This window comes from Nelumbo lutea, chromosome 8 (assembly GCF_056320005.1).
Source record: "Nelumbo lutea isolate HS-2025 chromosome 8, American lotus-T2T, whole genome shotgun sequence".
NCBI classification, from domain to species: Eukaryota; Viridiplantae; Streptophyta; class Magnoliopsida; order Proteales; family Nelumbonaceae; genus Nelumbo; species Nelumbo lutea.
The window spans coordinates 20203032-20315973 of record NC_142691.1 but is presented as its reverse complement, the minus strand read 5'-3'; the positions used below and the strand labels follow the sequence as shown (position 1 = coordinate 20315973).

At 37.2% G+C, this 112942-nt stretch overlaps 5 protein-coding genes, 6 non-coding genes and 2 pseudogenes across 15 annotated transcripts in view; 4 read left to right on the top strand and 9 right to left on the bottom strand.

The window, feature by feature from the left end:
• Window positions 1–7314: 7314 nt before the first annotated feature.
• On the bottom strand, window positions 7315–8317 carry LOC148843220 (ethylene-responsive transcription factor ERF003-like). The gene is made up of 2 exons (XM_088958848.1): window positions 8114–8317; window positions 7315–8002 (listed from the first exon to the last, which is right to left on the bottom strand). The coding sequence occupies exons 1-2, from the start codon at window positions 8194–8196 to the stop codon at window positions 7522–7524; spliced, it is 564 nt and encodes a 187-aa protein (XP_088814974.1). The 5' UTR covers window positions 8197–8317; the 3' UTR covers window positions 7315–7521.
• A 16226-nt stretch (window positions 8318–24543) lies between these two features.
• Window positions 24544–30547, top strand: LOC148843219 (disease resistance protein Roq1-like). The gene is made up of 5 exons (XM_088956647.1): window positions 24544–25504; window positions 26509–27589; window positions 27674–27952; window positions 28051–28890; window positions 29761–30547. Exons 1-5 carry the CDS (start codon window positions 25041–25043, stop codon window positions 29983–29985), a joined length of 2889 nt encoding a protein of 962 aa, XP_088812773.1. The 5' UTR covers window positions 24544–25040; the 3' UTR covers window positions 29986–30547.
• Window positions 30548–32566: 2019 nt separating this feature from the next.
• Window positions 32567–50641, top strand: LOC148843218 (disease resistance protein Roq1-like; annotated as a pseudogene). The gene is made up of 5 exons (XR_016103140.1): window positions 32567–33307; window positions 34380–35461; window positions 35536–35814; window positions 35914–36750; window positions 49745–50641. The product of XR_016103140.1 is annotated as a disease resistance protein Roq1-like (transcript).
• Window positions 50642–52112: 1471 nt separating this feature from the next.
• Window positions 52113–52767, top strand: LOC148843217 (Ribosomal protein L39 family protein). Its single transcript, XM_088957155.1, has 3 exons — window positions 52113–52179; window positions 52272–52375; window positions 52514–52767. Exons 1-3 carry the CDS (start codon window positions 52177–52179, stop codon window positions 52560–52562), a joined length of 156 nt encoding a protein of 51 aa, XP_088813281.1. The 5' UTR covers window positions 52113–52176; the 3' UTR covers window positions 52563–52767.
• A 7096-nt stretch (window positions 52768–59863) lies between these two features.
• LOC148843216 (U2 spliceosomal RNA) lies at window positions 59864–60059 on the bottom strand. The gene has a single exon (XR_016103884.1). It is a non-coding gene; the product is annotated as a U2 spliceosomal RNA (small nuclear RNA).
• Window positions 60060–61915: 1856 nt separating this feature from the next.
• LOC148843215 (U5 spliceosomal RNA) lies at window positions 61916–62037 on the bottom strand. Its single transcript, XR_016104013.1, has one exon. It is a non-coding gene; the product is annotated as a U5 spliceosomal RNA (small nuclear RNA).
• Window positions 62038–63692: 1655 nt separating this feature from the next.
• LOC148843214 (U2 spliceosomal RNA) lies at window positions 63693–63888 on the bottom strand. The gene has a single exon (XR_016103885.1). It is a non-coding gene; the product is annotated as a U2 spliceosomal RNA (small nuclear RNA).
• A 3833-nt stretch (window positions 63889–67721) lies between these two features.
• Window positions 67722–67881, bottom strand: LOC148843213 (U1 spliceosomal RNA). Its single transcript, XR_016103892.1, has one exon. It is a non-coding gene; the product is annotated as a U1 spliceosomal RNA (small nuclear RNA).
• A 5253-nt stretch (window positions 67882–73134) lies between these two features.
• LOC148843212 (U1 spliceosomal RNA) lies at window positions 73135–73295 on the bottom strand. The gene has a single exon (XR_016103894.1). It is a non-coding gene; the product is annotated as a U1 spliceosomal RNA (small nuclear RNA).
• A 1925-nt stretch (window positions 73296–75220) lies between these two features.
• LOC148843211 (U2 spliceosomal RNA) lies at window positions 75221–75416 on the bottom strand. Its single transcript, XR_016103888.1, has one exon. It is a non-coding gene; the product is annotated as a U2 spliceosomal RNA (small nuclear RNA).
• A 5431-nt stretch (window positions 75417–80847) lies between these two features.
• On the bottom strand, window positions 80848–81033 carry LOC148843210 (U2 spliceosomal RNA; annotated as a pseudogene).
• Window positions 81034–89357: 8324 nt separating this feature from the next.
• LOC148843209 (uncharacterized) lies at window positions 89358–102794 on the top strand. 4 transcript variants are annotated; one of them, XR_016102806.1, is made up of 6 exons: window positions 89368–89603; window positions 89712–90714; window positions 94099–94508; window positions 96379–96477; window positions 97270–97674; window positions 102416–102794. XR_016102806.1 is itself a non-coding variant. In XM_088956525.1 (5 exons), the coding sequence occupies exons 1-5, from the start codon at window positions 89473–89475 to the stop codon at window positions 102627–102629; spliced, it is 1857 nt and encodes a 618-aa protein (XP_088812651.1). In that variant the 5' UTR covers window positions 89358–89472; the 3' UTR covers window positions 102630–102794. The 4 variants fall into 4 exon arrangements, 2 of the variants coding, with proteins under 2 accessions (XP_088812651.1, XP_088812652.1); XR_016102807.1 differs by having other exon boundaries at window positions 97254–97674; XM_088956525.1 differs by lacking the exon at window positions 97270–97674 and having other exon boundaries at window positions 89358–89603.
• Window positions 102795–112803: 10009 nt separating this feature from the next.
• The window catches only part of LOC148843208 (FAD-dependent oxidoreductase family protein), a 13089-nt gene continuing 12950 nt past the window's right edge, over window positions 112804–112942 (bottom strand). Inside the window, exon 10 of the mRNA XM_088960071.1 lies at window positions 112804–112942. This exon is cut by the window's right edge and continues 412 nt beyond it. The gene's annotated coding sequence lies outside the window, so the exon portion shown is untranslated.

Genomic DNA, 112942 nt, shown 5'->3' with positions numbered 1-112942 from the left:
TTACACCTCTAATTGAATGGTTGTGGTGATTACTCTTACCTCCCCCCACCCGAAAAGAAAAAATAAATAAATAAATAAATAAAGGAATGGTTGTTGGCCTTATGTATTTTATGGAAAAGATATGGTATCCAAAAAAACATATGACCAATAAATTAGAATCATAAAGACATAATGAATCATGTGTTATTTATTAAAATTCATGAGTGGGTTTTGATGGGTCAAAACTCTTCAAATTCATGAATGGTTTTTGATGGGTCAAAACTATTTCCATACCGTATCTTTCCCGCATCATAAATTTCCCCCATCATTTGTTCTACAGCCTACTACACAGCCATTGCATGGTACATCAGTCATACATTAGGAATATCTCTCTATGAATTTAACATTTTCAAGAGATTTTCGAGAGATATTCATAGGGAGTTATTCTTGATGTACGGTTGGATGCCGCATGTGCACAGGAGATCCACGTTCATTTACAACACCTGAAATTCTTTATTAACCTTTTGTATTTTTAAGCTTGCAACAAAAACTAATATTTAGGATATGGATCTTAAAGGAGAAATGAAATCTCATCAAATGATCCCTTCATCAAATTATCCCAGTCTCTACCAAAATCTTCATTTTTCAATGACATATCCTTAGAACCTATAAACCAGCACAACCACATTCAACCCTAAACATCAGACTCATCAACTTGGTCCTTTACCAAAAGGAGTCTTTTCAATTGCATCCTTTATGTGGTTTTGACAGATTCGGAGGAAATGAATCTGAGTTGTGGAAGTGAATGTATTTTTATTTTGTTTAATAAATAGGAAAAAAAACTTCGTTTTGTTTAAATGCCGACCAAGGTCCATTATGCCCATAAAATTAAAGATAGAAAAACTTGATAAAGTTGGTTTATTTTATTTTAATTTTTGAAATCAAAACAATCTTAACAAAATGTGGTGGCAGATAGCCAGATACCCAAACCATCATACCACAGGTTAGGAAATCCGGACTTTGAAGCAAGGATACTTTTGAATCACATACATTGTTCTATTTTTGAAATCATCAAAGTAATGGTTTTCAAAACAAAAACAAATTTTGTAGTGTAGAAATCATCTGATTTATGAAGCATGATATTAATGTTGCATCCGGTTGCGATGCAAATTGAAATATGTAATTTGCATAAATACTCTCTTTTCGGTTCAAGAATGTAAAATCTCTTTCTACTTGTTTGAAATCGGTGTAATACAAGGGCCCATCATTAAATGTCTTAAATTTTTGGTCAAACACTCCAATTATAGTAGTATGTTCTTCTCATGATACAAACATGTCAAAAAAAAAAACATTTTTGATATCTTAATAATTACTTTTTTGTATGGAAATCAAACTCTTGCAAATACGAATTAAGATAAATAAATACCCCTAAGAATTCAAGAACATATTTTTTGTTTCAATTTCGAAAACAAAAAACATACACAACCATGGTTTTACTTTGTTTTCGGAACTGGGAACAGAAAAAGAAAACAAATGACATTGTAGAACTCCCCAAAAATTCAACATTATGTTTGTGAAAAAGACAAATCCATACTTGGTTAGCCATAGAATATTTTGAAATAGTGATTTTTTTTTTCTTTTTTTGATTCTCCATAAAACACCAGTCAGAGTAAAGTGTTATCCAAGTTTAAAGTGAAAGCAGAAAATGATACGCATCCTTTAGAAGTGGTAGAATCCAAATTTAGAGTGTGGATTTTAGTAGATACACATGAAAAGGGTTTGCTTCTATAGCTCTGTTTGTTTGTCATGCAAATCTGAACTGTATACAAACTTTGCATCTTTTAGTTTTGCATACATTTATTTGTAATTACATGGCTTAGTTTGAGAAGAATGTAAATACAATTATATATACAGTGTAAAATATTATACAATATATATTTTCTAAATCTTGTACTTGTCCTGTACATATTTCGGGAAGAGTACAAATTAGAGGGTTTAGAAATGCTCTGTATAAATGTATTTGCACTCCTTTCAAATTGGGACTATGATACTCTTTCCAATTTGAGCCTATGATTTGCAATCCTACCTGTCACAAAATTTGTACCTTCAAAAAATTGATACAAATTTTGAAGAACATTCCTCATAATTTAATAATAGATGATGATGATGATGATGATGATGATAATGATGTCAGCAAAGGTGTATGCATGTATCCATGTGTACATGTGTATGTACCAACAATTTTAAGTTTAAAGGCTAAGATATGTTTTTTAAGTGTAATATAAGTAATATGCTCTTTAACCCAAAAAAAATTAATATGTTTATATTAAAATAAATCATAAAAAACAAATAGTTTTGTCATTATATATGTATTATGGATGCCAAAAAAAAAATATGTTTCCCTGCTTTTCCCTTCTTTTCATTACCTTTTCTTTCAAATCAAACACAGCCTAACTGGACGCTAAAACATGTTAACATTTTTTTTATGATGAATAAATGAATAAATTGGACCAACCCACAAAACAAATAGTTTTGTCATTATATATTTATTTATTTTTTGAATGAATGAATGAAGAGTACTACGTAGAACGGAGTACAATGTCCCCAGATGTCCATAAATCTAATGTAGTTGAAATGGTAAAATAAAACTCGGCTTTAGTGAGTGCAAGGTCTGTTGGAACAGCTTTTATGGCCTTGTATTGGAAATATCTCTCCATGAAATAAAATACATAGCCATATAGGTATGGAGATGTCCCCAGTGCAAAACTGTAAAGGCTGTTCTTTTCGAACGAGACTTGCACTGACTGAAGCTGATATTGGTGAAATAAGTAAAAGTTTATTTATTTATTTTTCTGAAATGGCAGTTGTTTCTGTTTTGGAAAACAAAACCATCATCTTCAATATCAGAAATTCAATTTGAACTTTTGACACAGCCAATCTTATCATTCTAAAACTAATAATTAAAAATTACTAAAAATTTATTATTTTCTCTTTTTTTCTTTTCTGCTAATCATAGAGGAAGTTCAATGATAAAAACATAGAAGCTTGCTAAGTTCTTTTGATATCTCTCTCTCTAATCATCTCCCCCCATGTCTTATGCTTTAGAGTGTTGAGAACATCATTATGTATATGTGGGCCCCTATGTATAAGCAGCTTAAATGCCTTTTTGCAGTATTGCAATGAAAACCCTCACATTGGACGAGTCAAAGGTGCTCTTTCAGGTCCATGTGTTCCATGCAGAAGAAACAGGAGACCCACTTTGAATTTTTCCTGTCCGAGAGAGCGAGCGAGAGAGAGAGAGAGAGAGAGAGAGAGAGAGAGGATGCATGCTTTCAATCTGATTTGCAAATGAACTACATTCAGAATGTAAAGATGGTCAATTAAGAAATCTCTCAAGAGGGGCTCATTCAATGTGGGTTTAGCCCTCTAGAACTAGATGAGAGTTCTCATGCCTATAATGATGAAGCTGTGGCTAGCTGCAATATTACTTCCAGGTCTTTTAGTGTGTTTTACTTCACCATTTAATTGTAGTGTCTAATACCTACCCCAATGTTATAGATTCCAGACCGGCTCAGACCAGCCAACTTAATTAACCGTATGGTTTGATGACCACCCAACTTTTCTTCCATCTGCTTTTATCAGTTGCATCAAATTAATCAATTGGACAGATTAGTCCACTGGACCACACTCTTCCAATTAAACAGTCCCCATAGGCCATAACTTCTTGCCCTACTGGACTGACCCAATACATATTCATGATCCAATTGCATTCAACCAGCAACCCTCATGGATGGGTCAATTTCTAAACCACACGTTGAAGGACCCCACGCCCATATCTTTTCTTTGCTTCCACCAAAATTGGATTGACTTATCCTCAGTCCCCAACTTCCAACTGAACTAGTAATCAGTTTGGATGGCTTTGGTATTTGTCCACTCCATAAATCAGTTAGGTTTTTCCTAGCTCAGCTCTGAGTGGGCATAGAACTCTGGCTAGGTAAAAGGGTAGCTCAAATGTGCCCCTTTCATGAAGGAAAGGGCACAGAGCTTTGACCCGTACACACATTGTCATCTCATTATCTATTCTTCTACCAAACTCAGAAGAAAGAAGAAAGAAGAATCTAATCAGTATTAATGGATAATAGAAGGAAAGAAACTATGAATCTGATACTCATGGAGTCTTGGGGAGCTAATCCCCCCAATTCTCTAGCTTGCCCACCTCTTTGGTAGAATGCGTGGATGATCTATCATCTCCGTACCACTAGATTTATCAAATGATGGGTCTCATGTGATGGTATGATGAAGCTGATCGTCCTAGTGAATACTTAATCAAGTATCCAAGGTCACTCGATGTGAAAGAATTCGGCAAAAGCTTTGCACCAGCCGCCAGCTTAACGTAACCTTCTTTGTTGTTTCATTGTTTGGGATAAGGATTTGAGGATTTGAAAGGCAACACAGTCAAGAGGGCGGGACCTCCCATTTGATAAAATACCCCCAAAGACAAAGAGATAACCTTGAGCAGAAAAGGGCTTGATAACATAATCATAACCAGTCTTTTGTCTCTCAAGAAACATGATGGAATCCCACTAGATCATGTGACTGGTTTCATCCAACTAAGTTGATTTTGATCTTTGGATATCTGCAGGATGAGTGGTGGGCCCTGATTAGATTAACATCTATTACACTATTCTTTTATTATATTATTTTTTTATAAAATCATTAAAATATATATATATATATATATACATTGATGACTTATATTTAAAATTATTGATATATTTTTATGATTTATTAAAAAACTTATACTATTTTTCTGTATCTTAATTTTTTTCCCATACACATGAGTATCTAAAATGTATTTCAATACGTTTTAGATAAATAAGAGAGAGAGATGGGTCTTAATTAATCTAGCTAAGTAAGAGATGAGGGTGGTTAGAACCATGTGCATTCTAACAAGCACATGGGCTGAGCAATTTGCTAAGGAGTGTGGCCATGTGAAGGATGGGAGGAAGAAAGATAAGAAGGTTGACACATAACATGCATAGCCTTTATTAGATAATTTGGTTTTCGTCTTGTCTATAGACTTCATAGACATAAAATCACCCTAACATGAGAAAAGAAAGAGGAGTGTGTCTGTGACAAAAGATTATTATAGGGAGAAAGTGTTTTGGCTTTTTGTGAGTAGGCCACCAACCGTTGCAAACAAAGCTTTGGATCTAGCATGACTCACTCATTTAATTCCTTATATTTAAACCTAATGATGTAGAAAACCAGTGAGAGAGAGATTTGGAATATAATTTGGGGGGGTTATGGGTCTGCGTAGGGCCGTATGATTGTCTCTCTACATGAGATTCTATAGATCATGATTGGATTTGACTGCTTTTTTAAGGAAGATCTGATCACCTTATACTTTCTGAATTCCTTTTTGATCTATTGGTATTGATTCAAGGGAATAACTTTGCAGGATGAGCTTGGGATCAGTGTAGAATGTCCAGTTTACTGCTCCTCCACTTCTTCAATGGGCCAGAGTCCATTATTTTCTCTGAAGGTGTAGTGCCTTGTTTAACTGCTTGCTCCTGATCCCATCTTATCAATGGAGCCCCACTTGGATGGTCATGCCCATCTGATGAGACTGCTGGTGCTCAGTCACTGCATGCTCTACAATTTAGACAGATTGGCATATTGGGTTACTGTATCTTTATGATCTCAGGCTGTGTGAATTAAGTTAAATGGGTTTTCTGATATCTCAGCCATTTCAAGTGCAGAGGTGAGAGGTTGAATCATGCATTAAACTCCTTCATCCAAGAGATTCTTTGTCTTGAAGAGAACATTTGTTGAATTTTGTTTTAGTTTATTATTCTTTTGAGCCCAGACAAAAAAGTCACAGAATTCAAACAACCTCATCATATATAAACTCACTGACATGTGATCCCTTTAACCACCTCTGCTGAATTAAAAGTAGAAAAAAATAATGAGAGTAATAACTTTAATTGTTGGATGTTTGTGGGGGACAAAATCAATTTCCAAATAGCTCAACAATCATTAAGGTGGATTGAGAGAGAGATGGGCCCCCAACATGAAAGGATCATAGGAGATTAGGAGATACCCATAAAATTAACAAAAGGAAAACAAACAATTGGGCTTCTAAATCCAAGATTTGGGCTAAATGAATAAAATTAACCACTCAAATTTGTATATAATAATAAAGGTTTGGAAAGAATTCAGAGCCCCATTAACTCAAGCTAAGGTGTTTATGATGGTATTGTAGCTCTTGGTAATCTAAGGGGCCATTTATTAACATCTGAATTTGCTGAACTGAAAGATTTATTACTCTGCCATCTAGTCATTAAAATAATTAAATAATAGAATTTTCAACCTCAACTTCAGCCAGTAAGGAGCCCACAACCTCCTTAAAAACTTATTTGCTAAAAGACAAAGTGATTTTCAGTTGTTATCAAACGGCCCCTAAATCAAGCTAAGGTGAGCCTAACCATCAGAATTTTGAACCCCATGAATTTGTAGACTGGTTTCTCTTCTCTGCATTGAGCATCCATGGAACAGTGTTCTGATCGGACGGTTAAAATTGACGCCACATCTTTTACCTCAATCACATTCAAGGAGGTGGGCCACCAAAATAGGCATGTTCAATAATCAATGGGATAGGTTGTTTTCAAGGTTTTATGATAGATCCCCGGTATCTTAACTGGTTAAGCAGATTCCGGAAGAGGGGATCCCCGCAATTGCAGGTGATCAAAAAAAAAAAAACGTTTTGACGTAAGCAATCAAGATATAAATCTCTAACATCATAACGCTTGAAAAATGGTGTGCCGTGGTATCCACAAGTGGGATATCACTTAAATTTGGTGCCTCGCGATTTATGAAATCGGACTAACCAGAGAGCCTAATAGCCAAGAAATGGGTCAAAAGTAGCACTTCAGACTTTCAAGAGTCAAAGGACCTAAACCTGCTAGAACCTCAGCTCAGAGCTGTTTCAGACTTTCAGAGTTTCAGTTAAAGAGGCAATAGCAAAGAGAGGTCATCATCGTCTCCAAATCTGCCCACACAGTTCACATTGCACCACATGTGAACTCATTCACAATCACGCCACAGAGAGAGAGAGAGAGCCCACCACTATGAATCGTCAAGGCCTGAATGGAAAATCATTAAAGGGAGAGCTCCACTCAATCAGCCTAAATAACTTTTTGAGTTTGAAACCCAAGAAGAGGCCGAGAAGAAAAGAGAGGCAATTTGAAAGCTAAGAAAGAAATTGAACCTTCTAAATTCCCTCACCTTTGCAACTTTAATTTGGGTTCCTTTACTGCTCGTGAACAGAGGAGCTTGGAATATGTAATATCTCATATATATTCTATTGAAATTCTCTAACTGTACATATGATAATAATATCATCCCATCGAATGAGTCGCTTGGAACAAAAACCTAAAGCTCAGATACGATCTAATAACACAGATGGGGGATTCGAAAAGGTTTAAATAGAAAATGAGTCGCATTAGCCGCGAGCGAGATGAGAAGACGCTTGTGACGAAGCTAGAGAGAGTCTAATGTCGAAGAACAGAGCTCAACTGTCCCATAATCAAGTAGCTCCTGTATCATCTGCTCTATATGATCATCTTCGAGAGGTTTGAACTGTGGGGTGCTCTCCATTTGGACTTTCTTCACGACCCAATTGGTCTCAGGCTGTTGCACGGCCGGTCTCTTCGATGACGACCACACACCCATTTCTTCCGACTGTCCGGCAATGCCGTTATCGGACAGGACAACCGGTGACGGAGCTTTCTGAGGCTCTTTCATAACAGAATTGGCCACCTGGAGAGAAGCCATATGGCAACGATGTAATTTTGCTGTCAAGGTTGCAGAGAGAAGCTTGGACGCAGAGGTCTGCGGCGCATTGGGGTTGTAAGGGAAGTTGGTTCTTGCTCTTGGCCCGCACATGAGTCTGGCTGCTTCGTCATAGGCCCGGGCTGCGTCCTCGGCAGTCTCGAATGTTCCTAGCCATATTCTTGTCTTCCTGTATGTCCAAAATTGGGAACAGAGCCAAACCAAACGCTTCCTTAGTTAATCCCAGGAACACATCGAAACGTTTAAGAAACATCAGGATTTGGATCATTTACAAACTTACAGTAAAGGGTGTCGAATCTCAGAGACCCAGGAGCCCCAATGCCTCTGACGGACGCCTCGATATCGCTGTTGTGGTCTGGCCATTGTTAGTGTTTGAGAAACTAGAGTCTAGAGGGAGAAAGTGAGAGACAAGGAGAAAGAGAGAGAGAGAGAGAATGAGCAGAGGGGGTTGAAGTAAGGGGGGTGAGGGGGTTTATGTAGTTGTGAACTGGGCTTGATTGATCCACTGGAGGCTTCTTTTTGGCAAATGCTGGAACCCAATTGTAGGGCAGAGTGGGCCCACTATTAATTTGGTCTTCCTTCTTTTCTTTATCGTTTAGTCTCCAGTTGTCTCTTAACGAGAGATTTGAATTTTAATGGATGGAAAGTAAGTCTATGACCAAATTAATTCCCTTAATCTTGCCTATCCATTTCCTTTCCAATATCTTGATTTCAGATCATGTTCTCTGTAAGTCTCTATGTGCCCATTACCAAATTAATTCCCTTAATCTTGCCTATCCATTTCCTTTCCAATATCTTGATTTCAGATCATGTTCTCTGTAAGTCTCTATGTGCCCATTTCTTTTGGTATCATTAAAGAAGAAAATCTGTGGTCGTCTGGATTTCATCAACAGTCTCTGACTTACGTGAAGGGGATCGGGAATCATCATCAAATGGGTCCCACCTATGAGATCTCATACGTCAACAATCAACCTGATCAACTGATGGTTAATGACTTCTGCATGGAAATCGGTTCGGGTTTGAAGCAGGAGCAAACTTGGCCCAATTGGACATCGCATTTTAACTTTAAAAGGCGTAATAGTCGGGTCGGTTCAGGTTCAGCGCTAGAGCTGTCAATGGGTCAGGACCGTCAGGTCTATAAAATAGAACCGAATCGATTAAACGGATTATGTTGGGTCTGATTATGTGATATGTGGCTGGATTAATAATTGGGTTAGAATCAGCTGTTCCGAATTAATTATATAGTTAATAATATATAAAGGCCTCCCGGTTATTTTTATAATTTTTGTTATATTTTGTTTAAAAGGATAGATTTTATATATAATATGAAAAAATTTATAATGCTGGAAAGATGAAAATCCATCTGATTGATTATCACCTTTATGATGCCAGTTGATTGGTGGTTATAAGTTTCTTTTGCTATCATATCTTTTTCACCTTTACTACATCATAATCAAATCCTTGCAACGTATAAGATAATTTTGATTAAAAACATTTGTTTTATTAGCATATACGAATTTACTATTTATTAAATATTATCATTTTTATTAAAATTATGTTATAAAAAATATAAAGTTCCAAGTTATTATCAAGGGTCATTATAAATGTCAAGTAAAATCAGGTCTAATTGAATTAGACTTGATTATTCCGATTAATAATCGTTTCAATTTTGAGACCCGTTTAATAATTCGTTCAGAAGAAGTGATTACCCTATTTCCAACCAGCCCCAATTCCGTTGACAGCTCTATTCAGTGCCACCAAGAACAAGAAGCCATCCAATCCAAACAGTTGTAAAATTAATACGAGAAGGTGTGTTTTGTGAGGGTCGGGTCCAGTTAATCGGGTCAAAAGTGGGCAGCCAAAATCAGGGTACATTGTATGTGACCCCCAATAGACAGATGATAGCTTATGATTAAAATAAGGTGGGAATCTGATTAAGGATGACGCCCAGGTGCAATGGATATTTTTGAAAATAAGGTGGGCATCCTCTCCTTCTACATTCTTCACAAGCAGTGTTTCTCTTGCCTTCATTGCAGTATTGATTGGATGTGTATAAGACTGTGATGTTGAGTCTTGTGGAACCTAGTGGAGTTTGTATTTATTCTTGTCTTGGTGGTGACTGCATCCATGGCTCACATCACAGTTTCCATACACGGAAACCTACGCATATGCCTTCTTGTAGGCACAAGACACAAATAATGTTTGATGTCTTGGGCAGCCCATGCTCCAACTGTTCATCCACGTGAGTGGAGCTCTCCCCATGCTTCTCCATGTCCCTAGTCCCCATTCAGTGGGCACCCATGGGCCCACATGGACACCTGTCCTCTGTACACAGTCCCGATGAGTGGGTCCCACCTGGGAGGGTTACTTTGGGAGGTCGGCAATAAACCATGATCAGAACAGATATTTCTACCCATTTGTTGATGATCCAGATGGTTAGTCTGAATTCCTTCAGCTTCAAGATAGAAAGCTTGGGATCAAACCCCTTAGAAAGTGAAATACAGGCTCTCTTTGATATGTCCATTAATGATAGGGGTAGTGAGTTGAGTTCCAGCTTTACAATACTTGACTCCAACAGTTCGTGAGCCTAATTGAACTTATAATAAAATATTAATTTTTAATTTAAAATATAAGTAGACACTAATTTATTTATAATGGATTCAAGTCAAGTTTGAAAATGGAGACTTGAAACTCAATCAAGCTTGAATCGAGTTTCTGATTCAAATTAAGCTCGAGTACCCCAATACCTAATTTGAGTTGGGTCAATTGGAACCATAGCCAATGAACCTGTGTGTGTGTGATCAGTTCAGCTGCCCACAAAGTGCACCCCACAACCCATCCCTTTCATGCATGGGAACATCTCCCCTGCTTGTCATGAGGAGATATTTCCAATGCACGGATGGGATGGGCTGTGGGGTACGCTCCATGGGACTCGCAGCTGATCCCCGTCACCTTAACTGCACCCTGCTCAGTCCCGACCTTTATCCCCTATTATATGAACCATGAAAAACCAAAAGAAATATTTCTAGCCATTTGTGCAGTTTCAATTGGAGGGTTCCTACGTAGCATGGTTCAAGTGTTGATATGTATTGGTTTTTACGGTCACCAAAACACTTATAATAAGATTTAGGAGGTTTTATATGTTTAAACATTGGGACCCCTCTTAACATATTTATTACAATTGAAATAATGAATTTAAAACAATATAAATAGTCCATAACTCAAACACTCTACGTGCTCAAACGTTAGCCAAAATTAAAGAATAAAATAAGGCCCTTGGCTAATGTTCTCAGCAGCTATTTCTGACCCTCCTCATCCAATCCTTCTCTAAGGCAATAAATATATATATCTTTGCTCCATGCGCCCTCTATGTGGTTAGGTCATTCCCACATGCAGTTGTTGATATATCAACTACCACCTTAACTTAATCTGTGTAGTATGGTCCATGCGTTGGTGACTTGCTGAGGAGATAGATTTCATCGTGTGGTGCAGTAACTCTGGTGGGTCACTAGTGTGGGACCAGTTACCTACATGTGGTCCATCATCTATTGCATGTGTACCTTTTTTTGATAATGATATGTTTATAAATTTTAATTATGTTTCAATCAACTTCTAATCAGATCTTACCTGATACTCATTTAGCTGATGGGTCAACCAGTTTGGGGCCCAGTGATCAAGCAAAAGTTGATGCTTCTTGGTGGTTTTTGAGAGTGTAACAGTATGGTAGTATGGTAGCACGGGAAGTATATCGGCTCTTGCATCATACGATCCCTAATGTGCCCAAGATTCTTTAGCTCTTCCGGAGGGAAATGGTAATAATAAAACGGACAAAAAATAAGGTTTAACAAATGAAGAAATGGGGTCAACAAAGATGGGCTTTTTTTTCTTACTTTCTTTCTATCTTCTAACATTAGCTAGAATTAAGAAAGAGAGCCTTTTGTACCGTTATGTTCCTTTCTTTATTTTCACTCAATAACGACTAGTTCTCACGGGCTTATTACCTAGCTAGGTTCCCATTAGCCATTTCCCCAAGTAAGTCCTGCCCTACCTTTCATGTAGGGGGTGTAACGGCTGTTCATAAAAAAAACCTAAAGTCGAAAATCGAACTGAAACCGATAATCTGAATAAAAAACTCTAGTTAACCAAAATCGGTCAGTTTGGTTTTAATTAACTTGTTAAAAAAATAAAGATTAATTTTTATTATATATAATATATATTTATAATATTTAAATTATATGTATTTATAATATATATTATAAATACAAATTAAAAAAAAAAACAAAAAATCGAAGTAGTCAATTAATTAATCGATTGATTCAGTTTGGTTTTGATTTGGTATTTTCTAAAAATTGAATAACTGGTTCAGTTTCAAACATATGCCTACAATTTGATTAATCGAACCATGAGAAGCCCTAATTTTATGAGCTTGGCTTTGGCTTTGTCAAAAACATGATTCACAAATTCAATGGGTTAGGCTAACCCGCTCTAATTATAATCAGTAACAAGCACTATATATCTAATCAATTAAGAATGATGGACAAAATTATTAGTTTTTATTCTTAGTGTTAGCATGCTAAAGACCTGATTTGAGGCCATGTTTAGGAGTGCTTATTCAATATAAGTGCTCATTTGAGCTATTAGGTATTAATTGGCATTTAGGAAATCAGTCCCAAATAAATGCTTATTTGAAAAATAAGGGCTTATGTTTTAAGTCCAAGTTTCTAGCTTTTTTTGCATAAGCACTTATTCAATTTTTTTTTCTTCCAAAATTATCCCTAGTTGAATTTTAAAATATCATTTATAAAATTATCCTTAGTTGAATTTTATAAAAATACTTTTATAAAGTGCTTTTATAAAAGTATTTTTGTAAAAATGTTTTCATAAAAATACTTTCATAAAAGTGTTTTTATAAAAGTAATTTAATAAAAGTACTTTCATAAGGGTATATTTTGAAATTTTGAAAGAAAATGAATGACAAAATAGTCATAAATGCTTACTTAAATGCTTATCCGAGAAAAAGACTATCATACGCCCAATATGAAATAAGTGTTTATTTTTTAAAATAAGCACTTGAAAAAGTTGGATGATAAATACAAATAAGTGGTTATTCAAATAAGTACTTGTTTTGAAGTACTTATTTTTAACTTAAACACTCCCAAATGTGGCCTAAATCAACCTAGGTTTGTTTAGGGTACACATATCCCTATACATTCACTAAGGGTTTGTTCATTTGCTATGAAATCTGACATCTGAAAGTGTAATAATTACATTAAGAAGTATATTGGTAATGCTGAAGTTTTCTTTCCTTGAACTCTGAATGCAAAGATTTTGAATTCTAAATTCTAAAAATTATCAAATATTAATTTTGACCTTATATATGAGAGTTTTTGTTTGTTTTTTTTTTTTTTTTGGAGTATCATTGAAAAATAAAAAGTTGTATGATTGCACTTTAAGAGATAAGAGGAAATGAACAACAATTTTTCTCTTAAAGTTAAAAGATTCATTTTAAGAGATAAGAGTTAAGAGGAAACAAATAGGCCATAATTATTCAGTTGTAATTAGTAAATGGGATTGGGATCCTAGAAGGAGGCCAATCCACCAATAGTACTATTCTATGGTAAGTTCTTCCAAGCAAACCCCAATGACACCTGTTGCGTTTGGTAAATGTGCAAAAGCCGAACCCAACCAAATTTGATAAAAATTATCAAATATTCATTTTGACCTTATATATGAGAGTTTTTGTTTGTTTTTTTTTTCTGGAGTATCATTGAAAAATAAAAAGTTGTATGATTGCACTTTAAGAGATAAGAGGAAATGAACAACAATTTTTCTCTTAAAGTTAAAAGATTCATTTTAAGAGATAAGAGTTAAGAGGAAACAAATAGGCCATAATTATTCAGTTGTAATTAGTAAATGGGATTGGGATCCTAGGAGGAGGCCAATCCGCCAATAGTACTATTCTATGGTAAGTTCTTCCAAGCAAACCCCAATGACACCTGTTGCGTTTGGTAAATGTGCAAAAGCCGAACCCAAGCAAATTTGGTAAGGAATGCATTTTTGTACTAAAAAAAATGAAAATGAATATTTTTCTTACATTTTTTTTTTTTTTGCATTGAAAATGAAATCAAGGCTGTGTTTGGTTGCAACACAAATAAATTTGCACTGATGCAAAATCATGGCAGTGCAAATGATTTGAGTGTAAATTTTGACCTATTTTTATTTCAAATTTTAGTTTATTTTGTTTGATTGCAGTACAAATGAAATAAATTAAGACATGAAACAGAATAAAGTAAAATCCAAAACAAAATTAAATCAGAATTTGAATTTTTTACATTTGCATTCCCATGCATTTGTACTAATACAAATAAAATTGCACTGCAACCAAACACAGCCCAAAATTCGATTCCAAAAAGTGAAAACACATTTTTATACTCAAATTTCATCAATATAAAAAAGGTAGAATCCAATTTCTAAATTTGTGCTTGTAATCGTACTCATTACAATCAAATATGTTTAAAAGGAAAATAGAATTTATCAATACAAAATCAAAACAAAATTGCATTTTCATGAATCATAAATAACTTCAATTGCACCAAACATATTTGCAGTTACACTTTAACCAAACACAGATACAAAAGTGGATGGTTCGTCTGATTCGACCCATACTGACCTTGATTTGATAGTGGTTCAATGATTGAACCAGATGGTGATAGGTTGGCCACTTGGTCTGGGTGTTATTAGTCAAACAGATCATTTCTTTTATAGACGTTAGGGTTAGGCATGTGAAGAGAAGTGGCAGCTCAAAATTAAACAAAACAAACAGAGAGAGATTTCATGGCATCGACTTTTGTGGGTTAGCGTGTTGAGAGCTATAATTGGAGCAACCAATGAATGGTTTTAAAATGATTTTAACCACCTCGAAAGCCTTGTTTGGTTTGGTTTACAGCTAACCATGGAAAAGGAAGGAGAGTTGCAGCGAGTGAAAAACTTTGTCAAACAGGGGTGATGTAAGGGGTGGGACCCTTGATCAAGATAACGCGTGCCCGAGGGCCCAACATCTAACATGGGTGATCATCGCTGTCTCCTTAGTCCTGTCACCTCTCGCCTGGTCTCATGTTGACCCGGTCCGAGTCACGGCGCTGTTCCCGCTCTTTCACAGGAACCCCTCCCACAAGTCGCACAGCAAGCCAAAGCATGCTGCTGGTTTGTGGGCATGTAAGATGTGACATCCACATTGATCTCATCAATTCATTTCATACCTATGTCATCACCCCATCTCTCTGTCTTCCTCTTAGGTCTTGTTCGTTTTCCCTTCTCTGGGTAAATGGGTAAACATTCAGACAAAAATTGTTTAAGTTTGATTTAAATTGGGGTGTTATATATATATATATATACGGTCTATGACATAGTAAACGACATGGGCATGTATGAATTGTACCGGATGAGTGAATTCTGATGAATTGCTTTCTGGTTTCGGGTTGAATTTATGATTCAGTTCGACCTCAGAACAATGGTCAAGAGTTCAGAGCAGTAATGACATGATACGGGTTGGATTTCACATCAGAGATTCGTTTAAAGGCATGAAGCATGGAGAGAGTGGCTGAAGGGATATGGATGTGTTCGCACGGGATTTGCCATTCAAATCCTGGGACCAAAGCATGTGCCCGGCTCTGCACACATGAAGGTATGGGCACAGCTCAGTGCCCACAGGCAGGTTAGAAGAATTGTCTGGAGAAGAAAAAATTCCAGTTGCCCTTCCAACTTGGGTAAACCAAATCCTTGTTCCATGCTTGTTTAGAACTCTCCCACGATTTCCCAACTTTAATAATTGTCCAAGGAGCCAAATGTTGTGCACCCTTTTAAGGGTCAAAGACTTATCAATAAGGATTAAAATATTACTATGTCCAATATTTTTTATTTTTATTATCCTTTTTTAATTTTATTGGTATTAAAGGGTTTTATCCAATATTTTAAAGTTTTTAAATATTTAAAAAAAAAAACCTTCCTTTTATATCCATATATGTTCATGCATATCTGAATGCGCTGATATGGATATGATACCCGATTTTAATCTTTGTTTTTTTCTGGGTAAAATTTAATCTTTGCTTATAAGCTGTAAAATTTATATTCTTTGTTTAGTTGTTATAAATGATTCACTTTTCAGGTTCAACCATCATCCAACATCTGAAAAGCAAGTTTTTAGATATCAGACCCCTTTCAAACTTACCAAACACCACCTAAGGAGAAAATCATCTACACTTGGTTGATGCTAGTAATATTGAGCCAAACATGATACAACCAAGGTCATCTGATTAAGGTGAGGCTGACGTGGCATGCCCTGATTGGCCCCATTGTATGAATAGAGTTGATGTCTCAGATGGTACCGCCATTGAAGAGGACAGCACCAGTGGAGAGAGGGAGAGAGGGAAGCGGGAAATGAGGAGAGCAGAGACGATCTTAAAACTCGGGAAATTGCAGTAGCAGCCAGCAACTAGCCATGTGTATGGACAAAGCTTACCCGAGTTTTAAGACAAGGGTCCCCTTTGCAAGATATGACAGTGACAGACAGATTAACAGACCTCAGACTTCAGAGCAGGTAGTCAGTACTCTGGTCAATGACTCAATGGCTCCGACTTGAGAGGAAGTGAAATTGGAAAAGGATCCAAGGCCAGCTGTTCTAGGAATATTCCCAAATTTTTACGAAACTCTGTCTAGTTTTTGGTGAACACGTTTTCAAGCTGAATCATTTACGCGATTTCTACTATTTCCATCCCTCCAACTCCAACATTTGCACATGAGCTGAGCAGCGGCTTCATTGCTTCTGGTTTTTTTCTTTTTCTTTTTTATTGAAAGTCTTGTTCATGCGCTGAGATTTGCGGGTGCAATGGTCGTAAACTAAACCAGTTCAAAGAAAAGACGTGTTAAGGAGGGATACGAAATTACGAACACGGTTTCGTTCACGACCAAGAAAGATCTCAATTCTCAGTCTCCCCAGATTTGATTAGGATGGGTTAGTCACGGACCCGCACTCCATGGGATTTGGCCAGCTCACCGCTGCTGCTCGCCTGCTGATCCATTTGAATTGAAAGGAGAGGACTTCACGCTTGCTAATTAGTAGTAACATATTAACATGGCATGATGGTTGATAGCGATGTTATTCCTAAGCATTGCAGATCGCCATGAGAAACATTAAAAATTTTGTTCTTCTTAGTTCTTAATATCAGTATGACAAATACACGAACATGTAACCTGCACAAATAAGAAAAGAAAAACAATGGAGCTAATACTTAATTCAAAGAATAGCTGCATTAGGATTGGAAAGGCCCATTAATAAGGGTCCGTTTAAGATGCCTGGAATTAGGATTGGAAAGGCCCATTAGGATTCTAGTCGTTTGTTTGGTGGAAATGGGATTCTGATTCTCGTATAGGGGAATGACTATTCCAACCCCCCAATGAGATTCCCATTTTAGAGTTTGCCCGAAAGTAAACAACTGCTAACCAAAAACCCCCCAGACCCTAATACACCCTTCCCTAATATTAATAAGATATTGATAAAAATGTAATAAAATAATAATATTATAAATGATTATAAAATAATGATAAATTAATCATAAAATATTAAATTATTAATTATTAAATACTAATAAAATATTAATAAGCTAATACAAAAATCAAAATTTTCTATTGATTAAATAAGGATGATTGGAATTTAATTCCGATTACCATCTGAACCATATAGGTGAGACGTGATGGAAATGGGTGATTCCGATTCTGATTTTAAGGGATTTTGGTTCTGATTCACTTTTGATCCTGACCATGAACCAAATGGACTCTTAGTGTTTCGAAAAAATGCATTGAGCCAAGAAACTGGTTCAATCATTTGCTGTGCTACTATCCCTAAAAGGGTTTGGCCGTCACATTTCTGTACTCAAATTCATATGTTGTTGTGTTTATGTGGAATTTTGTTGCTTTGATTGAGCAAGTTCTTCATTATCAGGATCAATGTTTTCAAAATCAGACTGGATTGGATGGTCAGACTGCAAAAACCGATCACCTGATCAATTTCATTTAACCCCAAAACCGCTTTTGGCCAAAAAACTATTGATATGATCAGCAAACTGCTGATACAGGCAGTCAAACCGTCAAACTGTTCAACCTGTGAACAGTTTTTAGCCATTTTTTGTGTTTTTGATTTTTTTTTAATTTTTTATTTTTGTCTGAGTGGGCCATCCATTCAGACCGGCTGATTGGACCATTCAACCCAGGAACTGGACCCAGAATGGTTCCCTATCCAGTCCGATTTTAAAAACCTTGATCGGGATCCTTTGCTAGCACTGTGCTGACACACTCGAAGGTTTTTTTTTTTGGGCAAGGTGTAAGTAAAACTTGGAACAGAGTTTTTAGCAAATAAGAGAACAAAGTAAAATAAAATGTGAAGCAAAAATGAACCGAAATTTCCATTGTCCTAACTCACACTCCCATGCAATTTGTATACGTGCAAATGGAATTTGTGCCATAAACAAACCGAACTTTTATGGACTTCACTAAATCACATTCCCAAACACTAGTACTGAAGTACTTCTTGGTTTAACTTGGCTTAAAAAAAAAAAAAAAAAAAAAAAAAAACCCATTTCATATTGGACTTTTTGAATAAACACCTTTTAATGTTTGGTTGGTCATCAGTTTTTTTTGTCCAAAATAGCTTCTTACAAGTGTAAAAAGTTAAATAGAGTTTTTTCCTACTTTTTATAAATATGCATTTTCTATGTAAAAATGTCATTTTGAGTTTTTTTTTTTTTAACCAAACATTTTTTTTATTGACTTTTCGGTTACCCAACTTAAAAAGCACAAAAATACCCATTGAGAAGCACTCTCAAATGCAGCCTAAATGACAGGTGAACGGTTAAAAATAAGCTGCGATAGGAAAAGCTCATTCACAAAGTATTGTGCTATAAGGCCCCGATTTGGACTTTTAGTATTTACTAGTAAACATGTACATGCATTTGCATGTGACAGTATCTCCAAAATAAAATTATTTACAATTCATTAACAGTTTTTGAATAGTTATAAGTGAACAGTTTTTGAACAATTATAAGTTGACAGTTTCTTAATTATTATAAATGAACAGTTTTTGAACAATTATAAGTGGGCAGTTTCTTAATTATTATAAGTGAACAGTTTTTGGAGTGAGAGTAAAGGACATATATGCCCGTTGTATGTTACTTAGGTAAGGAGTAAAAATGCCTAATGAAAAGTCCAGAAAATGGGGCTACTGCCTTTTTATTAGTACTATAGATATTTTGGGCCCCCAATGAATCTTTTGGGCCCAAAATGTCATGTGGAGTGGTGAGAAAAAGTGTTTTTTTTTTCAAAACTTCTATGGTGATAGCAATTTGATGCTTGCTGAATTTGTGAATGGCCTTAATCTTGGGTATAACCAAATAATAAGGGATGTAGAACTTGAGAATATCAATGTGGGATACATTCTTTCATGTACTTTTGTATCTTCCTTTTGGTAATGGTTAATAAAATTTAGGCTGCATTTGGTATTCCTTATTTTAAAGACTTACCGCTTTTTTTTTTCTTAAAATGCCATTATGAATTCTGAGTTTTTAATTGCAACATGTTGGCCGCCCCTCCACTTAATAAATTCAGAGCCTAACAAAGGGCTCATCTCAATTCAAGGTACCATCTACATGCATCCGTGCATGATATGGGTCAGCTCTGACCCAACAGACCCCTGATGGACCCGAACAATTTGGTCAGTTCTGGTTCCAGGATCTGGTATCGATGGATTGGTTCCAGTTCATGATATGTTGTCACAATTATTATTGATTCTGAACCGGTTCTTCCTTACCCTAAACTGACTCAGACTCAACTTGAACTATATATATATACATACATACACACACATACATATATTTTTGTCAGGTAAGACCTGATTGTCCTGAGAACCAATCAATTTAGTTCTAAATTCTTAGGCTCAGTTTGTAAAGAGTACAAATGCAAATATATATAGTACAAATACATAAAAAACCATACAAAATACAAGATTTTGCACTCTTCATTATACGGTTCAAACCGTAAAACCAAAATTATATATATATATATATATATATAATGTAAGTGTATAAATAATATATATAATATATCTAAATTGAGTGCATAAAATTATAAATGTATAATAAACTCTTTATTTTATAATAAAATAAAAGTTTTAAGTTTTAATTTTTAGGGAAGCTATTTAGGCTTTCTAATTGGATTAAGCCTAATAGAATCATAGAATCATCCATGTTCCCAAACCATATTAAAAACTGCACCAAACCATAATAAAACAGTTTGATCTGGTTTGGTTTCTATACCAAAACAGTTTTGTTTGGTTTGAAAATTTCTCAAACCATAATTTACTAGTTTGGTCTGAGATCTTCTCCAAACCACACCAAATTGGACTATGAACACCCCTATAAATAAGGGCTGTCAAGTAGATTCCAAATGAGGGATAAGTGGGGCTAATCATATTATGAGGTGATTGTGACCGGCGGATTGGCACAAGAAGCAATTTGTCCCAGTTTCAAGATGGCTGATCCAACACTCAAGCATGAAACAGTCCCTCTAATTCAAAGTATAGATATGTATCGATTTTCAGGGGTTACCGAAACATTGTATAATAGGAATCAAGAAAATGAGTGGTGTGCATTAAAAGTGGTAAAATAGACATAGCTTGAAATTAAAAAAATAAATAAATATAATATTGATGCTTTTACACGCTCAATATTCAACATATTAAATACCGAATTTTACAGTATTTAGTACATATTTTGAGCTATGCTTGCTCTATTCAACGCTGAAGGGCAGAAACAAAATGTTTTTGTTTTTGATTTCCGATATTCAACCAAATGAATCAAAATAGATCAACCCATGATATCATAAATACATTGAAAAACCTAACTACATGTGAAAGTAATTATAGACTTAAAGATGTGGAAAATGAAAAGTGACAATATAACACCTCCACCCAACGAATACATATTTCCTCAGCTCCATTATGACATTGCTTGGACCAGAGACGTTGTATTCAGCCGAAAGCATGGAATAATGTTAATAAAAATGACATGATAATGATGGCAACTTAGCAAGCATGAAGATATGAATGTGTCTGTTTAAATCTTCTAAAGGGCTATACAGTGGGTGTAGCTCATCTCCCAACCCATAACACCCCCCTCCGGAATTCAGGTGTAAGCGGAATTCAATTTCAAATCTCTGTTACGGTTGGCACTTGCAAGATAAGAATGTGTATGAAAGCGTAACAAATTATTGACTGTCACCAAAGTGACATTATTGCTTCTTAGAAAAGGCCCCTGTTTGAATGTTTTGTTTGTGATTTGGATGCTAGCTATCCAGGACTGTGACCCAAGGTTCTCCATTTTCTTTGATTGAAAAGGCAATTTCGTAATGATGGTTCCGTCCATTGGGTTCTGGGGTCTTCGGAGGGGTGTGTTTTGATTTCATTGACTAAAGCTGGCTCTAACCCAAGCTGGTCCAGCCAGTCAAAGGGCCCAACCAACATGCGGGTTCACTGAACCAATACTGGGCTGGGCTTTTGACTGTAGCTCTAGTCCTGTTGAACCCGATTCTTGCCCAACCCATATTATGCCTATTTTAGGCCATTTGGATGCATGATATATATGATTAGGAAGTTACATTCATTAACATTTTTTTATTTATCTATGTACTGCATATACATATACAAATATAAGTGACACACTTACATATAGACACATATCACGTATGCCTTGACGCCCCTTTATGGATTACAGCAAGAAAACGTATTAAACTATTAATCATGCATACAACAGGGGAGACAATTTCTGACCCGATCCATCTATCACATCTAACCCATTTATTTGATGTAGCATGTTGGAAATGAGTTGGCAAGCGGTAGTTAGTATCAATTGGGCCTGTGTTAAAGTTTAAGTCAATCAAAGAACAATGAATATGATAAGTTCTGAACCAGGAAATGGATCGCAGCCTTATTCATTTGATAAATGGTTATATCTGAAACTGGGTTGGACTCAATTGTGTGAAGGCTGCTATATATTCTTTCTCTGGCAGATCTTGAAGCAACGCGATAGGGTGGCTTTTTGCCATGGTCTTTTAATCCTTGGTGGGTTATCGGGTTATCAGAATGGCCAATGCTCAGTTTGGAGAAGTGGGTGCTAGGGTGTTCCTGGTCTGGTTTTATTTGGTTTGGACAAGAACTCATATCAAACTATTTTAGAATAGAAATCAAATCAGGCCAAATCGTAAAAAATGGTTTGGTCCAGTTTCTAATAAAGTTTGGGCTATCTATTCTATTGGGTTTAGCATAATTAGAAAGCCCAAATAATACAGTCATACCTACATAATAGCAAAATATAATTATGAATGGCAATGGGTAGGGTATTCGTACAAATTGCCCTACCCATTTCCGAACTCGCCTATGTGTCCTGATTCTAAATCTGTCTTAACTTTTCCTCTTAATTTCCTAAATTCGTCCTGTCCCAAACCTGTTAAACCCATCCCGGCCCATTAAACCCCGTGACCAAACATTTTCTACTAAAAAAGAGTTTCTTAATGCTTATAGTGTGATTTAAACCCAAATCAATTAATGATAGTGCCAATTAAGCCATTTCAACTTTTGTGTTATTTAATGAAATAAAATAGATTTTATTAACTTTTGTGTTCATCAAAACAATCAATCCATATATATGATTAACAATTCCAACTAAAAATTAAAAGAAATAATATCTAAAATTAGCATTTTATAACTAAATGAAATAAACAATCTATCAAATCCAAATTTACATCAAATGATGATTTTAATCCCAAGAAATTTATACAAATAAAATATTAATAATAGAATAATTATCTTAATACTTAAAATTTATAAATTTGTGCATGATATATAATATAATAGGTTCATATTTTCAAGGTTTTCGAACTGATATTGACCTGGACGATCGGACCTTTTGGCCCAAGAACCATCTAGGCAACCGGTTTTATTTTACCCCAAACCCAGTCTTTGGTAAAAAAAACCATTGAAAGGTCAACAACCCATTGACCCAAACAGTTAAACTATTGACCAAAAACCAGTGGCCAAAACGGTTCCGTTTCCAGGTCATTTTTTAAAACATTGCATATTTATGCATCCCAGATATTAGGTATCAGATACCCTAGAGTCAAAACCCAAACCCTATAGCGATTTAAACTGAACCAATCCATTTCTAAGTCCAAATCAGACCAAATTGCTAATTTTAATCTATTTTCATTCAATTTAGCGGTTTAAACTGTATAATGAACACCCCTAGTGGGTGCTAGTTTTACCTTCTTCATTGTTACTAGCAACTCTAGTATGGATTTGGGGGTGAGAGTTCCAAGTCATTGGATGCCTCCAAGTAGTGGATTGCAAATTTTAAAACTCATCCAGTTGATGAACAGAGAAACAAAAAGAAATTAGATTCAAATTTGCATACGTATTTGGACTTCGCTTTATGTTCCGACCATTGTTGTTGAATGCTTCCTCTGCACTCCTTTCTTTCTCAACTTCTTGAGCTCGCTGGTCTTTTTGGATCTTGAGGCCAAATGTGATGGGTCCATAACCACCGAGTAGTTTTATAACCCCCATCAAAGGTGAATAGGACTCTAATAATTCTTATCACTGAATGAAATTAGTTACCCATCAAACTAATCTCAATACAGTCCTACTACACTTAAAATCCCAATCTAAATACTATCATAAACTCATGTGTCATGTGTCAACTGAATAAGTAAATGAATAATATATATTTTTTGAAATTAGCAAATACTAACAATCTCCCACTATTTTTTATAATTAAAAAAAAAAAGTTTTAAAACAAAAACATCCATTGGGTTGAAACAAGTTTTTTTTTTGAAATCGAGTGGCCACTCATAAAATAAAAAAGCAACATATGGGTTATGAAAGTGCAAGATCAAATCAGTCATGCTTTCAATATCCTTACTAATGCCCAAGCAAGAGAGACCTATACTATTATGCAGTAGTGATTCATTTCCGTGGTTAAAACATCTATAAGCCTACCTTCCACAAGTCAAAACAAAAGTGGGAATGGCCCATCAAAGGCATCTCCAAATATGGTCACTAAACTTCACGTGTCAATTAACTTGATCAAATACGTCACTTGGATGTCAAACCATATGGTCAAAAATGCTATTTTTAGCAAGCATTCAATCTGGAAAGGGCTTAATAGGTGATGTCTAATCACCATCAATGCCCAATCCATCAAATTTAAGTGGACAATTAAACTCCCAAGTGGAAAATCAAATGTGCACATTTATATTTCTGAACAATTATAAAATATTTTAATCTTCAAATATTTCCAATATTATTTTAATCAAAAAAGCAAGCACAGATTCAATGAGCCAACATGTCATTCCCAAAAACATTCTCTACAGTCGTATCATTTTCCATTTTGAATACTATTTATTACAAAGTTATCTTAATTTATCGTTCATTAGGCTCAAAAAGACTGTAAGCCCGCCTAGGCCTGGGCTTGTAATTTAGGCCCAGGGTAGCGGCTGGGCTGAGACTGGGCCTAGGCACCCCTACCATTTGATGCTAAGCCCGGCCCGGCCCACGATCATTCCTGTACTGTAAGACTTGCAGGAAGACTGGAAGAGCTTTCAGCTTTTTTTCAAGAATTTCTTTTTACTGGCTACAGGAAGAAAGAGGGGGAGAACGGTCTTATTCAGTGCTAAGCCGGCGGTAATCCGGACTCATTCATTGGCCGGAAAAGAAGAGAACATTTTTCATTTCTTTACTGTCCTTTTTTTTGGTATTTACATTTCTTTTACTGTCGGAGACTGAAATTTTGAGAAATCGAGCGAAAAACAGGGTAGAATGCTTCGGGTCTTGAACGAGAACACATACACACTCATTGGATCACCACTCTTAAATAAATAAGCAAAAAAACAACAATTTGATATTGTTTTACATTTTCTTTTTCGTTGTGAGTTGTGACCTGAACTCAAAACCTGGCAATTGAAATAGTTAAGTGCATTAGTTCCAATTTCCAAAAACAAATCAAAACCATATATATAGGGCAAAGCAACGAATTCGCATAATCGCCTCAAGCCCCGTTCTATCTCTGACCTCTTTCGATTTGCTGTGCTTTTTTGGTCCTTTTATTTCCATGGCTTCTTCGACCTGGACAGGAAACTACGACGTCTTCCTGAGCTTCAGAGGTGAAGACACTCGAAAGAACTTCACCGACCACCTTCATACCGCTTTGGTTCAAAGAGGGATCAACACCTTCAGAGATGATAAAGAACTTAACAGAGGAGAAGAGATCTCGCAAGAGTTGTTGAGAGAAATCGAAAAATCAAGGATCTCAATCATCGTTTTCTCTAAGAACTACGCTTCTTCTAGATGGTGCCTGGATGAACTTTCGAAAATCATGGAATGCAAGAGAACGCTGGGTCAGATGGTTCTGCCTGTCTTCTACGACATCGGTCCGAACGACGTCCAGCAACAGACGGGTAGTTTTGCAGAAGCATTTGCGAAACACGAAAAGAGTGAGATGGCGGAGAAGGTGCAGAGATGGAGGTCAGCTCTCACGGAAGCTGCAAGCTTGGCCAAGTGGGATCTTGGCGATGGGTAACCAACCCCTGCTCAACCTTTCTTTTTTCAGTAGATTATAAACATTTTTATTAATTATTTGTATTTAGAGAAAATTACTGTAGGTTGCCTTGCACTCGAAATTCTAAAGTCTGAACGTGTTTCCCAATTCACTACTTGAAATTTTCATTTCATAAGGAAAATTAATCAACCCTGCTTGGATCACTCAAAAAGTTTTCTGGGCTAAACCTGGGATCTCTTACCTCCATGAAACGAAGCTGAGATCTTTACTTGATTACTGATTGGTGACTAGTTAAGGAACATTACATGATAAAGGGTTAAGTAGGAGGCACCTTGGACTGAATTTTAACATTCAGAAACTTTGATGGTTAATGAATCCACCAGTAAAGTTGTGATGACCGTTCAAGCCCTAGGTCATACATACTTCATAGAGGTCCTAAACCATTTTTCTCAAATCCCAACCAAATAGTGAAGAGGTTGACTTTTGAGATGCGGATGGTTTTAGTATGCTTTTAACTTTAAGAAACCTAATAGAAAGCTTAAAAGATGGGCTGCTTGAAAAAAGTGGTCTGGGCTGTTTGGGAGCTTCCTGCACATGATATGTTACCATGGGTGTAGGGTAGAAGAGTATTTTGGAATTAAGGCCGCAAGTTTGTTTGCCTGATTTGAAGAATTTCAACTACATCAGGATCAGGTTAGGGTTTGGGTTCACTGCAATTTTAACAAATTTATAACCCGACCCAAGTTGCATTCTTATTTGCAACAATATCCTTTTAGTCAAAAAGACAAGTTATGAATTGTGTGGGATAATGTGTCATGCTCATGCACATGAAGATCCCAAATAGCTTAGGCTGTTTTCCCTAACAGCCAAAGTTATCATATCCTTCTTATCTGAAATGCTACATCCAAATAAGCTTCATTCACTTTCTATGCCTTAGATAATTCATTGATTTTTGTTCTCTACCATTGCTTGTTAAGCTTTTATTGTTATTAAATATTCTTAATTGGATCACAATTGGCAGGTATGAAGCAAAGTTCATAGATGGGATTGTTAGAGAGGTTTCGACTAAACTAAATAAAACACACTTGGATGTGGGTGAATATGTAATTGGAATACATTCTCGTGTAATACATGTAATTTCATTGTTAAGTCTTTCCTCAAATGGCATTCACATTGTAGGCATCTATGGTATGGAAGGAATAGGTAAAACAACCATTGCTAAGGCTGTCTATAACCGTATCTATGAAGAATTCGAAGGCAGCAGCTTTCTTGAAGTTTTGGAGAAACAAACTAATTTACTTAAGTTACAAGAACAACTTCTTTCTGAAATTCTTAGGGAAAAGGACCTGCAGATGGGAAATGTTCACAGAGGAATAAATGTGATCAAAGAGAGACTTTGTAATAAAAATGTTCTTATTGTTTTGGATGGTGTAAACAACAAGAGCCAAGTAGATAAATTAGTAAGGGATCGTAGATGGTTTGGTAATGGTAGTAGAATCATCATAACAACTAGAGATGAGTTTTTTCTGAACTGGGTAAAAGCAGATGAAAAATATAAGGTTCAAACATTAAGCTTAAAGGACTCGATGAATCTCTTTAGTTTGCATGCTTTTAAGCAAGATCATCCTAAAGATGGTTATGAGGATCCCTCAAGGGATGTAGTAAGATATGCTGGAGGAATTCCTTTAGCTCTTGAGGTTTTAGGTTCGTTCTTATCTCACAAAAGGGAATGGCAAGATGTGGTGGGCAAACTAAAAAGAATTCCACCAGAGAGTATTCAAGAGAAACTTAAAATAAGTTTTGATGCCCTAGATGATAATGAGAAGTTCATATTCCTTGACATTGCATGCTTTTTCATTGGAATGGACAAAAACTATGTAAGTAGAATACTACTTGGTTGTGGTTTCTTCTCAGACATTGGGTTAAGTTTTCTCACTCGCTTGTCTCTTGTAAGTATCAATAACAAGAATGAGCTGAGAATGCATGATTTGCTTCGAGACATGGGTAGGGAAATTGTTCGTAAAGAATGCCCTGACTCTCCTGGAAAACGCAGCAGATTGTGGGATCCTGAGGATGTTCGTGTTGTATTGACAAGACAAAAGGTAAGAACAAGTATATGTGTATGTATATATACATGCGCCCTTGGGCTTGTACATTTCTACTTACCTGATTGGCTTTGTTACCAGGGAACAGAAGAAATTGAAGGTCTTGTAGTGAACTTTCCTCAGCCAGAAGATTCACTCTGGAGTTCTAAAGCATTTGCAGATATGAGCAAACTAAGGCTGCTCCAGCTGAATTATGTGCAACTCAGAGGGGACTTTAGACATTTTTCCACCAATGAGTTAAGTTGGCTATGTTGGCACGGATTCCCTTACAAGTCTATGCCAACCAGTTTTCATTTGGAGAATCTCGTTATCCTTGACATGCAACATAGTACCATCAGAAAAGTTTGGAAGGAAGCCAAGGTAAGCATACTGTATATTGTTTGTATTCATTTTTTATTTATCATATGTATAATTGATGGAAATACAACTCCTTTTTCTTGGTATTTTTTGATCTACAGTTTCTCAGAAAGTTGGAAATCCTTAATCTTAGTCATTCCCATTACTTGAAGAAAACCCCTGATTTCTTGAAGTTCCCTAACCTCGAGAGGTTGATTCTTGAAGACTGTATAAGTTTGGTTGAGATTCATTATTCCATTGGGCATCTTGAAAAGCTGGTTTCCTTGAATCTAAGAGATTGTACGAGTCTTATGAATCTTCCAAATAGCCTTGAAAAGTCGAAATCTCTTAAACAACTAATAACACATGGATGTTCAAAACTTGGCTATGGCATCACTACATCACCAGCTCCAGTTTCAGGTTTACGCTTCTTAAAAAGGTTATTTCTTAGTTATTGCAATAGATTAGAAAGTTCAATTCCAGCCGACATTGGTAGGTTGCAGTCACTGCAAGAGTTGGATATAAGCTTCAATAAGTTTTGTAGCTTACCAGACCTCAGTCACCTTTCTCAGTTTAATTCACTTGTGTTGGATGATTGCAACAAACTTCAATCACTCCCAAAGCTTCCTCTGGGTTTAAAGGCCTTGCATGCAGATGGTTGCTCATCGTTGAGAACATTGTCAAATCTGGAGATCTTGTCCTCTTTGAAAGAGCTGCATCTTTGCTACAACAGGTTTTCTAGCCTCCCAGACAATATTACTCGTCTTTCTCAGCTTCAGGACCTTTGGCTAAGTTATAGCAGAAGGCTTAAATCAATCCCTGAGCTCCCACCAAGGTTAGAGAACTTGTGTGCTGATGGTTGTGAATTGCTGATTCTTAATAATTGCAACTTGGAATTTCAGACTCCTAAGTGGATCGAACCAATGCATGCTGATCATATGGCCGCAGAACACAGCGATCCGGTACTATCTCTCTCCCTTTCTCTCTCTGAATTTGACGGCTATGCTATGGGCTGTGGAACCAATAATAGTGCTCTACACCATGAAATTCAGCTAATCCGCTCTCGTGATAGGGTTGTTTAACCAATAATAATGCCCCACCTCAGCCATCAAGTGTATATGCTCCACAACCATTCCAACTTCTCAATTGGCACCCAGGGGTTATTATTAGTTAAACAGCTTCTAACACAGCCATCAAATGCAGCCAATCCAGACTCCACTGACACTATTAGGAGTTTGAGTAAACTAAAGTGTCATGCGGAGATAAGCCAAAATTTTCTTGTCTAGACCATATAAAATTATACCTGTATCTAATGTCTTCACTTTTTTTCCTCAACTTCTGCACTCCTATGAAAGGTGTCCCAATATCATATGTATGGGAATACCTATCACATACTGAATGGAAATGTAAATCCACCAACTGATGGTGGCTTGGTAAGTTCTCTGGCTGGTTGTAGACCCGGGTTGTGGGTTTATGAGTAGGGGGACAGGCTCTCCCTGGCCCCTTTTTTGTTGTGGAGACCTGATTAGCTGAATCTGATGGCTGTTTTGCTTTGCTGGCTGTGGGATCAATCATTTTGCTCAACACCAGCCATAAAGCGCATGTTGTGGCCATAGCCACTCAATCTCTCCCTTGCATTTATGGCTGGTGTGGAACAAAATGACTGATTCATCCAGTAAAACAGCCATGATATTCAGCTAATCCGATCTCATTGTTGCCACATGCAGCCAATCCATGCTGCAAACAGAGAAGCAATTTAGGAATGAGATCTGCTGCCATCATTTCAATGTAGTTGTGCTACCTAGCTAATCCATTGATGAATCTCTGTGCAGGCTCGGGGACGTCCTCTTCCCTGTAATATATTTTCTTCCTGGGAGAGAGATTCCGGGGTAGTTCAGCAATCAAGAAGAAGGGTGTTCAGCAACTTTCATGATGCCTTTCGACAGGAAGGTCCGAGCTTTGAATGTATGCGTTGTTTATGTAGCCATTGCAGGAAACAGCTTGCGCTTCGATCCTGCTGCTTCCATTCGTATCAGCGATTATACCACCAAGCGTAATTGGACCTACTCACAACGTGTTATGCTACCAGCAAACGGTGAGCGGCACATTTGGCTGTGTCACGTACCGCATAATAGCGACTGGATGACTCCAATTACTAGTAATTCCCGCATTCGACCGGCTACCTGCTTCCGAAGCGGGCATCGATACGGCGTTGTTGTGGGCACGTCCAACAGTTTTCTAGTGGAGAAGTGTGCCGTGCAGCTCGTATTTGAGGGGGATAGCATTGCTGATAAACAGGGATTGTTATTAGTAGATGATAGACCATGGGCTGAGAGGATGAGGGTCCAAAATGGTGACAGGGCCGAGGCCCCAAGGGTGGTCAATTTTGCCCCTTACATCGGACCAATCAGGATACCTGTCCCTTTGCCGATAATAAAGTTGGTACCTGATGTGATCACAGATGCAGATTATAATTCGGATTAGCTGAACTGAACGTAATGCTCATATATAATGTATTTTATAGCTAGCGTATGGGGTGTTATCATTCGTTTTACAGTCCATTAAACAGCCATTTAGTTTACTAGTTAATGAAACCTTCTACAATGTGAATTATGTTTTTTCTCTTGTTGCCCAATTTCAAAAACACATAACCATCTGGTTTGAAAATACATTGTTTCTTGAAATGATAACACAAAAAAAAAAATGTTCTTGGATGTATATGGTTTTTGTTTTCAAAAACTGAAACCAAAAACATGTTCTTGAATTTTTGTTTGTGTTTTTCTTTGAAAACAAAAGTAGAGTTCAAGAGGATGCCTTTTGTTTTTCTGCTCTTTGATGAGAAAAATTAAAGCATTCATGTTCTAGAACATCCCCTAAACTGTTTCAAGAAACTCCCTCAGATGCCTTAGGAATCATGCACATAAAATAGAAAAGGAGTTTGACTTTGAAAGGCTTCTTCCCGTCTTCCTTTCCCCACACAATCTATATCTATCTATACACTATACTATCTATATCTATACTCTTTATAATCTTTATAAAAGTGTGAATGGATCTTATTGTCTGGAATTTTCATTGGACATAATTTACCCCTTAATCTTGAGCTATCATGGGGCAAATTTGTTTTTTAATAAAAAACATTAATTGTGACAGTAAACTAAATGAACAACATTTATGAATAAAAGGTCTAAGACCATATCTATACTACTATAAAAAGTGTTAATGAGAGGAATTTTTTTTTGTTTGAAATTTTGAATAAAATATCCCACTTTTTTAATTTGATCTTCCTCTCTCTCTCTCTCTCTCTCTCTCTCATTGTAAGGACATAAACATAATTTGATCAACCACTTTTTTCTTCATTCAAATACTTCTCATTAAGTCTTATATTTAATGTAATAACTCCCACTAACATTCATTAAATCCTATTTTTGAATTTTGTCTCTCCACTTGTGAGGGCATAAAATGTAATTTGAACTACTACATTTATTATTAATTGGATGCGGATTGCAAATCCAAATTTGATTATATAAACACCTCATCCAAATATGTGATAATCGGATTGGGTTGTAAAGTTTAATTAAATAGGGACTAAATTCAAAATTGAGTATTTTATTCAAAAGAAAGTTCCACAATGTTCTTCATATTTTTAATAGTTGTGTAAATATAGAATTATAGATGTGTTCAATTTTTTCTATAACTTTTTTTTTTTTGTGTAAAAATAATTCCAATATGTCACACTTACTTTTTGTTTAATATGATAAATATGTGATATTATACTTGTGACTAAATGTGTCTTTTGCAAAATTTATGTATTTTTTTTATTTATTGTATTTTATTAACTTTTATTATTTATTTATTACATTAAAGTTTAACATGTTTGACCCAAAATTTAAACTATCGACCTTTTCTAAACAGTAAAATAATTTCATTTTTGGTCAGTTTTAAATTATGTATTTTATTTTCATTACCAATAAAAATAATTTGTGTTTACTGCACTTATTTTTTAATTTGATTAATAAAATTATCATAATCGTGTCTAATTTTCTACATTTTTTTGTAAATTTCTAAATTTATTTCTATTTAAAAATTTTTATTACCTAAGTGTGCCTTTGTAGGTTGATCAATTTGATTCAGATGGTTGAATTGCTTAGCCACCACTTGAATTAAAATTAGTTTTGTTCTTGAGTCAGTTTTAAAATATATGGATTTATATTGTTAAAAATATTGACACAAATTTAATTTAATAAAGGAAAATGGGAGTTGATAATTTAATTACAAGAGGGGATTAAATGAGATAGGAAATAACAACTTAAATTACATTTTCAATACTTACCATTAGATATGGACTAAATACACAATTATGGATATTTTAGTAGTCATTAAAACTGTAATAAAATGACTTTTATACATTTCTACAAAAAGTAAAGAATAATTTTAGTAAAAAAAATTCATATATCATTCACACTTTTATATATAAAATAATATAATATAGATAGTATAGATATACAGATTGGCTAGAGAAAGAAATGTGTGGAGAATGTGCCGACGGTAATCCGGATTCATTCAAAGAAGATAAAATTTTTCATTTCTTTTACTGTCGGAGACTGAAAATTTGAGCAAACCAGGGAAAAACATGGTAGACTGTTCGTACAACGATAACACACTCATTTGATCACCGCTCTTAAAAATAAGCCAAAAGTCAACAGTTTAATATTGTTTTACATATTTTTAATTGTGAGCTGTGACCTGAACTCAAAACCTGGCAATTGAAATGATTAAAGGCATCAGTTCCAATTTCCAAAAACAAATCAAAACATATAGGGCAAAGCAACGACTTCGCAGAATAGCGTCAAGGATCAAGCCTGTTCTACCTCTGATCTCTCCCGATTTCCTGTGCTTTTTTGGTCCTTTTATTTCCATGGCTTCTTCGACCTGGACAGGAAACTACGACGTCTTCCTGAGCTTCAGAGGTGAAGACACTCGAAAGAACTTCACCGGCCACCTTCATACCGCTTTGGTTCAAAGAGGGATCAACACCTTCAGAGATGATAAAGAACTTAACAGAGGAGAAGAGATCTCGCCAGAGCTGTTGAGAGCAATTGAAAAATCAAGGATCTCAATCATAGTTTTCTCCAAGAACTATGCTTCTTCTAGATGGTGCTTGGATGAACTTTCGAAAATCATGGAATGCAAGAGAACGCTGGGTCAGGTGGTTCTGCCTGTCTTCTACGACATCGGTCCGGACGATGTCCAGCAACAGACGGGTAGTTTTGCAGAAGCATTTGCGAAACACGAAAAGAGTGAGATGGTGGAGAAGGTGCAGAGATGGAGGTCAGCTCTCACGGAAGCTGCAAGTTTGGTCAAGTGGGATCTTGGTGATGGGTAACTAACCCCTGCTCAACTTTTGTGTTCTTCAGTAGATTATATTAAAATGTTCACTAATTTCTTACTCGAAAGTCTAAAATCTGAACGTATTTCCCAATTCACTACTTGAAATTTTCATTTCATAAGGAAAATTAAGCAACCTTGCTCGGATCACTCAAAAAATTTTCTGGTCTAAACCTGGGATCTCTTAATTCCAAGAAGCGAAGCTGAGATCTTTACTTGGTTACCGATTGGTGGCTAATTAAGGGACATTATATGATAAAGGGTTAAGTAGAAGGCACCTTGGACTGAATTTTAACATCCAGAAACTTTGATGGTTAATGAATAATGAATATATCTTCCAGTAAGGTTGTGAGGAGCGTTCAAGCCCAGGGTTATACACACTTCATAGAGGTCCTAAACCTTTCATCTTTCAAATCTCAATGAAATAGTGAAGAGGTTGAATTTTGACATGTGCTGATGGTGGTTTTAGTATTCTTTTAACTTTAAGAAACCTAATAGAAAGCTTAAAAGGTGCTCTTGTGCTTTAACAGCAGAGTGATGGGGTGGGACTCAGAAAATGGAAAGAGATAAGGCACGGGACAAAATTGGGTACTAGCACTCAACAGAACTATGTAATTATTTCAATTTTCAAGTACTACTTAACATTCCGTAATCTTCTGGGGAAAGTTTGGCTGTCTGGAAAAAGTGGGGTAGAAGAGTATTTGGAATTAGGGCCGCAAGATGGGTTGCCTGATTTGAAGAATTTCAACTACATCAGGATCAGGTGAGTGTTTGGACTCACCGCAATTTTAACAAATTTCCAACCTGACCCAAATTGCATTCTTATTTGCAACAATATTCTGTTAGTCAAAAAGACAAGCTAGGAATTAAGTGGGATAATGTGTCATGCTCATGCACAGGAAGCTCCCAAATAGCCTAGCCTGTTTTCCCTAACAGCCAAAGTTTTTCATATCCTTCTTATCTGAAATGCTACAGTCACTTTTTATGCCTTTGCTAATTCATTGATTTTTGCTCTCTACCATTGCTTGTTATCATTAAATATTCTTAATTGAATCACAATTGGCAGGTATGAAGCAAAGTTCATAGATGGGATTGTTAGAGAGGTTTCGACAAAACTAAATAAAACACACTTGGATGTGGGCAAATATGTAATTGGAATACATTCTCGTGTAATACATGTAATCTCATTGTTAAGTCTTTCTTCAAATGGCATTCGCATCATAGGTATCTACGGGATGGGAGGAATAGGTAAGACAACCATTGCTAAAGCTGTCTATAACTGTATCTATGAAGAATTTGAAGGCAGCAGCTTTCTTGAAGCTTTGGAGCAACAAAATGATTTACTTAAGTTACAAAAACAACTTCTTTCTGAAATTCTAAAGGAAAAGGACCTGATTAAGATAGGAAATGTTGACAGAGGAATCAATGTGATCAAAGAGAGACTTTGTAAGAAAAGGGTTCTTATTGTTTTGGATGGTGTAAACGAATCGTGCCAAGTAGATAAATTAATAAGGGGTTGTAGAGGGTTTGGTAATGGTAGTAGAATCATCATAACAACTAGAGATGAGTCTTCTGAACCGGGTAAAGGTGGATGAAAAATATATGGTTCAAACATTAAGCCCAGAGGACTCGATGAATCTCTTTAGTTTGCATGCTTTTAAGCAGGATCATCCTAAAGAAGATTATGAGGATCTGTCAAAGGAAGTAGTAAGATATGCTGGAGGGCTTCCTTTAGCTCTTGAGGTTTTAGGTTCACTTTTATCTCACAAAAGGGAATGGCATAGTGTGGTGGACCAGCTAAAAAGAATTCCTCAAGCTAGTATTCAAGAGAAACTTAAAATAAGTTTTGATGCCCTAGATGATAATGAGAAGTTTATATTCCTTGACATTGCATGCTTCTTCATTGGAATGGACAGAAACTATGTAAGTAAAATACTACATGGCTGTGGTTTCTTCCCAGAAATTGGGTTGAGTATTCTCACTCGCTTGTCTCTTGTAAGCATCAATTACAAGAATCAACTAAGAATGCATGATTTACTTCGAGACATGGGGAGGGAAGTTGTTCGTGAAAAATACCCAGACTCTCCTGAAAAACGCAGCAGATTGTGGGACCCTGACGATGTTCGTGTTGTATTGACAAGACAAAACGTAAGAACATGTGTGTATGTGTGTGCATCTTTGTGCTTGTACATTTCTACTTACCCAAGTGGATTTGTTACCAGGGAACAGCAGAAATTGAAGGTCTTGTAGTGAACTTTCCTCAGCCAAAAGACTCACAGTGGAGTACTAAAGCATTTGCAGATATGAGCAAACTAAGGCTGCTCCAGCTAAATTATGTGCAACTCAGAGGGGACTTTAGACATTTTTCCACCAATGAGTTAAGTTGGCTATGTTGGCACGGGTTCCCTTACAAGTCTATCCCAACCAGTTTTCATTTGGAGAATCTCGTTATCCTTGACATGCAATATAGTACCATCAGAAAAGTTTGGAAGGAAGCCAAGGTTAAGCATACTTTTGTTGGTTTTCATTTTTTATTTATATACCAAATGTATATTTGATGGAAATGTAATTCCTTTTTCTTGGTATTTTTTGATCTACAGTTTCTCAAAAAGTTGGAAATCCTTAATCTTAGTCACTCCCATTGCTTGAAGAAAACCCCTGATTTCTTGGAGCTACCTAATCTTGAGAAGTTGATTCTTGAAGATTGTATAAGTTTGGTTCAGATTCACCATTCCATTGGACATCTTGAAAAGCTTGTTTTCTTGAATCTAAGAGATTGCACGAGTCTGATGAATCTTCCAAGTAGCCTTGAAGAGTCGAAATCTCTTAGACAGCTTATAATATCTGGATGTTCAAAACTTGGCTGTGGTATCACTGCATCACCAGCTCCAGTTTCAGGTTTACACTTGTTAAGAAGGTTATGTCTTAGTTACTGCAATAGACTAGAAAGTGCAATTCCAGCTGATATTGGGAGATTACAGTCATTGCAAGAGTTAGATCTAAGCTCCAATGCATTTTGTAGCTTACCAGACCTCAATCACCTTTCTGAGCTTAAGTTGCTTGTGTTGGATGATTGCAACAAACTTCAATCACTTCCAGAGCTTCCTCTGAATTTGAAGGCCTTGCATGCAGACAGTTGTTGGTCGTTGAAAACATTGACAAATCTAGAGACATTGTCCTCGTTGAAAGAGCTGCGTCTTTGCTGTAACAGATTTTCTAGCCTACCAGTCAGCATCAATCGTCTTTCTCAGCTTCAGGAACTTTGGTTAAGTAATAGCAAAAAGCTTCAATCAATCCCTGAGCTCCCACCAAGGTTGGAGAACTTGTGTGCCGATGGTTGTACATCGATGATGCGTTATAATAATAATTTGGAATTTTTGACTCCTGAGTGGATGGATCGACCACATGCTGATCACAGAGCAGGACATGGCGATATGGTACTCTCTCTCTCTCTCTCTCACCCGGGTTAGCTGCACATGTTGGCTATGTTAGAGGCTGTTTAACCAATAATGCTAATCTTTACCGCCCGTTTTGGTAGCAATTTTTGCTTCCAACAATCTTGATTAACTGCAGTTGATGGGCTGTGTAGAGGGTTTACATCAGCTCCCCACAGCACATCCCAACCTTGTTTTGGGAACATCGGAGATGATAAATATGGGAGATGTTCCCAATGCACGCTGAGATGTGCAGGTGGGGTGACAGTGGGGCGCTGATGTGATCGCCTGTGTTTTCTTTATGTGAGTATCACATATTTCATCCTATAATCACACTACTCGATGATCATTTGTGACCTAACCCAACTTGACTTGGACTAGCCTATGATCTTGATGGTGTAACTTGAATGCATGCAAGTTGCACCCCATCCACCAGCGTGGGCATCTAATTTTTTTTTTTAATTTTCATTATTTTCAAAATGGACATCCAATTAATATTTTATCAGAAATTGGTTTAGGCTAAAACAATATTTTAAAATGGACATCCATTAATTACCATGCATGTCAAGGATATTTTTGTTAGAAGATGAGTTAATATTCTATCTAATTTAGCAGAAACAAATTAATATACACTAAATTAACTTAATCAACCTTCAAGGTAAGGTAATTATAAAACGTTATTAATGTAACTAACATAGTGGATTTTTAAGAAACTTAATTCTTAGGCCCCATTTGTTTAATGGTAAATTAATTCTTTTATTTTTTACATAAATAAGATAATGACCATTTTAGCCACAAAAATCTATTATTATAAGGGGTATTTTTGTCTGATTCAAGTATTGGCAACTTTTCCAGGAAAGTTATTTACCCACCTAGGAAGTAGGTATCACTTATCCAGATAAATAATACCTAGGAAAATAGATTTTTCCTAATCTCATTGACTAACTTTCCCACCTCTCAAAATCTCAAAAATAAATGCCCCTTTATTAGTAAATTACTGTTAATAATTTAAAATAATAATTATTAATAAAACTTTACTATTTTTATTAATTAATTGGTAGTAAAATACTCTTAATGGATCTCCCTATTCGTTAATGGATTATTGTTAAAAGTAAATTACTGTTAATTAATTGTAGGGCCCGATAATGGGGATCCTTCTTCAGTTCATGAATTTCTGTTTTTGTTGTTTTTTTTTTTTTTTTTTTTGGTAAGAGTTCATCCATTTCAAGTATCAACCATCTATTGGGCTAGTGTAGTATAGTGAACCTAAGTGGGTTTCAAATACGGATTTGGGTTGACCCTCGACTGAAGTGTTACTGGGACAAATGGGACCCAATTCTATCATTTAGGTGTAGGGCCCAGAAAACCGCCACATACAAAATGAAAATACAATGCTTCATAGCAGGATATCGAAGCACTGTTGTCACACTGTTTTAAGATCCACTCTACGACGGCAACGTTGCCGGAAAATGGTGACTGGAAATGCTAAAAAATATCAACAATCGAATTCAGAAACGTTAAGAAGAGAAGGCGAAGCTAATAGGATAAAATAGATACATTAGACTATGGTCTGCTACGAATTAGGTCCTGCAATAGAACTGAAAGAACAAACTATCTAAAGAATATAAAAACTTACAGATTGCTTTCTTCAGGAGTTATAAAGTAGAGAATGAGTGTCTATCCTGGGACATCTTTGAGAGTTCTCCTTGGTGTCAATTTTTAGAAAAAGAAATGGTAAAATATAAAGACGGCATTACCTCACCCTTTCTCATTGAACTTAGAACTCTGTTGTGTGTGTGTGTGAGAGAGAGAGAGAAGTGGATGGACAGACCCTCTGCCAATTGATGGTGCATGATCTGGAAGTTCTAGTTGGAGAATTGTCTGGACGTACTTGCATGGTGAGTTGAATCATTTTGTAAAACAAGGCTCAGAGAGACTGGGGTGGAAGACCCGGTGAGGCTGCTCCGATACTTAAGTCAATACTCTATTGTATTTGTGAGCTAGGTATGAATGCTAGAGAGCTTGAGTGCAAGTAATCGTGCATACCTTCGCCTTGAGGATTGATGCCCTTATATAGTTGGGTAGCCATGAATCTTACGAAAAGGCTCCAGGATCTCCGGGCTGCATGGATAAGATCCGTTCAATTTTCGAAGGAGAGCAATGCGCTAGTTGATAAGGTTTATCACTTCCCTCCAGTTTGGACGGAGTGAAGATGAGCCTTGTTATTAGATGTCGTGATTCCGAGAGATTCGGAGCCCGTTGGGAAGCTTCTAGAGTTGATTATGTGGCACTTTGGTTCCTTGGCCCCAAACTAACTTGGGTGTCGAGATTGCCTTTATGCTGAGATGACTTTATGCCGAGGTGCTCAAGTTCCCAAGCTCTCGAGTTACTGACAAAGCTTCCATTGTTGAGTTGTCATCCTACTCGCTGATTACATCCACGTGTACCTCGGTTGCTAGGTCGAGGAAAATCACCCTTCATCAATTGCCCCCACTCCCCGTGCCAGGGGTCGTAACTCCAGTGCGGGGAGTTCATGGTCAACGCAAGCAGGTTGACCTGATTTCTTCTTGGTTCACCTCTCGGTTTTATGGTCGGACCAATGTAACTCATGTGGCTTAATCAGAAAAACCAGATCGCGTGTTGGGGACGCGGGTTATTAACTCCGTAGATGCCAAAAATCGTGCTCAATCGAAATCTTCCTTGAGGGGAGTGCAGTCGATTTTCACGAGAACCGTAGGATTGTGTCAATCTGAATCATCAGTTCCTGGGTATTGTGGCTATAAATAGGGGGGACCCAGGTCCCATTTCCTTCGTCCTTCAAAGTGCAATCGAGAGTTGAGGTCGCGCATCTGTTCTTCATCTCGTGTCTTGTATCCGGGGTAGTTTGCTTCCTCTTTTGTTTTACGGTGAGTTCGCCTTGCCCTGCCCTCTTTTTTACTTCAAGTTCGTTTGTTCCCTTTTAATTCGTTATGTCTAGCCTTAGTTTATATAGCCTTTTGGACGGGGGTGGTGGGTCTTCTGGGACCGAAGTGGGCACCTCAGCTTGAGCCATGGACTTTCATCCTGCCAAGGTGGGTACCTTGGGGTAGGAGGTGGGCTCCTATCCATTTGAGTCGGAATCACCTCGGCAAGAGCACGTGGCTTCTAGGAGGTTAACGTCCACTTTGCATCGAGGTCGTCAATCGGATAGCTTTGGCCCATCCTTGATGACAACAGATAGGCTCTTGTTGTTGGTAGCTCGGTACAGGTTACCCAACACCTTAGTGTATAGAATCTCCTTAGGCAACTTTCCTTGGGAGCACGGTCTTAACATGATCGTGGTATTCGAGGAGTAGCTCATAGTCGGGTTGTGCTTCCCACTTCATTCCTTCATAGTCGAGATCGTCAAATTCTTTGACATCGCCATAGACCATCTCCACCCGAACTCCATTTGCAACATTGTAGGTATCATCTCCCTTTCCATAACTATAACCAACCTCTTGACCTTGCCATTTTTTCCTCGATCCTTTCTATAAAAAAGAATTCGACTTGTGTTCTACCCGAGCACAAGCAAAGCTATTACAGGTCTCCTCGCCCCGGGTACAAGTTGTTACACGAACTCCCCAACAAAGTCCCGGCTTGGAAGAGACATTACTCCATGGTCCGTAACGCGAAAGGATGGCCTTTTCCAACTCACTGGAGGCCTGCCATCTAGGACCCCCAGCATTAGGCTAGATAAACAAGTTCGGGCTTGGACGAAGCTTGGCCTGAATTTCAAGGACTTCGTGACTGAGGAGAAGCTCGTGCAAGCCGGCCTAAACCCTTCCGATAGGTCACCATTCATCGTACTTTTTCCTTGTTTTATTTTGCTTTGATGTTGCATCTGACGCAGTCCATTGCCTTTTACAGTTATCATGGCGGACTTCTCCACCGATGAGCTCTTCAAAGGTATGCAGAAGTGAAAGAAGAAGAAGAGGGCCTCCAAGAAGGCTCGCATTCATGAGGAGGTTCCCACCTCAGACGTCGGTGCCACCACCTTTGAGCCCCCGACCGATGCCGAACAACCACTAGTAATCGACCTGGTCGAGGAGGACCAAGATAGGGCTTCCCCACTTTATTTGCTCGAGGAAACTACATCTTCTGAGGCTTAGGGAGCTCAAGCAACTGTCCCATCGAACAGTGGCATCCTAGCTCGGAGCATCTTGAGTCCGAAGCTTGGTCTCCTCAAGAGCAAAGATGTAGTCTTCGCTGAAGAGGCTACTCGGTGGGCCGAACTACCGACCGCTCAACTCGAGGAAAGAGCGGTGACACATTGCATGGTGGTACGCACTCAACCTTTGATCACTTTATACTTTGATTTTTCCCCAATACTTATGTTTTGTTTCTTCTTTTGTCGGGTGAACTCTTCGATCCACACCTTGGTCTACCAGTCTGAGACAAACTTGAAACAAGCTCTTGTATGTGCAAAATTTTTTCTAAGTGTTGGTTATCCCGAAGTGTCGAGCTAACGAGTTAGGCTCTAAGTAGGAATAACTCGGTATTGCTGTATGCCGAAGTGGATAGACACTATAGGGTATATACCTGACCTGTCTATGCGTGGGTTACACACTTACCCATGTCGAAATGAATTTTTTTCTTTTTGCCTATGCCGAAGTGACTAGGACTTAATGAGTATGCTTATGTCGAAGAGGCGACTAGAACTTATTGAGTATGCCTATGCCGAAGAGGCGACTAGGACTTATTGAGTATGCCTATGCCGAAGAGGCAACTAGGACTTGTCACAGTACCGAGATTTTCTGTCAGTTCGGCACCGTGGCCCTTAGGATCTGGGAGTGACTCATAGCCCTCTCTCCAGCTCCAAATCCTTTTGACTAGTTCGATGGTCCCATGGACTTGGAAAAAATTTTACATCATGGACTTATAAGTTGTACCTTCTTAGGTTGTTGACGTTCCAGGCTCGAGGTACCTACTTCCCTTCCATGGTTTCGAGCTCATGTGTGCCTTCCCCAAACACCCATTTTACATGGTACGGACCTTCCCAATTTGGTCCGAACTTATCCACGCTTCGCTTAGGTACCATAACCTTCCGGAGAACCAGGTCGCTGATATGAAACTGTCGCTTATTGATCCGAGCATTACAGTACCGAATTACTCTCTACAGGTATGCTGTTGTCCGAATATAGGCTAAGTCTTGCACCTCTTTTATCGAGTCCAAGTTGGTGCGGAGCTCGTCATCGTTTGCTTCCTCATCATAGGCCTCAAGCCACAACATGGGTACCTTGATCTCTATCGGGATAACCGCCTTTGTACCATACGTGAGGTTAAAGGGAGTTTCACCAGTCGCGGTCTTAATAGTAGTTTGGGGGGCCCAAAGGACATTGGGCAGCTCATCTACACCAATCCCTTAGCTCGGGCCAGGCGAGCTTTCAGTCTGCGAAGAATCGCCCTATTGGTTACTTTTGCCTATCCGTTCGCTTGAGGGTGTGCCACCAAGGTGAAGTTTTGTTGAATTCCCATCTCGGCACACCAATTTTGGAACTTGATATCTTCGAACTACTTTCCGTTATTGGATATCAACACTCGGGGTAGCCCAAAGCGGCATACTATGCTCCTTTAGAAGAAATTCTGTATGCTACGAGCTATAATGGTTACTAGGGGCTCATCTTCCACCCATTTCGTAAAGTAATCTACGGCCACAACCAAGAATCTCTTCTGCCTGGTTGCTAGTGGGAAAGGATTGACGATGTCAATTCCCCACTACGTGAAGGGCCACAGGCTAATAAGGTATTTCAAATTGGTAGTAGGTTGATGGTGGATATTGGCATGCCTCTGACATCTGTCGCACTTCTTGACGAGCTTGAGTGTGTATGCCTTCATTGTGGGCCAATAGTAAGCTTGCCTTAACACCTTCTGTGCGAGGGCTCTGACCCCAAGTGTCCATCGCACATGCCTTCATGGGCGTTGCGAAGTATGAGCTCAACTTCTGAGGGACAAAGGCAACGCAGGTAGGGGAGTGTTAAGGATCTCCTGTACAACCTTTTATCTATGAGGACGTACCTGGTTGATTGATGCTCTACCCTTCGAGCTGCATTGCGTTCTACAGGTAGGGTCTCGTGGAGCATATAATCAGTGAGTGGGTCGATCCAGGTCGATTTTTCTTGCAACATAGGAGCAACCTTTTCTGCCCCCCAAGAATGTTGGGCCGAGGTAAGTCCTCTATATACACAGTTCGCATATTGTTGTCGCTCATGCTCGCTAAACGTGATAAGGCACGGCCTCAGCGTTCTCGGACCTCGGAATTTGTCTAATGAAATAGGAGCTGAAGCTAGGCAGGATTTCTCTGACTTTGGCCAGGTAAGCTGCCATAGTTGGGTTGTGGGCTTCATAGTCGCCAGTGACTTGATTGATCACCAGTTGTGAATCACTGCACACGATAAGGTGTTTTGCTTGCACTTCCTTTGTTAAGTTCAACCTGGCAATCAACGCTTCATACTCCGCCTCGTTGTTCGACACCTTGAATCCAAATTAGAGAGCATACTCCAACTTCACCTTGCTTGGGTTGTATAGAATCAGTCCTGCACCGCTTCCTCGCTAATTGGATGAGCCGTCAATGTGGAGGATTCAGGGCTCCTCATCCTAGGTCGGTACGACTTTGACCGGGTTCGGTGCTACATAGTTGACGCCTCCGACGTGTGAGCGAGCTCAATCAATTCAGGGGCCGACGTGTTGAACATGCACTCTACTACGAAGTTCGCCAAGGCTTGGGCTTTGATTGTTGGTCGTGGCTTAAACTGGATGTCGTACTCGCTCAGCTCGATGGACCACTTCGTTAATCTTCCAGACACCTTGGGCTTGAGTAGAATCTGCCTTAGGGGTCTATTGGTGAGAACAACAATAGTGTGGCCCTGGAAGTACGGGCATAGCTTTCGGACTACTATGACCAGTGCATATTCTAGTTTCTCGATCTCTGGATACCTAGTCTCTGCATCCTGCAAAACTTTACTAACATAGTAAACAGGTCATTGGACTCGATCTACTTCCTTGATCAGCACCGAACTAACTATTTCGTCACTCACAGAGAGGTATAGTTCTAACTCGTCCTCTTCTTCAGGTCGAGTTAAAATCGGTGCAGTACTTAGGTACCTTTTCAGCTCATCAAAGGTGAGCTAGCACTCTTCGGTCCATTTGAAATTCTTGCTCTTTTTTATTGCTTTGAAAAAGGGTAGGCATCGGTCGCCGACTTAGACATGAAGCGACTTAGAGCAGCTACTTGGTCAGTCAGTCTTTGAACTTCTTTTATTTTCTGAGGTGGTCTCATATCTAAGATTGTCTTTATCTTTTCTGGGTTGGTTTCGATGCCACGTCGGTTGACTATGTATCCTAGGAATTTACCCGAAGTGACTCTAAAGACATACTTATGCGGATTTAATTTCATATTATATCCCCTTAAATTTTGAAAAATGTCATTTAAATCATTTAACAAAGAGTTCGAAAACAGGGTCTTCATGACCATTTCATCAACATAACATTCTATTTTATTGCCGATCTACGACTCAAAAACTTTATTTACAAGGCATTGAAATGTTGCCCCAAAATTTTCAAACCAGAGGGCATAATTTTATAATAGTACAGCCCAAGCTCAGTTACAAATGCGATCTTATCTTGGTCAACAAGGTCCATCCTAATCTGGTTATAGCCAGAGTGGGCGTCTAGAAAACTCAGCAACTCGTGCCCCAAGGTCACATCTAATAGGCGGTCAATTTTGGATAGTGGGAAACAATCTTTCGGGCAGACTATGTTCAGGTCGGTGTTGTCAACGCACATGCGCCACTTCCCATTAGCCTTCTTTACCAGCATCGAGTTGGTGACCCAACTCGGGTAATGGACTTCCTTAATAAAGTTTGCGGCGAAGAGCTTCCCGACATTTTCATCGACCACCCACCACTGCTCTAGGGTGAGATTGCTTTTTCTTTGTCTTACTGGCCTAACTAAAGGGTCCACATTAAGTTTGTGAGTTGTTATTGCAGGATCGATTCTGGGCATCTCCGCCACGGACCAAGCAAAAATATTTAAGTTTTTAAGTAAAAGACTTAAAGTTGAGTTCGAAGTGGTTCTCTGATTAAGGCACTGATCCGAAGAGTTTTGGTCGACTCGGTCTTGGACATCGGTATGTGGGTCATTTCTTCTATCAGGGCAGCTCACTCCTTGGTGTAGTTCGCTTGTTGCTTGAGCTCGATGTCTTATGCAAACTTTGTCTTTCCTTTCAGGGAGGCCATATAGCATTTTCGTGATTTGAACTGGTTACCTCACACGACCCCCACACCGTACTGAGTTGGAAATTTCATCGCTAAGTAATAGGTGGACACTATTGCACGTAAGACGTGTGTGATAGGGTGACCTACTATCGCATTGTAAGGAAACGAAGTCATGACCACTAGGAATGTGTGCTCAAACCGTGCAATGTTCGGCCACATGCCTACCTCCACGGGTATTGTGACTCAACCAAGAGGCCTGACCTCTTTGCCGCAAAACCCTATCAAGGGTGTATCTGTTGGCTTTAGGTCGCTCTGTTGCAACTGCAATTTGTCGAAGGCCTCCTTGAAGAGTATGTCTGTTGAGTTGCCTGAGTCTACTAAGATTCGTCTCACCTTGAAGTCGTTGATCCTTAGCTTCGCTACCAAAGCATCATCATGCGGGTACTGGATCCCGCGTGCATCTTCTTTGGTGAAGTAGATAGGTTCATCGAATTGAGGTATCTTTGGAAGATTCTATTCCTCGTGTTTCAACTCACGGACCGAGGCCCTCCCGATTGCTGATGTACATCCTGCTATGATGGACCCTCCGATGATCATATTGATCACTCCGCGAACTGGCCTCTCCTCTAGTAGCTACCAAGGTGGCTGCTCGTTCTGCCTGCTAGTCTTGGGGGCATTCCTCCATTGGTCCCCCTGATGATCCCCCTGTCAGTCTACCTACCCCCTCTCCTCTCGCATGATGTAATTCTTCAGATACACGCGGCGGATAAGCTCTTCGATCTCGTTGCGAAGGTTCCTGCAATTTTCCATGTTGTGTCAATGATCTCGGTGGAAATGGCAATAGACATTCGAGTTTCTTTTTTCTGGGTCTCCCCTTAGCCTGAGCGGCCATTTAACAAATGAGGAGTCCTTGATGGCCATTAAGATCTCTCCTCGCTTAGCATTCAGAGGGGTATAGTTCGTTCTCTCTGTTGGCGGAGTCCAGGAATGCCGACCTGGCTTGTGGCCGCACGAGGGGGACTTGCTTCTTGACTTTCTTCTTCTCCTGCTCGGGGACTTACTTTTCTTTCTTTCCTGCCCATTGTTGCTCATCCCTTCATCCTCTTTCCTCTTTTCAGTTGGTGGATTATCAATCTTCTGGTTAATCTCCTCCTCGAAACCAATGAACTGGTCGGCCAACTTAAGGACGTCAGTGATATTTTTCTGTTTGTTGGCTACCACATGCAACTTGAACTTTTTGTGGGTGATCCCCTTCTTTGCTACAGTAAGACGTACTGCTGGATCGAGGTCCGGTATCTGTAGACAGGTGCCGTTGAAGTGCTTGATGTAGCTTCTGATCGATTCTCCCTCCTTCTGGACCACGTTCAAAAGGCTCTCCTGTGACCTCAGGCATTTCTTGCTGGTGATGAAGTGCGCAGTGAACAAGTTGGCGAATTGCGCTTAGCTCTTGATGGAGCCCAATGCGAGGTTTCTATACTAGGTACGGACTACTCCCTTGAATGTGGTGGAGTGCAGGATTCGTCAGCCCCAGCTAGGTGCATCTGAGATTGAAAGGAATCCACGTGATCGTTGGGGTCGAACGACCCATCATACTTATCTAGAGGTGGGATCTTGAAGTCTTTCGACATTGGGGCCGCTAGGAGCTCTGGGGACAGAGGGGATGACTGGCTAAGTAAGGGAGGTGCAGTCTTTGTCGCTACCGAGCTTACTTCTTCTCTTTCTTTAACTCATTGTACTTGTCGGTTGGGCTTTACTTGTGAGCTGTTTCTAGCTGAAGAGCGACGAACCTTGCGACGTTGCCACTATTGCTTCTTCACCGGGTCAGTGTTGGTGTTGTTGACCTTAGTTTGATCCGGTACCTCGACCCTAATTCTTTCATGCTCCCAAACATTGTCGCAAGGTGGGTCTGGGTTCCTTCTTTCCAAGTTCTCTTGGTTGTGGAGTTCGCGCCGGCTACCATGGAGCATTGAAGGGGCTGGCCTCGAGCTTGGACCTCTGGCCCCTAGCTAGTTATTATCTCCCCGCGACCCATCGTTCTCCTGCTGGGAGTGTCACGGCTGGTTAACCCTATCGAGTTGGCTGACCTCAAGCCTATTTCTCAGGAATGTGTTGACCGTCCCTCCTCCCACAAGGTGGAGTTTGGCCCCTGGGAAGCACTGGCACCTGCAATGTCCTCTCACCCTGATGGGGGATTGGTGGACGTTTTAGCTAGTTCCGGGCTGGTTCTAGTTCTGCCCCTGGCGCAACCCTATGTGTCGAGGTGGAACCAACTGCTGGTTCAGCTGCAGCGATGGAAACTGCTGTTGATATTGCTGGTACAGATAGCATTGCTGAAATTGTTGGAACTACTAGACCTACTGCTTCTAGATCTATATCGCCCGGACACACTGGACAAGGTCATGGAACTGGGATTACTCGACTCCATGGGGGATCATAGATGGCTCTGAGAAGGTCGTGCGCATTGAGGGGAGCGGGACGCTCTCTTGTAGGGTGCCCTATGGTATAGACAGTGATGGGACCCCTAAAGTTGTGAGGGGAATAGTAAACTAGCCGATACATACTGTGGGGCCTTGAGGAAATGTTGATTGCTGATCTTGCCCCCAGTGACGTTCATTTCGATGCTTTTCTCAATGTTGCTGGAAGAGTCCATTGAAGTTGGCGTGGAGACTAAAGCTACAACTAAGATTGGGATGATCTTTCGATCGATTCCCACAGACAGCGCCAATTGAAGGTGCGTGATTTAGAAGCTCCTAGCTGGAGAATTGTTGGAAGTACTCGCGTTGCGAGCTGGATCAGTATGCAAAACAGGGCTCAAAGAGACCGGGGTAGAAGACCTGGTGAGGTCGCTCCAATGCTTAAGTCAGTACTATGTTGTATTTGCGAGCTAAGCATGAATTCTAGAGAACTTGAGTGCAAGTAATCGCGCGTACCTTCACCTTGAGGATTGATGCCCTTATATAGTTGAGTAGACGTGAATCTTACGAAAAGGCTCTGGGATCTACGGGCTGCATAGATAAGATCTGTTCCGTTTTCGAAGGAAAGCAATGCGCCAGTTGATAAGGTTTATCACTTTTCTTCGATTCGGGCAGAGTGAAGATGAGCCATGTTATTAGACATCGTAATCCCGAGAGATTCGGAGTCCGTTAGGGAAGCTTCTGGAGTTAATTACGTGGCACTTTGGTTCCTTGGCCCCAAACTAAATAGGGTGCCGAGGTGCCTTTATGCCGAGATGATTTTATGCCGAGGTGCTCAAGTTCCCGAGCTACTGACAAGGCTCCCCTTGCTGGTTTATCATCCGATTAGCTGATCGCATCCACATGCACCTCGGTCGCTAGGTCGGGTCAAATCACCCCTTATCAGTTACCATCAAGGCATCAACCGTTGATTGTTATTCTCTATTACAAACAAAAATAGTAACCTGGGAGTGATTTCAAAAGGGAGGTTTGCTGCAGTAATTGTACCCGAATTGATTCTAAATCCATGTAACCCCTGAAGAACATAAAAAGAAGAAGAAGAAAAAAATTAATAGTTGAATGTAAAATTGTTGAGAGTGATAAAGGGGCGGAGCCCATATTTGAGGTTTGTCGATCTTTTTCAGACTAATGAACTGGGTGTATCCAACTTGACGTGTAAAACCGAAATAATACAACAAAATAATTAATGGAAGGTTAAATGATATGTTGACAAAGAGAATGGGGCAGAGCCCTGTTTTGATCACTCGGGATTTCTTACTCACTTTTCCTATCCACTGAAGTCAAACATCTCTATTATGAATTGAGAGATGTGTGGCAGCAATTCATGGTGGATAGAGAGTGGGGAGGAAAAGTGAATAGGCTTTTGATGTTTAAATAATTCCTTGGATATTGGAGAAATAAAAGAATATGGGCATGTATAGTGGGCGCAGGCTGGGTATATACTATATAATTTAAAATGTATATAATTATAAGATATATAATATATATGTATGTATTAATTATATTATTCATGAGCATCCTACTCTAGCTATTCATTAAGCAATATCCTGGGTTTAAGGAGAATTTTTATTGAACGCTTGGAGGGAGGAGTCTTTGGCCTTCTTAAATACACGTGAGCCTCTCTTTTCTGGTTGATGTTGTCTTGATTTGGGGTTAACCTTGACCATTTCATAATCTTTAACCCCACCATTTTATTGAAGTGGTCCCTGTCAGAGGTTAATGACCCTTCTTTCTGTGCCTATTGGTCTGATCGTTGGCGTTCTCTCTTTTTTTGCTTTTATGCTTCATGGATTGTAAACTTAGAATTTAGGGGGTGTTTTTTTTTTCGGATTTTTTTTTTTTTTTTGGGGGGGGGGGGGGTGGGGGGAATTGGTCAATGAGATTTTTATTTTCTTCGGTGTCGCTTATCCGGGTAAATGATACCTATCTTTTATGTGGGTAAATAACTTTCTCACCTTAGAAGAAAATTGTCAATACTTGAATGAGACAAAAAAGCCCCTCTTAGTAATAATTTTTATGACTAAAATAGTTATTACTTTATTCACATAAAAAATAAATGAATATGGGTAAATATGCTTACTCGGGTAAATGTTTCCCAGGGAAAACTTATTCAGGTAACTGCATTTATCTGAGTAAATAATTTACTGAAAAACGAACGGGCCTTAATTTATGTTTAATGAATTGCCTTCTTACAAATGATTTTGGTAGCAGATCCGGCCGGGCTCAATCTAGGCTCAATAACGTAGATTTTCTATCTAATCCACCGATAAATTTCTTTTTTGGGCACAGGAACTTCCTCGCCCCTGTAATATATTCCTTCCCGGGAGAGAGATTCCAAGTTGGTTCAGCTATCCGGAAAAAGGGTGTTCAGCAACTTTCATGGTGCCTTTCGACAGGAAGATCCGAGGTTTGAATGTATGCGCTGTTTATGCCACCGCCAATGGAAACACATTGGATTTTGATTATGATGCTTTCATAAGTATCAATGATTTAACCACCGCTCATCGTAGTTGGACCTACAGACAGCGTGTTATGCTTCCGGCAAACTATCGACGTCATATTTGGCTATGCCACATACCGCATAACAGCGATTGGATGCCTCCGATTCACAGTAAATCCCGAGTTCAACCCTCCACCTGCTTCCGAGGAGGGAATCAATACAGGGTTGAAGTGTGCGGTGCAACTAGTATTTGAGGGGAACAGCAATGCCGATAGACGTGGATTGTTATTAATCGATGATGGACCATGGGCTGAGAAGATAAGAGCCCATGATGATGTAGATGCGAGACGTCGTTGTAGCCCATCTGACAGGGGCGTGCCCACAAACAATGTCAAATGGGCCCCTTACATCGGCCCAATCACAATCAGGCAACGTGTCGCTTTACCATCAATGTTGCTCATGCATCCAGATCCTCCGTATGATGATCTAATAGAAGCTATAGACCACGAACAAGCCAACAATCAAAGTAAAAAGCAAACCAGTCACTGTTTTGAATTTGTAACAGAAAGCAATTGTGCCCGTGTTTTATTGGGTATTATAACAAGATGCTGCGACCATACAGATCCGACCTCGCCAAGATGAGGTGGGTTTATGTGTGTTGTTTTAGCCAGATTCTGAAGGAGTAGCTTATCCCAAAAAAAAAGAAACTAGATTCTGAATTGAATGAGTAATTGTAGTAATTACTTTCTTACAAAGGTGCTTACCCAGATACTAAAGCCGATTATTTCTTGGCCTCTTACTCTTATGTAAAATATCTTCACTTTCGGGTAAGCATATCACTAAACAATAGAATTGTGGCACAAGCCTGTGCCCTACAAGACTGTATGATGGTAGAGTTCAAATCAGCCCCACAACATCCCATAATACATCCCCGCTGTGTATTGAGAACATCTTCAGATAATGACTAGATTGTGCCCCACAAGACTATATGATGGTAGAGTTGAAATCAGCCCCACAACATCCCACAGCACATCTCCGCCGTGTCTTGTGAGGGGCTGATTTGATCTCATGATCGTATGGAGTGGGATTTTGTACTTAAAATGATTGCAGCTTAGTTGTGAACTAATTTATAGGTGCATAGTCTATTCCTATAGGATCCCATGTTTCCCTTTATATCCACAAAGGGGATTGGTACAAGGTTGTCCCCTCCCCTTACCTTTTCAATCTTAGTTTTGATGTTTTTTCTTGCTCCTACTTAAGAAAATGTCAGTGAGCTCTCTCAAAAGATAAAGGTTGGGTAGGGGAACCTATTCTCTTAACCACCTTTTTTCGCAGATGATATTTTGATATTTGGGTGGGCTTCTATCAATGAGTTTAATAAGATTAAGGAGTGCTTGGGTTCTTTCATTGGGTGGTCAGGTCAACTTGTGAATATCCAAAAACCTTCCATCTTCTTTAGTCCCAATGTCCATAGGCATAATAACAGTCTCCTTGCCTCTATCATGGGAGTGAGGCTTACAAACAACCTTGATAAATACTTGGGTGCATATATATCTACCGGATAAACTATTCTCTAAACAAAATTAGAAGCACATTGTTGGAAGGCTAAATATTATTATCACAGCCTCAAAAGTGTCTTGCAGGCAATTCCTAATTATTCTCTCTCCAGCTCTCTCACTCAAATGATCATTCTTTCAAGATTAATTCACTTTGTCGTGACTGTTGGTGGGATTCATTAGACAAAGAAAGATATTTGTACTTGAAGAGTTGGGATTCAATCATGCAACACAAGTATGTGGGTGGCCTGGGTTTTCACGATATTAGTAGAGTCATATGATCATGAACTAGAGATTTCTAATAAGGAAGGAAGGATAATCTTTGGGTGCAAGTCTTATAAGCTAAATATCTTAAGCATGATGCCTCCTGGTCGATTAATAGAGCTGCCATTTCTTCTTGGGTTTGGGCTTCTTTCTATATTGTTACTTTGTAGATCTTCAATCATGACCCAACTAAGTGGGTTATTGGCAATTGGTTGGTAGGTGAGCATCCAAGATGATCCATTGATTGATGGGTGTGTAGTCGGGCCGAGTTGGCTCTGTTTATGTTCGGGTTGATCTAAAACCGTGCGGAAGCCGACCCGTTTACCTTCGTCGCGTCCTGCAACATCGGTTCATTATCCCTAGATATAAAAGATATCAAATTTGCAACATAGGGTTTCTCCTATTAGGGTTTTCTTGCTTCTTCCAGGCTTTCGCCGTTGAGCCCTGAACCTGAATCGAAAATGGTAATTCTCTCAATCCCTGTAACTCTCTCCTTCAATTTGTGATTTTTTTAGTTCGATTCGTTGATTGTTCGAAACTTTATTTCGATTTGCAGCCGTCGCACAAAACGTTCAGAATCAAGAAGAAGCTCGCCAAGAAGATGAGGCAGAACAGGCCCATCCCTCACTGGATCCGTATGAGGACCGACAACACCATCAGGTCCCCATCATTTGTTCTTCTCATCTCATTTCGTCTCATCACTTTTTCTTGCCTCTGTTCAATAATCTAAGTAATGGGTACTTATTATTTCCTAATTCTTACATTTCTTACACTAACTTCTGATTTTCGTGTTTTCAGGTACAATGCCAAGCGCAGGCACTGGCGCCGCACGAAACTAGGGTTTTGAGGTGGATTATATTTCTATATTTTCCTTTTTGTTCTCTTTTTGAGTCGATTTAGGATTTTAGTTATTGCAAGACATGAATGAATAGCACTCTTTCTGTATTTTGCACATTAATTAGCTGGGGAACTCCTGTAAGCCCACTTCACAGGCATGTCGATGAGATTAATTAATATTTGAATGACAAGTTAGATTTCATTTTTTATATTCACTCGATGTGATGCTAGGGTTTAATTCACTTCTTCTCTATTTTTTTATTGGTTTCTGCTATTCTTATGAGCTACTTTCTGTGGGAGAGTTTGAGCTTAGAAGCTTTGATTTCAATACTTTCTTAGCTTCAGTGCTCCAGTAGTGAACTTCGATGCATGTTTTTAGTTCACAACGAAAGTACAACCCTTGTCTGTGGTTCGAATTCAATTTATTCGTTCAAATGTTGGATTTCTACAAATATTTTTCGTAATAGCATCATCCTGAGGATCCTATTTTCTCATTATACATACTAACTCAGCCTTAATTCTGTCTTTTTGGGGTCGGTTACATCAAATTCTGTCCATGTTTATGGTTTGTTTAGAAGTCCCCAGAGATTTTGCTAGGCACCTGCATCTTCTTTATGGGTTTGCACGACATTTGTTCTCATTGAAACATTTAACAATCATCTTCTAAGCTGTCCAGGAAACCATCCCTTAGTACAAGATGATTGACTTTTATGTATGGCAAACAATTACCATCTGTTTGCTTGTAAAATAATTTGTCACCTGTTTGGTGTCCTTGGAATGAATAGACCACAAAGTAAAACTTGCGGATGTGATATTTGGGTTTGTTTTACATTGTCAGTTCTATATTCCATGGTTCTTTCGGTGTTATATTAACTGCGAAGAATCATTATTCTCCATAGCATTAGGTGCCATAGATGAGGCAGGTTCCAACTTCCAACCTGGTAGCACATGTCATGTAGCTCAGGCTATGATCAAACAAGTTGGCCTAAATTATTTGGTCTTTCATAACTAAATATACATGGTTGGCTATGGGGTGGTTGTGGGTTTCTGTTTCTAGCATATTTATTGGGGACATTATAGTACCGTTGCTGTTATCTGAGTCTGGATATAAGTTGAAGCAGACACGAGTGTGAATGCTGTTTGTAGAAACATCAAATCATTTCTTTCTCTAGGGGTGAAGTATAATCATTCTGACTCTTATGTGATGTGACAACGCATCTCTCCCCAATTTATATTTATCAACTCAAAATAAAAGCAGCAATTGTATCAAACACAATATATGTTTTCCCTAATTCTGTGTTTGGTTTGAAAAGGAAGAGAAATCTGTACGAGGTTTGTATGGGTTTCTCCACCTTCTCCTTTTCCTATATTTTCTTTCAAACCAAACACGGCCTAAAGGGGCCATTGTTCCATGATACCTTAGGCAAGAATCCAGTTGCCTTTTCAAGACCTGGGAATGTATGACCCTCGTGGGGGTGGTTTTGGTTTTTTATAATTTAGTTTTCCATCAAATGGTCCTTAATTAAGTACTTTTCTTTTTATGTTGTTTATGCCCACTCATCACTGATCCTCCTGCTTATTCATCGGCCATATGGCCCAAATCCTTGAATGACATAAAATTATTATGATTTAATAATATTTCCTTTTAATTTCTGAATTGAAAAAAGAGATTAGGAAACATAGTATTTGTTTGTAATTTAGGACATTTTTTGCATTTTGTTCTCAATGTTTTTTGTTTATTTATTTTCGTATGGGTGGACCCGTGGTAGTTTCGCATCTTCATTTTGTAAATGTTGTCAATCTGTAAACTATTGGGGGCTCATTGTAGAATTGAATAACATAGGGGAAGTACATGAAATTGCTACAAGTTTATAACATGTGGGCTTCAACAAAACGTTTTGGATTGCATTCTTTTGAATTTTCTACATGTCAGGTTACGAGTTTTGGATGCATAATACATCAATGACCTTCAGAAAATCACAATTCCAAATCGTGTGGTTGAAACTTGAAAGTACTCCATCTATGTGATTTGTGTGGGCCATAGATCGGGCATAGGTTGTCCAACAACTTAACAATTCAAACGGACAGGGTGTTGCCTCCCTTTGTCAACAAATTATGAAGCCAAGTATTTTGAATAGGATGACTGCAGGCCCGTCCTAGATGCTTTGAGAAGTGGACCAGGTCTAGACTGTCCAGTTTCATTTTAATACAGTTTACGGCTGCGAATGTATTCCATCAAATGGGAAATACAGTTTCATTTTAATATTTTGATTCAAACCGAATCTTATGTTACCGGGCTTATAGCAGATTGAAGTTAAATTCAGATTATAACAAGATCGACTTTTAAAATTGTATGCACTGAACAAAGTGAAAAAACAAATCAATTGTATGAAACTTGAAAGATTTTCACTCCAATTGTATGAAACTTGAAATTTTTTCACTCTACTAAAAAAAAATCAATTGTATGAAGTTTATATTATACCGGGCTTATATCAGAGTGCAGCCCTGCGTGGCTGTATCACTGTATAGTGTATACGAATCGGTGCATTACTTCCTTCAGACTAGGGGTATCAATTTATCGATTTTGGGTTGGAATCCATCCAAATCAATATCAATTTGGACAGGTTAGACGGAACAAAATCGGCGCATTATGCCTTCAGACTAGGGGTGTCAATGGATTGATTTTGGGTTGGACCCCATCCAACCAAACTTAATGGTCCAAAGTATTTATTGAATTGGATTTGATCTGGTCCAAATATAATGAATTTATATTGGATTGGGTTGGGTTGAGCCAATATTTGGTCTTATTGATAGAAGATAAGAGTATAGGTGTCAATGGACCAGGTTTGAGTTAGAATTAATCTAAACTAAAACAAATTTGAACAAATTGAATGGTCCAAACTAGGGCTGTTCATGGGTCGGGTTGGGTTGGTTTACTGGCGTTTTTCCAACCGACCCGACTTTGTCGGTTTATCTAGAAATGAAACCAAAACCGACCTAGTATTAAGTAAAACCGACCTGATCGGTTTGAATCGGTTTGGGTTGGTTTCGTGAATGATTCTCTTAGTGTGAATGGTAAAGGAATCAAGTCTAAGAAAGCAAAGGCTGGATGCCTGGAAATTAAAAATGATTTGATGGATTAAAATTAATATTTTATATATCTGAAATTTTATATATAATATATATAAGTCGGTTTGGGTGGGTTCGGTTTCGGTTTTCACACATGAAAACCGAAACTGAATCGAACCATTGGTTTATGTTTTTTTGTAACCCGAAACCGATCGGTGCTGAAGAAAAACTGGCCAACTCGGGTTGGTCGATTTGGTCGGTTTGGGTATTGTTATGAACAGCCCTAGTCTAAACATTGAATTGAACCGGTCTAAAACAGTCCAAAATATTCATTAAATTGAATTCGACCTGGTCCATTTGTAATGGATTCACATTGGATTGGACCAAATCGAGTCCAATTGGCACCCCTACTTCAGACTGTCAACTAGCATAGTATCGGCCATATTGATATTGTATTCAATAGGTAAATCTATGATCCCGGAAAGATATGATATAGAAAGAGTTTTGACCAATCAAAACCCACCCATAAATTTTGATAAATAACACCTTATTTGCTACGACGTTTATGATTCCATATTCCACTTCCCCGTCCCCGAATCCAATCAGGGATTCAGAGATTGCCCCATCCCTGACCCCGACCTCACTAAAGTGCCCCCCATACCCGACCTTGTTGGATCGGGTATCCTGAGTACCCATTGGGGACAGGGAAAATTGACACCCTTAGGATAAGGCTGCCCATATACAAAATGAGATTATTGGAAAGAGAACAAAGAATAGCGAAGAGACTCCAAATCTATTACCCACAAATAGTATACCCACGTCGCTACCCACCAATCATCACCACCGTGTATTAAAAGTTTCTTACTATAAATAATAACATAGATATTCTCAATGCGCAGCTGTAATGTCTTATGGGTAGAAATGTGGAAACAGCTTATGGTTTGCAGATCTGAGCCCAAATTTATGTGGTTCGGCATATTGAGCTTATGTTTTTTAATCTCTGTGAAAATTTCACTACTTTAATTAATTATATTTTCAGCCTAAGGCTTTTATGATATACATGGGGTCCTAATGTTCAAACACCCCTAACTCACTATATTTGGTGTTTCTGTGACTCAAAAAACTGATATATATTATATGATAGGCACTTATACACTTCAATATTATATGATAGGTTCATAATTGTTAATGTCCTGATCCATGTTCAATTGATTAAGGTTGCATTTGGTACCGTTGTCACTTCTATTTACAACACTTTAGGTTAGTCAACATAAATTAATTTTTAAAAAATTATCTTATTACATCACACCAAATAACCACTTCCACTAAAAAAATATACAGTTGGATTAGGCATTGATATTACTAAATTTGAGGTTTGGTGAAGAAACACATAACACCACCAAATATTGTATTGATAACTCAAATAATTTGTAATAGGAATATATATATATATATATATATTTTTTTTTTTTCATAAAATTTGTATTGACCAACCTATAAAGTTGCAAGTAAAAGTGGCAATTACACAACCTAAAATAGCCCACTTTGTATTGACCAACCTCGAGTCTCCCCAACGGCCCAAATTAGGTGTTGAAGGGTGTCTTGTCTCCAATCCACTCGCTCTACTTCAACAAAACCCCATTTACTGATATTGCATCACCATCATCCTTAATAATTCAAGAAAATCTTCATGAAGGGTATTTTTGGAGGTAGGAGACTTTGTTATTAATCTAATATGTGAAAATGGATTGACCAGACTGTAAAACGAGTTTTTGTCGTCAAAAGAATTGCCCTGATTTGTTAGTTTTGTGTACGTAGTTTCATTGATTAGATTTTATGTTTGAATCTTTATTGTTAGTACGGGTGCTAAAGGTTCGGTTAGGGCATTTTTTGAAATCAATATGATACTATCGATTTTTGCAAATTAAATCCCTGAACTGTATAAATCGATTGATCGGTTTGGTTTTTTTATTTTTCAATTTTTTATATTTATAATATATATTATAAATAAACATATATATATATATATATATATATTCTATCATATTATATTATTATTATAAAGAAAATTATAAATTAGCAATAAGCTCCATTACAAGGCTCGGTTTGGAAGAAGTACAAATACAATTTTTTATATTTAACAGGTAATTAGCAAAACAGAACTCTTCATTGTTAAAAAACTATCATATCATTTTGTCAAACGAGGCTCAAATACATATTAGGCTCAGTTTGAAAAGAGTACAAATACAAAAGATCAGGTTTTATACTCTACAAATTTGTATTTGTACTTCTTCTAAACTGAGCCTTGGGATAAAAACTTAAACTTCCCTTCATATTTGTTATAAATACTGAAACTTCTCCTCTTTTTTAAAATGGACCTAACACCTCCCCTATATCAAATAAGTTAGCCGTTATATCTAACAGAAGGATTTAAAATGTCTAATATACCCCTGCCAATTAAATTTTGGACAACTACAATGATGAAGGCATAGAACTGATTAGGTAAGACAACTGTAAGGACATCATCATCCATGCGTTCCACCACTGAAGCGTTGGGTAGAAAAGCCTCTAAAAAGCCAGTGGTTATGCAAACGAGGGAGGGAGAATCCTTCTTTGGTACTCTCTCCGTTAATTAATAGAGGATTTGTGGGCCACAAGCATTTGTCACAGCGACCTATCTGTTCTTTATTGTTTCTCAGGTGTAACGGGTATTTACAGAAAAGGAGCAATGATTTTAAAACCGAACCGGTCAGGTGTTTATTTTCTGGGTCGAATGATCCGACTCTTCAAATTAAATAGACGGTTCGTTCTGATAAAAAAAAAAAAAATGATCAAAACTGTTAAATAGCTTGATCATTCAGATCAGCGATTTATTGATCAAATCAATAATTTTTGGTGAAATAACAGTTCTGGAATAAAATAGAATCGATCACTTAATTGATTCCCGATTTTTTCAGTCCATCCAATTTTGAAAACCATGAAAAGAAAAGAATTGGGCAACAATCAATGAATAATGGAGGAAGATACATCATTGAAATTCATAAATTTGATGAACAGAACAAGATGGAGCATCCCTCGTTCGCTGCTTATATGGGAATTAACAGTGTCATTGACACAGCAACCCATGAATTAACCACACCTCTATTCATATGCATAGATAAGGAACTCTGAAATCCACCAGAGTTGAGTCAAGCAATAAGGCATATCACTCCTTTTGTACATTACTAAAGAAAAAGAAGTGCAGACGATAGAGTAGCTAGCAGCAGGATATATATATTTCATTTGGACTGTAATCAAACAAAATAAACTAAAATTTGAAATAAAAATAAGTCAGAATTTACACTCAAATCATTTACACTACCATGATTTAGCATCAATGCAAATTTATTTGCACTGCAACCAAACACAGACTTTTAAAAACTTCTTCAGACTTAAGAGGATTACAGATTAATTGGATCTGCGCTTCCAGCCTTATTTCGCAGCTCAAAAGCTCATCTCAAACTGTTGGAACTTTGAAGTATGCTTTTTGGGGTGTAATGCAAATAAATTTGCACTGATGAAAAATCACGACAGTGTAAATGATTTGAGTGTAAATTCTGACCTATTTTTGTTTTAAATTTTAGCTTATTTTGTTTGGTTGCAGTATAAATTAAGCATGTTTTTAAAAACGAATTGGTTCGGTTACTGGTTTGAACGATCCAACCGTTCGACCCGAACAGCCGGCCCCGTTCTAACAAAAAAAATAAAAAAACTAAAAAAATTGGAAAACGGTCAAAACTGTTCGAACAATTAACCAACCGGTTTAGCGATTTGCTGACCAAAATCAATGGTTTTGGGAGAAAAATCGGTTTTGGAGGAAAACAAAACCGATCAAGTGACCAGCTCCCGATTTTTCCTGTCCGACCATCCGGCCCGATCCGGTTTTGAAAACAGTGAAATTAAATAAACAAATTTTAGCTTAATTGACATGAAGCAAAATAAAATAAAATCCAAAACAAAATTAAATGAGAACTTGTATTTTTACATTTGCACAAATCAAATGGCATTGCAACCAAACGGAATATCAGAATATTGGAATTATTGAATAAAAGAATCATTTGATAAGACAAACGGAACATTGGAATTATTTGATAGAAAAATCAGTCCAGACCCATAACCACCCACAACATCTAGCGGGCCGTCCAAAACCAAGGTAGACCACATCTTTGCCGCAAATATAGAAAACTTTAACGAAAGAATCGGTAGGGGTGCACCAGGCCCGTGCAGTATTGCAACGCATGGGCGACGCTTGAAAGTCCCAGTAGCAAGCTACTGAAGTGGGCTTTCCCCCAAGAAAAATTAATTTAATATCATGTGGGCCGATGGCCCACGTATCAGATATTAAACTGATAAGAACAGATACTACACTTGATCTTAGCCAAAAGGCCGAGAAAGGTATGCTTTGTTTTGTCTCTCAGTTTAAATTTTATAATTCAGCTCTCCCTGCCACCTCTTTACTCTTATCCCATGTGGGATAAAAAATCCAGCACTCTCTCTCTCTCTCTCTTTTGTACCTTCCACCCAGCAAAATTGAACTTCTACTAAATGCATACCGACTTTTTTCTAATGAATAGAATTCATTGATTCAGAAGAGGGATGTTGGGGAGGTGAAGTCTTTGTATCAATATGCCCTCCCTTTTAGTTCTGACTTTCCCCAACTACTAGTCTGCTACTCTAATACAAAGTTGACAAACTTATAAGAGTTATCCCAGAGCTGAGTTTCACAGTTAAAGAAATTTGAGTCCTCCCCACTATCTTTTCACTTAGTAAACTCTTACTTTTATTCTCTACTTCCAAAAGTTATTTGACTGACAAGGCCTATTTAGTGCATTGTTTTATAGACTTGTGGCATTGTTTGCTCGTCAATTTGTTGTATTAACTATTAAACAAACCAATTTAAAACTTCATACTTGGATAAAGATTAATCAGATAACTAGGGGATGAAGTACAGATTTTTGAACTGTAAACAGAAAACCGAACTTGGACTGAAATTAAGACGTATAACAAGGACTATGTGATACATTCGAGGTTAATTGTCACATAAACGGCTATACAAAGAATGCAAAATCAACCAACCAACCGATTGGATAACACTAGAGAATGATAAATTGATCTATTATCTTTCCCTTCTGTTCTAATATAAATCCATTAGAAACCCATGACTTGCGTGAGAAACACTACTAGTTTTGAACTACATGTCTCCTATCATATTGTGAAATCAATAACTATTACCATGAACTACGGCAGGCCAAAAGAGATGGATTAAAGTCATGAGAAATGATTTCAAGGTTCAAAGGTCACATTAATTCTTTCTTCACATTAGCATTCTTGAATTTTTCACCACTCACCACTACGTAATCTTTGAACACCAGGAACTTCTGTTCTTTTTCTTTATAAACAAAAGCAAAGTTCTATACAGATAACAGAATCAGTTGATCATACATCATTGTCTAAAAATCCACACTGAAAATCTATTGAAAACATACCTCAATGAGCACCACTAAGTACTTTACAGAAAAAAAAAAGATTATATACGTAGTTGATCTCTTTTTGGAACACTTTAGGCTCAGTTTGGAAGGAGTGCAAATACAAATATGCAGAGTACAAAGTCTTACATTTTGTATTATTTTGTATATTTGCACTGTACATATTTGTATTTGTACTCCTTCCAAACTGAACCTTAGGAATGAGAACAGGAAGTGCAGAAAAGATTACTGGGTAGTTCACTGAGGCTATATATGATCCATGATCACCTGCAAAGCATGATAAAAGCAATCTGCTGCTCTGAAATGACTAATTTAAGGCTATGTTTGGTTTGAATGAAAAGATAGGGAGGAAACCTATCCAAGGTTTGTAAAGGTTTCCCTACTTTTCCTTTCCTTTCCTTGCAGATGTCTTAATTTAATCTCTTAACTTCATTAACAAAAACAGGTTAAACAGACTTTGACAATACTGCTGTGTTTTTGAGGATTTGAGGTTCGAAAAAGACTGTTTCAGAGCAATCAGTTTATGATCCGTTTCTTCTTTGTGTACATCTGAAGTTTTGAACCCATCAGTACTCTTTATCAACCGCTGATATCTTATCAAATGGTCTCCTTTTTTGAACAGTTTCCAAATCTAAATTTTAAACATTACGAACCAAACTGCATTTAGAACCATCAATTCCTTCTAATTAGAAACCTCGGGTTTTAGGTTCAGATGCACAAGTGCTTCAACATCTAAAAATCTTTTCCATGATTTTTATATAAAATCCATAAAATCATTGATTATGTTTTGTTCTCCAAAATTAGGTGTATGCCGCTTTGAGTGGCGAGCAGACAGCCTTCTTTAGTAAAAGGCAAAAGAATAGTTCGATTCGGTCTAAGGTCCAGTCAATTGATATCAGACTTATCCTTGCAAATAAAAAAAAAAAAAAAAAAAAGAAAACCCTTGTTTCATGGAAAGCAATTTATAAAAATTTCATGAACGTTGAGTTTTAGGCTTGGCATTTTTAATCTGAACATATGGCAATAATTGTAGGCTCAAATTCAGCCACCAGTAGAAATTGAAGGTACAATGATCCGAGGTTCATAATCTCTTCTGAGACAGATCTACAAATCTACTTTCAAATATGATTAACTCCTTGAGTATTCATCCTTCAGTGGAAAACCTGGTTAGCAGACCTATCCGTTTCCAAACTGCTCACTTTTTTATAGTGTCTCAGCCTCCACCAAATAGCAACCTACTCTGGTGGGGGATCTAGAAATTAGTTGAATATAATTTAGACAGAAAGCCCATGTATCAGCTGCTACACTAACATAGCCTACCTGACTACCTCTGCACACTCATTATCAAAACGAATATGGGAGTATTGGACACGAAGATCAGTGAGAAAAGCATATCGTTAGAACCTTACTCTCCCCTTACAGTGATTAGTTACATAAACTAGTTAGTAGATCTGGCTTCAGTGGTTGACAATTGACATTTCTCACTTTCTAAGAAATCAGAAATGATTAATTTAGAGCTTAGCAAGTAGCAGGTTTTGCTTTTATGGATCCCATTTATACACATCCATATCCCTTTCTTCTTTCCCACTTAGCTGTTGTGGGACAAAAACCAACTTCTCAAAAGAGTCAAAATGATGGTTTCATACCTCTCATTCATCTTTTTAGATTTTGAGAGGGGGAAAGTTGGTCAATGGGATTTTGGTTCCCAAAAATAATTTACCCGGATAATCAGCTTCCCAAAAAGCAAAAGGGCTTAAATACTCCATCCTCCTATGGCAAAACCTTTCCCTTGCACTTTGTAAGATCAACTATGGTCCGCTGTAATTTAATGGGTAGACACACTACAGATGTCTTGCTTGGTGTCCCGCCAAGGTTTCAGTTGAAGCAAAGAAACCCCAATTGTAATGGATGTGTTAATATTCCGAATTGTTGAAAGAAATCACTCCCTTGACAAGGCAGGAAGTTTCATCAAGAACGGGAGAGGGAGAGGGGACCATTCTTGATGTTTGATAGGAACCCAAAGTGTTTTTGTTTTTCAATTCTTCATCTCAAATAGAATCTCGAGTGACCTGAAAATTTGATAAGGCCTAAGCTTTTCTGTTGCCTATTCTATGTTTGAGTACCATTTCTTGTTTTTTCTTCTTTTCTGCTGCATTAGTACTGTTGTCGATAGGAAAAGTGTAGTCAAGAATTTGATAGCATTAGTTATTTGCACACAATTTGCTACTTTTATTGTTTCGGTTAGAGAAAAAACCTCCTTTTGTAACCCTGCTTTCGGGAATGTATCTTTTGAGCTTACCATACAAACAAGACATGTGCCCAGCTAATGACCACTGGTGGCCTAGATTTGGTCCAATCCAATCTAGTCCAATGTGAGTCCAATGGATTAGATCCAATCCAATTTAGACCAATCCATTTATCGTTCGGACCATCTAATTTGTTTAAATTCATTTTAATTTAGATTGGTTTCAACTCAAACCTGACAATTAAAAGTATGGAATCAGGAATCAGAAGAGATATTATAAGAAATTTGAGCAGAGGAATTGGTGGGGTGCACCAGGCCCATGCAGTAGTGCAACGCATAGGCGATGCTTGAAAGCCCCAGTAGCTAGCTACAGTGGTGGGCCTTCCCCCAAGATAAATTAATTTAATATCATGTGAGCCGATGGCCCACGTATCAGATATTAAACTGATAAGAACAGATACTACACTTGATCTTAGCCAAAAGGCCGAGAAAGGTATGCTTTGTTTTGCCTCTCAATTTGAATTTTATATTTAAGTTCTCCTTGCCACCTCTCTCCTCCTATCCGATGTGGGAGAAAAAATCCAGCATTCAGCTTCCAATACAGCTAGACGTCCTTCACTTAACTGGACATAAATGGATGGCTTAACCAATCCAACCCAATAATGAATAATCCCCTATCAGAACAATAATTTTCATAGGAATGAGGTTCCGAGTACAACAATAGTTTCTTTTGTGTTTTACGCAGTTTGGTGATAGAGATGGTACTGAGTTTGCATTAGTTTCTAATCTGCTGCACAAGTGGTTCTAAATCTGGAAAAGACACCCAAAAAAGTTATTGCTTTGTATTTGCTCTAGCTTCTGTTGTTCTATGACTGGGAAGGTCTGAATTGCTTATTATGTGATCAAACAGCTACAACTGTTTTCTTAATATGCAGGCAATCCTTAGATGGAGCAATATCGACACTTCCTGCCTTGTATACTATTCTACACAAATTTGTAGAGTGCAAAACCTTGTATTTTGTATATATTTGTATTTGTACTCTTTCCAAATAAACCCTTAATTTGTTGTATTAAATAATCCAATGCAAAACTTGATACTTGGATAAAAATTGATCAGATCACTAGGAGGATGAAGTACCGAATTTGAACTGTAAACTGAAAACAGAACTTGGCTGAAACTAGACACATAACATGGACCATGTGATACATTTTGGGTTGCCACATAAACTGCTATCCTTGATGAGAGAGGCCAGTCTTAGAAGAAAAAATTTAAACAAAAAGAAATAATGTTTATATCTAAGTCTTCAAATTGGTTATGCTTTTTATTAAGCCTCAAATTGACTATGCTTAACAGAATTAGAAATGAATCGACATAGAATGCAAAACCAATTTGCAGAGTGGCTCATCCAAGTAGCCACCAACCAATTGGACAACACTAGAGTGTGATAAATTAATCTTTATCTTTACCCTTTCTTTCAGTTTTAATATCTAAACTATAAGAAAACCAATAGCTTCTGTGGCTATCACTCGTTACCTTCTCTAAACTACATGTCTCCTATCATATTTTGAAATCTCAGTAAATATTACCATGAACTAGGGGCAGGCCAAAAGGGACATGGATTGAAGTCATGAGAAATGATATGAAGGTTGACAGTATAAAAGTCTATATGCCACTTAACAAAGATTATATTCTTTTCTTTTTCACAGTAGCATCCTTAAATTTTTCATCACTGTATAATCTTTGAATACCAGGAATTTTTGTTCTTCCTCTTCATAAACAAAAGCAACAGATGTAATACAGAATGAATTGATTACTTATCATGCATTGTCTAAAAGCCTACACTGAAACTACCAATTTAAAAAGCTACTCTGCAAAGCCTGATAAAAAGTTACTCTGCTGCTCTGAAACGACCAATTTAAAAGGTCTTAATTTGATATCTTCATTAAGAAAATAGGTTAAACAGACTTTGACAATACCTCTGGAGTTTTTGAGGATTTGAGGTTCAAAAGAGACTCTGTTTCAGAGAAATCTGTTTTAAGATCTTTTCACCCTTTGTGTGCATTTGAACCCGCCAGTTCTCTTTTATATCTCATCAAATGGCCTTCTTTTTTTTGAACAATTTCTTCATCCAAATTCTAAACATGACAACCCAACCAGATTGCTTTTAGAACCACCATCAATTCCTTCTTCTAGAGAAACACTAATTGGAAAGCTCTCTGGTTTTATGTTCGGATGAATATAAAAGTTTGGTTATCCTCTGGTGTGAATTATTTGAATTTTAACAAAAGCTATCTAGCAATGTGCCGGTGCAATTGTTCATTGGTGAAGGGTGCAATTGTTCAGGTGGATGTGGTTCAGAAAACAAGGAGACGAGGAAGGTGAGGATACTAGTGAGCAGCCAAACAAAAGCAACCATTTCTTGAGGAACTTGAGAAACTTCAACAAGTTGGAAAGCTTTGTTGCGGAAAAACCCAATAAAATAGGTTCGAATGGCACTCAAATTAAAAGTAAAAGTAGAGATAAAGAGAAACAAGCACAAAAACACACAGATTTATGTGGTTCAGCTTATAGCCTACGTCCACGGGCGAAGGAGGAATAGAAATCTACTATGAAATTGCCAATGAAAAAGAAATACAGAGTTGTACTCTCATAGAGAAACCCTAAGCCCCAAATACACCCAATGTCTCACTCATCTCTCACAAGACAGACTTTATTTACAAGAGAGAAAACCCCCGAAATACATAACTCTTCGTATTTGGTTTGGACCTATAAGATGAATATGGATCGGGTCCTTACCACCACAAGGCTACGCCCTCGCACCCCCAATGGTGATTAGTGGTGGGCTATGGGCCTATGCATCCACCACAAACCACTATGAAATTTTGCCTTCAGATTTTTTTCAAATTAATTCAGAGCGGATTCGTGAAAGTTGCCAAAAGGAATTCAAGGCACAAACAGTTCAGCAATGACCGTTCGTTGATTGCAACTGCATTTCAGCCTGGTCAAATGGTCAAGCTGATGGACAGCAATAAGTTGGAGTTTTATATGCACAATATCCGGAGGAAAAAGGGGAAGGCTGCAGGAGGTGCTGCTCAAGATTTTCATAGCAGAATTTTGTCTCCCAAGATTGAACTGTAGATCAGCTTAAATGGGTTTTAATTCATCCGACTATTTCCCTTCTCTAAACTCACTATCCTTCTATGCTTAAATGAAAATTTTAACAAAAAAAAATCTTTCAAACATAAAACACCAGAAAATATTTAGAATCTGAACAAAAAAATATATGAAAGGATTCAAAATTTATTATATGTTTTACGGTTAGGATAATGGAAGGCCATCTTAATCGAATGAGACACTCTGAAATATCCCAGCTAATTAGTCAAGGTGCATTTAACCAACCAATGCAGATTGCAGAGATCTTCAACCTCCATCACATTGCCCTGAACTTATTATCATTCCCATGGTAAGAGATGGGTCTGTTTACAGAATGTCAAAAACCAATCAAACCGACCAGATCAACCTAACTCGACCCGATGTGGCTCATTTTTAACTTAATTTGGTTGGTTTCGGTTTAGAAATATGCATAACCCGATTGATCGGTTTGGTTGCGAGTTATAACTTTGTAAATTGAACTAAACCGACCCAAACCGACTATATAAATGATGTTTGCATGTCCTAATTTAATCTTTAAAAAAAAAAAGCAAAAAATACAAGTCTTTTTATGAGATAAGTTGCAAGAGGGTGGAAGTGTGAAGTCTAATCTGAGTCTTAGGCCTAGCTCTCAGGTATAGTACAACAAGTCTAAAGTTTTAAATGCTAATAGGACAGTAATAAGAAGTCTAATATGAGTCTTAGGCCTAGTTCTCACTCTACATTTATTATGTATTATTTTATTACTTTTCTTTTTCTATATGTATTATATTTAATTACTTTTTCTTATTTTAATGTGTTTTTAATTAAGTTGATTTGTATATGGAATGACAGAAAAGAATAAAATTTCTTGGGTTGTGGGCTTTAAGTCCTATCAATAAAGTGGAAGAAGGAGGCCTTGGTTGAAACCGAACAAACCGACCAATCGATAGTTTTTATTGCAAGTCGGTTTTTTATTTCTTTGGGTCGGTTTTGGTTGATTTAATAGTCAGCCCGGTATAATTGGTTCAGTTGACAAAACTATATATAACCAAACTGAATCGACCCGTGCACAATAAAAACAAAATCATTCATCCCAAGGAAACAAATCTCCAAACCTAGTTAGAAAACACTCAAATTAGCGTATTGTCAACCATTACTCAAGACTTGTAACAAAATTTGAAGAATTGGAAAATTGGGCAAGGGCTGCGGGAACACGTACCCCCACTAGCACAAATTATGGCATACACTCTCCCACTCGAGGAGATGTTAGGCGAGCACCCCTCATTTGTGCAATGGAGGTCACCAACCTAGGCCATGAACCTTCTTCATCACCCATTGACCCCATCCAGGTAAGTATGTTTTTTCTCTAGTCTTTATCTCTATTTATACACATTATCTCCCTTCCTTCTTTCCCACTCAGCTGATGTGGGATAAAAACCAACTTCTCAAACCAATGGTTTTCTACCTAACCCATCTCATACTCTTAAGTCTAGTAATCCAATCTCCTGTGACAGTCTTTAGGGGCCATGTGCCCATATTTGTGGTTCAATATTCCCTAACTTGCCATGTGTTATATGGTCATAGGCCACAATGGATGGGTGCCACCTATGAGAGGACCTAGACCAAAAACTAGGGTGTCATTTGGCAAGTCTTTACAGAAAGATATTCCCATAGTTCGGATGGCCAAAAGATGTAATGAGATATTGGGTTCTTGTCTTTAAAGATCATATGGGTCGTTTGGTAAGTAGCCCAGTCTACCTGATTTATAGAGCTATTAAATGAAAGATTTTAGGTGTTAAATACTAGAAGCTTCAGGAATGTAAGTATTATTTCATTATAAATGAAAGGAGTGTGTGGTGGAATCACTCCGGGTTTATTTGATTTTGATATTTGTTTCTCTATCTGAACCAAATATGTGCGGAGGAGCTATCATCTCCGATTTCATTGCCGTGAAGCATAGTCATAATTTGGTGTTGCAAGACCTCTAATCAGAATTTGACGCCATCTTCGATCTCATGGGCTTCGACTTCAATGACAAAGATTCTTCTTCTTCTTCAACCCATCCAAGCAAAGGTGAGAATCATCTTCTAAACAGTTAGACTTTGGTTGGTTTTAAGAGTTTTTAACAGTAAATTAAATGTATTTTCTTTTGGAATGTAGAAACTGGTGATAAGAGTAAAAAAAGGAGAGTAGTTGGAGCAGATCAAATCAAGGGTAAAAGCAGCCAGAAAGAATATTATTTACAGGTTAGTCCATAGCTGTACAATAGCAAATACTTATGCTAATGGACGTTGTAGTCATTAGAATACGCCATCTATTAGAGAAATGACAAAGCCAGTTTCTGAAGCTTGGTGTCAAGGCTTGTGGTTGCAATGGTTTATCTTATACCTCGATTACACGAGTAATTCATTTTTTTTTTTAATTTCATCTATATGTGTTAATTTTACTATGGTGTTCTAACTTTTGATGAAACATTTGTCTTTATGAAATCTATAAGGTCGATGATTGCTTGAAAAGTAGAAAAGATACTCGAAGCACAAAGGACATTTAGATCTTCATTACTGCCTACCAGAAGCACAAAAGATCCTTGATTACAGAGCACTTGATCTCCAAAAATTCTACTCAGATGCTTCCGTTTACTACAATGGTGGGTTCCGTACCATTGCTAATCCACTAAAACATTTCCAAGACACGCTAAGGAGACTCTAGAATTGATTAAGGCCATGGGTAGAGAGAGAGAGAGAGAGAGAGGGCTGGCAGATTTGGTTCTCATTTCTCAGAAGAAAATGAATAGTGTTTTGGAGGTTATTTTAATAATTTTACATCTAAATAGATAGGCATAAGGGCAAAATAGGCATTTAAAAAAAGCACATTAAATCGGCTTTTCAACTGAGGAAGGGAGGTAGTTGCATGTTTTCTAAAAAGTACAGAGAGGTTTTTATTAAATGAAAACACTGAGGAGGTTCTTATGATTGTCAAAAAACTCAGGGGAGGTTTTTGTATTTTACCCTTAATCTAAAGATATATTAGACCCATGAAGATGAACAAGATCCATAAAATAAAGAGTCCAAGACACAAATCAAAAAGCGGCAATTGTATTTCCTTATCAAAAAAAAGGACTACTGTATTCTAATTACTTAATGAATTTTTCTACATCTATTCTCTTTTTACCTTTGTAGCTGCCAAAAAAAATTAATTCGATGTGTTTGTCTTCTTAAAAATTACTAAAGCTCAGTTTGGAAAGAATACAAATGCAAATATATACAGCATAAATACATACAAAATAGTACACTATATACGTACAAATACAAATATGTAGAGTGCAAAATCTGTAATTTGTATTATTGTGTGTATTTATACTGTACATATTTGTATTTGTACTCCTTCCAAACTGAGCCTAATGTAATATGTGTAAATAATATGTTATATTTTTACAAATAATGAATTTGTTATTTACCTTCACTAATAATTTAATAATATAGTATCAATTTAAAGAAATATAAGATCTTATTAAAATTTCTAAGATACATAACATATCATGTGCATTGCATAAATCCTAATTACTAAAATAATTATTTTATCCTATTGTATTTATTTAACTTATCAGCAAATTAAAAATAATCATTGTTTATATAAGATGTTGATGGATCAATGGATTTGACAAACCATCCATAGATCCATTTTATAGTTCTTTCCTACTATCAACACCATTTAAAATAATTTTTATGACTTTCTGACTTTCCAAATTCCATAGATCCACTAAGACAAGTAAAAACATCATAAGCCCTACAATAAATCAATATATCATTGCATTTCGAAAACAAAAATATGTAGATCTACTATTTAACAATTAAATGGAAAAAAATGTATGCATGTACATGTATGTGTGCATGAGAGAGGCCATTTTATAGAAGAAAAAATGCCAAAAGTTAGAACTTTATCTAATCTATCCCTCCAAAAACTTCATACATATATATAATGTATAATACATATATACATACATACATACATGTGAAAGTAATTTATACTTTTGGATTGTGACACTTAAGAGCCTAAACTTTTATGAAGTACCTTGTATTTTCATAAATCAACACTCAAGTTCAAGTTCATCCCATTCACAATTTGAATGGCTGAGATAATAAAATTGCAAGATGATAGAAATGGATATATATTGTTAATGTGCAAATCATTAATGTATTACTTCAACGCCTTATTCAGTCGACTCTAAGAAAGAAAATGGAAAAGAAAGGGTTAAGAACCAAGATTTTAGAGACTCAATAAGAGAGAGAAAAACGATCTATTAAAATATACAAAGTGCAGCTTTGAAATTTTTGGATGTTTCACGGCACACATGACATCATGTGCTCCAAATAACTGATGAAATGCTAATGGTTGGACTTGAATATTAATTTCTGAAATTACAGGGTGTTTCACTCAACTTCCTAAACTTCATTTTGCTCCAAATTCCCACCTAAATGAATCATAACAGATCAAATTAGAGGTATATTCAAATTCAATTTGTTAAGGTTAATTTATTGAATATCCAACATAAATGGACTGGATCAATTTTCGACCATTTGCAACCCAAGAGAGAGAAAGAGCCTACATGTTTCAAATGAAATTCTCATTTTCAAATTTTTATAGAACTTGTCTTTTGTACTTCCTTTATGGCTGAGAAACCTTTTAGCATTTTATGCAAGTTTCCAAAAGATTAGAATTACCAAGCTTAATGGCATCAACCTCATTTGAGCTCTCATTCCCATGTTCAAAATTTCGATACGAATTGGGGCCTTTCCGATATGCCCCTACAAGGGGTGTTTCGGGTTGGCGAGTAGTTCAGGGGGTAGACCAACATTAAACCTGCCCCTCTGAATCAGATTCGAAAAAAAAAAAAATACTGATACAGGCCAATACACCTACATACTGTATCTATATTTTAAATCTTGCCCATTCCCTGCCCTTGTGTAACACTGAAATTTGTGAATTTATTGAATGGAGTTCGACTTTGACAACTAGAGACGAGGACCTTTAGAGGGATAATACTTTCCCAATTGAAGATGAAAAGTGGTGATTGGTGGTTGGTGGTTGGTTATACTCATGATTCACATTAGATCCAAAAGCATAACAATAAATCCATAAATCTATTAATACAAGTAAAAACATCACAAGTCCAATGATAAATCAATATATTATTTCATTTTAGACATCTAAATATATATGTAGATCTACTATTGAAAGAATTAAATTGGAAAAGAATAAGTCTTCCTCTTTTTCTTGATTCCAATGGTTTTTTTTTTTTTTTTTCTTTTTAATGCATGATTTCAAGTGTTTTTGCAAATGACAACTCTTCCACAGGCATCTCAAGTGTTTCTAAGATTAGGTCTAGGTTTTGAGTAAAAGCACATCTTTACGTCTAGCCCATATCTATGTATGTATATATAATAAAAGCCAGTTTATCTAAAATGCCAAAGGTTAGGACCTTACCTAATCTAGTGAGGACCTATACAATGTATAGGCTTTGTTCAGAAAAATCGAAGTAGAAATAACCTAATGAAATTCCCAATCGAGCTCAACCAATATAAGCCCATCCAAAGAGTTATTTTTAGGTTATATATTGTTTGATGAATTTTTATTATTTCCAAATTTATTTTGTACTAATAAAAATTAGCTTTAAAATTAACAATTTATTAATTAATTATTATTAAATTATACTATTTTATGCATGGTTTTCAAAACCATAATGGATTGGATGGTTGGATCGGAAAAACTAGGAACCAGTCAGGTGATCGGTTCCGTTTTTCCCCAAAACCATTGATTTTGGTCAGCGAACTGCTGAACCAGGCGGTTAACCGTTCGAGCATTCGGTTTGAATGGTCGGACCGTTTGACCCGGTAATCAAACCCCTGACCGGTTCGACCACTGGGTCGGTTTTAAAAACCATGGTTTTATCTATAATTTAATTTTTTTTAAATTAATAAAACCAATTACAAAAATCATTCTTTAGTTTTTATTAATTTCTAAATTTTATTATTATTTTATTTAAATTTATTAGTTTATATGGAATTTATGTGAATTTCTATTTTTAGTAATTTATATTAATTATATTTTTTATTAATCTTATGACATCTTCAATTAATATTAGTTACTTTTATTATAATTACCATAAAGATATGGAATTAAGCCTATCCGTACTTTTCCGTAAACTATGTGGATTACTCAAAATAGATTCGAGCCAACCTGATTGAAAGGTTAGTCGAACCTTCTTAGATCTGATTGTATTGGTTACATTTCACACTTTCCAAGAAATCAGCATGATAATTAACTATAAGCACGTTATGATTAAGTTAGAGTTTCTATAACAAGTAGAACTTTTGTTTTTAATGGATCCCATTAAATTTCCAGGTTTCGATTCATTCCTGACCGAATACGTGTGGAAAAAGCCATGTTGAGCCACGCGAACACTTACCCCGAATACCAGAAATTATGACATACACTTTCCCACTTGGGGTCTTGAGGAGATGCTAACACCAGGCTACACCAATTGGTCATGGGTCTCACGTAGCAAGTCTAAACCTTAATCGTTGAGAAAATTTTCAAGATTAAGAATTGTGTAGGAGACGCGCGAACGGGTACCCCCACTATAACAAATTATGACGTACACTCTCCCACTTGGGGAGATGTTAGGCGGCACCCCTCCCTAGTGCAATGGAGGTCACCAACTAGACCGTGAATCTTCTTGATCGCTCATTGACCCCGTCCCCAGGTAAGTACGTATTTCTCTTTTTCTTTATCTTTATATATACACTTTCATCTCCCTTGCTTCGTTTTTATTTAGCCGATGTGGGACAAAAACCAACAAATTTCTCTAACTGTACCCCAGATACTCCATCCTCCCGTGACAAACCTCTTTCTTGCACTTGTAAGATCAACTATGGTCCGCTTTAATGGATAGCCGATGTCTTGCATGGGGTCCCACCAAGTATAAAGAAATGGATGACTCGGTTCTTATACACGGAGCTTTCAGGACTACATATGGAGGATGGAAGGAAACCCAATTGTAATGAATATGTCCATATTAATCACTCCCTTTTCTTTACAAGTTAATTAAAAAAAAAAAAAAAATCATTCCCTTGATAAGGCAGTAAGTTCCATAAAAAATGGGAGAAGGGTTCATTGTATGCAAGGATAGATTCGAACTGAATCGAATATTTGGCTATTGAAACTCAATTATCCAACATTTCTACTCAGGCAAAAGTTTTACTTTGACACCAAACATGATAACCCTCATCAGAAAGGCGTGCTTTCTTCCCGTTTTACCTTGGTATAGGCTTTTCTTATGCCAAGCTGTGAGGGGTTTTGTCCTCTCTTCTGAGGTCTTGGCATTCAAGGGTTTTGCTTGTCAAACTAGTTGTAATTTCTGCCATTCAGCTACTAAGTCTGTTATAGTGCTATGCATCTTTTCTTTTACTATCCCTTTGCTCAGGCTATCTAGTTTGCTTCCCCTATGGGGAGCCTAGTGTTTGAGGGTCATTCTTCTATGGTTAATCTAATTTTAACTGCTTTTCAGTGCCTAACCTCCCAAAGATAGGGTCTCTTTCTTTTCCTGGGTGGTTATTATTGTTTATCATATCTGGTGGTTTAGGAATGATCTTTTGTTTAGAGGTAAAGTCTGGCCTGCCCAAAAAGTTATGACCTGTATTGTAAGAGCCATGAAGGATGGTATCTTTGCTTCTAGTTTGGAAAACCTGGATAATCCAAAGAAAAGACTCTTGTAACCACTATTTGGAGCAATTTAACAAATAATGGTGAATATATCTTCTTCTATGATGGAAGTTTAAGTAGTAGTAGTAGTGACCTAGGGCCATATGCTTTTGTGTGCCTATCTAATAATGGTAGCTTTCTGGATACTATAAGGGGGAAATCTCAGTTGAATGTCTTAGTGCTAGGAATGGAACTGAGCGCTATCCGAGCTGCTGTTTTGTTTGCTTCCAGGAACAATCCCAAAATTATTACTGTACTCTCAGACTCTTTGCTTGCTGCAAATATGTTAAATTCCGGGGGTGATGGTACTACCCCGGATCTGTGGCATTTGGTGGATCACATAAGTTTTTTTTGTTACTTTTAAATTCATTCCTAGGAATAGGAATATATTGGGCCATGAAACACTACCCTTTTTTGAGGACTATGTTATATGATTTTTTATTGGAATGGTAATTTTACTTAGCATTATATTATATGTATATATGAATGCCCTAAAGTGAGACTACCCCCAAAATACTGAGTACCTATATGCAATTTAACCTAGAAAAAAATTAATTCAGGTTGGGATAGATCCATTTTTCCTATGACAGCATATCTGAGCACTTAGAAAAGGTCCTACATGTTAACACCCTTTATTCATGTGGCCAATCTCAGCCTAAAGATGACTACCATCTATTTAGAACAAATCGTATGAATATATGATATGATTTTCAGATTAATAAATGATTAAAAAGATGAATTTTAATGTTTGACAACAAAATAGATTTTTTGATGGTACAGAGGTTACATGGACAGCTTGATAGAATTAGATGGATGAATCAGCCCAATACTAGTGGACCGTCCAAAACCATGTTTAACGTGTGGCCCACTAACTTGTGGTTTAGAACTTAGAACAAGTCCCGTGCATAATAAGAAAACCTAAGAGCTGGAATTGGTGGGGGTGTACCAGGCCCGTGCAGTAGTGCAACGCACGGGCGATGCTTGAAGGCCCCAGTAGCAAGCTAATGAGGTGGACCTTTCCCCAAGAAAAATTAATTTAATATCATGTAGGCCAATGGCCCACGTATCAGATATTAAACTGATAAGAACAGATACTACACTTGATCTTAGCCAAAAGGCCGAGAAAGGTATGTTTGATATTTTATCTCTATTTGGATTTTATAATTCAGTTCTCCTTGCCACCTCTCTCCTCCTCTCCCATGTGGGACAAAAATCTCAGCTTTCAGACGCCACAGCCCACTAATACCAAGAGTCTCTCTCTTTTTTCTATATTGCACCTACTACGAAATGAGACAATCTGGAGAGGGATGTTGGGAAGATGAAATGTTTGTTAAGTTTAATTAGAAGTTTTCACTCTTTAATTTGTTCTATTTAGTCTTTATTCTTTATTGTTTACTCTTTAAATTGTTAAATGTTTAAGTTTTTTTATTTTATATTTAAAATTTTAAGGTTAATTCTTTAACTTTAACATTTTTCATGTGTTTTTTTTTTATTTTTTTAAATTTCAATTATTTTTTGAGATAACCCGAATTGACCCATGGGTCAACCCTAACCCAAACATTTAAAATTAAGGTCTAACATTTCATAACCCAATCCAACCCAAAGTGTGTTGATCCAACCCAATTGCCAAGTATACTCCACTCCCATATCTACTAACTTGTGGTCTATGTTCTCCTCACTTGCCGGGCGTTATATGGCCTAAGACCACTTGGATGAGGGATGAGTAGCACCTAAAAGAGTGTAATCACTAACGTAGTCATCTCTAATTGGCTCAAAAATGTGAAAAGCTAAGAAATTTCCTTAACATGAAAAAGCTTCACAACCTTTGGTTCAAGTGAACCTCTAAACTTGTTACCTATTCAAAACTTTGGTTCAAACCATCTGTTCCTTGTATTAGTATTTAGGTAATAGGTTTATGGATCTTGAGGTTTTAATATAAACTTTCCTAAACTAAAAGGTTTTGATATAGAATTTACAGAAGGAAACCATGCCACTTGAAATATTCAACCTTCTTCATTAAATGAGATCAATCCCCAACTTCAAATCTCATAGTTTTGAGCTAATGATAGATAAATTAGGGCTCACTCAGCCGCCTCTACTGGGATCATCAATTTTCAATTACTACAAATTTGTGAGGAATCCTAGAATTCTAAAAATCAGCAGCGCTACATCATGTCTAGTGCACACCAGGTGCACTAGAGTCGAGCCAACTGAACCCAGCAAACACAAAAGTTAATGCGAAGTTTTCATATTAAATTACTTTTGGTAAATTGAATGAAGAAAAAAAAAACAGCAAAGCAAAGATTAAAGGTGATGAAGTCTTGGCAGGGAAACCTGCCGTTTCCTTTTCCTTCTCTACCTTGTGTACAGATTTCATTCAAACCAAACACAGCCTTGGGATAAAATATCTACATTTTTTAATAAAAAAAGTGATGAAGTGACAAAGAAGAGCTTTTGTTAGGGTGGGTTAAGTCAAGTTTAATGTCCCGTTCGCTTTTTGGAAAGTCACTAAATGCATTTATCTGGGTAAGTGTTTTTCAAGAAAGACTTACCTGGATAAATGCGTACCCATGTTTTTTTATTTCCCATGTAAACAAGGCAATGACAATCTTAGCCATAAAAAAATTCATTATTAAAAGAGGCACTTTTGTCCCATTCAAGTATCGACAACTTTCTTCTATATGGGAAAGTTAATTTATCCACCTAGGAGATAGGTATCACTTACCCACCCAGGAAAATAAACTTTCACTCGTAGCCGAAGTCGAACTTTTGAGCTTTTGATTCAAGTTGATCTCGAGCTCAAGTTTCTAATTCAAATCAAGCTCGAGCTTGATAGTTTATCAACAAGCCCCTGCAACACAGGGGCCCCTTCGCTAGTTTTTTAGTAAAATGCGAAAGAATAGTTTGCTTTGTACTCATCGCATGTCTGTGTAAGTTTAGAACAAACCCAGAAGCATGTGATATCATGGTTTTTAAAAACGAACCGATGACCGAACCGATTAGGGGTCCGGTTACCGGTTTGAACCGAACGACCAACCCATTTTGACAAGAAAACAAAAAAAAATTAAAAAATTGGAAAACGGTCAAAACAATTCGAACAATTAACCGGCCGGTTCAGCGGTTTGCTGACCAAAATCAACAATTTTGAAAAAAAAAAAAAACAATTTTGAAGGAAAATGGAACCGGTCCAGGTTTTTCAAGTCCGGTCCGGCTTTGAAAACAGTGTGTGATATAGAGGCGTTGGTTAGTGGTCTTCTCCTCTCTTAACCGATATTGGATATTGGGATGGAACTCTGATAACCATCTACCAGGTGGGGTGTCTGTTCTCAGTTCTCACGCTCTTATTTCTGAACTACTCTACAAGCAACCTCCTTGTACGTATGCAAGCAATATGCATAATAAATAATCCAGTTGCTGGAGCCAATCCAAACTGACTGGTTATTTCACACATCTACACCCTTGACTACGTTTGGCTGCTTACTTCAACGTTTCAGCAGATCTAAGTGATTATAATAAAAACACCCTAGTGTTTCCTAAATAAAAGGAATCCAAATGAGACGCTAGGCAATTGAAGTACTGTATCATTTTACTCAAAAGTCATAATCCAGTGGAAGTGGGTCACACTTGGTAAGAAGTGTAATCACGAATGTAGTCATCTTTAATTGGCTCAAAAAATTGAAAAGCTAAGAATTTTTTTTGACAAAAAAGGAAATTTCCTAAAAGGTTTACAGTAATTTGCAAAATATTTTGATATAGAATATATAGAAAGAAACCACATCACTTGAAAGATTGTTGAATATTCAACACAACGTTTTCGAACCATTGTTGAACCAGACAGTCAGACCGTTTGGCCTGGGAACCGTCCAAGCAATTGGTTCTGCTTTATCCCAAATTTGAAATCTGGTTAAAAACCATTGAAAAATCAATAAATCATTGACCTGGGTGGTTGAACTGTCGATCGTTCAATGTTTTTTAACTGTTTTTATTTTTTTAATTATTTTTTAATTTTTTTAATTTTACTGTCCAAAATGGACCATCCATTCAAACCGAACATTCGGTCCATCAACCTAAAAACTGGTGGCCAGAAAGATTCCACTTCCAGGTCGTTTTTTAAAACGTTAATTCAACCTAATGACCATTTAGACCTATCCCCAACTCCAAATTTCACAATTTTGAACTAATGAAAAATAAATTATATAGGGCTCACATTCTCTACTCAGCATAACCACCTCTGCTGGGATCATCAATTTCAATTGCTACAAATTTGTGAGGAATCCTAAAATTCTTATAAGCTAGCTAGCAGCAGTACATCTGCAATGTAATATGGATATGGTTTTCATGGGTCTCATCATGTTAGTACACATAAGGTGCAGCACAGTTCAGCCAACCAAACACAAAAATTAATGCAAATTTTTCATAGTAATTAATCCACTAACTTAAGGTGGTGAAGAATTGACAGGTATATAAGCTTGGATTAAGATATCTTCATCTTTTGCAAAAGTCACAACAATACAGGATGTTTGGTGGATAATATATAAAGACTAAAGAGTTAAGAAAATGCAAAGGAATCTTGGTAGCGTGAGGTTAGGTCAGGTTAAGGATTACAATTTTTGTATGTATCACGTATCATGGATCGCTGATACAGATAATTAATAGGTGTTTCGGGGTTTAGCCCGTTTTAGAGGGTAGAGAGGTCTTATTTCTGTAGAGTGTGCTGTTACAAAGTCTAATACACCCAGAATACCGGATTATATGGATGCTTTGAACTTGTGAATAAACCTACGCTGTGTTTGGTTGCAATGCAAGTAAATTTGCACTGATGTAAAACTATGACAGTGCAAATGATTTGAATGTAAATTTTGACATATTTTTGTTTCAAATTAATTGTAGCTTATTTTGTTTGATTGTAGTACAGTATAAATGAAGTAAATTAATACTTGAAGCAAAATAAAGTAAAATTCAAAACAAAATTAAACAAGAATTTGCATTTTTTACATTTACACTCCTATGCATTTGTACTAGTGCAAGTAAATTTGCATTTCAACCAAACACAACCTAAGGCTCAGTATCAAAAGAGTACAAATGCAAATATGTAAAGTACAAATGTATATAAAATAATACAAAATATAAGGTTGTTCACTCTACGTATTTGTATTTGTATTCCTTCCAAGCTCGATTTGGAAAGAATACAAATACAAATATATACAGTACAAATATATAGAAAATAATACAAAATGCAAGGTTTTGTACTCCACAAATTTGCATGTGTGCTCCTTCCAAACTGAGCCTAAATGACATGGCTGGAGAACAAAAAAGATGTCTTACTTGTTTGCTTTCTCTTGCAACCCTATTCATGCAAACCACTTTACCCCATTCATGTGGCCAATTTCAGCCTAAAAATCCTTTTTTTTTGGTAAGGTAAGGAAGAACTACACAAGTCTGGGATAGCTCTACCCCAAAGATCACCCCAACGGTATTTCAAGAACTACACAAGTCTGGGATAGCTCTACACAAGTCTGGCCAATTTCAAGATGCAGGGGGAGGGAGAAAGAGAAGAAGTTGAGGGGGGCATTAGCATTAGGGGTATCAACGGTATTCGAAAATCCGATTCTGAATTCAAGATTCAACATAATTGAATCGAATTCGGATATCCTATTCATACCAAATAGTTAATCGGATTCGAATTCGGATATGACTTAATTCGATTCAATAAATATCCGAATTCGACCGATTACTTAATTCTTATATATAATATATAAAATTTTTAAATATTTTATATAATTTATATATATAATAATTAAATTATATAACTAATTTATATATTTATATACTTTATATAAATAAAATATTTATTTTATATTTATTAATTACCTAAAATAGTTAATTAATCAAATTCGAATAGAATCGAATATTCGAATATTTAATTGCATTCTAATTCAGATATTGATTCGAATTCGATCTATTTACACCCCTAATTAACATTAAGAGCATTTCGCATAATCCAATCAGCTACTTGGTTTTCTTCAAGATGGGAATGGGAGTACACAGCTCCAAGCTCCAGCATCTCCGTCAGATGGCTGCATACTTCTATTATTGTAACTTAATCTCCACGGAGTTTCAATCTTCTTCCTGAGGCAAGAAATGACAAAGAGCAAATCTCCTTCGATGCAGTGGCTTGATTGTTGAAGTTTAACACCATGTCGTGGACTTCATTACCATGTTGAAGTTTAATGGTAGTCGAACCTATTGGGTAGGCTTTCATTACCAATCATTTTCCTGAAGTTTAGCCTAAAAATCATTATCAAATTAAAAAATTATTGAAAAAATAAATTTTGAGAAAAAGCTCCCGTACAATGTGATGTGGGTGTGGACTGTGGAGTGCCGACATGGAATATGAAAGCGGACATGTGGTAAAACCAAAATAGCCCTCCATCGTAGAAAACCATCATACCTTTGTTAAACGAGGCCAAAATAGATTTGATGATTCAGTGTAAATAGTACACTATGACACAATTTTCCTATTATAGAGGTTAGAAGAATAAGTCCAAGAATCAGATAAATCATAAGATATCACTCTCAAGCAACGCATGGGCGACGCTTGAAGGTCCCAGTGGCAAGCTACTGAAGTGGGCGCTCCCCCAAGAAAAATTAATTTAATATCATGTGAACCAATGGCCCACGTATCAGATATTAAACTGATAAGAACAGATACTTCACTTGATCTAAGCCAAAAGACTGAGAAAGGTATGCTTTCTTTTGCCTCTCAATTTGGATTTTATAGTTCAGCTCTCCTTGCCATTTCTTTACTCCTTTCCCATGTGGGACAAAAACTCAAGCATCCTTTACTAGAAAATGTTAATTAATACTAGAATAATAAGGCCTATGTTCTATGTTTTACTAGCAAGAATCTCTCTCTCTCTCTCTCTTTCTCCCATTTTTGTACATTCTACTAAGTCTATGTTTGGTTTGGAGGAAAAGATAGGGAAAGAAAAGGAAAGACAGGAAAACCCATATAAAGTTGGTAAAAGTTTCCTTACAAACCTATACAAGGTGTGTACATTCTACTAAATGCATACCAACCTATATCTTGGGCATTTAATTCATCTAATTCATGAGAAAACTTGATTCAGCCAGAGGGATGCTCCCTTCCCTTAGTGCGGAGTCTCACATTTAAAGAAATTTCAGTCCTCCCCACTCTCTTTTCACTTAATTAATAAATTCATACTTTTATTCTCTAGTTACAAGTTACTTAACTGAATTAATAAATTCATACTTTTGGCTTAAGGTAGGGCAATCAATTGAAAGTCAATTGATCAGACTATCCTTGGGAAAAAGAAATAAAGTTTTTGTTCCATGGAAAACAACCTAAACAAAAGTTCATCTACTCTGAGTTACAGGCTTTGCATTTTTAATATAAACATATGGCAATAAATTGTATTCTCAAATTTGGCTATCAATAGAAATTCCAGGTACAATAATCCAACTATCCAGGGATCATAATCTCTTCTGGGCCTGCCTACAAATCAACTATCAACTATAATATATCATTCAGTGGAAAGCCCAGCTAGCAGACCTATCCTTTTTCAAACATTTCGCCGTTTTATGATGTCTCAGCCTCCACAAAATAGCCAAGTACTATGGCGGGGGATCCAGAAAATGTTGGGGGGAAAAACAACCTATTGAAGGTTGTCATCATAAACGGGATAATTTTGGGTCCAGAAATTTCTAGCCACTTTGAGATGGTGAAGCACATGGAACACAAGAACTGTCGTCCTTCCTTGCTTAGGGTTGGGATTATGTCCAAAAATATCAAATGTTCTACCACTAGCCTCCATACGGTTTAGAGCGCATAATAATTTTGGTGGGTCCTCCAGAATTTTCCATCACTTCTTGTAACGTCTCACGTATAAGACCATGACAACAGTTTATTAAAAATATTCATGTATAAATCCAAATTCTGGTTAGTTTGGTGGGATACTGAAATACGGTGTTCTTGGTTCTTGTTTCAGCCAATGAGATGCCTAAGACGAAGCTGCAGAAGTGTTGTAATGTTCTCATGTTCTTTCTTGTTTGTGAAACGCGTGGGTTATGCAAATGAATAACCTTTGGCATCTCCATTTGGTTTGGGGGAATAGGGGTTCCGAACTCGAATCAGAATGGTCCGAATTCCAACTGCTTTCGTAGAACTTGGTAGAATGGCAGCATACCCTCCCTCTCCTTTGGGAATGAGAATCTATTCCACCCAATTATGATTCCCATTCTAATTTTAATCTTAACCAAACAGGTGGGGGAATAGACCTTCTGCCTCAAATTCCAAGGGATTCTAATTCTGGTTCCAGCTGTGAACTAGCTCTAAATTCACTATCATCTATCCTTGGATGAAAGTTTTTAACCACAAACAGAAAAATAAAAAATAAAAAAGGAAGAAATCTTTCAAATATAAACACCAGAAATCTTCAGCAACTAAAAGAACACCATAAAACAATATAAAATTCCAGGAGTTTTTTTTTTTTTTTTTGTCCTATTGACTGATTACAGACAAGTTCTTGTTGACTTGTTGACAAGGAAGCAACACATTCCGATGGATATGAGGTCCAGATAAATTGACTCTAAAGACAGCAAACTTAGCAAACACGTGAACGAGCCCACCTTGATCTACAATAGTTCTGTTCTTCTATCTCCAGGTTCCGGCTCAGCTCAAAGATTTTTATCACTCAGGCAAGGCCAATTGGTTCTCTCTCAACTCAGACAGCCTTATAATCAAAGTTGATGGTGCCTATTAGATAACGTAACATCCAGCTTACGTATCTATCCAATGCATGATAACATCCAGCTCTTGCTTATCCTCATCTACTCAACATTGAAGTGTTCTGATAGAACTCAATCACTTGTACCTATATATGTAACTCAATCACTTTAATAAAATTGTCCATCATCTTTTCTCTTACGTTATCTTTTATGGTATCAGAGCTCTAGGTCACCATGGTCAGTAACACCAGCTCTACTTCGACCTCCTCTGTTTCAATCCTTTAAATCCAAATCAGACAACTCTAGATTGGAAGCATGTTCACCACAAACCTTGGTCAGCTCGTCACTATGAAGCTAGATCGACATAACTACATGCTTTGGAGATCACAAGTTCTTCTGGCGTTAGATGGTTCGGATCTAATCGGATTTGCTAATGGGTCCTTACCATGTTCACCTCAAATCATTGAAGAAGATGGGCAAAGGATCTCCAACCTAGTGCTAGAAACAAGACCAACTACTACTTAGTTGGATGCTATCCACACTCATTGAGAGTGCCCTCAGCCAAGTCATCAGTTGCACCACAACCAGATCTATTTAGAGCACTCTAGAAAGATTATTTGCCTCCTGGTCCAAGGTCAGAGTCATGCAACTTCATGTAGAACTTATGCACCTAAGAAAAGGCACCATGCCAATGACTGAATATCTACAAAAAGGTCAAGAATATTTCGTATAACCTTTCCATGGCTGGACAACCCATTACTGATCAAGACTTGGTGATTAAAACCTTAACTGGTCTCATATCAGATTATGAAGCCTTCGTGACATCTGTGAGTACTCTAACTGATTCACTTACTTTTGATGATATTCAAAGAATGCTTTGCAATCATGAACTCAAATTGGAAGCTCTGAGGACAAGCATAGGTCCTACTATACCAAGTGTCCATGTTGCCCAACGTGGACATCAGCAAGGAGGGTCTAGATTCAATCATAACAAGAACAAAGATCAAGATAATCGACCCAGAAAAAACTAGCAAACCACTAGTGAAAATAAAAAGACGAGTACTAATCTTGGACCTTGTTAGATCTGTAAAAAGAAAAATCACACTGCAAAGAATTGTTATTTCAGGTATCACAGAGATGGTGATTTAGACCGGGCAACAAACTCAATCAATTTTGCTTCCACAAATAATGATGGGAGTTGGTATCTAGATTCTGGAGCTACAAATCATCTAAATTTAGAGCTCGACAACTTGAAACTTCACTCCTCTTACAGTGAGACAGATCAAATTCGAACTACAAATGGAGCAGGCTTGAAAATTAAGAATGTTGGTTCTTCTTGTATACAGTCTTCTTCACGACCTCTCATTCTTAGAAATGTGTTGCATGTTCCAGAAATTACCAAAAATTTGTTATTAGTTGCTCAGTTTTCTACAAACAATGATGTGTTTTTTGAGTTTCATCCTCATTTCTTTGTTGTGAAGGATCGACAAACGAAAAAGATCCTACTGGAAGGGCCGATCACCAATGGTCTCTATAAACTGCCGAATGAGCAAAAATCCCAAAGTACAAAAAATATTGCTCTCGTAGGAGAAAGAACTTCAATGGATCTTGGGCATCGACGTTTTGGACATCTAGCACCCAACATTGTTAAACAAGTAGTATTCAATAATAAATTACCAGTTAGCTCCGTTAAATCATTAAGCTTTTATTCTTTCTGTCCCATGGGTAAGAGTCACAAGTTAGCCTTTTCAGCTAGTTAACCTACTGTTACTACACTATTATAATTGATATTTGTAGACATTTGGGGACCTGCCCCCGTTGCTTCTCATGGTGGTTTTAAATATTATATAAGTTTTGTTGATATTTTTAATAATTACTTGTGGATTTTTCCTCTCAAACTAAAGTCTGAAGCCCTAAATGTTTTTATCAAGTTCAAGACCAATATTGAAAATATACTCAGATGATCTATTAGGGTCCTACAAACTGATGGCGGGAAGGAGTTCTCTTCTTTTCGTCCCATTCTTGAGTAGTGTGGTATATCACATAGGCTAAGTTGCCCTCACACCTCTAAACATAATGGTTGTATTGAAAGAAGACATAGGCATATAACTGAGATTGGTTTAACTTTGCTAGCACAAGCATCTGTACCCATGCGTTTCTGGTGGGAATCTTTCTATATTGCTGCTTATTTATGCAATAGAATGCCCAGTAAAGTCATTGGATATGTCTCACCATGGGAGAAACTTTTTCACACCAAACCAAATTATTCCTTTCTTAAAGTTTTTGATTGTGAATGTTTTCCTTACTTGAGATCTTAGAATTAGCATAAGATGGATTTTAGATCCACCCCCTGCATTTTCATGGGCTACAACCCAGAACATTATGGCTATAGATGTCTTTGTCTTGTAACTGGACGATGGTACATATCTCGTCGTGTATTATTTAATGAAACACACTTTCCTTTCAAGGACCTGCCCTCTTCTATCACACCAGTACAACAATCATCTCAACCGGCCCCGCTACCCATCACCTCAATTATTTTACCCAAACCTGGTTTCACCATTAATACACCATCGGCTATCTTCGATAGCTCTCCCACTTTGACCAATAATGAAACCTCTCCCCCCTCCCTTCCCTTTCTTCATCTCCTACCGTTGACCATGCTCCATCATCTTTTCCACCTCACTTACCTTCATTACCTATATCAGCACCACCTAACACCTCTATCATTCATCAACCTCCACCACCCTCCAACACACACCCCATGACCACTCAAGCTAAGAGTGGTGTTTTCAAACCCAAAACCTTCATTGCAACTAAGTACCCTCCTCTCTTACCTGAATCTGAACCTTCCTCTCACCCAGGCCCTCTCTATTCCTCATTGGCACTCCGCCATGCAAGATGAATTCGACGCCCTCCAACGCAATCGAACCTGGGACCTTGTATCTAAACCCAAGGGCCATAACATTATCACCTGCAAATGGGTGTTTTATATTAAACGGGGTCCTGATGGGCGTGTGTCTCGTTACAAGGCTCGTCTTGTTGCACGTGGTTTCTCTCAACAACCATGGGTGGACTTTCACAATACATTTAGTCCAATGATTAAGCCAACAACTGTTCGACTTCTACTCTCTCTTGTTGTTTCTAAGGGTTGGCATGTTCATCAAGTTGATGTGCAAAATGCATTTCTACACATGGATCTCACAGAAACTATATATATGTATCAACCACCGGGCTTCAAGGATCCTCAACTTCCAAATCATGTATGCTCCTTGAAACACTCCTTATACGGCCTATGCCAAGCACCTCGTGCATGCTACTATAAGCTTGCTAATTTCTTAAATGGTCTTGACTTCAAACTTTCACAAGCTGATCACTCACTCTTTTATAAGCATTGCACTGCTGACTCTTTGTTTATCTTGGTATATGTTGATGACATTATCACCACTGGATCATGCCCTCAGTTTATTTCTTCCACTATAGCTCTTCTGAGCTCCAAGTTTGCTTTGAAAGACCTTGGCCCACTTCATTATATTTTGGGAATTGAGGTCACTCGACTACACAACGGAATGTTTCTGTCTCAACATAAATATGTTTATGAGTTGCTTACTAAAGTGGGTATGCTTGACGCCAAACCAGCCAAGACACCTCTCCCTTCAGGTTCTACTCTTTTATGCTACCGGTGATCCATTTGCCGATGCTCAACTTTACAAACAAACAATTGGGGTTCTACAGTATCTGCCTTTCACTCGTCCTAATGTGGCATTTGCAATCAGCAAGGTTTTCCGGTGTATGCATGCCCCCACCACTCTCCATTGGGTTGTTTTCTATGTCTCACTCCTCCTACTGATCCACTCTCCACCTTTTCTGATGTTGATTGGGCAGGAAACCCTGATGATCAAAAATCCCAAAGTGGTTTCTATGTTTTTCTTGGGAACAATCCGATGTCTTGGTGCTCAAAGAAGCAACAAACAGTTGCCCGTTCAAGCACGGACTCTGAATACAGGTCTCTTCTAGCTGTAGCCTCTGAAACCTTGTGGATTCACTCTCTCATGATCGAACTAGGCCTTCCATTGCACTCTCCCCCTACCTTGTTCTGTGGCAATCTCAGTGCCACCTTCCTTGCTGCCAATCCTATGCTTCATTCTCGCTCAAAGCACATCGAAATTGACATTCACTTTGTGCGGGACCATGTCAACAAACGGCACCTTAGAGCTCAGTTTGTTACCTCTGTTGATCAACTAGCAGATGGCCTTACTAAGGCATTGAGTTATCCTCACTTTGTAGTATTACATTCCAAATTAAACATGGTTAATCCACGTATCACTTGAGGGGGATTTTAGATAACATAACATCCAGCTTACGTATCTATCCAATGCATAATAACATCCATCTCTTACTTATCCTCATCTACTCAACATTGAAGTGTTATGATAGAACTCAATCACTTATACCTATCATTTTAATAAAATTGTCCATCATCTTTTCTCTTACGTTATCTTTTAGTGCCAATTCATCCTAACACACTCAAACATTGGCATGATAATTTGCAGCAAGTGGGGCGAACACATGGCAAGCAGAACTAGCATAATCCCCAATTCATCCTAACACACTTCGGATAACTAATCGTGGATTGGTATCTTATTTCCTTTACTTTAGTAATAAACATTAACCCTTAGACATCGAATCTGTTAAACATGAAATTAGATTGAATTCAGACCAGAAAATCATCGTAGGCCTATAAAGAATATCAACATCTGACAGTGAAAGAAAATTTGAACAATTCAGTATTGCATAGGGGCCGCGCGAACGCGTTCCCCCACTGCCACAAATAATGACGTACACTCTCCCACTTGGGGAGATGTTAGGCGGGCACTCCTCCCAAGTGCAATGGAAGTCATGGTTTTTAAAATCGGATCGGATTGGATGATTGAACCGAAAAAACTGGTAACCAGACAGCCCCTAGGTCCAGTTTTACTAAAAATCAGAATTTGTTAAAAAATGTTGAAAAGGTAAAAAAACCGGTGACCTGAGCGGTCGGACCGCGAAATCATTCGACCCGAACAACGGTTCGCGGGTTAGCATTTTTATTTTTAATGTTTTAAATAAAAAACAAAAAAATAAAATTCCTAAATATCCCAACCATGTTTGATCCCAATCCCTTATTCTTTTTAGCTTTAGGGTTAGCCCGACTTCCCTCTTCAGTCCTCTCAACTCTCAGACCCTACCGACCGACCACCTGTGGCAACCATCACCTTTGACATCCGATGGTGACCAGCGAGCTTGCAGCAACGAAAAGAGTCACTCTCACCAGCACTTGCAACGACAACTTGCAATGGCGGATGGCGAGCATTGGACGGTCAAGATCTAATTTTGGACTATCACGATTCACAAGTAATGATGGAGAATCCCATGAGAGATTCCTCTTTTGTAGGAAATCCAAAATGGATGGCTCTTGAGCTCATCCACAATGAACCTTTCACAGAAAAATGTGATCATGGAATCTGTTTGCTTTCTAACTTGCTAAAGGAAACACAGGACCCTCCAACATTGATTTGTGTGCAATGATTCGGGTAGTCTATGCAGTTGTTAATGAGGGATCGCGGCTAGAAATTCCTGAAGGTCCCCAGGGTAGGTTGATTGCAGGTATGTATTATATTACAAATTTGATGCCGGATTTATCATTGGTGACAATTGAATGGGAAGCTCACCTTGTAGAGTGTAGAACCGAATGAACCGAATGAACGACTGTGAATACACACTCTGCTGATTCAGTTTGTATTGTATAGAAAACAGTGTAGAGGTCACATTGCCTTCATCAAATACAGCCAAAGCCACCATACATAGAGATATGAATGCCAAGGGATGGGTATAGAGTGTTTGAATGAGTTTGACTGTATTCAAAGTGGGTACCTCCTTATTCTACACTGATAGAATTATTGAAGGAAGTTCATTACATGTTGTTCTTTTTCCTGTGTGTATTTTTTATATTTTATTTAAATTTCGATGGTATTTTTTATTATATATAAATATATTTTTTATTTATATATGACATCACGGGTCATACCGTTCAACCCGGTTGATAATAGGTTCACAACAAGGGCATATCAGAAAATACAGTGATAATATGTTCCAACACGATAGGAACGGTTTCTCCACAGTCCAGATCTTCTGGTCTCCTGCCGGAGAAGATTCCAAATCATGGACTTTTGATCGCGAAGTCCCCAAAATCGAAGGTTACTAAGGGTGCCACGTAATCATCCAGTTCCCGCCATTTTCATTTCCCTCTCACCTAATTGACATAAAAATCCTTATTTCACACCCAAGACCCAACGGACCACAAACTACAACGAACCAAGCTCGCCGCTCGCGATCTCTCTCTCTCTCTCGCTCGCGTGGTCGTGGTGGTAGCGACTAGAGAGCTTGTTCAGTTGTTCTCATGGCGCCTCAAGCCCTAACTGAGTATGAACGCCGAAGGCTCGAGAATATAAAGCGTAATGACGAGATGATGGCCGCTCTGAAGCTCCGTTCCAGGGCCCAAGAACTCTCTTCTTCCACCAAGCGCAACAGGTCTCTACCTCTCTTCAACACACTAGCTTGCCATTTTTGACCGTGATATCTGCTTCTAATCATCTATGTGTCTCCTTTTCTCCGGTTTGTCTTGCTTTCTCATGGCAGAATAGAGAAAAAAGCTTATAAGATTTTTCCAGAGAAGAAGCCCAAAACAGAAACGCCAATTGTAATTCGGCGGTCTCTCCGTGCCCGACGGATTCCGGCTGACTCCTTATCCGAAAAGGACCTCGAAGATGACCACGTTTCCTCCCCCAAAAAGATCCCCGAGTCTTCTACACGGTCGAAAACTTCTCGCAGAACCTTGGATTCTATCAGCATGCAAGATGCATATAGCGGTATTGCATCTGATCGGAACCTTATAGATACGATCATTAGCATATCGAAGAACATCCAATTGGATTTTTCTATCAAGAATGAATCCTGTCCTAGTAAGATGGAATCCTCCGGTGATAAGAGTGCCCAGGAAGCGGCTTTGGGTAGCTCGAAAAAGGTTCGTTCGAGTTGTGTGGTTAAGAGGGAACTCGACATGAATGGGAGTTCCCTCGATTCAATCATGAATATGTCAGAAAATGCCCCATCAAGTAATTTGGTCAAGATGGAATCCTCTGGTGATAAGAGTGCTCAGGAAGCTACTCTGGGTAGCTCGAAAAATGGCCATTTGAGTTGTGTGGTTAAGAAGGAAGTCGACATGAATGGGACTTCTCACGATTCAATCATGAATATGTCAGAAAATGCCCCTTCAAGTCATTTGGTCAAGAAAGAATCTGATGAGAATATAGGTTCTGGTTATATGAACAGTGGTATGCCAGGAAGTGTTCCATTTAATTGCCAAATCAAGAAAGAAGGGGATAGAGTCGTTAGTTCTTTTAATGTGCGTTCGTTAAGATTGAGACCGGAGAATATTGCACGACTCATGCCTGGAAAGATACTGGACGTGCGGTTCTTTCCGTTGACCCACCGCACACTCATTGTTGCTGGGAACAAATTTGGTAATGTTGGATTTTGGGATGTTGATAATAAGGAGGAGGAAGGAGATGGGATCTATTTGTACCAACCTCACTCAGGTCCTATTTCCGCCATTTTGATTCGACCATATTCAGTATCGAAGGTATTCTTTCCACCATGAATTATGCGATTCTTATTTTGTTTTTATAATGTTACCGATGTTCATATAGTCGTTTTGTTTGAGTAATAGTGAATCTTAGTTGTATGGTGGTATACTTTAACTTGTGCATGTTTAATGAGGCAACAAGTAAACTTAATGTAAAACATAGAAGAGATAGTGGACAATAAATCACTGATTTCACTGTTTGGTTCAGAGTAACTTTGCTTTTTGTCGCATATCCTTGTCATGCACCAAGACAAACAGATGGAATGGTTTTCAGTAAAAAGCAGAGTGCTTGCCCAGCAGTTCTGATTAAACACCATATCAATGATCAATCACATGAATAGCATCAGACCTTGTTTAGGCATTGCATTACCTTGTTCTCAATGGGAAGACATTTCTTCTCTTTGCTTGTTGCATAATGATGCACCAGTTGTGTCTTCAAAGTTTTCAATTGTTCAGGTGGAGAGATCTATTTGGACTAAACTTGTAAATTATCACCCCTGTATTTTCTGAAAATGAATGCCACAATAAATACCTACTAAAGTACATATAGTAAAGATGTTACATTGAACTTTCTCAACATGATGATAATGTTGACTGCTAAGCTTTGCCCCATAGTATTTTTTTTTTTTTACAATCTTTAGCTTCATCCATAACTTCAACATGAAGTACGTGTAAAATGTAAATAAGCTTGGGACGACAGTAAATTGAAGTCATCTTTGAATTGTGTGTATCTAATATTTGTGGGCGGCAAGGTTGACTTTATAACCAGGACAAATAAGATCTATATGTTGGTTTCAAATTATTATTTAGTAGGGGTGCAAGTAAGGTGCCCAACTTGAACTTACATTGCATTGGGCCCAATCTGTTCAAATTTTAACAAATAATCAACCTAATCCCGCCCAAGTTGCACTCCAATTATTTAGGATCTTCAATTTGTTCAATCCCTTATATTTTATTTGGTTGTTCTTGTTTAGATAGATTCATTTGAGATGGGTTTTCCATTATGAGGACCATTCTTTTGAGGGTAAAGATTTGGATCAGCATTTCCATCATCTATATTGGAAAGACACAATTGACCACCCTAACCAAATTGGATTTTGACATTCTAGATCTTTTAAGTGAGATCCATCATCTACTAATGATTATGTAATACCCCCTCAAAGATCTCTCAAATTTTAAGATGTTATGATGATGGACCATGTTGGGTACTCAAAAGGATAGAATATGGCATACATGACATAGGCATTATTATGTAACATCTAGTGTTTTAGAAGTGAAAAGTGCAAGAAAATCGCAAGGGTGACCTAGCACTCAAGGTGTAAGGTACAAAGTGAGGCATGCACCTTTTTGAAGCAAAGTGCAAACTTTTGGGAAAAAAAATTCAGACAACCGTAATGTATAAAAATGCAAACTTGAATTTTAAAAGAAATTAAATATTTTATAAATCTCAGTAGCTCAAATTAAAATACATAAGCATAATATATAAAACATATTCAAAATGAAAATGCGGAGGTGAAAGAAAACATATGTAGATCATATCAAAGTGCTTTAAGAACTCAACAATTTGGGCTTGTGAAACTTCAAAGTGTTTATTTATCTCCTAGTTGCATTATTTCAAGTAGCTAGTATATGATATTAAACATCTTGTATTCCTAATCTTAGGAGATTGACTATTTGCCTCCATAAAGACCCCTTAGGAAAGCCCAAATAAGTCTATGTGGGGGTTTGGGGCAGTGCCTCTGACCAAAATTTTGGCCCATATACATAAAGGGGTTCATCTTGTGAATTTTGTTGCAGTTCATTATATTTTAAGATTATGAGTTAAACATTAGTTGTATTATTTTTACCTTTTTGGTGGGAATTTTTCTATTTGAGATCCACCTAAGGCTTCAGCTATTTAAATGGTCTTTGCTTGTGTTTAGAAGTTAACAGCCCATTACTAGTGTACAAACAACAATAAAAGGCAATTTAAAAGTTGATAAACCATGACAAAGTTATAAAACATATAAGAATCTACAAAGAACCAATAAAAAAAAGCAAAATAAGGCATATTTAAATAAAGAACGCACCTGGGTTGAGGTTCAAGAAATGCAACTTGTTTGTGCACCTAGGAATGCCTTTAAAATATTGGTAGCATCCATGAAGATTCAATTCAGTGTGAAGGGGGCTGTGGTGAATTGGCTGAAGAAAGGGGAGGGAATTATTTGGCAGTTAAGGAATGAGTTCAGGCGCTTCAAACAGGCTTCTAAAGACATGGTGCTTCAAATAAATTGGATTAGAAGATCAGCTAACAGCATGGCTGATGGTCTAGCTAAGTCAAGGCAATCTATGTTTTGGGCTATGTTCTAGTTATAGGATATTTCTGTTAGGCTACCCTTTGGGCTGTGTTGTAATTAAAGGGATTGTCTTTTGGGTTTGCTTGGGGCTCGATGTATTTAGTGGAACAATGTGGACTGCTTGTCCACCCACAACTTCTTATTGTACTTGATTTTCCTAATTAATGAATCTTTTTCTGTGTTGCTGATCTCAAAAAAAATTCAATTCAGTGTGATGATTATGATCAACAGGTTATGATTAGTAAATTGAAAATTGCAATACATGTTAATTAAGTAATTACCCCAATTATTAAGATTATAATGTTAGACATATTAAAATGAGAGTTAAATTGATGATTGTGGAAAATATGATGAAGTTAATTGAGAAGCAAGTCTTGAACCTTTTTTGTTTTCTATTAAATATCTAGAGGATGAAGTAACATTTGTTGGATGCTACCTAGGTTTCTTTAGTTTCCTGGCCACCTGAAAGAAGTGCAATTGTTCTTACCTAGTACATTTTGTTTCCTGATTGATCTTTCTAGGTTACCGATCTAGGGACTAGGTGAGAAATTTTAACAATATTAATAGTGTTCTACATTGGAACGTGAAAATGCACAGTTAGCTCATATCTGGGATTTTCAAAATTGTTGTTTTTCCTTACTTCGTAATGTGATTTTTTTAAATATCACAATGAATTGTTGCTTGCTAATTTTGTGATAATGACCAAGTATGATATTGGTTCATTTTAGACATGACTGTTTCGCTACACTGGTATTTTTACTTTTGTGGTCTATTTGCTATGATATGATACTGTCAACTAGGTTTATGTATGTATGGAAGGATAATTCATTCTCCAATAAAGTAGTTTGATGAATGAGCCTTACCATGGTTATGTTTTTTGTTGGAGGCTATGCAAGTATGCATGCAATTTTCTTTGCTTAAAATATCCACCTTTTCATTTCAATTAAAAGACTTGACTATGTTATGTCTATAATATAAACCTTTTTATTGAGTACAGACATTCATTAATTGCAAGCAAATAATGCTTGTTGAGTACCATATCTAGGTTTTCAGCGGCTGCTATGATGGTTTCATTCGTTTGATGGATGTTGAGAAGGAGAACTTTAATCTCATTTACTCCGGTGAAGATGCAATTTTCTCTCTTTCTCAACGTCCACAAGATGCACAATCACTATATTTTTCTGAGGGTCGAGGAGAGTTGCATGTTTGGGATGAGAGAGCAGGGAAACTGTCAAGTTCATGGATGTTGCATGAACAAAGAATCAACTCCATTGACTTTAATGTAGAAAATACCAACTTGATGGCTACGAGTTCTACTGATGGGAAAACCTGCATCTGGGACTTGAGAAGTATTGGCAGTGCTGATGGACCAAAAAGTTTCAAGACATTTGACCATAAAAGAGCTGTTCATTCTGCTTATTTCTCTCCAAGTGGAAGCCATCTTGCAACAACAAGGTATGCAATCACCGTCTGGTACTTATAGTTCGTCCTGTCTAAATAAGACTGCTAATGGATTTACATCTTTTTTTTTTTTGTTACATAACAGAAATTTCCATTGAAATAAACCACCAAACTTCTCACAGAAAGGGCAGTAGGCTACGCTGCTTGGTTCTCTAGAAAAGGAGAGTCAATCACAGAATAAGAAGAAAGGGAAATAAGAAACTGAAAAATAGATAACATACAACTGTTACAAATTACAGCCTGGCCTTGGGCACCCCCATTCTAACATTTGTCTCCCAACCCCTTCTCTAGCCAAAGAATTTGCTGGCATATTAGCACTCCTAGGCACCCTGTTGAAAGAGTTCAAAGAAGCATGTAGGAATCGAGCCAACCTCACCCATTGCCTGAATTCCCAAGGGATTTAGTCCTGTGCCTTCATCCATAGGATGATAGTTTAGTGATCCATCGAATCAGAGTCAGATCTTAAATGCTATAATAATCTATGTTAGTTAGGATAAGATCAAAAGTGGAAAATCAAAACTGGTAATCTCTTGGATGAATGACAGCAGCCCAGGTGTTTGGATTGAGTTTCAGACATCTAATAAGAGAAATCAGGAGCATGATGAAGCACTTAGAAGCAAGCTTCAAATGGGTAAAGAGAACAGTAAATGGAATGGCAGACAGCTTGTCAAAATAAGGGGTGTATAGGGATGTTTAGTAAATTTTAAAAGCTTTGTTGGTCCAAGTGTTTTAATTTAGTTGAAGGTATGAGCCATTAAGAAGGCACTTTAATTTAGTTGTAGTTAAGATTTTGTTGTATCCAGATTTGATCCAAGCCACTGAAATCTGATTTGAATCTGAGTCTAGATTTGTAGATCTGTCATAGATTGATCAAATAAAATATAATTGGATTATATTTGGATAGATATGATTGTTTTCTATTTGTAATCCATCTTCCCAGATGGTATATAGAATATATCTCCCTATGGTTAAACATGACTCAAAATTGTGAAGAGAAAACTATGGATGATACATAGTAAGTATGAAAAAAGATTAAAAGAAGTTAGAAAACAAATTTTCTTTCTGTGGTTTATCAGAAAAGGCTCCCTATAGATTTTCATCATGTCTCTGAAACATTAAAAAAAAATTGAAGGTTTCCATATCATCCATCACCTTATATCAATGTAAAATGCATGTGTGGCTGTGCCACCAAATCATAGATTGTGCACAGACAAGTTCCATGAGCTTCACTTTTCCATAGTTGATGTTGCTTTCTAGATTTCCTTCTTGGACCTTATTGCCATTCTTCCCCACTGAAAAGGGAACAAGTCTAACAATTCACTTATGTTTCTTCTTTTTCTTTGTTTTTTAATTTTCAATCGAACTGTTAAGTGCTTCCAATGAGAAAGTCATGCAAAAATGACCAGGAAAATTACAAATCAAGTTGTGGTTTTTTTTTTTTTTTGTGCTTGGTTGGTAGGCCCTATGTTTTCCCAAATCATACAATTCAACGGTTCAACTAATCAGGTTAAACAAATCACTATTTCTAAAACATTTTGAGTGCTTTATTAATGAAGAATTCACCTTATCCTATTTGAGCACTTATGTAATAGTGCAACAGACCAAAATCCCTGCTTCTGTCTGGATTCCAAAACATTTTCCTAGGTAGATCTCATCCTCTGATTGACCAATGTATTTGGAAGAGTTTGTACATGCTTAATTGTTTTGGAAATTCTGGTTTACTAGATAACCATTCATTATTTCTAAATTATCCTGCAGGTGGCATTCATGGCATTAAAGAGGACAGTTTGAGATTTATTTCAATCTGTCATAACTTATAATGTGCACACTTGCTGATCTTTTCTGTTTTTATCTCTTTATGTAGTATCAATGACACAGTTGGTATATTTCACGGAGTTGATTTTGGGGATGTTTCTATGATTCGTCATAATAACCAGACTGGTAGATGGCTGGCCTCCTTCAGGTGCAAATTTGTTTGATGAGTGCTAATATGATTAGTTGCTTTGTGGAAATTGTGTCCTCTGTATTGCTTCTTATGTGACTCTTGGTGGTCCTTTGGCCAATCTGTCAGCACTTCCTTGTTTGTCAGTTTAGCTAACCACTGTTAGTTTAAGCATGCTCAGATTGTTATTTATAGGATTTAACTACTTGCATCTCTTGAAGCCCTCCTTTACTGAACAAGGATTACACTAGAGCAATGATATTAGCTTTGTTTATTCATAAAATAATATGATATTAGCTTTGTTCAACACTCGAAAACTTTCCTAACTTTCCACCAAAGAAACTTCCGAATGTACATGCTTTTTTAATTTCTCATATATGCTTTACCTTGTCTGTTTCCCTCTATTACATGATCCACTTGTTAATATGCTTTGTCATCATAAAAAAAATCCTTTTATCGCCAATTTTTTCTTTTTCTTACAAAACTCTAATGCATTGCCAATTTGTGTTTGCTGTTTCATCATAGAACATTTTGAATCATATTTTATCTGTCATCCTTCTCAGTATTCCCTCTCCTCCCCCTCTTGGTCTACATTAATTGCTCAAACTTGGTAACTTCTGATGCCTTTGCCTGTCTTTTCTATTCATTGTACCTACTGTTAGTGGTGTTAGTGAAGGGGTATTATGGTCTTTGCACTTATTGAGAATGTTGATGTGTACTGTTATGTTAGTTCGAGTGCCTCTTACTTAAATAAGGGCACTTAAGTCTTTTCCAATAAGTTAATAATATAATAACAGGTCTGGCCGAATCTAGGGAGAATTTTTTTTTCTCTGATTCGAACCAGACCTCTCTTTTCTCTCTTCTTCTTTCCTCTCCTACTTCTACTTCTTGCTGTTCACTTTACTTTACAGTCAATGAACAAGACAGGATTCTAGGGCAGGTCGAACTTCAACATGGTATCAGAGCCACATTGAACAAATCAAACTTGCTAGAATTCTGCCTTCTGCGCATTCGAACTAGGGTTTCTCTTGGGTTTCTCAGCTGAATTGGAGACTGGGAAAAGGGCTGAAAAGGAGTGATCGCCCTCTTCCCTTGAGGGTTCCTATGCCTCCGATTCGTTGGTGATTGGTTGTTGTGGTTTCTAAGCTCTAATTAGGGCTTGTACATGTGGTGCAGTGGTGTCTCAGTCCTTCGTGTGGTTGGCCTTCAGGAAATGAGGTAAAGTTTCCTTTTATGCATATTTTCTGTTATGGAATACATGAGAGGTGTAGTAGTACAGTTCGTATGATGGGTTTTCATATTGCAGCATGCTAGAGTTTATGCTAGGGTTTATTATGGTTTGTGTGTGATTCGAAGGGCAATAGTGTCTACTTAATGGTGAAACTTCCGGTAGCTGTGGATTAGGGTTTGTGGTGTTACAAGTGTGGTTTTCAGCATTTAATATTGCTGAAATTAGTGTGCAGACTTCGGTGAGTAGGGTTTGTGGTGTTGCAGTTTTTAGCATTTAATGTTGCTGAAATCAGGGTACAAATTTCGGTGAGTAGGGTTTGTGGTGTTGTTGTTCTCAGCATTTATTGCTGTTGAAATTAGTGTGCAGATTTCGGTGAAGTGTGTAGTGTGTAGTGCTCAGAATTCAGTGATAAGGGAGTTCGGCAATGGCAGATAACAGTGATAGTAAACCTAGTGTTATGATATCTACTGACTACCTGAATGTCCAAATGACCTCCATTAAACTGAATGGAGAGAACTATGTCCCTTGGGCCAAGTCTGTAGAGGTTTTTCTGAAGGCGAAGAAGAAAGTGAAGCACATAAGAGAGGAGAAACCCCCCGCTAATTCTCAGGAGTATGAAAACTGGGAACAGGAAGATGCACAGATCATCACATGGTTGTGGAACAGTATGGAACCCAGAATCAGTGTGAACTTCATGTTTCTTGACACAGCCACAGAGGTGTGGGATCATGCTAAGAAACTATATTCAGGTCAGGATAATACCACTAGGGTATATCAACTGTATCAGGAATACTTCAATCTACAACAGGGAAATCAGAGCCTTGAAGAGTACTATGCCAGTGTGAGAAATATCCGTAATGAGTTAAACGTCTATCATCCTCTCACTTTTGATGTCAAAGATCAACAGCAACAGCGAGAGCAGTTTGATGTGACACGGTTTCTGGTGGGGCTAAAGTCTGAGTATGAACCAGTACGAGCCCAGATACTGGGGGGATCTGCTCTTCCATCTTTAGAGGAGGTGTTTGCTCGTCTTCGGAAGGCTTCCATTGGATCTATGGATTCTAATGTCTCAGATAAATCAGCATTTGCAGTATCGAGAGGTCGAGGTGGCAGAAGTGGGGCTCGAGGAGCCCAGCCTAGCAGGGGTGGTAGTGGTGGACCTACACATATCCGTGGTGGTGGTCGTACTGGAGGTAGAGATTCAGGGGGAGCTCGTGGTAGAGGATGTGGCTCGGGTCCACGGAAGTGTACTCGTTGTGGTTTGGATGGACATACTATTAACTACTGCTATGACTTACATGGTCCTCCCTCGACGTGGGCCAACCATGCCATGACTAGTGACACCAGTTTCAGCTCTAGACAGGAGAACCGGGCAGCTGATCCGATGCCTCCTACTCCCTCAGATGGTCCAGGCAAGGAGATGGTGAGTGTTCCTCGGGATGAGTATGAAAGGTTTGTTCAATCCAAGTCGCAGCAGAACACAACTACCTTTGCACAATCAGGTATGGCTTGTTTGGCATCCACACCCAACCCCTGGATTATTGACTCTGGAGCCTCCGATTATATGACGAGAACTCCAGGTGTGTTTTCATCTCTCACCCATTGCTCAACATCACAATCTGTTACCCTTGCTAATGGCTCCGCATCATCTATCTGTGGTGTTGGTAATGTTGACCTAGACCCTGTATCCCTATCATCTGTTTTATTTGTACCTAAATTTCCATTTAATCTTATGTCTGTTAGTAAGTTGACCAAGTCCTTTAAGTGTTCCATCACATTTTTCCCCTCTATGTGTGTTTTTCAAGATCTCAAGACGGGGATGAAGATTGGTGGAGGGCATGAAGTCGGTGGACTGTATTATCTTGATGGTGATGGAAGAACGTCAACAGCCCTTCAGTCATCCATTTCTCATCTCTAGTGGCATTGTAGATTTGGTCATCCTTCGCTGAAAGTGTTGCAGTCCTTGGTCCCTTCATTGAGTCAACTTTCTATTCTAGATTGTGAGTCGTGTCAATTTGGGAAACACCATCGTGTTCCCTTTAGTTCTAGGGTCGATAACCATGTATCGAGTCTTTTTTTCTTTAATTCATTCAGATGTTTGGGGTCCTTATAAAGTGATGCCATATAATGGATACATATATTTTGTTATTTTTGTTGATGACTGTTCAAGAATGACGTGGCTCTATTTAATGAAAGAAAGAAGTGAATTATTTGCCATCTTCTAAAAATTTTATGCTGAGATCCGCAATCAATTTGGCATTCACACCAAAATTTTCCGTTCTGATAATAGTCGTGAATACTTCTCTTCATCTTTTCAAGAATACTTGGACCAACATGGCATTATACACCAAACTTCCTATGCCTACACTCCGCAACAAAATGGGGTTGCTGAGAGAAAGAACTGGCATCTTATAGAAACGACACGCTCCCTCATGCACCACATGAATGTTCACAAAACCTTTTGGAGCGATGCAATGCTCACCTCTTGTTTCTTAATTAATCGGATGCCCACGTCTATTCTTGATGGTCGTTCTCCTTTTAATGTCTTATTCCCCAACATGTCTCCGTTTCCGCTTCCTCGGGTATTTGGGCGTGTCTGCTTCGTTCATAATCTGGGTCCCGGGATTGACAAGTTAGATGCACGTTCCCTAAAGTGTATCTTCCTTGGCTATTCCTGAACTCAGAAAGGGTACAAGTGTTATCATCCCAGTTCTCGTCGTTCCTTGGTATGTGTTGATGTTACATTCTTCGAGTCTACTCCGTTCTTCGTGGGGTCCGGTGATGCTGCTTCCTCCACACCACCACCTCCTCTTCCTCTTCCTGTGGCTGATCCACCTTCTCTGGTTCCAGTCATGCCTACGTCCTTGCCTCTGGTGCCACCGTCTGTTGACCATCCACCCATCCGTCACGTGTATACACATCGCCCGCATGTACCGGCTGCAGCTCCTCCGACTTCATCACCGTCGACAGATCCAACTCCAGCTCCGACACCAGCTTCCGACCTAGATCTTCCTATTGCCTTCCGGAAAGGTAAACGTATTTGCACCCTTCGCCCTATTTCCAATTTTGTTTCACTTACTCACCTCTCCGCCTTCCATCGCCAGTTCATCTCTTTGTTATCCTCCGTGGTTGTTCCCAAGGATGTCCAGGAAACCCTTACCTCTCCAGAGTGGTGCCGTGCTATGGAAGAAGAGCTCTCTGCTCTGCATCATAATCACACTTGGGATCTCACCGCTATTTCTCTTAGGAAGCAGGCTGTCGGTTGTAAGTGGGTGTATAGTGTTAAGTACTTGCCAGATGGTCATGTTGAGCGCCTGAAGGCGCGGTTAGTTGCCAAAGGGTACTCCCAAACCTATGGCATTGACTACACAGATACATTCTCCCCGGTTGCTAAGATAGGGTCAATTTGTGTCGTCATCTCCCTTGCAACTATGTATGATTGGCCTCTACATCAGCTAGATATCAAAAATGCCTTTTTGCATGGTGATTTGCTCGAGGAGGTCTACATGGAGCAACCACCAGGGTTTGTTGCTCAGGGGGAGGATGGTAAGGTATGCAGACTTAAGAAGGCTATATATGGACTTAAACAGTCCCCTCGAGCATGGTTTGGTAGGTTCAGTGAGGTGGTCAAGAAGTTTGGTATGAAACAGTGTCAAGTTGATCATTTTGTCTTCAGTCTTGACTCTTTGGCAGGCAAAATAATATTGGTGGTGTATGTGGATGATATCGTTGTGACTGGGAATGATAAAATGGGCATTGACAGATTGACAGCATCTCTATAGGAACACTTTCAGACAAAGGACCTTGGCAAGTTGAAATACTTTTTGGGCATAGAGGTAGCAAGATCTAAGCATGGCATTAATTTGTATCAGAGGAAATATGTGCTTGATTTACTGGAAGAAACAGGGTTGTTGGGTACTAAACCGACTAAGACACCTATGGAAACAAATATGAGGCTGAGCAGTGATATAGGCGAAGTATTTGAAGACCCTGGCAGATACCGAAGTAATTGCAACAGGAAAGGAGTGGATGTAATGGGATTGCTGCCTATAATTTTTTGAAGGGTGGAAAATCTGGGGATGCTTCACTTGGTATGGGTCTATTAAGCACATCTAAAAAAACTAGTTATTTGATTCCAAAATAACTTACTTTGCCTCCTGTGATTTCTAGCAGTTTAAATTTTCACTTGGCAACATAAAATCTGCCTTGAGAGACACCCTATGGTTGCATTTATTTTTTCATAGACATGGAAAAGAACTTTATTTTCTTGTTGTGAAATGGAAGAGGCTTTCAAATTGAATGGTTTTAGGTCCCTGCTATGTAGCTCAAAGGATGTGTATGACTGGTAATCAATACATTATACATTCACATGAAAAAGATCTAGACCTGCCCCATCAATGATCTCTAATATTCATGATGGATCTCATGGGTTAAAGTTTTGACCAGATGAGTAATTGTAGCCATCTCATCAATTGCATTATATTTTATGAGAGTAAAAAGTTATTGGAACTTTGTTTTACATTTATGAAATTACCTATAAATGGTGGCTTGACCGACTGGGAGCACTACTTCCTGTTTTCTCTGTGCACTAGATACAAAGTTTGGACTAAAATACTTATACAGCCAAAGTATAAGGTGTTCACTGCCTTTATTTGGTTGACCCACCCCAATTCATATCTCCGTGAGATCATCATTTTTTTAACAGTTTGTTTTATTTCATTGCTACAGAGCAATATGGGGTTGGGATGATTCTTATCTCTTTATTGGCAATATGAAAAGGGGATTGGACATTATCTCCAGCATCCAAAGGAGAACAGCAATGACCCTGGAATGCCCGTACATGTCTGCAGTCCCATGTCGGTTTTCTGTACACCCTTGTAAGGTTGGGACGTTGGCAGGAGCAACAAGTGGAGGACAGGTTTATATGTGGACATCAAGTTAGGAAAATGTAAGACAATATTGTAGCAGAAATTTATAATTTAAGACCAGGATCCAGAACCAAATCTTAGATATTTTTTGTAAATTTGCATGACTGGAAGAATATTCATGTCAACTGTATACTTTTAGTGCCAACATTTTTAATGAGTTTGTACTGATTTAGAAGTGATGTTTCTGGTCTCTGAATATTTGAATGTCTTGTTACTCATCTGATTTCTGGATGATTTATCGAAATCTTTAGCGGTAAGCTATATTTTGAGACCACCACAGAACTGGAATGCTGGACTGTTGAGTGGATAAAATGCATAGAACAATTCAATACAGATCTGTTCCAGTTATTTTACAGAAAAAATCACTAAAACTGTAGCTAGAAAGAGTAAAAGCATTCTAGAAGCTGGCTCCCAGTTTTCTGGTAGAAGAAAATAATTCTTAATGCTTTTCTCTGAGATGGGCAGCAGCCTTACAAACAAGGCAGTTTCTATATGCCTGAAAGGAGACTCTGATCTTCCTTTAAAGGGCCTTGGTTTTTATTTCATAAAAATCTATTTTCTTTTCAACCTAATGTTTCTGGACAGCTTTTAATGACTTCACAGATTTTGGATTGCACAAAACCACAAATTAGTGCTAGAAATTGAGTTCAGCCTTGGTTGTATCCTTAGGGACAGTGCTGCTGACTCCTGCGTGACTAGGAAGCTTTGATTGCCTTTTCCACCTTCAGGACTTGATTTGTGTTGAGACTTAATCTCATTAAAGATCAAGTTTCATGGGTTGATTGATTGATCTTCCCAGCAAAATTGTTGTTTTTTTCTGTTTTTCTTCAAATCCCATAGGAAAAAATTACAAGCCCTCTTTTAGATTTTATATTTAAGAATTTGCCTGTACTCTTTAGTATATCATACAATGAAAATTGTAGACTTTGTATCATTTTATGCGTGTGTACATGTTCGGCGCTTTAGATGCACACTTTACTTACACTTCGTATAGGAAGTAGGAATGCAATTAGGAAGCTAAATCTCAATTATTGAATGCAATTAGGAAGCTAAATCTCAATTATTGATTTTTGCTTTTTAGGCTCAATTTGGAAAGAGTACAAATGCAAATATTTAAAGTACAAATATATACAAAATACAAGGTTTTACACTACATATTTGTATTTATACTCCTTCCAAACTTGGCCTTAGTCCCTATTCATTTACTGGTAAATAAGCTTGGGGAAGTTGGTCAATATATATCTTTTTTCCATTGACCAATTTCACAATGTTCTTTTTGCATTTACCAATGGGCCTTGCGGTAAAATAAGTTACACTTCTACGATTAAAACCTATCCATCTCCTAGGTAGGTAAATAACTTTCTCACTGAGGGGAAATTTTATAAAGCACAATGGGACAACTTTGTCCATTTTTATATTAGCTTTTTATAGGTAAAAATGATGTCATTTTATTACTTGAGAATCCTGGAAATCAAAAGAACATGTGTAAGTCACTTACCCAGAAAACATTTACCACTTACCCGGGTAAGTTACAAAGATGCAAACAAACAAGCCTTGATATTTATTCATCTAATAATTAAGATTTTATTCGGTGTGATCATATCATCATCCATGTCCCAACTATATAAGGCCATCAAGTTGGCAACATGAATCCTATTTCATCAATCCATTCTATTTAAAATTATATCTAATGTCGAATTATTACTACTTAAATCATTTCTTACTACTTCTACCCATGTCCCTTTTGGTCCACCCCTATCTCTTGTAGCCCTTCCATTTGTAAAAAATCAATTCTAACTAGAGCTATTAGTGGTCTTCTATACATATAACCAAACCATCTTAGTTTATTCTTTCTCATTTTATCACTTATTAGAGCTATTCTTAGGATTTTGTGGATGAATTCATTCTTAATCTTATCATTTTATAGTTTTTTCAAGGTTTTTAATACCAGGCCGAATAGGGAACCATTCTAGGGATCAATTCTCGAGTCGAATTGTTTAACCGTTTGATTCGAATGGGTGGCCCGTTCTAACTTAAAAAAATAAAAAACAGCAAAAAACCATTGTCCGCGTCAACAATTAGATGGTTTGACCACTCAGGTCAATGGGTAGTTGACCAAATAAATGGCTTTGGCCAAAAAGTAATTTTAAGGTAAAATGAACTGGTTACCTAACCAATTTCTGATTTTTCCGATCCGGTTCAATTTTCAAAACCATGAGTTTTTTTACTCGTTCGTCTTAGCATTTACATTTCAGCCACACTCATTTTCTAAACATATTGTTTATTGACTACCCAACACTCTACTCCATACAACATAGCTAGCCTCGCAACTATTTTATTGAAATTTTCTTTTAATCTAAGTGGTATTCTCCTATCATACAAAAGTCCAAATGCACCATTCCATTTTGCCTAACTTTAATTCTCTAGGTGGCATCCTCCTCGTTTTCTACCTTGTTATGAATTATTGAACCAAGGTACTAGAAATGGTTACATAGGGTTCTTTCTTGGTCTCCAATCTTAGGTGTATCCTAATACACACCTATTATTACCTTTTTCTTTTGGTAAATGATAAACACCTATTATTACTAAATTTACATGTCATATACTCTTATTTAGTCCTACTTATTTTGAAACCTCTTGTTTCTAGGACATTTGTCTATAAACTTAATTTGCATTTAATCCTTCATTAGTTTTATCAATTATAACAATATCATTTGCAAATAACATGCACCATGAAACTTCTTCCTGAATATGTTTAGTCAGTTCATCTATAATCAATGCAAATAAATAAGTGCTAGGTGTTGAACTTTGGCAAAGGTCCATCATAACTGTAAAATCTAAAGTCCTCCTCACTGTGTTCTATATTGATTGTTGCCCCTCCATATATATCCTTAATTAGGTTTATATACCTATTTTGAAGTCATTTCTTTTCTAAGACCCACCATATTATCTTTCTAAGAACTCTTATCATAATCCTTTTCTAGATCAATGAACACTATATAAAGATTTTTCTTCTTTTCTTTGAACTTTTCCATCAATCGTCTCAAAAGAAATATAACTTATATGTTCATCTCCTTAACATAAAGTCAAATTAGTCTTCCAATATACTTGTTTCAAGTTATTGTCTTTGTTCAAATATTCTCTTTCAACTTTTCATAGTGTGGCTTGTGAGTTTAATTCCTTAGTAATTATTATAACTTTCTATATCACTTTTGTTCTTAAATATAGGCATCAAACTACTATTCTCCAACTATTAGGCATAGTTTTTTTATTATTTTTTTACTTTCTTATTAAATATCTTAGTTAGTCATATCACACCTACCTCTCATATACCTTTCCACATTTCTATTGGAATCCCATCAAGTCCTAATGCCTTTTCCTTCTTTATCTTATTTATTGCATCTTTTACTTTAGTATGCCTGACTCTACGAAGGTACACATTATTTTTAAAGTATTAGTATTATTAACTTTTCCTCTATTAGCACCTTCTCCTTGTTGATTTAATAAATTTTCAAAATAGTTTTTCATCATTGTTTGATTTCCTCATCTTTTACTAAAATTCTTTCATCTTCAACTTTAATGCACCTAATATGGTTTAAATCTATGTATTTCCTTTTTCCCGACTTTGCTAGTTTATAAAATCTTTTTTTTTTCTTTCTTTAGTGCCTAATTTATAGCAAAATCATAAACCCTACATTTAGCTTCATTTACTCTTTTTAAACTTCATTTCTTATGGCTTTATATTTTTCCAATTTTCTACATTTTTTAATTTTTAATCATTCTTTAACATGCTCATTTTAATCTGATTATATTTTTAGCTTTTTCATTTCACATTTTATCGAGTGTAATCACTAGCTTTATTAAATTTTCCAACAATTACTAACTGTTAAAATAACTAGACAAACAATGAATAATCACTTGATTTAAAATTCATAATTATACAAGAATCCTTTTCAAGTGATTCTCTACTATCTATAAATAGGTGTAAATACAGTTAATTTTTACACCAAAATTTAATTTCAACATTTATTCATGGTTTGAAATATCAACACGCTTGATGCACATTTTTTGCATATCATGCCATTCAAAAGGTCAAAACCCTATTTTTTTGGGGTAAAGTAAATTGAAGATTAGTACACTTTGGGGCTAATCTTACTTTAATATCCAAACTTCAAAATGTACCACTACAGTACCTGAACTCTCAAATAGTTACTTGATTTAAAATCATAACCGAATTTAGATGGTATGTAAAAGGACACAATTACCCTTTTAAGTATTGAATAGGTGAGAGAAGCATAATTTTGAAATGGCCAAAATAGTCATATTGAAATATTATGCACCATTTTTCATTGGAGAAGATGACGTTGCCATAGAAGCGGGATTTAAACTATCATTGTTGTAATGATTTTCTCAATCCGTAACAGGGGGGTCAGACCACCATCCTTATCGGAGAAGATGAGTAATTCTTGCAGTTGCCAAGTAAAACAATCAGGGTAAAATGGTCTAAAAAATATTAAAAGAATGTATTTTTGACATTTAAAAAAAATTAAGTCACACGTGCCATCAGGTGATATAGATAACTGACAGACTACTGCTAACAACAGGTACTAAATTGGCAATTTTGGGGAGTTCAAGCACTACAGTGGCATGTTTTAAAGTTCAAGTGCTAAAGTGAGATTAGCCCCAAAGTAGAGGGTACTAATCTATAATTTACCCCTTTTCAGCTTTGGATTTTCATAATAGACATATTAAGAGGGGTTTAAATGTGTAAACATAAAGAATCCCCATACACAGATGTTCTCAGTGTGGCTATGGTGATGTGTGGGTAAGAGACCTGAAGTTTTAAAGGGTTCAAAAACCAATACGTTAGGATGTTTTGAACCTTGCATTTATCTTTCAATCAAAATCGTTATAAGCTCATAGAAGGCTTTTTTTAGACGAACTTGAATTTTTTTTAAACCCCAAACATTATCTTGTTGGAGGGGTGGCTGCCGTAAAATTTTATAAATATAATATTTTGAAGAACTTCCACTTTACTAGTTGCAATTATTAAGCAAAGGTTTTGTTGTATCTTGAACTCTTACATCTTGATAGAAAATTCAGTTTGCTATGTTGAGACTGATGGACCGAGTAGATGCAGAGGTGAATGGCTGAGATCTTGGTGTATCAAACCTGCATACAAAGAGAGAATAAGAGTAGCTGCACAATACAAGATCCGAGACACCTATCTCTCAAACAAAATGCAAGAGAGAACCGTCAAATCTGGATGGAACCGAAATTTGGAGGTTGCTTGACCTTCCAAGTTATCTTTGATTTTTTTGAACACACTGCTACCTTTGTGATAGCCATATATATAGGTCTTTCCCCAACGTTCCCTTCCTTGTTTTGAGGGACCGTAACCGACTTGAACATTTGGAGGGAAGACCAAGTCAAGGCCTCTCCAAATTGAGACAAATGTCTCATACTGACCAAGGATCTATCCACATGGCCATCCAGTCTAGACTAGGTCAAGTGGATATCCATTGACCCAATAAGAGCTGGAATTTGGATCCAGAATAATCCAACAACATTGGTATCTCCATGCATAAAAATATTTTCAAATAAACAATCAAATAAATTTATTTTTTATAGAAAATAAATAAATAAGTAATAATTCAAAATGAATGATTGTGTGTGAGAGTGTTGCATGAAGATAACCATAAAATCATCTTCCATCAACATGTGGTTTGTCACATAGCCATTGGATACTCCAACATGTTGAGGATTAAACGAGGGCCTATGGCCACTTTACCATCATCTCCCACTTGGTCAGTTAGGCCCGAGATGAATAGGTGCCAACCAACCCCATTGTTTAACGTGCCTTACATAATTTGTAATTGCAATTGGTTTAGTCAAAGGGTCGGCAATCATATCTTTTGTAGGCACATATTTTACTAGGATCTCATTCCGTTGGTAGACATCATATAAATACCAGTAATTGAGATCTATGTGTTTCCCTTTAGGGCTAATCTCATCATTTTTAATTGTCTTAATAGCAGCTTGGTTGTCATTGAAGATTTTCACAGCTCCTAATGGCACATTAGGAATTCAAAGTTCTTCCAAGAATCTCCTAATCCAAACTGCTTCAGATGTCATGGAGCTACAAGAGATAAACTCAGCTTTCATGGTGAATTTAGCTACACAGCTTTGTTTCTTGCTTGTCCATGAGACAACACCTCCTCTTAAGAGGAATAAGTACCCGGTTATGGATTTTCTATCATTCGGGTCACCTACAAAATCTGCATCATAATAATCCAGTAACTCCAAATCATTTGCATGATAGGTTAATCTGAAGTATTTTGTTAACTGCAAATATCTAAATATTCTTTTAATAGTCTTCTAATGTATTTACCTGGGTTACTTTGGTATATACTAACAAAACCTACAGCATATGAGATATCTAGTCTTGTGCAAAGCAAATCATACATCAAGCTACCAATAACTTAAGCATAGGTCTATACTTCATTTTCTCTATTTCTTCATCATTAGTGGGAGTCATATCCCTACTTAATTTGGTTCATTTACAAATTGGAGTTTCAACTCCATTACAATCTTTTATATTAAATTTCCTTAGGATTTTCTCCAAGTAATGCTCTTGTGAAAGAGTTAAGGTTTTAGTATTCCTATCTCTTTCTATTTTAATTCCAAGTACATAACTTGCATCACCCATGTCTTTCATTTCAAAGTTGGTCTTTAACCAATCTTTAGTTTCATTAATCATAGATACATCATTTCCAATAATAAGAATATCATCTACATATAATGAAAGAACAACAAAACTGCTCCCACTATTCAAAGAGTAAACACAATGATCAAACGGATTAGGTATAAATTCAAATTTAGATATTGCTTCATGAAAAGTATGGTACCACATCCTAGATGACTGTTTTAAACCATATAACGATTTCTTTAATTTATACATTTTATTTTCTTGTCTCTCTATTGCATAACCTTTGGGTTGAGTCATGTATATTTTTTCATTCAGCTTCCCATTGAGGAAAGCAGTTTTAACATCTAATTGGCACAACTTTAAGTCCAAAAAGGCAACTAAGGACATTAGGGTTCTAATAGAGGTAAACTTGGCAACTAGAGAGTAAGTCTCATAATCAATCCCCTCTACTTGGGTGTACCCTTTTACTATTAATCTTGCCTTATATTTTTTTATAGACCTATCAACATTGAGTTTTCTCTTTAATATCCATTTAAACCCTATAGGTTTCCTATTCTTGGGTAAATCAACTAATTCCCAAACTTGATTTTTATTTATTGAGTCTAACTCTTCTTCTATGGCTTCACACCACTTTTTTTCATCAGGTGCATCCATAGCATCTTCAAAGTCAATTGGATCATCAAGAGACTCTTCATTCAAGTAAGTATAATAATCTTTTAATCTTGATGAAGGGAATCTTTCTCTTTGAATTCTACCTAAGGTGTCATTATTAGGTGAAACTTGTCTATTAGGTGCAATATTAGCTTCTATAATTTTTATATTTAATTCAAATAAGCTAAGTAATTGTTTATTATCCTCAATTTAATCTTCTAGAAAAACAACATCCCTTCTTTCTATTAATTCAATTGTTCCATCAGATTTATGATTAACAAACCTATACCCTTTGTTATTATCACTACGCTCTATAAAGGTACACCTTAGACTCTTGTTATCTAACTTGCTTCTTTATTGATTTGGCACTCTTACATAGGCACTAGCCCCCCAAATTTTGATGTCAGTCAAGTTTGATTTTCTACTAGTCCACATTTCATGGGGTGTTAAGCTATTAACTTTAGTTAGAACCTTATTTAGAATATATACAACAGTACCTAAGGCTTTTCTCCAAAAGTGTGTTTTTAGAATTGAGTGAGATAACATTGATTTCACCATATCCAACAAAGTCCTATTTCTCCGTTCAGCCACTCCATTCTATTGTGGCGTGAAGTACATGGTTAATTGGTGTATGATTCCATTTTGTGTACAAAAGTCACTAAATAGGTTAGAGATATATTCTCCACCTCTATCACTCCCAAGAGTTTTTATTTTTCTACCAAATTGGTTTTCTATAAGCGTTTTATATTCTTTAAATTTCTCTAACACTTCTGATTTTCTTTCAATCATATACACAGCCAAATCTAGAGAAATCATTTATAAAAGTTACAAAATATTCCATACCCCTATGTGTTTTTACGTTCAAAGGGCCACAAACATCAGAGTGTATTATAGCCAATAATTCCTTTGATTTCTTTCCTTCCTTAAAAAGGGAGCCTAGTCATTTTTCCACTAAGGCGTGGTTCACAATAATTGAAATTCATTTCTATTTTGGGAATTAAGCCATTGGAGCTCATTCTCATCATTTTATCTTTGTTTATGTGACAAAGTCTAATGTTCCATATGTATGCCTTTTCATTCCATGATAAGCACAATCATAACTAGAAAGAGCATTAAATTTATTAATAGCCAAACGATACAATCCATCAGACTTATTCCCAAACATTAAAACTCTACCATGCTTTCCTATTGTCACTTTTTCTCCCCTAAAACGTACATCAAAACCCTTCTCATCTAACATAGGTATAGACAATAAATTTCTCCTAAAATTATATGCATACAATACATCATTAATGATTAAATTTTTGTTCTCATTTATGGGGATCTTCACTTTTCCTGTTCCAAGTACATCAATGTAGATGTTGTTTCCCATAAAAATTATGTGTTCTCCTGTCTTCATTTCCTTCAATTCCAGGAACATCTCTTTAGTTTTGCAAATATGCTTAGAGGAGCCAAAATCTATGCACTAATCAGAAAAATCAGAATCAGTAAAGTAGGATTCAGAGACTGCATAGACTGTCTTTCTTTTCAGTTTTTCCTTTTTCATTATTTGATTTATTCTTCTTGCATTCTGGGCAATTATATTTTGTATAGCCTTGTTTTCCACAATTAAAGCAATGCTTACCCTTAATCTTCTTGAATCCTTTTGAGAATTTAAATTTCTTATTAAATTTTTCCCATTATTATTTTTGAAAAACTTATCCTTAGGCTTTTCAGCTGTTTGAGAAGTTTCAGTTGGTTTGAGAGTAACCATTAAGAATGAAGGTTGGGATTTTTTCCTCTTCCTTTCAACCTCTAATCCTAACAAGGTAGGTAACTTTTTTATGCTAACTTCTCTTCCAGATAGGTTTAAAGTTGTTACTACAGAATTCCAAGAAGATGAGAGGCTATTAAGAATGGTGGCGACCTAAATTTTCTCAAGAATAGGATTCCTAGTGGCTGCCAACTCTTTGGCAATCACATTCATTTTATCAACATGATCTACTACAGAATCCTCTTCTCTCATTTCACAGCCATAATATTTTTCAATTAACAATTGAACATAGGTTTTAATTATTTTTCCATATGTTTCTTTAATGGCTTCAAACATATCTTTAGCATTATTATATTCTTCAAACACAACCTTTATGTCAGGCTCCATAAAAGTTAACAAACAATTTCTTGCCTTCCTATTATCATTTTCTCATTTTTGATATTCACGAATTACAATCAGGGAATCATCATCAGTAGGTTTAGCAGGAATAGATTATCTAAAACATAATCAACATTCTCTTCATCAAGTATCATTCTAATCCTACGGTTCCAGAGAGCATAATTGGTGCCATTTAGTTTCTCAGTTTTACTGAGCTCTTGAGATAAGGTAGTAGAAGACATTGTTCAAAATAGCAAGAATATTAAAAAATAAATAAAAATAAAGCAAATACAGATATCGGTTGGTTGTATTTTATGAGACTGTCATTCAAGTTCGGAGGCCAAAAATAAATAAATAAAGTACTTAGTTGTTTATGCAAATATACTAATCGACAACTAAGTTATCCAACAGATTTTATTTGTCTAGCTCCCACTGTTCCTTTTAATTCAGCAGCAGCTTTGGCATTCGGCAATGATACTTCTAAGTGGTTTGGAGCCCAAAAAAAATGTATCATAAAAAAAATGACAATAAATAATTAATAAGATTTAGGAATCAACGATTTCAAAACTGAACAAAAATTGAAATGGGAAAAATAAGCAAATAAATAAAACTCTAATACCCGATTTGAAATGCTTGGGTTCGACTCACTGGTCGAATCCACCTTATCTAACTAGATTTGTTTTGTAGTGAACGAAAATAGTAAAAGCCCTAAATTTATTTAGGGTTTCTTGCTTCAAACTTCAAATCTAAGATAAAATTTTGCAATTCTTTGAGCAGCAGGTTCATATATCTTTCGAGAAAACTCGAATAGGCGTCTCTTTCGAACAAAAATAATA

Bases quoted from the DNA above. Each gene is read 5' to 3' on its own strand.
- LOC148843220 (XM_088958848.1), bottom strand. From the start codon at position 8,196: ATGGCCAGACCACAACAGCGATATCGAGGCGTCCGTCAGAGGCATTGG. The intron at 8,003-8,113 runs GTAAGTTTGTAA...TTGGACATACAG, and splicing joins GAGATTCGACACCCTTTACT to GAAGACAAGAATATGGCTAG.
- LOC148843219 (XM_088956647.1), top strand. From the start codon at position 25,041: ATGGCTTCTTCGACCTGGACAGGAAACTACGACGTCTTCCTGAGCTTC. The intron at 25,505-26,508 runs GTAACCAACCCC...CACAATTGGCAG, and splicing joins AAGTGGGATCTTGGCGATGG to GTATGAAGCAAAGTTCATAG. The intron at 27,590-27,673 runs GTAAGAACAAGT...CTTTGTTACCAG, and splicing joins TTGTATTGACAAGACAAAAG to GGAACAGAAGAAATTGAAGG.
- LOC148843217 (XM_088957155.1), top strand. The intron at 52,376-52,513 runs GTCCCCATCATT...TCGTGTTTTCAG, and splicing joins AGGACCGACAACACCATCAG to GTACAATGCCAAGCGCAGGC.
- LOC148843209 (XM_088956525.1), top strand. From the start codon at position 89,473: ATGGCGCCTCAAGCCCTAACTGAGTATGAACGCCGAAGGCTCGAGAAT. The intron at 90,715-94,098 runs GTATTCTTTCCA...TACCATATCTAG, and splicing joins GACCATATTCAGTATCGAAG to GTTTTCAGCGGCTGCTATGA. The intron at 96,478-102,415 runs GTGCAAATTTGT...TCATTGCTACAG, and splicing joins AGATGGCTGGCCTCCTTCAG to AGCAATATGGGGTTGGGATG.